Below are 144179 nucleotides of genomic sequence, written 5' to 3'. Positions count from 1 at the left end.
TGTGCTACTGGTGATTGAACCCAAGGGCATTCTACCTCTAAGCTATACCACCATTCCTATTTTATTTTTTATTTTGAAACAGGGTCTCACTAAATCACCACACCTTTTTTTTTTTTAACATTTTTAAAGGGAGAAAAAAGCCCACAAAAGCAAAAACTTTCTTAGGCCTTAATGTGGCCATGATGATTACTAAATATGTTGGCTCAAAAGCCCTGCAGCTAAAAGTCTTCAGTTAAATTACCACTGTAACGCCCACATATTGCTGGCTGTACGGCCCCATCTCCAGAGGTGTAGATCTCAGTCCACCTTGCAAAGTTTCTCCAGCTGCTTCTGGAAGCCTCTTCCCCAAGCTCAGTAACTGCACCAGTCAGACTCATCTGTGCTCTCTTCTATTGCCAGGAAACCATGTTGGGAGACGCCTCACCGGTATGACGCAAGCTGGCATCTACACCAGCTTTTATGTCTAGATGCTGTTTCTAAGACATCATCCCCTCCAGGGACCCAGACAGCATGCAGTGCCTCCCATCATGACCCCGCGCCAGGGCTGTGCTGCAGACACCCAGGAATAGGGTCTGCGGTCTATAAATCTGGGTAGCACGTCTTCACTGATTACCCAAAACGGCTTTGCTTGCACTTGAAGCTTCTCAAAATCCCTTCGATGAGCAGCAATTCTAGTTCATCTCTGGTCTCTGTGCTTAGACCGAGGAGCAGACAGCCTCCTGTCTTCACTTTCCCATTTGCCCTTGTCTCTCGTCACAGGCATCCAAAGACATCTTCCTCAAAGGTTCTGTCCTTCAAAGAGAATACAGACGTCGCTTTGGTGTTATCCCACGCACAGTTCATAGTTCTCATCACACACTCATACATACATACATACATACATACATACATGCACACACACAAATCCACACAAGAAAGTAAAAGCCAAATACTTCAAAAACCAGTATCAACTTTTCAACTTTCAAAAACAGTAAGGATAGATAAAAAACAAACAATTGTTAATACACTACATAACAATATAATAATAAATTATAAAATAAAATAGTAAGCAATTGTGAATACACCATATTATTAGCAGTGAACAGCCTTTTTATATTTTATAAAGAGATAGAGTCTCACTAAGTTGCTAGGCTGGCCAGAAACTTGCAATCCTCCTGCCATAACTCCTTAGGAACTGGGATTACAGGCAAGTGCCATCACCCCTGGCTCTGGTGAACAATTTTTTTTTTTTTTCTTGCAGTACTGGGGATGGAACCCAGGGGCATTCTACCTCCAAGCAACACCCCCAGTCCTATTTTTTATTCTTTATTTTGAAACAGGGTCTCACTGAGTTGCAAAGGGCCTGACTAAGTAGCTAAGGCTGGCTTTGAACTTGTACAATTCTTCTGTCTCAGCCTCCCAAATGCTGGGATTACAAGCATGTGCCACCATGCCCAACTTCTTCCAGGGAACAATTTTGATCCATCATACCTAATTTTAAAAATGTGCAAATGATAGTTCTAGACTGACAGCAAAAGGATAAAATAAGTGTCACACGCTGGATGTCAAAGCCCAAGTATTATGGCAGCTGCAAGCCCCTTCGGTGAAATGGTTGAGGAAACAAACTGGAAATCAGCGGTGAGTGGGAAGGCTTTTACTGGTGAAAGACATGTTAGCTCTCATTGCAGCCTGGGAAAGCTCACTTTGCAAGAGGCATATTCGGAAGCAGGGAAGGAAAGTCGGAACCTCAACCACCTGCTCCCTCCCCAGCCACTAAACCCCTTGCTGCCTTAGAGAGCATACCGGAGACCACGGATGCGACAGTCCTCACCCAGACCATACCTCCTCTTTGGAGGCACTAGAAATATTTCATGATTTAAAGACAACAAACAGCCGGGCATGGTGGCGCATGCTTGTAATCCCCGCGCTCGGGAGGCTGAGACAGGAGGATCGCACAGGTTCGAAGCCAGCCTCAGCTACTTAGTGAGGCTCTCAGCAACTTAGTGAGACCCTGTTTCCAAATAAAATATAAAATGGGTCTGGGAGTATAGCCCAGAGGTAGAAAGCCTCTGGGTTCCACCCCCAGTACCACCAAAAAAAAAAACTAAATAAAATAAAATAAAAAATAATAAATAAATAAATAAATAAATAAAAGAGACCCTGTTTCCACATAAAAAAGTAAAAAAAATAGGTCTGGGAGTGTAGCCCGTGGGAGTGTATCCCGGAGGTAGAAGGGCTTCGAGGAATCCCAGTACCACCAATAAATAAATAAATAAATAAAATAAAGACAACAAATAACTGGTGAATTTTATTTTTAATTAATTTATTTATTTACTTATTTATTTTGCAGTACTGGGGATGGAACCCAGGGGCATTCTGCCTCCAAGCTACACCCCTAGCCCTATTTTTTTATTCTTTATTTTGAAACAGGGTCTCACGGAATTGCAAAGGGCCTCACTAAGTAGCTGAGGCTGTCTGTGAATGGCGATCCTCCAGTCTCAGCCTCCCAAATGTTGGAATTACAAGCATGTGATACCATGTCCAGCTTAATTAATTTAATTTTAAGGTACTGGAGATTAAGCCCAGGGGTGTTTTACCTCTGAGCTATACCCCTAGGCCTATTTTTTATTCTTTATCGTGTGTGTGTGTGTGTGTATGTGTGTGTGTGTGTGTGTGCGCGCACGCGTGTGTAGTAGTGGGGATGTAACTCAGGGGCATTCTACCTATGAGCTACATGCCCAGTCCTATTTATTTATTTATTTATTTATTTATTTATTTATTTATGTATTTATTTTTTACTTTTTGCGGTACTGGGGATGGAACCCAGAGGCATTCTACCTCTGGGCTGCACCTCCAAGCTACACCTCCAGCCCTATTTTTTTTATTATTTATTTTGAAGCAGGGTCTCCCTGAGTTGCAAAGGGCCTCACTAAGTAGCTGAGGCTGTCCACGAACCCGGGTCCTCCTGTGTCAGCCTCCCAAATGCTGAGATTATAAGCATGTACAACCACGCCCAGCTTATTCTTTATTTTGAAACAGAGTCTCACTGAGTTGCAAAAGGCCTCACTAAATAGCTGAGACTGGCCACAAACCTGAGATCGTCCTGTCTCAGCCTCCCAAGTACTGGAATTACAAGCATGCATCACCAAGCTGCAGCTCAACGGGTAGCTTTTATATGGAGATATATTTACTTAATTTGGGAAATTGGATTGATTTGATTTTCCTTGATATTGCAAGTGTTCAACTCCTGCATAAGGTATTTAATGTCTGAAGGGGTGGTAATGTGATACACATTCACTTTTTGAAAGGACAAGGGATGATCTCCTTCCAAGTTCCCCATGAGTCAGGAAGAGCATGGGGGAGATTATATTGGTCTTCAGCTGTTCATGAGAGAGAGAATCAGAAGCCCGCACAAGGGATCCTAGAGCAGGATGAAGGGAAACACCTTTACAAAGGATGAAGGGTGCTCTGTCCTTATTCGGAATCCAGTAAGGACCCTGTTGTGAATTCATCCAACTTAGTTGAGTCATGCTCAGCTCTCAGACTGTTTTTGCTGGAAAATGGTGGGTACCAAAGTTTGAGGGAGTGAAATTTAGCTACACTCTCCTAATCTCACAATCAAATCACAAGGAAAGCAAGTTCAGATAAAATTCAGCCTCCTGTTCAACTGGTGACTATACAGACATTCATCAGAAATCATCAAAGAGTTGCTATTCTTGTGGTCACTGTGAAGTCTGGACATGAGGCCTGGCCAGAGGAGGGCCAAAAATAAAAGGAACAAAGAAAGAGAAGACCCCCTGACCATTGCCCTGCCCAGAGAGATGACCTGGTCCTAGCCCACCAAGCAGTGGCTTACACGACTACTGTTGTTTCTCCCCTTCTTCCTTACCCATAAAAGCCCAAGTCTGTAAGGGAGGTGGGCTTCTGACTCTCTGGGCTCTTCCCTTTTCAGTTGCCTCCTTTCAGGTTTTATTCCTGAATAAAGCCTGTTCTTTGCTGTCCAGCCCTCTTTTCTTTGTATCCATATACACCAACAATTCTCCTGTTAGCGTAATAAAAATCTAGATCTGTAACCTGCTAGGAGGTCCAATGGCTAGTTGCACACAATATTTACAAGCAGCAGACAATACTTCCAAAATGTTTGCCTTTTAGTTGACATTATTCAAAGTCTTTCTATGAGCTGGGCACGGTGGCGCACACTTGTAATCCCAGCATTCAAGAGGCTGAGACAGGAGGATCGAGGTTCATGGACAGCCTCAGCTAATACTTAGTGAGGCTCTTGGCAACTCAGTGAGACCTTGTTTCAAAATAAAGAATAAAATATAGGGCTGGGGGTGTAGCTCAGATGTAGAATGGCCCTGAGTTCTATCCTCAGTACCACAAAAACGTTTACACCCTGGCTATACATGAACAGAGAGGTTCTTTAAGGTATGTTTAGCCAATTTTCATATTTTCAATACCTTTAACATCACCAATGAGATCTCATTTTTAAGATTCACCATGCGAAGTAATTTCCTAATGAAGTTACTAGTTTCTCCATTAAAATTGTTTTTCTGAGCCGGGCGTGGTGGCGCACACTTGTAATCCCTGCGCTTGGGAGGCTGAGACAGGAGGATCGCACAGGTTTGAAGCCAGCCTCGGCTACTTAGTAAGGCTCTCAGCAACTTAGTGAGACCCTGTTTCCAAATAAAATATAAAATGGGTCTGGGAGTATAGCTAGGAGGTAGAAAGCCTCTGGGTTCCACCCTCAGTACCACACAAAAAAATTATTTTTCTGATATTTAGTAAGATTAGCCAAGTGTTGGTGTGATGAACGTAATCCTTTCTGATTTAATACTGGCTGACCATCCCTTGACTAGGCATTTTGAATTACCTCCAATATTTGGCTTAACCAGAATAACAGATTTAAAACATCACCATATATTGCTGAAATTTTTTAAATAGATGACGGTGGCTGCGGCATCATGGCAGCATCTGCACATCTGCCACTATTCAGAACACCTTGGACACCATGCAAATGACAGGGAACATCTAGAGTCAGAGTCCAATAGGATCTACAAGCAAAGCGACTTTCTCTTCACTCTTAATTATGGACAGAAATTTAGACACAGTTGAGGGAGAGGGAGATTAGAAAGCAAAACTCTGGAGGAAGTGATATCCCTAGTGGAGCAGCAGTTTAAACCTAAAGAATAAAAATATAAATGAAACACTTTGGAGTTATATTACTAATAGAATTAAGAAAATTTAACAGAATTAACACAATTAAATGCTCCTTTTATATGAAAATGGAAGCCACAATTTTCCACATTAAAGCTGAGATATCTCAAAGTGAAATTATATTTTTGTATCCCTGAATTTTATAGGCTGATGTGACTATGAATTATATCTGTATAGAATAATCGCATACATATTCAGGCCTGGAGGCAGATTCAAGACCAGCCTCAGCAACCTAGCAAGACTCAGCAACCTAGCAAGACTGTTTCAAACAAAAATAAAGTGGTGTGATTTATTTTTTTTAAAGTGTCATATTCTTGTAATCCCAGTACTTGAGAGGCTGAGACAGGAGGATCACAGGTTTGCAGCCAGCCTCAGCTACTTAGTGAGGCCCTCCGAAACTTAATGAGATTAATTTCTTAATTTCAAAATCAAGAATAAATAATAGGGCTGGGGTGTAGCTTGGAGGTAGAATACCCCTGAGTTCTGTTATGGTTTGGGAAACTGTCCCAAGGGATCTTTGTTAGACCCCTGGGGAATAATTTCCCAAAAACTCCCCAAAGAAACAAAAAAATAGAAAAACAGAAAAGAGTGCAGATTCTTGTCCTGAGCTAAGGGTAAATATACATTAGCCCAGACTCTTGCTGAAGATTTAAAGAAGTTTATTAAAAAGAAAGAAAATACAGAATACAGTTATAGCCCCATGCCAGAATGGCATGGGGTGGGGGGTTGGTTCAAATGAATACCCCACCAAAGATACAACATGTGGACTGGACTTTTTATACCCATGACCTCCATCTTGTTTATGTAATTTTGATGTAGTAAACGTCCCTGTAAGGTTCCTCCCCCAGCAAGTTGTGGCAAGGTGTGTCCTTTCAGGAAGGTCGACCCCTCCTCCCATCCTAGCTAGATTATTCAATTATTATGTAAACCTGTCTTTAGAATGAGGATGAGGAAGTCCTAGTTCCCCTCTCCTATAGACTTGCTAATTACCTTTAGCTAGGTTAATTTACATTGGAATAATTGCCTGCTTCTAAGCAGAAACCAAGTCCTTTCACAGATTTGCCCCTCACCCAGTTTTTGGAATATATTAATAATCATAGCTTTCTCAAATCTTCCTAGGTCATTCCCAATACTGGTACAAGTTCAACTTCTAGAAATGAAAGAAAGGAAGAGAGAGAGAGAGAGAGAGAGAGAGAGAGAGAGAGAGAGAGAGAGAGAGAGAGAGAGGAAAGAGGAGGTAACAGTGTCAGGATTTGTAATCTTTGAAAATTTGTTTCTCATATTTTCTGGGCTTACTTATCTTCCCTTATCTCTTGATATATTTGACAGAGTGTTTTTGGAAATTCCAGTTCTGCTAAGGGAAATCAAGTTAAGCAATGGTGGGCTTGTCTGCCTGAGAGACTCAAGGCGGGTGGCGCAGAGCACTGTGGGTGCCAGTCCACTAATGGCCCTGGGAGTGAGGAGAGAGGCTCCCCAAAGGGAGGAAGACTCCAAGCACAGACAGGTCTGCCAAACTGTGCCTCGCCAGAGTGTTTATTATACCCTCTTCTAAAATTACCTAAGTGTGAATTCCTAAACTACTGTTATTGCGGAAGCAGAAGAGACTCCATTTTGGAGGCTCAGTTTGTCTCCCCTGATATTATCGTGTAACTAAATCCCCTTATCGTGTAACTAAGCCCCCCTCCTGTTTTAAGCTGCTAATCTAAAGTTTTACCTTGTACCTCTAGAAGTGATCTAGCTAATTGCAGCTAGCTGGGGGACCACTCCGCTGCCATATGCAAATGGCTACCTGAAATTCCTGTGTTTTGTGGTATCCCCCCCCAACAATTCCTCCACCCTCTGACCTGGGGTGGAGCCTAGGCCTCACCCAACACCTGACCACCAAGATACCCTAACTTGCGAAGAGTTTTCCCCTTCTGTAACCTGCTTGCATATCCCTTACAAGCCCCTAACCCCTGTCAATCCGGGCACCCCTCTAGTCTGAGTTCTAGACTGAGGGCTCCGCTGCTGGCCAGCTAATAAAGGCTTCAATTAGCACATTCCCTTGGACTCATGAGTCTCTCATTTCTTGCTAACTCTGCATAAAACATTATAAAGTGCATACTGGTCAGTTTTTATATGAACTTATGATTTTGATAGAAAGATCAGCTGGGAGTGAGGGTGCACGCTTGTAATCCTGGCATGTGGGAGGCTGAGACAAGAAGATGGCATTCGCAGACAGCCTCAGCTACTACTTAGTGAATCCCTATGCAACTCAGGGGGACCCAGGGGCATTCTCCCTCCAACCTACACTGCCACACTCCCTCCCCCTTTTTAAATTGAAACAGGGTCTCACTAAGTTGCTCTGGTGTGCCTCATCTTTATGAAAGACCAGTTAGTAGTTTCTGTTACGGTGAAATATGTTACGGTGTGGGAATGTTATGGCTGTGGGGAAACTGTCCCCAGGGACCCCTTTTAGGGTCCCAGACACAATTTCCCTCAAACCACAACAAAACCCCAAAAAACAGAAAAACTACGGTTTCTTGTCCTGAGCTAAGAGTAAAAACACATTAGCCCGGACTCTTGCTGAAGATTTAAAGAAGTTTATTAAAAAGATAAAAATACAGAAGATAGTTACAGCTCCATGCCAGAATGGCATTGGGGGGGTCAAATGAATGCCCACCCCAAGATACAGCACGTGGACGGGCTTTTTATACCCATGACCTCCATCTTGTTTACGTAATTCTGATGTAGTAAATGTCCCTGTAAGGTTCCTTCCCCAGCAAGGTGTGGCAAGGTGTCTCCTTTCATGAAGGTCGAAGGTCAACCCCCTGCTCCTTCCTCCCTAGAATATCATGTAGATCTGTCTTTAGAAAGAGGAAGCCCTAGCTCCCCTCTCCTATGGACTTGCTAATCTAAGTCAATAGCTAAGTCAATAGCTGTTTGCTTCCTGACTGAAGCCAAGCCTTTCTCTCCCCAGGTCTGCCATTTTGACACAATTATTTTTGAAATATATCTATTAATAATCAGAACTTTCTCAAATCTTCCTAAGCCATTCCCAATACTGGTACAGTTTCCTTACATTAAAAGTCAAGGAAATTAAAATACTTGGAAGAATTCTCAATTCCAGGAAATGAAAAGTGACTAAAAGCCTCCTACTCTGGGATTATTTACAATCCCCCAAGGATGTGTGTGTGTGTGTGTGTGTGTGTGTGTGTGTGGCGTGTGTGTGTGTGTGTGTGTGTGTATACACACACAGAATTAACAGTGATGCAGATGGATATAGAAACTTGTGTATAGAACTCTCTGGCTAAATTCATTGAATTTCTGACAGCCTGTCTCAACTGGAACTGTTACGGTGTGAGATGATATGGTTTTGGGGAAACTGTCCCCAAGGACCCCTATTAAGAGTTCCAGACACAATTTCCCACAAACCACAAAATACCCTAAACAGAAAAACCGCAGGTTCTTGTCCTGAGCTAAGGGTAAATGCACATTAGCTCAGACTCTTGCTCAAGATTTAAAGAAGTTTATTGTATAGTTAAAAATAGAGTTAGGGGGTTTAGGGGGGAGGCAAAAACACCAACCAGGTTATCAGAGGCCGCTGTTTTATTCGGACCCGGCACCCTCTGGAGAGTCAGCTGGCCAAGGGGGAAGAGACCGATGGGCCACGTGTCTGGAAAATTGCACATAGTCCTGATTGTTCGGCTGAGTCACGTGGTGGATCGGAGGCACCGCTGTTTTATAGGCATGCTGATTCTCTCATGACATCTGTAGCATCGCGATGTTTGGAGTCTTGAGGCACCTGGAGTCTCGCGATATCTCCGCTTCCTGTTACGCTGTGACATCACGTGGAGGAGGGACCCAACTTATCATCCCGGCCTTTTGGTGATAATGGGTGGAGACCGAGTCTTAAGCTACTCTCTACTGTCAGGGGGCATCGTAGGGGGGCCCCTTGGCCGGGAGAGGTTGGGTCCTCCAGAAGTGGGCAGGTGGGAGTATGGCTGCAGCATGAGTCGGAGGTTACCCTGGACAGCTTGGTGATGTGCGTTCGAGGAGACTTTATCAGCTGAGGAGCTATTAAAGTAAAGGCAAATCGTGAGAGCAGTGAGTGGGTCTGGAGCATCGGTAACGGATTTTAGGGAGTCTAATACTTATGGTTGTTTGGCATCTGGAGAGGGAGAGCATCATACTATGTAAATGAATGGACCTGCTAAAATAAAAACATTAAAGAGAATTATGCAGAGAAAAACAAAGCTTAGTGGGCCCCAAAACTGCGCAAGACAATTTGTCATGAGGCTATTGTAGCAGAGCCCTTTGTAGACTCGCCCTGAGCTTCAGGCAGAGCAATTTTGTCCTGTAAAAGAGGGCCTGTAGTGCTTGGGCAGGAGAGACCGCTGTCGATCCCCTATACTGAGATCAGAAAAGGAAAAACTAGAACCTGAAAGGATGGAAGGACTGAGCAGGCAACCACAAAGGAGACTGGCTTACCTGCTACCTGGACAGTTACCCTGGGCTGGCAAGGAGGATGGAGGTTGAGGGATCCAGGAGCCATCAGTCTTCGGCCAGGCTGAGTAGGGCCAGTGGCAGGGCCTGGTCTGGAAAGGTGGTCCCCCTGTGTTGAGGCACCTGGGGCTCACCCTTTTCCAAGGGCACTGTTCCAGTGTCCCTCCTGGCCGCATGCCGGGCACGGTCTGATTGGTGTGCGTGGTCTTGCCGCACTTGAGGCAGGCTCCTGGAGGTAGTTGTCGTTGCTGTCCCACTAAGCTTTGTTTTTCTCAGGAAGGAAGGAAGGAAGGAAGGAAGGAAGGAAGGAAGGAAGGAAATTAGGGCTGGCAATGTAGCTCAGAGGTAGAATGCCCCCTGGGTATCCATCCCAGTACAAAAAAAAAAAAAAAAAAAAAAGAATGTTTCTGGGAGATATATTTGATCCAAATTTCAAAGTTCTTCTATTGTCCTGGAGAAACATCATCCTGTGGTGCTAGAAGCAGAAGCCAGAGCCTCACACATGCTAGGAAAGTTCTTTACCACTGAGCTACACTCTCAGCCTTGATTTCTTTTTTTAAAGCAACTATTAGAAACTTTCTAGTGTTCACAAGTTTATTCATAGCTGATTGACCCATTTTGACTCCAATTGGAAGCAATGCAAATGTCCATCAATGGTAAAATGAATAAAAGTTGGGTATTCATGAATGGAATTCTACACAGCAAGTATAAAAAAACTACTGCTGCATAAAACAACATGGGTAGATCTCACAGGCATGACACACAGCAAATGAAGCTAGAGACCGAAACTTTGAAATTGAAGGTGGGGGTCGCGAGGGAGGTAAACACCAGCCTAGTTAACTGCTGACCGTGGGGCAAGGGACCAATGAGCCGTGCGGGGTCAGCAGAGTAGCACGGGGGAGTGAAAGTACCCCGACTTTTAAAGAGAGCGTTTGGGGTGGGCTAGCAGTGTGGGGATGCCGGTTCTCCTGGGACGTCTAGAGTCTTGCGATGCCTGAGGTCTGTCTCGCGATGTTTGGAGTCTCATGACACCTGGAGTCTCCCACTATTGGCTTGCCACTGCGGGGTCCCGTGGGGGAAGGGAGGGACCTGACCTGTCAGATACAAGAGTTAAAACCAGTTATATATTCAAGAACACGCAAAAACTAATTTGTTGTGGTAGCTGTCCATATGAGACTATAAGGTAGGTAAAAATATAATTAGGTCTTTTCTATCAAAGGAATAGCTTGACTTGGGCTTCATTTTGTACAACTGCCACTGTGTAACCTTATCTGTGCTCATGGTTTTTTTTAAATAGCATTTCCTGGAAATTGCTCATGCCAATCCCTCCCCCATCTCCCCTTCAGCCAATGGTATAAAGATTGTAAGGCTCTGTTCCACCCATAGGAGCACAGCATAGAAGCCCTCACTGGAAAGAAAACGCCCAGCAGTTTAGTTTTCCACCATGCTGTTTCTGCACACTGACTCACTGTGGCAAGACCTCTCTCTCTCTCTCTCTCTCTCTCTCTCTCTCTCTCTCTCTCTCTGTCTCTCTCTCTCTCTCTCTCTCTGTCTCTCTCTCTCTCTCTCTCTCTCTCTCTCTCTCTCTCCTCTCTCTCTCCCTCTCCCTCTCCCTCTCCCTCTCCCTCTCCCTCTCCCTCTCCCTCTCTCTCTCTCTCTCTCTCTCTCTCTCTCTCTCTCTCTCAGTACTGAGGTTGTAACCCAGGGACATTCTACCTCTGAGCTATACCCCCAGCACTATTTTTTTATTCTTTATTTTGAAACAGGGTCTCACTGAGTAGCTGAGTCTGCAAACTGCGATCCTCCTGTCTCAGCCTCCCAAATGCTAGGATTACAAGAGTGTGCCACCACGCCGGCTGCAAAGTCTCTTTTTGCAAAAAGTAAATTTCACCATGCAGAGCTGCTTTCAAATATGTATCTTTTTTATGACACCATAGAAATTTACTTCTGACAGGTGAAAAGTTATGGACAGTGAGCAGGGCGTGGTGGCGCATGCTTGTGATCCCAGCATTTGGGAGGCTGAGACCGGAGAATCGTGGTTTGCAGACAGCCTCAGCTACTTAGTGAGGTCCTCTGCAACTCAGTGAGACCCGGTTTCAAAATAAATAATAAAAATAGGGCAGGGGGTGTAGCTCGGAGGTAGAATGCCCCTGGGTTCCATCCCCAGACCCGCAAAAAAAAAAAAAAAAAAAAAAAAAAAAAGTTATAGACAGTGAGAGGCAAGAGGGAGATTTTAGGGGTGCTATGGCTTCACAAGCCATCTATATACATATCCATCTGTATTGAGAATATGTCTACTTTGTTATATGTATATTGTACTTCAAAAAAACATAGTGTTTAGCCAGGAGTGGTGGCACACACTTGTAATCCCAGCGCTTGAGAGGCTGAGACCAGGAGGATCACATGGGTTCGAAGCCAGCCTCAGCTACTTAGTGAGGCTCTCAGCAACTTAGTGAGACCCTCTTTCCAAATAAAATATAAAATAGGTTTGAGAGTATAGCCCAGAGATAGAAAGTCCCTCAGTTTCATTCCAGTACCTCAAAAAAAAAAAAAAAAACCAGTCCCCCACCCCAGTCCAATTTTTATTCTTTTATTTCAAAACAAGGTCTCACTATGTTGCAAAGGGCCTTACTAGATTGCTGAGGCTGGCTGTCATCCTCCTATCTCAGCCTCCTAAGTACTGGGATTACAGGCATGCACCACTGTGCCTAGCTCAGGTAGCAAAATTTTAAGAGAATCATCCTAGAGCTAAACATGAAGAATGTGTTGTGTTATATATTTTCAGTAATTTTTTACTAATCTAAAGTGGTAATAATGAATGATTATTATTAATTATTGATTAATAATTTATCTCAATTTCTATTGTTAATGTGGTAAAAGGGCATGCATGGATGAAGAAGATATAACTGCCTTCAAAGGCATGCTCATGCTAATTCTGAGAATTGGTCTCCGTCAGGGACTTGCGTTGGATCATTGGATCCAATCCTGCTGAAAACAGGACCACGTGACAAGCTATGCTTTGTTTTCCTAGTAGACCCAGGACACAGTTAAGAATAAGCCAGGCATATCTTGACGCAGTTAGAAATGAGCCAGGCATATCTTGACGCAGTTAAGAATGAGCTAGGGCCGGGCGTGGTGGCGCACTCTTGTAATTCCAGTGCTTGGGAGTCTGAGACAGAAAGACCCCAATTCACAGAAAGCCTCAGCTAATTAGTGGGGCCTTTGCAACTCAGTGAGACCCTGTTTCAAAATAAAGAATAAAAAATAAGGCTGGGGATGTAGCTCTCAGAAGCAGAATGCCCCTAGGTCCCATCCCCAGTACCTAAAAAAAAAAAAAAAAAAAAAAAAAAAAAGCTGGGCATATCTTGATACGATCTAATAAGCCTTAGTGAACAAAATAAGCCTTATCTTGATACGATCTAATAAGCCTTAGTGAACAAAATCTTTCATAGAGATTTTGGTTAAAATTAACTAAGAAAGCTTGTTTGCTAATTTTGCTTCTTTCTGCTGCTTATGCGCAATTCATGGTATAAATGATGTGGAAAAATAAATCTCGGGGCTTGGAGCACGACTTCTCGGTCCCCGAGCCTTAGTGTCCTTGTCTGCGTCTTCCAGTGCTCTGCGTCCACTTGCCTTCCATGGTAAAAGGGACTCTATGGCTGGGACCAGGCGAAGGACATGGGGAAATTATCTTGGGTCATCCCAGGTGGGCCTGGAGCACTAACTGGCGTTATAAGAAGGAAGCGGAGGAGTGAAAGTCAGAGAGAGGGCCTTACGGTGACAGAGGGACAGGGCTTGAAGCTGCTCTGCTTTGTAAGTGCAAGACGGCCCAGGAGGCAAAGCGGCAAAGAAGGGCGCTCCAGCAGGGGAAGGGGCGGGGACACATTCTGCCTCATGGACCCAGGGGCCAGCCCTGAGGACACTTGGATCTTAGAGTCCTGACCCACCTCCCAAAGCACAAGATCGATGTTGCTCTTAAGCCACTAAGTTTGCAGCAACTTGTTACAACAACAATAGGTAATTAATAATTAATACAAAGGAAAAGGAAGATAAGCTCAAATATTGGCTTTCTATCCCATTTCTTGTTTGCTTTTCATTGACATGCAGAAATCACAGGAAATGCCTTTTGCTCAAGTAAATTTATTTATTTACTTACTTATTTATTGGTGGTTCTGAGGATTGAACCCAGGGGTTCTACCTCTGAGGCACATCCCCAGCCCTTAAAAAGATAAAATAGAGCCGGGTGTGGTGGCATACCTTGTAATCCCAGTGTTCGGGAGGCTGAGACTGGAGGATCATGGTTCATGGACAGCCTCAGCTACTTAGTGAGGCCCTTCAAAGCTCGGTGAGCCCCTGTTTCAAAATAAATAATAAAAAAATTGGGCAGGAAGCTCGGAGGTCAAATGCCCCTGGGTTCCACCCCCAGACCCCCCCCAAAAAAAATAAAATAATTAATTTTTAAATGTTGTAATTTTTTTTTTTTTTTTTTTTTTTTTTGCGGTACTGGGGATGGAACCAGGGGCATTCTACCTCTGAGCTACAGCCCAGCACTATTTTTTATTCTTTATTTTGAAACAGGTCTCACTGAGTTGCACAGTGTCTCACTAAGTAGCTGAGACTGTCCATGAGCCGCAATCCTCCTCCCGAATGCTGGGATTACAAGTGTGCCCGGCTTTTTTTTTTTTTTTTTTTGGTGGTAATGGGGATGGAACCCTGGGGCTTTCTACCTCTGGGCTACACTTCCAGATCTATTAGATCTATTTTTATATTTTATTAGAAACAGGGAGTCGGGCGTGGTGGCGCATGCTTGTAATCCCCGTGCTTGAGAGGCAGAGACAGGAGGATCACGCTGGTTCGGAGCCAGCCTCGCTGGCTTAAGAGACCCTGTTTCCAAATTAAAAAATATAAAATAGGTCTGGGAGTGTAGCCCGGCGGTACAAGGGCTTCCAGGAACCCCAGTACTACAAAAAAGAAAGAAAGAAAAAAAGAAAGAAAGAAAGAAGGAAAGAAAGAAATAAAGAAAGAAAGAAAGAAAGAAAGAAAGAAAGAAAGAAAGAAGAAAGAAAGAAAGAAAGAAAGAAAAGAGGGAGCCAGGCATGGTGGCACATGCTTGTAATCCCTGCACTTGGGAGGCTGAGACAGGAGGATCACACAGGTTCAAAGCCAGCCTCAGCTACTTAGTGAGGCTCTCAGCAACTTTTTGAGACCCTGTTTCCAAATAAAATATAAAATAGGTCTGAGAGTATAGCCCAGAGATAGAAAGCCTCTGGGTTCCATCCCCAGTATCACAGAAAGAAAGAAAGAAAGAAAGAAAGAAAGAAAGAAAGAAAGAAAGAAAGAAAGAAAGAAAGAAAGAAAGAAAAGAAAAGAAGAGAAAGAAAAGAAGAAAAAGAAAAGAGAAACAGGGTCTCACTTAGTTGCTGAGAGCCTCACTAAGTAGCTGAGGCTGGCTTCGAACCTGTGTGATCCTCCTGTCTCAGCCTCCCAAGTGCAGGGATTACAAGTATGCACCACCATGCCTGACTAACCCAGCTTTTTTTTAAATTTTAAAACAAGACCTTGTTAAGTTCTGAGGGTCTCACTAAATCTCTGAGGCTGGTCTTGAACCTGCAAGCATATTTTTATTTTTATTGTGTGTGTGTGTGTGTGTGTGTGTGTGTGTGTGTGTGTGTGTGTGTGTGTGGTACTGGGGATGGAACTCAAGGGGATTCTACCTCATAGCTACACACCCAGCCCTACTTTTAATTCTTTATTTTTTTGAAACAGGATTTCACTGAGTTGCAAAGGGCCTTACTAAGTAGTAGATGAGGCTGGCTGTGAACCTGGATCCTCCTGTCTCAGCCTCCCAAATGCTGGGATTACAAGCGTGCGCCACCATGCCCAGCTACAAATCACCTTTCAGATCAATACCAACAGTGGAGTATTCTTTCTTGTTTGAATAGTACCAACACTTTCAGACTAACAGGTTTTATGTAAAAATAACAATAACCATTTTTTTCAAGCTGGACACTGTGGTGCATGTCTATAATCCAGATACTTGGAAGGCTGAGGCTGGAGGATTACAATTTCAAAGCCAGGCTGGAAAATTTAGCAAGACCCTGACTCAAAATAAAATTCAAAAAAGGAGCAGGGGATGGTGATACCTACCTGTAATCCCAGTACTTGGGAGGCTGAGACAGGATGGTCACAACTTCGACCTGCCTCAGAAACTTAGTAAGGCCCAGTTTAAAAATAAAAAAATAAAATAAGGCTGGGGGCTGGGGGTGTGACCTGGAGGTTAAATGCCACTGGGCTGAATCCCCAGTGTTACAATACATACATATATAATACATACATACATACATACATACATACATGTTTTTTTCAAGGGCTGGAGATGTCTCTCAGGCGTAGTGCTTACCTGGCATGTGTGTGAGGCTCTGGCTTCAAGCCCCAATACTGCATGAATAATAACAACCACTTTTTAAATTATAAGATATATATATCATCCTTGCATAAAGCATTTAAGCAAACGAGTCTCCTTTATCAACTCCAAATATCTGCTGTCAAAATGTCTTAGGGCCATCATGCCGGGCGTGGTGGCACACGCTTGTAATCCCCGTGCTTGAGAGGTGGAGACAGGAGGATCGCGCTGGTTCAAAGACAGCCTCACTGGCTTAAGAGACCCTGTTTCCAAATTAAAAAAATACAAAATACAAAATAGGTCTGGGAGTGTAGCCCCAAGGTAGAAAGGCTTCCAGGAAACCCAGTGCCAGAAAAAAAAAAAAAAAAAAAGTCTTAGGGCCATTATGAGTAATGTCTGCCTGAGAATTCTCACATCAGTACCTGGGATGGTAAAGGTCACACGGAAACTGAACTAAGAAATGTTAGTTTCTACCATGTCATTATTCACAGCATTATCTACTCATTGTGGAAACCAAAGGAAGCAGATAGCTTCCTGCTGTCCTCGCCCGTCTTGCATTTGGCCAAAGGATGGTCCAGCTGGAGGGTCAGTGTCTATGAGACTTTGTCACAGCCTTGGACACCCAAGTTGCACAGTGACTGTTACCCTCTCCTTTTTCCATGCTGGGGACTTTTCAGATCTGAGTGAACTACAGCTGAAGGCTGGGGACTAAATGGCTCAAAAGGGAGAATCTTCAACCCAAGCAGGTAGACCAAGGTATGTTACTGGAACTGAAACCACATGCTGTGGAGGTTGACATACGTCAGTGTGTTTTGTGGGAGAGGATGGGTCATGCTGCCTGGCCGTCGTGATAGGCTGAGGAAAAGGCTCAGGAGAAAAATGTTATCAACTCTAAAGTAATATATAGGTGCTGGCACTCTTCCTGTAGTGTCTACATAGAGTTCTGAAATTGGGAAAGAGTTTAATGAGGTGACTGAATCCACTGAGCAGCTATCCATTTGTAATCTCCAAGAAAAAAAAAATGTCTTTTACAAGTTTTCTAAGTTTGGGAAGAGTGACTTCTGATTGCCCATCACTAAACTGATAGCTTGATATGAAACCCCGGGAGGATGAAATGGCTCTTGTTTTTATCTAATCCCCCAATTTTTTCTTTAAGCCTAAGCCACCCCTCTGAACACTGGTATGGACACACAGCCCAGGAGTTGTCACACTCCCCCTGGCCATTGTGAATGTCCAGTGGTGGACAACTGGGATCCTTTTCAAGGATGTTTTTGCAGAAAATGAAGGAAAAGACAGGAGCTAAGCTGTTGTGTCTTGGAAATGGCCAGCAGCCATATTCCCAGCTAAGCAGTGACACCTGAGGATATGACATTTCAGCCAAAGCCCTGTGAGCTGCAGAGTTGCCCTGTGTACCCATCGCAAGCCACTCCTCGGGCTGCTCACACTGGGGACAGCTCCACCCTTCTGTGGTTTCGTTCCTGGAACTAGAATTTCTCCATTTCTGTTTGAGTCAATTCAGTTTGCGTTTCCATCAACATAACAGGAACCTGACAATTAGAGATGTATAGAAAATGAGATATGGGCACTGCCCTCAGAGAACTTAAGAGTTATGTGAAAAGATAGGAACAATTAGGAATAAAGAATGAATTAGGCTGGTCATGATGGCACGTGCTTGTAATCCCAATACTTGGGAGGCTGGGACAGGAGGATTGCAAGTTCAAAACCAGCCTCGGCAACTTGGTGAGGCTCTCAGCAACCTAGAGAGATCCTGTTTCCAAATAAGATATAAAATTGGGCTAGGGGTGTAGATTGGAGGTAGAATGGCTCTGGGTTCAATCTCTAGTACAAAAAAAATGAATAAGAATAGGTTAGGCATTGTGTGGTACTTGTTGTGTGGAGACCCTTGCAAGAGGTAAATCTGTTGTCAAATATAGAAAGAATTCGGGAGAGTGGACAGTTGAGTGGTTTAGAACAATAGCCACGTGCCACGGGACTCTGAAATGCCCTGCCATAGTTTAAACAATGTGGAATTCTGAAAGACAGTGGATGGCGTGGAAAGGACAAAGCTTCAGAGTTAGACCTGGAGTGAAACTCGGCTTGCTGCTTCCTGGCTGTCTTCTTTACCTGAAAATAACACACTCTTTTTGCATGCCTGTAGCTCTATGGAAACTCAGCTTTCTCCCTGACGAGGCCAGCAGAAGGTAACTTCCAGGAAGGTAAGTTCTGTGGCTCAGCCTTGTTCTCAGGGACCCCAGTCTCTCCTGTCACGTTAGGTCACAGATGATGCGGGTCATTCCTGGCATCACATCTAGGCAACATCAAATCCAGAGATTCCGTATCTTCCAATGTCCTTTTAGGAGTTCAAACCCTTTTGCAAAACATCCAAAGCCCAGCAGATTTTCCCTCCTTGGCCAAAACAAAAGTCACAAACCAATTTGCAACTGCAATGCTGACACAGGGAGCGACTCTACATTGATCTTCCTAATCAGAACCTATATCTAAGAGATGAGCTAGATTGCTCTCCTCCGAAACATGTGAGTGGTGTGTGGGGGGAGAGAAGTGTTCTGCACTAAAAACAACGAGGCACTACCAGCTAGAAAGAGGGGGGCAAAAGGGTGAAACTGGGCGTAATAGCATATGCTTGTAATTCCAGCATTTGGGAGGCTGAGACAGGGAGGATCCAGGTTCGTGGCCAGCCTCAGCTACTACTTACTTAGTGAGGTCCTTTGCAACTCAGTGAAACCCTGTTTCAAAATAAAATAATAAAAAATAGGGCTGAGGGTGTAGCTCGGAGGTAGAATGCCCCCGGAGGATTCCATCCCCAGTACCAAAAAAAGGGGGGGGGCATAGAACCAGGCCTGGTGGTGCATGCCTGTATGCCAATACTTGGGAGAGTGAGACAGGAAAAATGCAGGTCGAAGGATGGCCTCAGCAACTCAATGAGGCCCTTGGCTACTCAGGGAGACCCTGTTTCAATTTAAATGAATAAATAAGGCTAGGAGTATAGCTAAAAGGTAGAATACCCTGGGTTCAATTCCTTGTACTGTGAGAAAAAAGGAAGGAAGGGAGACAAAAGGAAGGCAGGAAGGAAAGAAGGAAGGAAGGGAGGGAGGAGAAAGAGGGGCAATAAGTTACATGACAACTAATAATGAATGTCTGATGGGGTGACAAGGAATTATGAAGAATCCCTGAGCCTTGGTTTTCTCATCTATAGACTGAAATTCAAAATAAGGATCATGAGAAATAAATGGAAAATCAATTTATTTAGCACGAGTAAGTTCTTAAGAAATATTTATTCACTTTTTCTCTTTCCTTTTTTATTCAAACAAATATTTGACCACATTCTTTTGGAACATCTATTAGGCACCAGGCTCTGTCCTAGGCATGAGACATGATAGTGAAAAAGATAGACACAATCTCTGGTGCTCAAAATTGGGCAAGAGAGATAAATAATGAACAGTATCTGATGCTGAGTAGTTGCAATAGCAATTGTGGGGGTGCTGAAGAGATGTGGGGGGAAATATCATATTCAAAGACTCTTTTGACATTTCCTTTTCAACTTAGGGAGCAAAGAAAAGGGTAGCATTTTATTTCTCCTGAGCATCAAATACAGAGAGAAGTGTTCATCACATTCTGTCTCTCTTTGGGCTCATTTACCTTTTTGAAAAATAAATGACTATTTTGGTTATGCTTTCTTTGCTGGCGTTAGCAGATTTAAAATGAGCCAGATTTAACCTAATATTGGTTGACTTCCATCTCATAAGAGAAATTTAAAAGTATTTTTGATTCACACATAATAATTATGTGTATTTATGGAGTACAACATTATGCTTCCATATATGTATAAAAAGTTTTTGTTAAATCTCTCCTTATCTATGGCTAAAAGAATACAATTATTTCTTCAGTTCATCTCAACAAATGGTAACAGCTACAAGGGCAGCATAAAGCATAGGTATAACTTTACAAAAATTTTAAGTTAGGCGTAATGGCACATGCCTGTAATCCTAGTACTGGGAGGACTAGACAGGAGGATCACAGATTCGAGGCCAGCATCAACAACTGAACAAAACCCTGTTTTAAAATTTAAAAAAATGTAAAAGAAAAAAAAGAGGGCTGGGGTGTAGCTCAGAGGTAGAATGCCACTGGGTTCAATCTCTAGTAACACACACACACACACACACACACACACACACACACACACACACATTTTCAGTTGGAGCAGAACAGTAAACCTGAATGTACTAAGGCTGAGTTTCTTCAGAAAACTTCACAACTCCTGCGCTGTCATAAAGATCACACAGAAGTGCTACATCACATTTACAAATTATATAATTCAGGGTTTCCTCGATCTGGTTGCGTATTACAATGCTTTAAGGCGTTTGTTGAAAGTAGATACCATTAGTTCTCACTATTCTGGATTCTGTGTTTACGAATTTGCCTCCTCACTAAGATTTTTTGGTAACCTCAAAATCAATACCTTTGTGACTTTCATGGTCACCTAGGAACACGCAGGGTGAGTCACGCAACACGCACGTTCCTCGCTGAGGTCTAACAAGGCAGGGCCGCCTCTTGTTTCGGCTCTCGTTCTGCAAGCAATCGTCCTCTTCATGGTCTACTTAGTACCGTATCTTTTGCATTTTTATGCTTATTGTTGGTTAGCTTGCTGTTTAAAATTGCTCCCACGCGTGGTGCTGAGGTGTGGTTGGTCTAGAGCTTTTAAGCGCAGAAAAGCTGTGAGGTGCCTCACAGAGAGAAAACGTGGGCTGGAGAAGCTTTATTCAGGCCTCACCTGGAGGGTTCTTGGCTATGAGTTCAATGATGAATCAACAACCATGTTTATCCTAAAGAAGGAGGAGGAGGAGGAAAAGGAAGAGGAGGAGAAGAAGAGGAGGAGGAAGAAATTTGCTCATCTGGCCTGAAGCTGTTCCCAAAGTCCTAAAGTTCCAGCCATTGTGCATGATAAAACAGAGGCTAAATCTGTGGGCTCAAGAAGTAATAACATACTTTTAGAAAGCACACTACACAACATTATTGGGAGACTGAAAGCCCAAGAAACTTGTTTTTGGCTAGTACTGGTTAGATCACACAATTTTATTTTTTTATTTTATTCTTTTGGTACTGGACTTGAACCCTGTGGCATTTTAACCCTGGGCTATATCCTTAGCCCTTTCCTATTTGTATATTTTATTTTTAAACAAGGTCTCACTAAATTGTTAAGGCTGTTCTCTAATCAGAGATCCTTCTGTCTCAGCCTCCCAAGTATTGAGATTACAGGCATGTGCCACCACACCTGGCTGGATCACACATTTTGTTTTTATTTATTTATTTATTTATTTATTTATTTATTTATTTATTTATTTGCGGTCCTGGAGATTGAACCCAGGGACATTCTACCTCCAAGCTACATCCTCAGCCCTACTCTTTATTCTTTATTTTGAAATAGAGTCTCACTAAGTTTCAGAGAACCCCACTAAGTAGCTGAGGCTGTTTGCAAACCTATGATCCTCCTGTCTCAGCCTCCCAAGTACTGGAATCACAGGCATGCACCACTACACCTGGCTTGGATCAAATATTTAAAAGGTAATGAGATAAGAAAAGATAGTAGGCAAGGTTGGTTCTGTAAATTTGAAGGCTATGAAACAATTTCTTGAAATGTCTGTTAAGTCCTAGGCAGGAAAAGGCTTACTCGGCAGATAAACCATAGGACATAATGGTGGATCCCTTGCTGAACATCGTAATGGAGATCCTCAAGAACCTCACTTGTATTTCCTCTTACAGCCATAGTTGAGCATTCTGCTAAGTTAGTATTTGCTACGGCTTTATAGAATGTAGCCTTGTGAAGAGCAAGAACTGACCATATCTGGTTCACCCTATTGATCGCAAAACTTAAGATAGGGCCCAGTCACCGACATTTTTATCAACCCCTCCCTTTGATTCTAAAACAGTCTAATATTTGGGAATTTGCTATAACTTGTTTCTACACAATTCCAAAAGCCTACTTTCTTTTCTTTTCTTTTCTTTTCTTTTTTTTTTTTTTTTTTGTGGTACTGGAGGTGGAACCCAGAGGAGGCTTTCTCCCTCCGGGCTATATGCCCAGACCTATTTTCTATTTTATTTGGAAACAGGGTCTCACTAAGTTGCTGAGAGCCTCACTAAGTAGCTGAGGCTGGCTTCGAACCTGCGCGATCCTCCTGTCTCAGCCTCCCAAGCGCAGGGATTACAAGCGTGCACCACCATGCCCGGCCAAAAGCCTACTTTCAATAGACTTCATTTCTCTGAGTTAATAAGATTCAATGGTAGAAGCTTTAGCTGCTTCACAAGAACTTGTTTTGCCTCCTGTGATCAGCTAGAAAGGAAATAAGTGATAGGTCGGGTCCCTCCATTCCCCAAGATCCTGCAGTGGGGACAGGAGGCAGAACCCTGGAAGCCAGAAGTTGAGATATCGTGAGACTCCAGGTATCGCGAGACTCCAGATGTCACAAGAGAATCAGCATTCCCACACTGCTAGCCCCACCTCAAGTCGCCCCCTGCTTTAAATATCAGGGTACATCTGCTCCCCTGTGCGACTCTACTGACTTCATGGCTCATCGGTCCTTTTCCTCACAGTTGGCATACCCACCTGAAGGTGCCGGTTGATTAAAGCAGCTTTTGATAACTAGGCTGGTGTTTACCTCCTTCGCGACCCCCGCTCAATTTCAACATTACAGTAAGCTGGGTGACTTTTTTCATTTTAACAATGATTTATTTATTTATTTATTTATTTATTTATTTATTTATTTTTTGGTGCTGCAGATTGAACCTAAATCCCCTCTACTTCCAAGCTACACCCCTAGCCTCCCTCCACCACACACACACAATTTTTAATATTTATTTATTTATTTATTTATTTATTATGGTACTGGGGATGGAACCTAGGGGCATTATACCTCCAAGCTACACCCTCAGCCCTATTTTATTTTAAAACAGAGTCTCACTGAATTGCAGAGGGCCTCACTAAGTAGCTGAGGCTGTCTATGAACCACAATCCTCCTGTCTCAGCCTCCCAAACGCTGGGATTACAAGCGTGCACCACCACACCCAGCCAACATACACTTTCTTAAAAGCTGGGTCTCACTAGGTTACTGAGGCTAGTCTCAAACCTGAGATCTTCCTGTCTAAGCCTCCCAAGTACTAGGATTACGGATGTACACTACCACACTCAGCTCTGTGTATACGTGTGTAAGTGCAGTAGTCAGGATTAAGCCCAGGGACATTCTACCTCTGAGTGATTCCACCAGCCCTTTTAATGTTGTTTTTGTTTATTTATTTATTTTGAAACAGGGTATTGCTAAATTGCTGAGTGTTTCACCAAGTTGCTGAGGCTGGCCTCAAACTTTCAGTCCTTCTCTCTTAGACTCCCAAGTACTGGGATTATAGGCATGTGCCACCATGCCAAAGCTATGATAGTTCATTCTTGAAAGAAATCATATCTACCTGTTGAGACATTCTGCATTGATTTATCCATCTTCTCGCCCATCAAATTTAAGCTCTGTATGGATAGCAGCCACAAATATTTGGTTACCTCTAAACACACACAATCTTTAGGGGTATCATCGGTTCAGGAAGGACTATGCTCTTGGCATCTAGTGAGGAGAGGCCAAGAATGTGACCAAACGTCCTATAATACATAGAATAACCTCCACCTATAACACAGGATATTTGGCCTAAAATGTCAACAGTGTCAGAGTTGAGGAAAACATGCATAGATAGATGTAATGAACCCCACAGGCAAATTCTCACCCTTGGATCCTGCAGTGCAGCCAGACTCTATTGTAAACAGTACTGAATCAAAACCCTGCAACCCGCTTAGCATGTGGACAATTCCTGGGCGCACCTTCTCTCTCTCCTGTTCCACTGGTGTGTTGTTGCTCCCTTAAGCCAAGAATGAATGTTTTGTTTATAAATCAAGTTTGTACACACATGTTTTTCCCGTTTCATTATCCATCCCTATTTTCTTGTTCACATAAAATGGAGTCCAGTGTCATAGGAAACAGGTGTAGCCTGACCTTCTTGGTAGAGCATCCGTAAATGGCTTGTGGGGAAAACACAGCCAAGGACCCATGGATGTGCACAGTCCCCTCCTGCTAGTTCTTTTCTCCTCTTACTCAACAAAAGAACTCAACTTGCTGGAGACACCAATTCCATGACCCTATGTGAGGGACTGGTCCTCCTTTCTGGCTCCTTGGATCATAGGCTTTAGTAGTGAGGAAAGGTCACTGGATTCCTAAAGATCACATTTTCTGAAAAAAATTTTGTGGGTAGAAAAAAAAAATGACAGGACACTTTTTTTTGTGTGTGTGTGTGTGTGTGTGTGTGTGTGTGGTGGTGGTACTGGGGATGGGACCCAGGGGCTTTCTACCTCTGGGCTACACTCCAGACCTATTTTTATATTTTATTAGAAACAGGGTCTCACTAAGTTGCTGAGAGCCTCACTAAGTAGCTGAGGCTGGCTTCGAACCTGTGCGATCCTCCTGTGTCAGCCTCCCACGCGCGGGGATTACAAGCATGCACCACCACGCCCGGCTCTGATAGGACACTTTAATTCAGATGTGGCATTTAGTTTTCAATAAGGTTTTGTTTCACCGAGAGAACAAAGACAAGCTGAATTTAGCTAAGAAATGGTTGTAACTATATATTTTCCATCTATTATTATAATTTCTGCCTATTTGAGAAAAAAATCTAAAATGACACTTTTTTCTTCAAGAGTAGTTAATTAAAGATTAAGCAAATTAATCAACTTTATTAGTTTATCAGATATTTATTTATTTATTTATTTTTGTGTGTGGTACTGGGGGTGGGGCCCAAGGGCTTTTCTACCTCCGGGCTATAATCCCAGACCTATTTTACATTTTTATTTGGAAACAGGGTCTCTTAAGCCAGTGAGACTGGCTTTGAATCTGTGCGCTCCTCCTGTCTCACCCTCCCAAGCTCAGGGATTACAAGCATGCGCCACCACGCCCGGCCTCATCAGGCCTTTAATAAGAACTTAGTGAAAGTATCATCATCTGTGCTGGGTCCAAAATACAAAAATAAAGAGGATACATTCTCTGCCCCAGTGAGTAATATTAGCAGTTAATCTAACATTCTAATATGCGTTTTCTGTTAAAAATTTAGCTACATATTGGGAGAAAACATTTGCCAATTTGTACATGATAAAGGACTGCAAACCAAAATAAGCAAAGAATACTTAAAATTCAGCAGTGTTTCAAAATGGGCAAAAGATCTGAACAGACACCTCACCTAAAATGATATATTAATGGGGAACAATCATATGCAAAGATGCCCAAATACATCATTAGAGAATCGTAAAATAAAACAACAATAGGACATCACTACACACCTACTGGATTTCGGAGCCCAAATCCAGAACACTGACAACACGGAGTGCTGTGAGGATGCGGAGCAACGGGATCGCGCATGCGCTGCTGACAGGCATGCAAATGAAGCGGTCACTCGGGAAGGCCTTTGGCAGTTTCTCACTGAAGTAAACATGCTCTCTCTCACTATACAACACATAATCATGTCTTTGATATTTACCCAAAAGAGCTAAAAATGGATGTACACAGAAAACCTGCACATGTATTTGTATAGTGGTTTTATTTGTAATTCCTGAAGCTTGGAAGCCACCAAGGATGTCCTTTTTGTAAGTGAATAGAAAAATAGACTGTGAAGGACTAGGAGAGAAGCTTCCCTAACATGAGCAAGACCCAACACTGGAGAAAACAAAACAAAACCGTAATACATCCATATGATAGGGTATTATTTAGTACTAAAAAAAAATGAGTTCTCAGGGTATTAAAAATACATGTAGTGTAAGACCCCCGCCGAGGGGAGACCCTCAATCAACCTCGGGATAAGCGACGTCAAGTACCACGAGAGACTACGTCCTTGATGCAATGAGCAAAAGGTTTATTAAGGAGCCAGTGCACTGGGGCCGACTCGTATAGGAGTTCGGCCCCGAGCAACTGAAAGCGTGGATATTTATAGGGAAAAGACCACCAGTTAGGGGGGTAGGGGTTTGGGCCAGATTGCATGCGTTTACAGAAAATTACAGAATCATTTGAAAAGTACATTCTGTAGTCAGGTGTTAGATAAGATACCAAGTGTAGTCAGTAAGCTCCCGGGTCAAGGCGCTCTGACCCAGTCAGTATAGATAAGATGGGGTGGGCTTATCGCATATTTTACATTCCTAAGCTGTAAGCTGCAGTAAAATATACTTTTCTTTTTAACTATTAGCTGGCTGCTAGGGGCTTATGATTTTTCTTCTAAATGGAGCCTTTCAGTAGGAGCCGGGCATAGTGGCACACGCTTGTAATCCCCGCGCTTGGGAGGCTGAGACAGGAGGATCGTGCAGGTTTGAAGCCAGCCTCAGCTACTTAGTGAGACCCTGTTTCCAAATAAAATATTAAAAAATAGGTCTGGGAGTGCAGCCTGGAGATAGAAAGCCCCTGGGTTCTATCCCCAATACCACACACACACAAAAAAAAAAATACATGTAGGGAACTTGAACAATTATCACTGTGCAAAAGAAGCCATTCTGGACAGGCTACAAGTTATATGCTTCCAACCTATATCATTCTGGAAAAGGCAAAACTATGGAGATAAAAAGACCAGTAATTGGCAGGGGTTAGAGATGAAGAAGGGATAAGTAGACTGGGCACAGAGAATTTTTATACAGTGAAACCACAGGTCTCCTTTACAATCTCTTGGGTTTTCTATGGCATGAAAGCAATATTATTCAGTAGAAACTAGTGTTTGAATTTTTATCTTTCTGAGCTACTAACGTGTGGTAAGATACTCTCTTGTGGTGCTGAGCTATGCACACAGCTCCCAGCCAGCCATGCATCCATAATGCTGAGAAACCAGTGCCCCAGTGAACTGAGCTGCTAAGCTGTGATGTTCAGTAGGCTAGGTGTACCAAGTGCATTTCCAACCTATGATATTTTCAACATGCAGCAGGTTTATAGAGATGTAACGCTTCATAAATCAAGGAGTATCTGTATTTTGTCTGATACTAAATGGTGGATATATATCATTACACTATTGTCAAATACCAAGAGCGACTCCTAATGTAAACTATGGGTTTGGGGTGATAATGAAGTTCCATCAGTTATAACAAGTGTTCCACTCTGGGGTAGGATGTTGATCACCAAGAAGGCTGTGCATGCAGATGAAAGGAGAGATTGAAGATATAAGAAAGTATGGAAATTCTTTGTACTTTCCACTTACTTTTGCTATGAACTGAAAATGGCTCTAAAAATGTGTGTAGCATGGTGGCACACACTTGTAATCCCAGTACTTGGGAGGCTGACACAGGAGGATCGCAGGTTGTGGCCAGCTTTAGCTACTTAGTGAGGCACTCTGCAACTAAGTGAAACCCTATTTCAAAGAAAGAATAAAATGAGGTTGGGTGTGTACCTTGGAGGTGGAATGCCCCTGGAACCCCAGTACTGCAAAACATAAAATAAATGTCTATGTTTATTACTAACCACGAATATCTGTGTGGAGTGCAGACATGTGAATATAAGAGAATGTGGCCAATTGTAGACTACAATAGTTAGACTCTGTTGCTTGCATAAGAAAACGTAACTGAAAATCATAACTGAAAATCAAACATCTTGCAAACTCAGGGCTCTGGCTTAAGGTAACCCTGAACTCAAGAACTCAATAAATGTCCTCCTACCAATAGAATATTGGAAGAGGACTGTGGGATGACGGTGTGGAGAAGAAAAATGAGTTTTGAGGAAAAAACAGTTCAAATAATGTTATATCTATTTTTGAAGATTTCACTAACAAGTACGGGGGGGGGAGCGAGGTGTGATACAGAGAGAAATATATCAAAGAACACATGCACATACGAACACATCACTTTAAACCTTACTATGATATATAATTAAAATCCAACAATGTATAAAAATTAAAAATATAAAAAGATGAATTTACTGAAAAAAAAGGAAAAAAGTAACGCAGTACCGGCCTGGGCTCAGCTTGATCTGGGGCTCAAAAGACAGCCCCATGATGCCATGTGTGTGTCCCCACCTCTCCCCTGCACTCCCTTGGTGCTGAGCGACTCACCTGCTTCCTGTAAGGTGAGGTGCGCACAGCAGCTCCAGCTCTGACACTCTCCGCTCACATGGACTGAACAATGGGAACAGGTGGAGCGAGGGATGAGATCGTTACCCCGGAGTGCTGCTCATGGACCATGAGTACATACCAGGGACCATGAACCCCAGCTGAGCACTGCGTGTGGAGACATGAAGATCAATTCTGCTTTGTTAGAAGCACGTGTGGCCCAGGAATGGATAGAACATGTCGAGCAGTGAAGAAGACTAGAGACCAGATCATGGAGGACAGAGCGTGCCACAAAACTGCTTGCTCTAGAAGGTAAAACTTGCAAATAACTTCACTTGTCACTCCAGGAACACCCTCAAAGAACTGTCCCTAGCATCCAAGGAGAATTGGTATGCCAAGACTGTTCAAACTCTTTCCCTTAAAAGCCTCACCTTGCCATGTCCTCCGATCCTCACCTTGCCATGTCCTCCAGTCCTCAACTATTTTCTCTGATCATCATCCAGGACCCCACATTATCAACCCCCCTCCCTGAACCAGAATGTCAAGCCTCATGAACAGCTGGACTTGGCCCTCTTCCTGCTGCCACGAGACCAAGGCCCTGTATCTCCAGTGCTCAGCGTGCAATCAACTCTGCTTTGTCTGATGGCTAGGTTGTTTTGTTGTTGTCTTCAGGAAACCACCATTCAAGAGCAGGCAGCTCAGCAGCTGGCCAGAGTCCAGGTGAGAGATGATGGAGATGAACCGGGCACCATGACAGGAGAGGACCACTGAACAGAAGCACTGTGAAGCAGAGAGGCTGGCGACCTGGTATGGGGAAGAAGGCTCCTTCAAGGTCACAATTACTTTTTTTATTTTTTGGTGGTACCAAGGATGGAACCCTTCTACCTCCGGGCTATACTCCCAGACCTATTTTATATTTTATTTGGAAACAGGGTCTCTTAAGCCAGCGCTGCTGGCTTCGAATCTACGAGATCCTCCTGTCTCCACCTCCCAAGTGCGGGATTACAAGCGTGCACCACCACGCCCGGCTTGTTGTTGTTCTTTTGGACATAACTGGGTTATCCTGGTCTCTGTGTGTGTCCCAGATTGCAAACAATTTTTATATTTCTCAAATAAAACTTTTTAAACTTGAGTGGAAAAAAAAAAGAAAAGAAAAGATCTCAAATAGCTGGGCGTGGTGGTGCATGCTTGCAATCCCAGCATTTGGGAGGCTGAGACAGGAGGATCACAGTTTGAGGACAGCCTCAGCTACTTAGTGAGGAGGCCCTTTGCAACACAGTGAGACCCTGTTTCAAAATTAAAGAATAAAAAATAGGGCTGGGGGTGTAGCTCGGAGGTAGAATACCCCTGGGTATCATCCTCAGTACTAGGAAAAACAAAAAACAAAAAAAGAATAAACAATAGGATTGGAGAGTGTAGCCCACAGGTGGAATGCCCCTAGGTATCATCCCCAGTATTGGGGGGAAAAAAATCTCAGTTAAACAACCTAATTTTATATCTCAAGGAACTAGAAAAGGAACAAGTTCATCTTAAATTTAGCAGAACAAAAGAAAATAAAGATCAGAACCAAAGGCAATGGAGGCCACAAAACCCTTGGAAAAGAGCAGTGGAACAAAAAGTTGATTTAAAAAACAAAAAAACATGCTGGGCGTGGGCGGCACATGCTTGTAATCCCCACACTTGGGAGGCGGAGACAGGAGGATCACGCAGGTTCCAAGCCAGCCTCTCTGGCTTAAGAGACCCTGTTTTCAAATAAAAGATATAAAATAGGTCTGGGAATGTAGCCTGGAGGTGGAAGGGCTTCCAGGAACCCCAATACCACCAAAAAACAAACAAACAAACACAACAAAACAAGCTGGGCATGGTGGCACATGCTTGTAATCCCAGCATTTGGGAGGCTGAGACAGGAGGATCATGGTTTTGGATATCCTCAGCTACTTAGCGCCTCCTTTGCAACTCAGTGAAACCCTGTTTTATTTTTGTTTATTATTATTATTATTATTATTATTATTATTATTTTTTTTTTTTTGGTGGTACTGAGGGTGGAACCCAGGGGCCTTCTACCTCCAGGCTATACTCCCAAACCTATTTTTTATATATGATTTGGAAACAGGCTCTCACTAAGTAGCTGAGGCTGGCTTTGAACCTGCACAATCCTCCTGTCTCAGCCTCCCAAGTGCAGGGATTACAAGCGTGCGCCACCATGCCCGGCTGAAACCCTGTTTTAAAATAAAGAATAAAAATTAGGGCAGGGGGTGTAGCTCAGAGGTAGCATGCCCCTGATTCCATCCCAGCACTGCCAACAACAACAACAATAACAACAACAACAACACCATAAAAATTAAAATCCTTAAGCTAGATTAAGGAAAAAGAAAGAGACAAAACTCAGATAAATACAGAGATAAAAGAGGAAACACGAATGTACCAGTATTGAGAATGGCCTAGAAAGATTTGAGAAAGCTATGATTATTAATATATTCCAAAAATTGGGTGAGGGGCAAATCTGTGAAAGGACTTGATTTCTGCCTAGAAGCAGGCAATTATTCCAATGTAAATTTACCTAGCTAAAGGTAATTAGCAAGTCTATAGGAGAGGGGAACTAGGACTTCTTCATCCTCATTCTAAAGACAGGTTTACATAATAATTGAATAATCTAGCTAGGATGGGAGGAGGGGTCGACCTTCCTGAAAGGACACACCTTGCCACACCTTGCTGGGGGAGGAACCTTACAGGGACGTTTACTATGTCAGAATTACGTAAACAAGATGGAGGTCATGGGTATAAAAAGTCCAGACCCCGTGTTTTATCTTTGGTGGGGCATTCATTTGAATCACCCCCCCCCATGCCATTCTTGCTGTAACTATCTTCTGTATTTCTATCTTTTAATAAACTTCTTTAAATCTTCAGCAAGAGTCAGGCCTAATGTGTATTTATCCTTAGCTCAGGACAAGAACCCGCGTTTTTTTTTCTGTTTTGGGGTTTTGTTGTGGTTTGCGGGAAATTGTGTCCAGGACCCTGACAGGGGTCCCCGGGGACAGTTTCCCCAAAACCATATCATCTCAAACCGTAATAACAAATGTGAAAAAGAGTACAATATCCCGTCCCAAATCCATTTCTTTGGCATACATGGAGTCCATTCATATCCAGAGAAACCGGATCTCTGCAGGCTCAGGAATAGCAGGCCTGGGCATCTCCAGCCAATGGTCCTCACCAGGATGTGGAGGTGGAGGTCTGACCCAGGCCCAGAAAAAGACGACCACAGGAGCTTTGACCCAGAGACTTCCTCTCATAACAAAGCTTGATTGCTGTGTATAACCTTCTGCAGGGTGCACCACCTCTCTTTGGCCCGGAAGCCCAAGCCCTGTCCCTTTGATAAACTCTATATATGTTTCTCCCATTCAGCCCCTCTTTGAATCTCATCCTTCCATGCGAGGCACATAGTAAGATTTGAATTTTCTTCTTTTATCTATTTCCTAAAAAAAATGACCAAAACTTCAGAGGAAGCAGAGTAAATTTAAAACTCCCCTACTACTGATACCACAGAAATGCAAAGGCACATAAGGGACTACTATGAACAATTATACATCAACAAATTGGATAACCTACAAGAAATGAACTAATTCTTAGAAATATACAATCTAGTCTAGACTGAATCACGAAGAAGTTGAAAATTTGAACAAATCAACAGTGAGCAAGAAGATTAAATCTGTAATTAAAAAAATTTTTTTGTGTGTGATACTGGGGATGGAACCCGGAGGCATTCTATCCCCCAGCGACACCACCAGCCCTATTTTTTTATTTTTTATTTTTTGAAACAGGATCTCACTGAGTTGCAAAGGACTACACTAAGTAGCTGAAGCTGGCTTCAAACCTGCATGATCCTCCTGTCTCAGCCTCCCAAATGCTGGGATTACAAGGGTGTGCACCACATCCAGCCAAATCTGTATTTTTAAAAAATAATTTTACAATAAGTAAGATCTGAGAATGAGATGGTTTAAAGACTTTATACCATCCCTCTCAAACTTCTTCAAAAAATTAAAGAGGAAGCAACACTTCCAAACTCATTTTATGAGGACAGAATTATCCTGGTATTAAAATCGGACAAAGATACCACAAGAAAAGAAAACTGGGCCAAAGTGACTGATGAATAGAGATGTAAAATCTTCAACAAAATACTAGCAAATTGCATTCAACAGTACATTAAAAGAATCATTTTCCATGATTGAGATTTATCCCAAAAATGCAAAGATGGCCTAATATATACAAATGAATAGGTATAATAGACCACATTAACACACTGAAGAATGAAAATCATATCATCTCAGTTGCAAAAATGACACTGAGCAGGTAGATATGGTGGCACACACTTTTAATTCCAGTATTTTGGAGGCTAAGATAGGAAGATCACAGGTTGGTGGTCAACCTCAGCTATTTTGTGAGGCCCTCTGCAACTTAGTGAGTGAGACTCTGTTTCAAAATAAGATATAAAAGTAGAGCTGGGGATGTAGCTCAAAGATAGAATGCCCCTGGGTCTAATTCCCAGTATCATGCACACACATGCGTGTACACACACACACACACACACACGCGCGCGCGCGCGCGTATTTTTTGAACTGAACAAAACAGTTCACTGAACAAAAATTTTTGCACTGAACAAATTTCTTTTTTTTTTTTTTTGGGTCTGAAGATGGAACCCAGAGGCATTCAATCTCCAAGCTACACCCCCTGCCCTATTTTTTATTCTTTATTTTGAGACAGGGTCTCACTAAGTTGTGGAGGGCCTTACTAAGTAGCTGAGGCTGTCCACGAACTGTGATCCTCTGGTCTCAGCCTCCTGAATGCTGGGATTACAAGCATGCGCCACCATGCCCGGCTTTGCACTGAACAAATTTCAACACCCTTTTATGATAAAAATTCTCAACATATTAGGTACAGGTGAGCTGGGTGTGGTGGCCCATGCTTGTCATTTCAGTTCTTTGGAGGATCACAGGTTCAAAATCAGCTTCAGCAATTTAATGAAGCCCTCTGCAACTTAATGAAACTCTGTTTCAAAATAAGAAATAAAATCAGGGTGAAAGTATAACTTAGAGGTAGAACAAACACCTCTGGGTTCCATCCCCAGTACCAGTAAAAGAAGGAGGAGGAAGAGGAGGAGGAGGAGGAGGAGGAGGAGGAGGAGGAGGAGGAGGAGGAGGAGGAGGAGAACACACTTATAATCCAAGTACATGGGTGGTTGAGACTGGTCTCAGGCCAGCTGCAGCAACTTAGCAAGGCCCTCAGCAAATTAGCAAAACTTGTTCCAAAAGAAAAAATAAAAAGGGCTGAAGATGTAGCTTGGCGGTAGGATGCCCCTGGGTTCAATCCCCAGGACACCGCCAAATCAGGTATAAAAGGAATGTCTCTCAACACTATGAAGGCCATATTACAGAAAGCCACAACTAACAACGTATTAAATCATGCAAAGATGAAAACTTTTCCTATAAGAGCAGAAATAAGACATGAATGGCCATTCTCTCCACTTCCACTAAATATGGTACTGGAAGTCTTAGCCAGTGCAATTGAACATAAAAAAAAGAAGTAAGTTGCCAATAGTACACATAAGGCAAAGATACTTTCTTCAACAAATAGCCATAGGAAAACTGGATCTCTACAGCACAAGAGTGAAATTGGACACTTATCTTACACAATATACAAAAACCGCCGGGCGTGGTGGTGCACGCTTGTAATCGCAGCATTTGGGAGGCTGAGACCAGAGGATCGCGGTTCACAGACAGCCTCAGCTACTTAGTGAGGCCCTTTGCAACTCAGTGAGACCCTGTTTCAAAATAAAGAATAAAAAAATAGGGCTGGGTGTGGTTCGGAGGTAGAATGCCCCCTGGGTTCCATCTCCAGTACTACACACACACACACACACACACACACACACACACACACACACACACAAAAATAAATAAATAAATAAATAAATAAATAAAAAATAAAAAAACCAACTCAAAATGGATCAAAGACAAATATGACACTTAAAATGCAAAAATCCTAGGAGAAAACATAGGGGGAAAGCTCCTTGATATACTCTTAACAATATTAATCATAGATAAGTGAATATTATATTACTGTAACATTTTAGTATACTATAACATCTTAGTTTATATGAATACATTTTGAATTATAAAACCATAAAATTTTTCACAAGAATTTAATCTCAAAAATACAGAAAACAAAAGCAAAAAAAAAAATGAAACTGCATCAAACTAAAATGTTTCTGCAAAGTAATCAGGCAACAAAAGGAAAAGGCTACTCTATGGAATGGGAGAAAATCCCTTCAAACCATATATCCAATTGGACGTTCTCAAAATACATAAGGAACCCATATAATAATATTTGTGTGTGTGTGTGGTGCTGGGATGAAACCCAGCGGTTTTCTACCTCCAAGCTACACCCCAGCCCTATTTTTTTTTATTCTTTATTCTTTATTTTAAAACAGGGTCTCACTGAGTTGCAGAGGGCCTCACTAAGTACTGAGGCTGTTCATAAACTGTGATCTTCCTGTCTCAGCCTCCCAAATGCTGGGATTACAAGCGTGCGCCACCACGCCTGGCCAAGGAACCCATATAATACGAATACCATACTTGATAGTAAAAAAAAAAAACAACAACCAAAAAACTTTGATAGGAAAACGGGCAAAAAGGCTTTGAAGAGACATTTTCCCAACGGTATACAAATGACCAACACATATATGAAAGAGTGCTCATCATCACTAAGCATCAGGGAAAAATGCAAATCAAAACCACTGTACATCCCACATCTGCTAGAATGGCTAACGCCAGTCCAATGTTGATGAGTGTGGAGAACAGGGAAGCCGTGTGCACCGTTGGGGGGAATGTAGATTGATACAGCCATCCTGGGACACAGTATAGAGGCTCCTCGACAAACTAAAAATAGAACTAATACACGATCCTGCAATTCCAACTAGTGAGTATATACCCAAGTGGACGGACACCAGGGTCCCAGGGAAACAGCTGTGCCTCTGTGTTCATTGCAGTGTTATTCAAACAGACAAGACAGGACATCAAGCTGAGTGTTCAGCAGATGAATGGATATATTAACCGTGTCGCATGTGTTGATTGTTCAACCACAAAGGTGGAACGCTTGCCATTCGCAGCAACAGGGACAACCCTAGTCAGGACATCATGCTAAATGAAGTAAGCCAGGCACGGAGAGACGAACACCGCACAACAGCTTTATACGTGGAGCCATAAGGAATCAGACTCATTGGGAAAGAGCAGAGAGCTAGGGGTTGGGGCTGTGGGGTGGGAGAGTGTGGTTAAAGGGCATTTTCAGTTGTAAGATCTGGAGAAGAAATGCACAGCACAACTATAGTAAGTAAGCGTGCTGGCCCACGCTTGTAATCCCAGTACTTGAGAGGCTGAGACAGGAGGACCGCAGGTTCACAGCCAGCCTCAGCTACTTAGTGAGGCCCTCCGAAAGCTTAGAGAGATCCTGTGTCAAATAACAACAGATGAATGGATAGCAAAACTGTGGGAAATACACACAATGGAATTCTATTCAGCCATAAAGAAGAACAAAATTATATCATTTGAAAGAAGATGGAAAGCCCTGGAGAACATTATGTTAAGTGAGATCAGCCAAGCACAGAAAGAGAAGATACATATGTTTCCTCTAATATGCCCAAACTAGGAAACACAAAGAATACCAGAGGGACTCCAGATATTGAAGGAGAAATACTAGCTAAGTTTGGATGGTAAGATAGGAGAGGAGGAAGGCCGGTCTTGATTAATAAGGGTCTACACTTGAACATGTGTAAAATTATGAATAAGACATGGTTAACCTGGACAACCATTGGTGGGGGGGGGAGGGAAAATGGGGGCAGGGGGGAGGGCACCAAATATAGTGTAAATGTATACTATTTATGTTCAATAAAAAATTGTTATAAAAAAATAAGAACAGAAAATAGGGCTGGGGGTGCAGCTCAGAGATAGAATGCCTCTGGGTTCAATCCCCAGTACTGCAAAAAAAAAAAAAAAAGTTACATGTACTTGAAGTTTGCTCAGAGAATAGGGTTACTATCTGAGGTGAGGAAAATGTTAATTATCTCAAGTGTAGTGATCACTTTACAATGTCCACAGAGATTAAAACACCGCATAGTGCACTATAATTATATACAATTTTTGCCAATTATATCCCAATAAACTGAGCAGCAGGCAAATATCCTCTTTCCCCCCCTCAAGCTTTTCTCCACAGGCTGCAGACCCACCCACCTCCCTGCCCCCAGAAGTCTTTTTGGTCTTTGGTTTCTCCCGTTCTCACCATCCTTGGCAAATCCCAGTCAGTTTGCACAATTCACTTAGCAACAGGAAACTCAACCCACTAGGGCTCTGGCTCACAGAAATCACCTCTGGTTCCTCCGGTCCTCATTCTCTGAGCGCTTTCTACTCCTAGAGAGTGTGTTTAAATTCAGGCTGTTCTGGGTATGTTTTGTGCAAAAACACTTGCCTCTCAGTACTCCTGTGCTTTATTGTGTGTGTGTGTGTGTGTGTGTGTGTGTGTGTGTGGTACTGGGGATGGAACCCAGGGGCATTCTACCTCCAAGCTACACCCCCAGCCCTATTTTTTTATTCCTTATTTTGAAACAGGGTCTCACTGCGTTGCAAAGGGCCTCACTAAGTAGCTGAGGCTGTCCTCAAACTGATCCTCCTGGCTCAGCCTCCCAAATGCTGGGATTACAAGCGCGCGCCACCGCGCCCGGCCTCTTGTGCTTTCACAAGTGTTCAGACAAACAGACCTTCTAGATTCACCTCTGCTCCCTGCTCCTCCTTCTACCCCAGAGACTCCTAGGCTCCGGATTTCTGCCATTCTCCCTCAGCAGCACTGGAGTGCTGCTTCTGTTTTCTCTCCCATCTCCACACACTCTTTCGGGGATGATCTCAACAATTCACAGATTAATTATTTTCATTTCCACCCCTTTAATTTCTCAATGCATCTGCTGTTTAACAAAAGAAGTGCTGGCTGGGGATGTAGGTCAGCGATAGTGTAACTAAACACTGAGACTTGGTGAGTGCAAAGCCCAAGAGTGCAGCAGGGACTTGGACTCTTCACTTCTGCATCTGCCTCTAATTTGTTTCTGTCTCCTTTACTCGGAGTCACACTGGACTCTAGAACAACTGGTCTGATGGATAAACATCTGTGATGAGTCAAACCCCCCCACCCCAGGCAGCAGCAACTCTTATCTCAGAGAAGGCAGCACCTGCCTCACTAATCCTAAAACAGATGCACCAGACCAGGCCTAGCCCCTGGGATGGCCTGCTTCACCAGATGTGCAAACCCCAGCTGCACAACCCCCAGCCTTGCCCCACCCCTCTGCCAGTCAACGTCAGCCCCCCAAAGCATTGACTTGTCAACGTTAGCCTCCTTTCCCCGAAAGCAGGGCTAAGGATGGGGGTCCTCTCGTGCTCCCAACACTCCCAACGTAGCTACTGATTAAAATCCTTCCCTGCTTTCACCATTTGTCTTCCCATTTGTTGTTCGGGGCAAGTGGCCAGGCCCGATTGTTGGACGCCCCAGAACTGGACCTCTAGGAGTCCAGTAGCCAAGGCACAACCAGGAGATAAAAGACTGGAGAAAATTTTATTACACACTCAGTTAGGAAGCTGAGGGAGTGAGGGATTGCAGAGCCCTGCTCTCCAGGGGAAGCAGCATGGGGGGTCTGAGTGATTTCATTCAGGAAGCCAGACACTTTCATGGGCATGTGTGAAGGGCAGGCTCTCTCAGCTCAAGGTCACAGAGGACACGTTAGAAAGGAAAGATGGCACACAGAGACTCTGGGCATGCTCAGCTCAGTATTACAATGAGTCAAGTTTACTGTAGGTGAAAGAATGAGTCGGAGTGGCTGGTGACGCTGAGACAGTGGCTCGTTCTTCAGAAGTCTCTAAAGAGTTTAAGCTAAAACAGGAAAGAACACTTTATCTTTTTCTTTCTTGTATCGGAAATTAAACCCATGGATGTTCTACCTCTGAGGTAATTAAATATATATATGTAATTAAATATTTATATATATTTCATTTACTTGTTTATTTTTGCGGAACTGGGGATTGAACCCAGGGGCATTCTACTTCCAACTTCTCTCAGCCCTTTCTGAGGCTGGTCGCAAATCTATGATCCTCCTGTCTCGACGACCTCCCCAGTACGGAGATTACAAGGGTGTGCCATCACACCCAGCTTCAATTTTTTTTTTTTCTTTTACTTTGAAACAGGATCTCACTAAGTTGCTGAGGCTGGTCTCAAATCTTTGATCCTTCTGTCCTAGCCTCCCAAGTAGTGGGATTGCTGGCATGAGCCACCATGCCCAGCTCAGAAAGAATTTGTTGAGGGCCGTTAATGTATGAATTTACCCCTGAAGGTGCCTGTCTTGGTTAGGGGCTAACGGTAGAGGGCATGGATATGCCAGCCGCCTTTCCTCCCAGGCACTGTACTCAGAGTAGGGTAGGGTTTGAGAAAGGATGAGTAATTGAAACCGTAAAATGAAGATGATCAGAGAAAAGCCTTTTTTAAAAAATGTCATTTGTTACAGATTCATGCCTTTCTTTGACTCATAAATTCAGCCAATAGTAGTTCAAGGTGGTTGTTGAATGAAAGGAAGGAATATGTGCGAAGTGCTTAGAACATACAGTAAGTAAATGTTCATTATTCACCCAATGGTCTTCAAGGAGTACATTTATTAACTGATTAATTTTGTGGTTCTGGGGATTGAATCCAGGGCATTATGTATTCTAGGCCTTATCTGTGTACCAGCTGAAGAATGTATTTATTTATTTATTTATTTTTATTTATTTGGTGGTACTGGGGTTCCTGGAAGCCCTTCTACCTCCGGGCTACACTCCCAGACCTATTTTTACATTTTTATTTGGAAACAGGGTCTCCTAAGCCAGCGCGCGGCTGGCTTCGAACCAGCGCGATCTTCCTGTCTCTGCCTCCCAAGCGCGGGGATTACAAGCGTGCGCCACTACACCTGGCTGAAGAATGTATTTAAATGGGCATTCTTCTCTGAGTAAAGGGGTAGGAAAATTTCCCCCAAAAGAAAACACTTCATTAGGGGTAGGGTTGGTGGTTCACGCCTGTGTCCCAGTACTTGGGAGGCTGAGACAGGATTGCTGGTTTGAGACCAGCCTCAACGACTTAGTGAGACTCCGTTTCAACATTAAAACATAAAAAAAAGCGTGGGGGTAGAATACCCTGGGTTCAATCCCTATTATCCTTCCCCCAAAGAAATTAAAAAATAGAAAACACTTCTTTTGCATGAGGCCGAATAAAGGAACTCTAATTGGGCCAGGAAGATTATGCTAATTGATCTAATGGCAAAGAAAGTGTATTATAAATACCCAGTAACATTTATGTCTGGAATTAATGGTATTCATTCTGCAATAGTATTTTAAGTGTTTTTTTTCAACACACTGGTTTCTATTTCTTAGCTAATCTGAAAGGTCACTGAGCTTGCACATTAAACACATAAAATACACACAATTCTCCACTTAAAAAGATCCTGGTTTTCCACCAAGACTTCTCATCCAAGTTACTCCCACGTTCGGATGTTCAGATGGATGGCACGAGGATTTTCCAGTCCTCCTACTGAAGGCGAACATCTGTTTCACACTGGCATGCAGCTCAAAGAACCAGACCACCCCACCCACCAAGCAACTAAATTAACATTTATCTGATAAAGGAAAACAATTTCACACTTCATTCCAAGTAGCCAGGGGCAAAATTGCTACTGATCTCAGCATCCTGGAATCCTGAGGTCAAATGGACCGAGGGTCCTCGGATTGATCATTTTTCTGCTACTGCAGAAAGGTTTTCTCCACCCAAGATGCTCCAATGGGTTTTGTTTTTTAATAGGATCGCCGAGCATATAAGTTCTTAAAACACGCTGGTAAGCACTAAAGCTTAACTGTAAAACGTTTCTGTGGGCAAAAGAGGAGTAAAGGTGGGGAACCTCCCCACCCCCATGAGGCTAGGGACTATAGACTCCCTAAGGCAAACCACATGTGCAAAGGTGCCACGGACATACTCGGTGAGCAACCATTTTATGGAGCTGAAGGGACTGGTTTTCAAAATATTGAGATGCAATTTCAGGAAAATTCTGAATACCCTTTCTATGTACTTTTTTTTTTCTCTTTCAATTAAGATAATATTCTATGTAGTCCTGTTTCTCAGCATGCTCTAAGTGTTGAGAATATTTTGAAAGCAAAGCTATTAGCCAGGCACACGCCTGTAATCCTGGCACTTGGGAGGCTGAGACAGGAGGATTGTAGGTTTGAGGGCAGCCTCAGCAAGTAGGGAGACTGTCAGCTACCTAGGCAGACCCTGCTTCAAATTAAAAAAATAACATTGAGCTGGGGGCTTCTATCTTGGAGGTAGAACGCTCCGTGGTTCAATTCCCAGTATACCACTCATACACACAAAGACAGCAAAGCTATTTGGGGATATTAAAGCTAAATTTTGTTTTAATTTGACTTTTTATATTGAATGATACCCTACCAAAGGGCACAGGATTTCTTTCTGGGGTAAAAAGATTCGAAAATCGATTGTGGTGGTGATGATTATGCTAAAAACAATTTAGGTGTGCACTTTAAATGGGTGAATTGTTTGCTATGGAAATTATTTTAAGGAAGATGTTTAAATTTATCAGAATAAATCATGTCTGTATTAAAACTCCTTTGAAAAATTTTGCCATTATTTACATTATGATGTAAGACTATCATGCACCAATAAAAGCACATAAATTGTGTGTGTGTGCTACTGGAGGTTAAACCCAGGGTAATTCTAACTCCAAGCTATACCCTCAGCCTCTTTTTTTTTTTTTTTGTTGTTGTTTTTGCGGTATTGGGGATGGAACCCAGGCATTCTATCTCTGAGCTACACCCCCAGCCTTATTTTTATTCTTTATTTTGAAACAGGGTCTCACTGAGTTTCAAAGGGCCTCACAAGTAGCCGAGGCTGTCGGAGAACTGCGCTCCTCCTATCTCAGCCTCCCAAATGCTGGGATTACAGTGTGAGCCACCACACCCGGCTTCCTCAGCACCTTTTTTTAAAAAATTTTTTGTTTTGAAACACAATCTTACTAGATTGCCAAGAGTCTTGGTAAACTGCTGAGGCTGGCTTCAACTGAACTTGGAATCTCCCTTTCTCAGCCTCCCAAATACTGGGATACAGGAGTGCTCTGCCACGCCCAGCCTGTATTAAAATATTAGGCCTCCTTTTAAAAAGTTCACTGGCAATTTTTCCAATCTCATTTGCCTTTTGCTTTTCTATATTCAGAAGATGGACACTTTCAGTTAAATCATCTATAATCTGTTAATGAATCCTTCTATGGCTTTTGTTAGGAGAACCATCATATTCAGAGATAGTCACTAATATATCCTTGAAGCTTTACATTTTAAACTATCCAGTAGGTGAACCTTATAAAGCTATAATCTGGATTTTCCACAAGTTTACCCTTTCCTATGTTTCCAGGTTCCTTTCTAATACTTTATTTATACTAATCTATCTTTTTGGGCTATTGCTTTGATCTGAGAGTTCAAATATAAACTAACAGTACATTTGAAAAATGTATAGCGTTAAAATAACTTTAATCTCCATAATTACAAGCAATTTTTTGTCAAGTAAAAATAAAACTTAAAAAACAAAATGACTTTATATTAGCTAGGCATGGTGGCACACCTTTGTGATCTCAGTACTACGTGGGAAGCTGAGACAGTAGGATCACGGGTTTGAAGCCAGGCTCAGCTACTTAGTGAGGCCCTCCTCAACTTAGTGAGATGCTGTTTAAAAAATAATAAATAATAAATATAAAATAGCTCAGAGGTAGAATGCCCCTGGGTTCAATCCCCAGAACTACAAAAAAAAAAAAAAAAAAAAAAAAAATCTGAGCCAGGCATGGTGGCGCATGCTTGTAATCCCAGAATTCAGGAGGCTGAGACTGGAGGATCACAGTTCACACAAAGCCTCAGCTACTTAGTAAGGCCCTCTGCAACTTAGACCTTGTTTGCAAATAAAGAATAAAAAATAGGGCAGGGGGTGGTGGCTTGAAGGTCAAATGCCCCTGGGTTCCATCTCTAGACCCGCAAAAAAAAAATAAAATAAAATAAAAATTCCTGGCTATTCTTTATCAACCCTTTGAAATATTACTGGACTTGCATTTACTGATGAACCAATTGGAAAAAATGAACATGTTAAATATACGTAATTTTATCAGCTAAGAGTGTGGCATATTTTTCCATTTATACACATCTTCAGTTTGTCTGCAAATGTCAGTTTGTTGCCACAATGAATGATAACATATTCCCATTATATTCTTGTGTGTGTGTGTGTGTGTGTGTGTTTTGCTGGAAACTGAACACAAGGATATTCTACTTTGAACTACACCTCCAGCCCTATTATTTTACTTTTCACCTTGAAACAGGGTCTCACTAAGAAAGGCCTCGCTAAGTTGCTGAGGCTGGCCATGCACCTGCTCAGCCTCAGCCTCCTGTCTCAGCCTCCCCTGTACCGAGATTACAAGCATGTGCCAGCATGCCTAGCTTTTAAGACCTTTCCCCCCACCTTCAGATATTTGAAAGCAATTAAATTTGGGATATCTTGAGGTATATGCTAATTTTATATTAATTCCAAGATGAGATTCCTGAGATTTCTACTTGAACAGTCGTGTTATCTGGTACCTATTTTCTCAACATTACAATTCATTTCCAGTTATTTACTTTTTTGCAGTAGGAGAGGTTGAACATAGGGTACTCTCCCATGAACTGTATCAACAGACCTGGTTATTGAGACAGGGCCTTGACAAGTTGCCCAGGCTGGCCTCAAACTTGAGATCCTTCCGTCTCAGCATCGTAGTAGCTGGGATTAGATGTATGCCACTGTGCCTGGCTCAGTTTGTCTAAATGTATCAAAAAAAAATTAAATTGCTAGGCATGGAGGTACATACCTATAATCCCAGTACTTGGGAGCTTGAGACAGGATTACAGTTCAAGGCTGGCCTCAACAACTCAGCAACTTAGCAAGACCTTGTTTCAAAATAAAAACACACAAGGCTGGGGGTATAGCTAAGAGGTAGAATGATCCCCAGTAATACTCACATGGACGGGGACACACACACACACACACACACACACACACACACACACACACACACACACATCAATATTCTAATGACCTGTCCTAAAAACTTTAAAAGCATACATTAAAAAAAAACTCAGGGGTTAGGGCTGTGACTTAGTTGCAACATACTTGCCTAACACGTATGGGACCCGGGGTCTGACCCCCAACACCTCAGAAATAGACAGTAATAATTTTTTTACAAGGATATGAAATGTTCAAGCTTAGGAGAAAGATCTGAAATCTGTTGATTTTGCAACTTTCTAGAATCTGTCATCTAAATTGGGGCTAATGAGCGCCCAAAAGGGACAAAGGGAATAGACACCCCAGGCCCGGTGACTTCTAGGGCAGACACTCAATATCCAGGAGGAGGTTTTCTACCTCAGCCTTCTCGCTCACATTTAAACCGCATCAAGTGACAGATCCCCTCGGTCTTTGATGCTAGTGAGCTACGTCCTGAAGAACCATTCTCATCCGTCTCGTCCATCTCTGGACACAAGCGCGTGTCCACTGTCCTAGAATACCCTGCCGGCCAGTCCACAGCACACCTCCAAGTCCCCCTTTGTCTTTTTGCGTGATCTATATGAAATTTTTCTCTTGGCTACGCCCTCTTCCTCCCAGATACCTCTACCTAGGTAATTAATCTACTTTGAGTGTTGGTAGCTAAGAAAATACAAATTCTTTTTTGCAGACAAGGCACTGGTTTCTGAAGGCTTGATTTTAATGACTGGACTAGTCCTGTGTTCAGTCATACCTCAAATTCAGAAGAAAACTGTTGGTAACATGTTCACCATGAAACAGCTGCGTTTATTTTGTCTCTTACATAAGGAGAAATGATTAGTTTTCTAAGCAACTGAGAAAGTCCAGTTCAATCCACCCTGCAAATGAAAGAAATCTCGGACTCTTCCCACCTGACTAACTACAAGGGAAGTTTTGCTCCATATTTTCCCCCACATAGGTGGATCCTAGTTGATGAATGACACAATTGTTTACAAATGACAATGTCCCATGCTTTTGAGGCCAAGTAGCTACTTAAGAGTTGTCTAGGTCTGGGGAGAGACCTAGACAACTGTCTATAAAGTAAGCTTTTTGACCAAGAATGGTGGTAAACATGTAATCCTAGTACTTGGGAGGCTGAGACAGGAGGATGGCAGGTTCGGGGCCAGCCTCAACTACTTAGGGAGACCCTTCCAATTTAGTGAGAACCTGTTTTGAAATTAAACACAAAAATAGGAAAGAGGGCTAGGGGTGTAGCTTGGAGGTAGAATGCCTCTGGGTTCTTTCCTACTACAAAGAAGAAGAAAGAAGAAGAGGAAGAAGAGGAGAGGGAGGGAGAGAGAACAATCACATAGAAGATGGTAGGTCAGTAGGTTCAGTGTTAATGTCGGGTAGGGCTTGGAAAATTGGACTTCAAAATTTTGTTTTTATATTGATGGTGAAAAAAGTCCCTCAAAACCTACCAATTTTTAAGCGGGGTGTGGTGGGCACGCTTGTAATCCCAGCATTCAGGAGGCTGAGACAGGAGGATCGTGGTTCGTGGACAGCCTCAGCTACTTAGTGGGGCCCTTTGCAACTCAGTGAGACCCTGTTTCAAAATAAAGAATAAAAAATAGGGCTGGGGGTGTAGCTCTGAGGTAGAATGCTGCTAGGTTCCATCCCCAGTACTGCAAAAACAAACAAACAAACAAAAACAAACAAAACAAAACAAACCCAAACTACCCAATTTGTGTGTGTGTGTGCATGCACACAGTGCTGGGAACTGAACCTAGGAGTGTTGTACTTCCAAGATACCTCCCAGTCCTTTTTTAAAATTTTGAAACAGGGTCTAAGTTGCTAAGGGTCTTTCTAAATTTTGAGGCTGACCTTGAACTTGGAATCTTCTTGTCTCAGCCTCCCAAGTACTGGGGTACCAGGTACCACTGTGTCCAGAAAAACTTGCCAATTTCATTTATTTGTTTATTTATTTATTTGTTTTGTGGTACTGGGGGTGGAACCCAGGGGTTTTTCTACCTTCAGGCTATACTCCCAGACCCATTTTATACTTTATTTGGAAACAGGGTCTCACTAAGTTGCTGAGAGCCTCACTAAGTAGCTGAGGTTGGCTTCGAACCTGTGGGATCCTCCTGTTTCAGCCTCCCAAGCGCTGGGATTACAAGCGTGTGCCACCATGCCCAGCTAAACTTACCAATTTAATGTAAATCAAACTGGTAGTATTTGGGAGACTGAGACATTAGGATTGCAGGTTCAAGGACAGGCACAGCAAGTGGAAAGACTCATCAACCTAGGGAGACTCTGTTTCAATAAAACAGGGCTGGGAGTATAGCTTGGAGGTAGAATGTCCTGGGTTCAATCCCCAGTAACACACACACACACACACACACACACACACACGCACACACACAGTAAATCAAAGTCACACTACAATAAGTATTGAAATGAATAACCATATATTTGTAATTTAAAAATTTTTTAATTTCCAATCTTATTCATTAAAAAACATATACAACTTAAAGCAATTGGGGCATAATGGAAACAGCTGGTGATTTCAGGTGAGGGTCATATGATGTGTTCACTGTACTACTGTTTTAACTTGCCTGCAAATTTATAGATTGTTAAACAATAAAAAAACACTGCCATAAATCATACAAAGTATCTTATTACTAAACATCATGATTTTATAGCAAAAAAAAAAAAGCCCTATCTTCTAGGTCAAACCCAAAACTTTCCCGCTGAAGGAAACATGGGAGACTTATCGGGTATGAATTAGAAGAAAAAAGCTGCTTTAGAAGGCAATAACAGGGAATACTGCCAACATGAAAATGTCTCTGGAACCTAAAGTCCCCAGGTTTCCCAATATTCCATGTGGAACAATAGCCTACTTCTTCCCTCTTCACTGAAGGTCAAGGGTGAGGAGATTTACAACCAATGGGCCAAGGAACAACCAAAGAACCCACAACAGGAAGGTCAAAGGTCAGGACCAGGTCCTGTAACCAAGGTCACAGATGACATGGGATACACCACCCAGGTAGGTGGACACAGTGGGTGGATGAGCACATGTCTTAATTTCTAAAAATAATGTCAATTACAGGGTGTAAAAACTTAGGGGTGAGGTGTAGTGCTGCACTCCTGTAATCCTCGCACTTGGGAGGCTAAGACGGGGGCTCATAGGTTCAAAGCCAGCCTCAGCAACTTAGTGAGGCCCTCAGCAACTTGGCGAGACCCTATTTCCAAATAAAAAATAAAGTAGGACTAGGGGTGTAGCTCAGAGGTAGAATGTTCCTGGGTTCAAATCCCCAATATAACACACACACACACACACACACACACACACACACACACACACACACACACGGACTTCAGAAACCACCTAAATAGATTTCCTTTTTCTTCCTTCTTCCAAAACATACTCTACCCTAAGTTTTCTACCCTAATTACTGACAAGCAGTTTATGTTGGGGAACTAACACAGTGGTACAGAGCCCCCAAAAGTAAATTTTTTCCACAGCTTGATTCAAGGCTCTGAGAGATCAAAAAGGAAGAATACAGAGAGAAACATTTGGAAAAATTGAGTGTAGTAAAAAAAAAAAAAAATCGTGACCTCCTTCTTTCTTCCCTCTCCCCCTTTTATTTCCCTTTTCTCCTTTTTTTTTTCTTTTAAAAACATCCCACCGGATGGCACATGCTTGTAATTCCCGCACTTGGGAAGTGGAGACAGGAGGATCATGCAGGTTCGAAGCCAGCCGTGCTGGCTTAAGAGACCCTGTTTCCAAATAAAAAGTATAAAAATAGGTTTGGGAGTGTAGAAGGGCTTGCAGGAACCTCAGTACCACAAAAAAAAAAAAAAAAAAAAAAAAAAATCCCCCTTTGCTGTGTTGCCCAGGCTCATCTCCACTCCCCAAGTGTCTGGGCTCAAGCAATCCTCCTGCCTCAGCCTCCCAAGTAGCTGGGACTGCAGGCGTGCAGCACTATACCAGCTGATACCTTGAAAAACCTGTTAACCTAAGATGATTCATAAAAATCAACTAAAGTAGAAATTGTCTTTTTGGGTTTTTTGATTTTTTTTGGGTTTTGGAAAAAATATTATAAGCAAAAAACAACCTAGATACCAATATTAAATCAAACCTATTTTAAGCTCCCTGAGATGGCATACATAGTATAAAGTTATAGCCGAAAGTAAATTTCAAAGAAAATTTTCAAAGATTAGAGTAAAAATCAAGTTTCTACTCCAACAAATAACATATGAGATAAATTATAACCTTATGATTATTTGTTGTCATACATTTATGCATACTAGGAAACTTGTTCTATTTAAAAATCTGAAAATAATTTTGGCACAAGTGAAATCTTTTCATTCTGTGGAATCCCTGAGCACTTTAACTGTCCCTGAGGCTGATTTCTGCATCGGCCTCTTGCCCGGCCATTCTGGCCCTCATCTTCAACTGTCTCAATCTACTCTCTTCCCTGGCTTTCCATCACTTCACCTGCCCCTCGCACTGATGCCAGACAAACATCTGGCCTATTGTGCCCTGCAGAAATCACGCAGCTTTTCTACCATGAAGTAGAAGTCCTGGCCCCAAGGAGAACCCAGCTTTTCCGATGCGTACTGGCAAGGCAGAGGCAGGTCGGACGCCTTCTGTGCATCCTTCTTCCACCCCTCCACTTGCCCCCCAGCGTCAGTGTCCCAGCGCCTCCAGGGCTTTATGTCTCAAGTGCTCATCCAGACACTGGATGGCAAAGTGGTCCACGTCCACATCAAACTTATTGGCAAAAAAGTGGTGCTTGTGTAGCATCCAGTTTAAGTCTCCCGCTCCGAAAACGCACACCGAGCGCACGTGGACCCCGGTGCAGGGCGGGTACGGTGCGCCCTTGGAAGTGTCTCCTTCGTAGTACTGCCACTTGACAAACCTGGCAACGGAGCGCATGTCAGACAGGTCGTACTTGTGGCTCAAGGGCAGTGAGCCCGGGGCCTCAGGGATCCTCTGGATGGTGGCCCAGAGATACTCGTCCGGGCTGTAGGTGTCTTGCGCCCATTCCATAAACTTCTGGATGTCTTCGTTCTCCAGCACATACCTCACATACTCCCGACTGACCACAAAGTAGGCACTGCCCGAGAACAGGGGCGTCTTGAGCGGAGGGTGCGTTTTGGCGGCCCCCGTGTTGGTCAGCTTTCCATTGGCCACCGTGTACCGCCTCCTCCACCTCTCTTCTTTATTGGGCGGCATCTTCTCTGTTTCCAGGTTGTTCTCGCCCAGGAACGACTTGAGCTTCCTGACGATTTCCAGGTTGGTTTTAATGGGAAAATCCATCCCACAGAGATTTATCAAGTACTTCCAGGCCGCACTCATTCCGTAGAGGTCCTTCATGCAGTTGAGGTCGGCCTGCACCCGGCTCCACGATGCATAAACCACACTCTCCAACTGGCTGGCCACAAAGACGTTGCTGAAACAGGATGCGATGCCCTTCACTGCAGCCAAAAAGGAGGCCTCTGATTTCTTGTCCACATGAATGCAATAAAAGTTCTGAGGCATGTAGATGGCCCTCAAGAGCCTGTCAAGCATTTCGATCTTGTGGTGAGCCACTATGGAATACGCGATGGGGAAGCCCGCCTCTTCTTTACTGAGCGGTTCTACGATGTATTTGCGCGTCCTGATGAAAGAGGCGCAGTGACTGGTCATGTTTATATAGTCGTGCGCTGTCCACCGAGGGCGCTTCCTAAACGTCACCGTGAGCATCTCCAGCTTTGCCTTCTGGATTTCATCTGCATTACCCTGTACAACTTTGGTGCAATTAATATCACTACTAGGATTCTCTCCAACAAGCTCCAAATGTCTGATGCTTACAAATTCAGGCTTTTGGTGAATCCTTAAAACTGAGAAGGTGACGAGAGAAAAAACGAGAATGATAACGTAGTATTTAGTGGGACAAGAAAAAAGTCTCCTTCGCCACAAATGCCTCAGCATCTCAAATGACAGCCGGAGGCTCTTTTAAAGTCAGTCTCCAAGGCTTCAAGTACAGACGAACTTCCCTTCGATTTTCTGTCCCTTGTGGCCTTAAGAGTTTGCATTGATCACAGGTACACAGGCATCTTCGAGGGGAGAACAGCACTGAAAAAACATCAAAATGACATACAGAAGTACAGTCTTTCACAATCTCTTTCTGGGCTCAATAACTATCCTCTTTTGTTATGAGGTAAAAAATGCTAAGAAAAAAAAAGTGGGCTAATCAGAGGAAAAGAAGTAGTTTCACAGGAAACCCACAGTCTCTATTGTCAAAGCCACAGTGGGGGAGGGGAAAAACAATCCTCCAAACTTAGTACAAAGATGTCTTTCAAAATGTCCTACCATAAACATTTACCTCTCAAGTATACTGACAGGCAAAGAGACAGCTGAAGACCTAGGCTATAATTATTGAACTGTCCACACTTGGTGACTTTTTGGTACTGTGACAGTTCTAAGAATTAGCAAGCCCTTGTCTTGAAATCGTTACTAATTTAAGTTCCTCCTACAACTATTAATGTCAGCTGGTGTTAGCAGCTGTGAAGATTTGAAGATATCAGCTATCTATCCTGCTTTTTGCTGATTTAGGGGCACATTTAGATAGAAGTTCAAAAATTAGTGTGACTTTAAAAATCTTTAAATGGAGGAAAAATTGGCTGCTAAGTTTTCAAATCAGACCAGAAGGGCTTAGCTGAAACCAAGTCAGATTTTGGGCTGTGTTGGGGTGACCCCATATTTAAGCTTGGTTTCTGTCAGGTACCACAGGAAGATAAAATATACACCACCCAAAATAAAGCCTTGATTTTTTACATTTGTTGTAACAGATTATAAGTCCTCAGAAAACAACAGTTGTAATTTTAGTTGTAAATTAAACTTAAATGAATTAAAATATTTATTTATTTATTTATTTAGTGGTACTAGGGATTGAATCCAGGGGTATTCTACCGCTTAGCTAAACCCCAAGCCCTTTTTAAAAGTTTGTTTGGAAACAAGGTCTCACTAGGTTGCTGAGAAAGTCTTGTTATGTTGCTGAGGCTGTCCTTGAACCTGTCTCAGCCTCCTAAGTACTGGGATTACAGGCATATGCCAACATGCCTATTGTAATTTATGACAGACCTTTTTCCTATCTTCAAATATCAGAAGCCAAATCAAGTTTTTATAGAGGTTTTTTTTTTTTTTTTCCCTTTTGATACTAGGGCTTGAACCAAAGGGCATTATTCCTCTGAGATACATTCCCAGCCCTTTTTATTATTTTTAGTTTTGAAACAAGGTCTTGCTAAGTTGCTGAGGCTGGTCTTGACTCTATAATCCTCCTATCTCAGTCTCCCAAGAACTAGAATTACAGATGTATGCCACCCCTGGCTATAGAAGTCTGAAATTAATTATTAGAACCAGAATTAGCACTGACACTTTTAAACATTTCATTACGAAATAAATTATCAATAATACAAATAAAAATAACTAATTCACACCTATTAGTATAGAATAATGTTAAGTATTCAGATAGCGAGGCATGGTGGTGAATATTTGTAATCCCAGTGCTTGGGAGGCTGAGACAGGAGGATCACAAGTTCATGGCCAGCCTTAGCAACTTAGTGAGAACCTGTTTCAAAATGAAAGAATAAAATCAGGCTGAGGGCATAGCTCAGAGGTAGAATGCCCCTGGGTTCCATCTCCAGTACCACACAATAAAAGGAAAGACCTTCAGACTTTTTACCTTTCGGAACTAAGGAAAATGCAGATCGCTTAGTGTTCTGATTCCATCTATGGAAATATGTCCCATCAGCTATCAAAAAATCTGTAAAATGAAACAGAAAATATATTTAAGGATATGATAATAGATGCACCTGCAGTAAGACACACATTCAGAAAGCATGGTGGTGAACTAAATTACATGTCTTTATTTTTATTCCTTAAAATTATGGTTGGTTAATTTCTTTCTTTTAAATTTCCTCCTCCATAATCTCAATTTTCTAATGTTTTATTTTTGGATTAGTGAATGTTTTAAAACATTCTAAAGCTTAGGTGGTTTTTTTCAGTACTATCATTAATATGTCAGTGAGTGCTGGGAATTTTCTCAACGAGGATAGAATACATTGGATTTTCCAATCATAATGGTCTATTGTTGGACATTTTGGGAAATGCTAGTCGAGTTTTCTTTCAAAAACCTTAACCGATAGCTGGTCAAATCGCTCAATGATGGAGTACTTACCGAGCATGCGCAAAGTTCTGGGTTCAATCCCCAGAATGGAAAAAGGAAAAAAGTATAAATATTAACTTAATCACAACAAACATGCCATATCAATGCAAAGTGGAAATACATGAGATACTGCGAGGGCGATATGGGAACTCTGTACTTTCTGTGCAATTTTCCTGGAAACCTAAAATTGATAAGAAAATAATCTACTAAATTGAAGTGAAAAATTAATTTGCACATCTTAGTTCGATGACCCCCAAAGAGTTTTCTAATTCATTTTTTAATTCATAGACTGTTGAGAAGGAAAAAAATCTTGAAAACAGTACGAGAAAAGTGATTGTGCAATGGGTCCTGGAAATCACTGACAACTTCAAATAAAATACAACAAGGACCAGAAAGCTGTGGATAAATATGCAGAAAGATTGTCAGCCAGTGCTGGGTGTGGTGGTGCATGCCACACATTACTTCTGCAATCTCAGGATTTGGGAAGCTGAGACAGGGGGACCATAGGTTTATAGCCACCCTTAGCAACTCGTAAGGTCCTCTTCAACTTGTGAGACCCTGTTTCAAAATAAAAAATAAACTATAGCTGGGGGTGTAGCTTGGAGGCGGAATATCCCTGGGTTTCATCCCTAGTATCCCCCCCCACACACACACAGGCACAAAACAACTGTCAATCAAAAATCCTATAGTCAGCAAAATCATTTAAAGGCAACGAGAAATTAAGATGCTCCTAATAAATAAAAACTAAGGGAATTCACCAACAGAAATATCCTATAAGCAGTATTAAATGGAGTCCTGTAGCCTGAAATGAAAGGATGGTAGACTAAATCAAACACACACATACACACACACAATAAATAAAAATAATTCATAAAAAGTAGCACAGAGGTGTCTATATCAGTAAATATAAAACTAATTTAAACACAATGTTTTATAACAATTTTCTTTTCCATTTGATTTACACTAATGGTGCTTTTGATTTTGTAACTGAGTGGGCAAATCGGTAAAAAGAATTTTAATTAACCATCCTAACTTCACCACCTAGAACATCCTCTTAAGTAAAACTTGGGCTCAGGGGGGGAAGACACAATTGTATGTGGTAAGGGTCCCTTGGTGAAAAGTTTGAAGAGGGGCGAAAACATGCACATGCTATGCCATTGTAATCCAACTTCATCACAAGAAAATTCTTAGTTTAAATAGGAAACACAGCCGGGCGTGGTGGCGCACGCTTGTAATCCCCGCGCTTGGGAGGCAGAGACGGGAGGATCGCACAGGTTCGAAGCCAGCCTCGCTGGTTTAAGAGACCCTGTTTCAAAAAATAAAAAGAAAGAAAATAGGTCTGGGAGTGTAGCCCGTAGAAGGGCTTCCAGGAACCCCAGTACAAACAAACAAACAAACAAACAAACAAACAAACACAACCTACAAAGGAAGAGAACAAAATAATTCCTCCACAAGAAAAGAAAGCCAAGTTCTGAATAAAACTGTAGTTCTCTTTTTTCCCCCCTTTGGTGTTGAGGGCTGAACCTAGGGGTGTTGTAGCTCCAGGCTATACTCCCAGACATTTTTGTTTTTTATTTTGAAAGAGGGTCTTGCTAAGTTGCTGACCCTGGCTTTGAAATTGCCATCCTCCTGTCTCTTCCTCCCAAGTGCTGGGATCCCAGGCATGCAGCACTGTGCCCGGTAACATATGTCTTATTATGAATTACTACGGCAAAATCTACCTAGCACACGCATACCCAGTGTACACTCATGACTGTGCGTGTGCATGGGCATACACAGAGTTGATGGATAAGCGGGGTCCACAGCACGGCTCGGCGGTAGAGCACTTGCCTGGCATGTGTGAGGCCGGGGTTCAATCGTCAGTATCCAGTACAGGGGGGAAAATGTTAAGGAAGCCATCAACCAAGCAACTCAACCACCCTTCCTAAAATGAAGGAATGGCTTTCAGACAACTAAATCCTTTCAGTAGTAGCAAAATGGATGAAATCGGACCCACACCAAGACACATTCATTAAACAGTCACGAAATATCATAACACTGGGAAATAGACTCACCCAGGCTCGGGGGTGGGTTGGAACTAAGCCACAAAAAATGCATTCAGAGGTAGACTGTCTTCACATCTTACAAAATCCAACTATAGAAATCAAAAGACAATAAAGCAATACCTTCCAAGTGCTGACGAAAACTGAATCCCAGCTTAGAATTCTTGTCCTCATATAAACTACAAATCAAAGTAAGGGTAAAATAAAAACACTTGCTGACAGCAGTCTCAAAATTGCCAGGAAGCTACTAGAAAATGAGCCCTGTCGTGCACTGGTCTGGAGGTGTAGCTCAGCGGTAGAATACTTGTCTAACATGTGCGAGGGCCTACATTTGATCCCCAGATCTGAAGAAATGAAAATGTAATTAACCACCATATAACAACAACCCCCCAAAAGAAATAAAAACTAAGGCATTAACTAATAAAGGGAAGGACATACATAAGTAAGAATCAGAAAATGATCTAACATACAAAAGAAAAGGGACTTCCCAGGACTCTGGTGAAGGGACATCCTAGGCTGGTAAGGAGATATCAGACAATCACAGCAGCCTGGCGCAGGTCCAGAGGGCCCTGGGAGAGATGTCTTCATGAAGGTACAACTGAACTGGGTGTGGTGGCACATGCCTGTAATACCAGCACTTGGGAGGCTGAGAAAGGAGGATCGCAGGTTCAAGGCCAGTCACAGCAACTTAGCAAGATCCTGATTCAAAATATAAAAATAAGAGCCAGGCGTGGTGGCACATGCTTGTAATCCCAGCATTTGGGAGGCTGAGACAGGAGGCTCACTATTCGCAGACAGCCTCAGCTACTTAGTGAGGCACTTTGCAACTCAGTGAGACCCTGTTTCAAAATAAAGAGTAAAAGCCGGGCGTGGTGGCACACGCTTATAATCCCCGTGCTTGGGAGGCCGAGACAGGAGGATCGCACAGGTTGAAGCCAGCCTCGGATACTTAGTGAGGCTCTCAGCAACTTAGTGGAGGGAGTAGGTCAGGGAGTATAGCCCAGAGGTAGAAAGCCTCTGGGTTCCAACCACAGTACCACCAAAATAAATAAATAAATAAACAAATAAATAAATAAATAAATAGTAAAAACTAGGGTTGGGGGTGTAGCTCGGAGGTAGAATGCTCCTGGGTTCCATCCCCAGCACCACACACACACACACACACACACACACACACACACACACAATATGCATATATATTTATGAGCTGGTCATGGTGGCGCACACTTGTAATCCCAGCATTTGAGAGGCTCCTACAGGAGGACCGTGATTCATGGCCAGCCTCAGCTACTTAGTGAGGACCTTTGCAACTCAGTGAGACCCTGTTTCAAAATAAAGAATAAAAAATAGGGCTGGAGGTGTAGCTTGGAGGTTGAGTGCCCCTGGGTTCCATTCCCACTACTGGGAAGAAAAAAAAAAAAAAAAGTAGGGCTGGGAGTATATCTTGGAGGTAGAATGCCTCTGGGTTCAATCTCCAGTATATACATATATATATATATCTGATGGGAATAAACATTGAAAACTGACTTAAACAATGGGCAGACTTTGGGACTGCATCTGTAATAACTGCTTTAAAAACAAAGAAAATGAAGGGAGTTAAGCAGATAATTATGGGCTTCAAAGAAACCCAGAGAATCATGCAGTGATGAAAAACCAATCACAAGGTACCCCTGGCTTAGTTCTGAAGAGCACAGTGGCGTCTCGAAACCAGCCTACAAGATGCGACTTGCACACACTTCCACATTTCAAAATGAACCGGTTTCTTAAAAAAATCATATTCAACCTAATACCATATATTTACAAGTTAATTTAGAGAATATTACTATATAGAGGTAGAGAAGAAAATGGAAAAAATATTTAAAGCAATGAGGTACATGTAGCTTAAGCGATGTTTTTCTTACTCCTTTTGGTTTGTGTATCTGTGTGGTACTGGAGACTGAACCCTACTGACATTCTATACCCAGGGGCTTCTATCTCCAAGATATACCCCCAGCCCTATTTTTTTTTATATTTTATTTGGAAACAGGGTCTCACTAAGTTGCAGAGAGCCCCATTAAGTAGCTGAGGCTGTCCACAAATCGTAATCCTCTGGTCTCAGCCTCCCGAATGATTATTAAGTAGAAACACGTGCATGTGTACAGCCGAGTGTACACAGGTCCGTGCTTCTGGAGGGCAGGCATCAACAGGCAGTAATGAGGGTCCACACTCTACTGCCCTTCTGCAACAGGAAGCCGAGTCCGAGTTCATTCAGCTGCCCACTAGTCCCGTGAATACTCCTGGATTCAATTTCACCGACACTCCAAAGACTACTGTTCTGTGGCCCAGAGGCTGCCACGATTAAAGCAAAATACCAACTACTGGGATAGCTGCCAAAGCCACCCAAGCAGCTGGGGACCTCACTGCAGGAAGGGAGCCCCGATTCCAGCGGAAGCAGCCAAGGGGAGGGCAGGAAGCAGACAGACGGAACCGGAGGCCTTGCCGTCACCATGGAGTCCCCTTTCTGTCATCTGGGCCTCCGCAGCCTCACCGCATCGCAGGGGACCTGGCCTCTGCCCCCCACAGGCTTGCCCTGCTTGGAGAGCGGTCTGCCACTCACTGTGGGGAGTTGCTTAGATCCTCCAACGTCTCACTTTAAAACAAACTGTAACCATGCCTGGTCCTTAGACTGGCCACATAAAGCCCTGACAGTATGCCTAACTCAGCACTGTGACTTAAAACTCAAGCTCCAAGCCTGGCATGGTGCTGCACACCTGCAATTCCATTACTTGAGAGGCTGAGACAATAGGATTGCAGATTTGAGGCCAGTCTCAGCAATTTAGCCAGACCCTGTTTTCAAAAACATCAAAAGAGCTGGGAGTGTAGCTCAGAGGAAGAATGCTCCCAATATCAACAACAACAACAACAACAACAACAACAACAACAAGAAGTGAAAACCAAGCTCCACATTTCAGGCTGCTGTCTCCCAGAATTCACTATACAATTTTCTTAGGCTTCAGCCAAAAAAACACGAGGCAATAGAGAACCTTTAATGACTGGCACTGGCTTACATTTTCTGTGCTTCCTTCGGAAAGGGTGGTTTCTGGCTGAACATTCCAACCAAAGTCAGGCTATGTGAGGAAGGGAGAGGAGAGCTAGCTCCATGCCCCGCTTCTCCAGAGCTTCTCTTCCAGTGCCAGGCACAGGGAGTCACTGAACAACATCTGACTAATGAATAGTCTCAACTGGAGTCCAAGTTGTTCTTCTGCTAAAAGTTTCTTTGACTGTAAAAGAACCTGAGCGTTATAAAAAGGGAGGCTGAAATAAGAGGACTGCAGGTTGGAGGCCAGCCTCAGCTACTTAGTGAGGCCCTTTGCAACTTGGCGAGACCCTGTTTCAAAATAAAGAATTAAAGATAGGGCTGGGGGTATAGCTTGGAGGTAGAATGCCCTAGGTTCAATCCCCAGCAACACACACACAAAATTGAACAGTGTATGGTGGTACACATAATCCTACCTACTCAGGAAGCTGAGGCAGAGGATCACAAGTTCAAGGCCGGCCTGGCCAACTAAGTGGGCCCCTGTCTCAAAGTAAAAAGATTTTTCAAAGGGCTTGAGATGTAGCTCAGTAGTAGAGCACTTGCCTAGTCTGTGTGAAACCCTGAATTTGATTCCCAGTACTGCCAAATTAGGTAAGAAGGAAGGATGAAAGGAAGGAGAGCGGGGAGAGAAAAAGAGAGAAGAAGAAGAAGAAGAAGAAGAAGAAGAAGAAGAAGAAGAAGAAGAAGAAGAAGAGGAGGAGGAGGAGGAGGAGGAGGAGGAGGAGGAGGAGGAGGAGGAGGAGGAGGAGGAGGAGGAGGAGGGATATTACATTTACAGGGACTGAATTCGATGACTGCCCTGCAGTCTCAGCACAAGCGGTGGGGAAAGTGGAGTAATCCAACAACCCAACTGAAGACACAACATCTGCCGAAGGCTCAAATCTAATACAGCAATACAGTCAGTGCTCTGAGGGAAAAGTACTTTCCACCTAGAAACGTAAATAACCAGCCAGGCTACTTGTGTAAGGTGATGCAGAATAAAGGCATTTTCTAAAAAGCCCTAAGACACTTTTCTCAGCAGATGACTAGGATTCTCTATTCAAAGATGAAGCCTCCCAGCAACTGTCAGCACCACCAGAGCACACCACTCTGGAGTGCTAACTCTGCTCCAGATACTAAAGAAAAAACAAACGAAAATAAATAAATACGCTCCAGAAACTCTTCCCAGTGATTTACAGATAGTAGCAAAAAGAACCTGCATGCAAAGTCGACAGAGAAAGTACCACTTTTCTAAAGATAGTTAATCAGTTTTTAATATAACTGGAACAAATCAATATTCTAAAGCCTTGATAAATAGAACAGGTATTACGATGTCCTCTTCTCCACTCCTACTTTCTTTTTATAATTACTTTTACTGTAAAATCACATCTATACTGAAAGGTTCGAGCCCCCTGCCCCACAGGGGGCAGGGCCGAAAGTAGGAGGCGGAGCCCTGTGATTCCCAGAGGAGACCACGCCCCTCGATGTAAGAGAGCCTGTCAGCTACCTCTAGAGGGGAACAGAGAGAAGCCCTAGAGAGGAGCACTCTCCCCCACTAGCCCCCGCGGTGTGGCCGACTCCCCACGAATAAAGGCATCCATACCACCTATAATGGATTTCCGCGTGTATCTGTGCAACAATGGGACCCGCCGCATCTTTATTTATTAATCATATACAAGTAAACATTTGATTATTATATACATTTTAAAATATATAATTTCTGAAATTGTCAATGCCCTCTTTCTAATTTCTGTAGTTGGAAGCCAAACCTGGTTCCCCCTACCTGAAGTTAAGGGCATGGAGAGTGCTATAGAATTCATTTTCATTCATTCTTGATACTACTTTGAGACAAACTGTCAATGAAGGAGCAAATCCTACATTTCATTCCTTTATGGAAACAGCCGATATCCCTCCACCTCTGTTTTCATTGCTCTCTACCTGGAAGATACAACCACGGACGTCTGAACACGCGCGGCCGCAGCCTGGGAGGACGGAGACCTCCACACTGTTCAGGAAAGATGAGCTTTCCTCTTGTTTATGCCACGGAGTAGAAGTCTGCAAGTTCACTGAGAGGAAAAAAGAAAGACAGGCTCAGGAAGGTTTCCTTGATTACAGTGGACCTGAATCTTGCAAATGAGCAGAATGTAGATATTAGGAGAAAAATGCATTTCCTGCTCAGAAGAGTAGAAACCTAAGGGGAAGGGAGCAGACTCACTGTACGTTGGGATGCACAAAAAAGCATTTTAGAAAGGTGGGTAAGAGATAACAGCAGTTTGTCACTCATGTTCTGCCATCGTAAAGACCTTCCCAACTCTGTGCTAGAGTGATGATAAACAGTAGACAGTATCTGACTGTCTCTCTCTCTCACACACATGATATTGGAAACTAAAAGGCCTATGCTCTTCAGCTAAAGCACAGATTCCCAAATTTGGTGATACCATCATCCCTGGAGTGGCAGGGTGGGGGTAGGTGGGTGCTGGAGCAATCCTGCAGAAAGAATATAATAACCTTGGGTGCAATTGGGGGGCACTGGATACAACTAAGAGGGTGGGGGGAGTACCAAGAGGGGTGTTGGAGCCAGCTGTGGTGGCGCACGCTTGTAATTCCAGCATTTGAGAGGCTGAGACCGGAGGATCGCGGTTCACGGACAGCCTCGGCTACTTACTTAGTGAGGCCCTCCACAACTTAGTGAGATCCTGTTTCAAAATAAAGAATAAAAAAATAGGGCAGGGGGTGTAACTCAGAGGTTGAATGTTCCTGGGTTCCATCTCCAGGCCCGCAAAAAACAAAAATAAACAAAAAGAGGGGTGTTGAATAATTTTTTCTTTTTTTTTTTTTTTTCTGAAAACGAAGTGGTAAACCAGTGAGTTTGGGAATCTATGGTAGACCTCTCTTTAAAGACCAAATGACAGTGAAAGAAACCCCAGTCACTAGCCTGGGTTGTCCTTTCCTTAGAACTCGGAGACACTACATTAAAGGAATCAATGGTGGTGCACGCTTGTAATCTCAATACTTGGGAGGCTGAGATGAGAGGATCAAAGGTTCAAAGCTAGCCTCAGCAATTTAGGGAAATTCTGTTTCCAGAAAAAAAAAGATAACAGCCCTAGGGGTGCAGCTCAGAGATAAGATGAGCCAGAGTTCAATCTCCAGTACAAAGAAAAAACAAACAAGAAGAGAAATCAAAAAGAAAAAGAAGGATGGAGTAAGTACTCTGGCAAGGCCAGACTCAAAGCAGGAGACCTAGCTGGAGGCTCAGACTTCCAGGCCACCTCTGTGCCCCATCCTGTGTGGCCATCTCGGCAAAGCCAAGGGCAAAGACACTCGGTACTAACACAAAAATGAAATGAGGAAATGCGGAGACACAGTCCCTTGTTCATTTCAAAAAGGTTTCTGCGATGATGTACTTACTCCCAAAACATTTTGTTTTTGATAGCAAAACAAAAGTTCCACTAATCCCAGTTCCACCACTTTTTGTTGTCAGTATCCTTCATCCAACTTCTATTTATTTGTTTGTTTATTTATTTTTACTTTACTAGGGATGGAACCTAGGGAAATTCTACCTTCAAGGTGTATCCCCAGCCCTATTTTTATTCTTTATTTTGAAACAGGGTCTCATTGAGTTGCAGAGGGCCTAAGTAGCTGAGGCTGTCTGCAAACCACGATCCTCCTGTCTCAGCCTCCCAAATGCTGGGATTACAAGCTTGAGCCATGCTCAGTTTCTTATTTATTTTGAAAGAGGGTCTCACTAAATTGCAGAGAGCCTAAGTAGCTGAGACTGGCTTTGAACCTGTGATCCTGCTGTCTCAGCCCTCCAAGTACTGGGATTACAAGCATATGCCACCATGCCCGACCAACTTCTCTCTTTTTTTTGTTTTTTGGCGAGTGTGGGGATGAAACCCAGGGGCATTCTACTTCTGAGCTACACCCCCTGCCCTATTTTTTTTTTTTTTTGATTCTTTATTTTGAAACAGGGTCTCACTAAGTTGCAGAGGGCCTAAGTATCAGAGGCTGTCCATGAACCACGATCCTCCAGTCTCAGCTTCCCGAATGCTGGGATTATAAGCATGTGTCCTCAATACCCAGCTGACCAACTTCTCTTTAAACTTGAAATTTGGTGCTAGAAAATTGTGGTGCTTTGCCCTTACAAATTTCATGTATGCTTCTGAAAGACAAAGTAATATCTACAATTGTTTTTAAGTTTCAGAATAAAGATGATTTTTTTTCTTGGGTACTGGAGATTGAACCCAGAAGCATTCTGTATCCAAGATACACTGTCAGTCCTTTCAATTTTTTGTTTTGAAACAAGATCTTGCTAAATTGCAGTTTCCTTGAACCTGTGATCCTTCTTACGTGTGTGCCCACCATGCCTGTCTAAACACATCGTATCATGGGCCACCGATAGAGCAGAGCAGTATGTGTGGAATTCTGACATATATACTGCAAGACAGCCGAACCCTGCAGACACTGCATTAAAGAAATAAGCCAGGCACAAAGGGCAGACACTGTGCTCCACTTACAGGAGGAATCTAGACTAGCCAAGTTCACAGAGGCAGGAAATAGAATGGGGTTTTGTCACGTTAGACACAGAGTGAAGAACCACGTACTAAGCTCAGTCTTGGCAGATAATACGTTTCTCTGGGTGGCAGCCAGGGCTGGTTGGGTATGAATGGAGAAGGTGGGTCCCTGCGACGTAGCCGTGGGGTCTGTGCTATGTCTTGAATCTCCGTGCCTGCTTGCCCTCTGTTGCTTACAGCCTCCAGGGTATGAGAGTGCGGCTTTGCGCTCCCCCTCTTCTCTGCTTCCCATGGTACCCTGAGCTCTGCGGTCCCTAGCCACACATGGACTGAAAAAATCCTCCAAGGAAACATGAGCAAATAAATTTGCCTTCTTTTAAATTGTATGGTCAGTTCTTTGGGTTACAACAGTGAGAATTTGCTGACTAGAGCAGGTTTTCAGGGAGGTGGGGAGGAAGGACTGGGGATTCTCTATAGGTAGAGAGAGCCTATCGAGGCTGATAGACTGCATGGGAAGGGAACCCCACTTTGTGAGCAGAGAATGCCTCTGAACATCCTGACTCTATCAGCGGCACAGTGTGAACACTGAGCTTCGTTTTTTACCTCTTTATTAGGATTAGACACACTTTTAGAGCAGGTGAGCACAGTTAAAATATTGTTTTTGCAGTGCTGGGGGGTCAAACCCAGGACCTTGTGCATGCTCCATCAGCACTCTTTCACTGAGCTGCATCCACCGCCCCCAAGAAAGTTACTTAGAAGAAGCTTTTTAAAATTAAAATGTGCATTGAAGAAAATACATTAGGAGGTTATAGATGGGTCTGACTCCAGGTTGCGTGAAGTGAAAAACAGAACCTTTTAGAGTTTAGTGCCATGAGAATTTAGGGATCAAGAACAAAGACTGAAGTGGGCACGGTGGCACACACCTGTAATCCCAGTACTTGGGAAACTGAGACAGGAAGATCACAGGTTCAAGGCTAGCCTCAGCAACTTACTAAGACTCTGTTTCAAAACAAAAAAAAAAAAAAATAAAAGTAAATAAAATAAAAATAAAAAGGGCTAGGAGTGTACCACAAAACAGACACAGAACAAAGATTGTCCATCCAACTTTCTCAGAGACCACTGCATTTTTTTCTTAGCCCCTGGCTTTACTGACACACAAATATGCTTGAAGTATGGGTAACAAAGCTAAACTATTTTTCACATGGGAGAAAAAAAACCAACCTCTCTACAAAGTTCATTTGCAAAGAGGACTTTTTTTTTGAAGTACTAAGGATGAAATCCAGGGGCATTCTACCTCTGATGTACACGCCAGCCCTATTTTTTATTCTTTATTTTGAAACAGGGTCTCTGAGTTGCCGAGGACCTTGCTAGGTAGCTGAGGCTGTCCATGAATGGCGATCCTCCTGTCATAGCCTCCCAAATGCTGGGATTAAAAGCATGTACCATGCCTGGTGCAAAGGGGACTTTTATAGACGCAAAGAGAATATTTATATACATGCAGAAAACAAATAGTAGTTTGTATTTTTTTTTTTATTTATTTTGAAAATCTGGGGATGGAACACAGGGGCATTCCACCTCCAAGCTATACCCCCTGCCCTATTTTTTATTCTCTATTTTAAAACAGGGTCTAAGTTATGGAGGGCCTCACTAAGTAGCTGAGGCTGGCCGCGAACCACGATCCTCCGGTCTCAGCCTCCCAAATGCTGGGATTACAAGCGTGTACCACCAAGCCTGGCCAAATAGTAGTTTTTAAAAGGACTCCTCAGCCTCATTACCACCACAGGCCAAAAAGAAGAATAAAGGATCTCATTGTCCACTTCAAAATTCCAGACTAAAGAGTCATCTACTTCTTTTTTTTTAATCTAAAAGTAGAAAATTTATAATGCTGAATACAACACCATAGTTTCATGGAAACAAAATTTTAGATTGGAAAACCACTTTAAAGTTTATTTTGTCCACTCTAAAATATGAGAAAACTAGGCCGTGCAACAAGAACAATTCGTTAACAGGGACATCTTATGGTGGCCTTGGTTTTTCCACTCTGAGGTTGCCAAGCTGGATAAAATCGCGTCCACCCTGTTTGTCACACAGAATGCAAGTCTTGGTGTTTCTAACCAATCCCACGTTTAGAGGCTCCAGCCCCTAAAAGTTTCCTTAGTCCCTGAAATTCTAACTCCAAACTTCACATTCCTTCTTGGTTTTAGAGATAGCCTCCAAAGTCTGGAATTTGGGGTTTGTTAACTGATTATCTAAGCACTGTCATGCCAAATGGCAGTATAATGCTAACCATTAGCAAGAATCAGAAGTGTTCTCTTTCCCTGATTTCCTGTAACGTGTTCAAAATCCAGCTCAGCCTCTTCTACCTGGTCCTCTCCTGAACTACGAGTGTGCCTTCTTTGAAATCCAACATCATTCGCTACTAGAGGTCAGAGAGCACAGCAGAACTGTGAAGTCAAACAGAGAGGAGTACATGTCCCAGCCACGCCTCCTCCTAAAGTGTGATTCAAGAGGCTCTTTGCCTCTCCGAGCCTTAGCATCCTCGCCTGACAGATGCCGGTCATGGGGCACAGCACATGCAAGGCCTCGGGTTCAACCCCCAGAAGCCCCCACTCCCAATACCCATCTCATTCACTCAGCCCGGTGATTCTCAGAACACACGTCATCATCATCTCTGAATCCTACAAACTCTGCGGGCCTACGCACGTGTGTGCTTGGTGACCTCCTACGGGTCCACATCTAGTCTTAGGTTTCCTTGCTGTCCCCCTCTGCTCACACGGTCCAAATGGTAAAGACTCAAAAAAAACCCCATCCAAATATTTAAAGTTTACCCTCCCCTCAATGTAGGGCAATATTTTGGGCACTTTTTGTTAAACGTGTCTTCTAACTTACAGTCTTTTCCAGAAAAGGAAACTCAAGTACAGTACTTAAATGCTCTAAATTATAGTGTGTCAAGGAGTGAAACATGAATTCAAAGCACTGAGTGTTGGGTTCCGCAGGATGAGCATTTAGAAAGAAACCCGAAACGCCTGGCCCATGCTGCGCACCGCTCCTGCCCTGCCTCTGGGGTCCATCCGAATGTTTCTAGACTCTGGCATCTCCTCATCTGTGCAAATGAGTGAATGGTGGGATTCCGTTAGGAGTCTCTAATTCCTGAGTACTTGCAGTTCTTTAGCAGATATGTGGTACAGGGTTTGGGAGGACACTGACTGATGGTTAAACTGGGGGAAGGAAGGGAAGTGGGGTAATGGCGGGGGGCTTGAAGCCAGGCCAAATGCAAATACTATTTTAAGTCTGCAGACTTCTTGATATGCATTTGATGCTCTGATATAAGATGGGTTCAGGACTGCAATGAAGTATTTTTTTTTTCTCTTTTTACTTCCTTTAAAGATGATACTGAATGGATGGTACTTGTACAAAGAAGTTATCAAAGATCCGGGAAACTGGTGATGTTAGTAGTTATCAAATATTTTGCCAAGCATTTTATATACATTTTCTCATTTAGTCTCACAATCACCGTAGAAGTAGCTATTTTTATTTTCACTCAACAGTTTAGGAAACTGAAACTTTGGCTGCTTTGAATATGGCCATTCGCTCCAGTTGACGAGCAATGAGAGGTGATGCCGTGGCTGACTCTCCTGGGAGCAAAAAAACAGAGCACAGTCTCTACCTCTGGCCAAGAACAACACTGGATCCAGTTATTAGCAGTTTCCACTGATAGTCACCCTGCCTCCCAGCCTTTCAAAAGCCCAGGGCCTTCCTCATCTCCCCGTGGGTAGGAATATTACAAACGTTCTTCTCAAAGACCTCAGCCCTAACACACAGGAGAGCGACCCTGCCAACCTCAGAGGCTTCTTTGTGATCCTGGCTTTAAACTGATTCAAAAACCCAAGTGCAAACCTCATCTACATTTTCATTTGCTCTAAATTACAGCTAGGTATAGCTCTGAAATTTAAAGTTATCATTAAAGCCAAGAATTAATATTCAAATGCAATGACTTAAAACGAGATTTGTGAGATAAAACTGTATTTAGTGATAAATTTTAACCCAGTGCACACAGGATAAGCCCATTGAAAAACAGCAAGAAAAGTTTGGGGTGCTGCTCGGTGGCAGGACACTTGCCTAGGGTGCAAGGCCCTGGGTTCGATCCCCAATACTGCAAAAAAAAAAAAAAATAAAAATAACCTAGCAAGTCTTCAAATAAATTTCAATGGGCAGTGAAAAATGTAAGCAGCACATGCCTGAAACTACTCGGTGAGCATCTTTATTTTTGGGGGGATGCAGTATTCCAAAACTTTGTTGTGCTTGGATTTTTCACTTTCACTTCAGTAAATTTTTGGAAAAGTAAGCTGAGATTTAAAAGGTGCCAATGTGCTAACATGAGCCCTGCTTGAATATCTTTACAAAGCATTACAATAAATATAGTAACTCAAAAACAAAAGAACTTACAACCCTATCGCATCCCACATCCTTTGGGCTCACCCCCGTTTTCTGGGGCAGGCCGGGCAAGCCTCTAACACAGAGGAGCACCCCAGCCCCGGGCACACTGTACGTTCCCTTCAGGAACCTACGGTGGACACCATGACTTACAGATTTGCTCAGACAAAATAGGGGCAGGGAGTTAGTCTTCTGCTTCTCATTTACTGGCTATCAAAGAACCTTTTGTTATTTTTGCCACCACAAGTTTGTGCCTTCTGGTTGGATATTAAGGGAGTTTCCAGGGTATAGTCTTATAAACACAAGCTATGAAGAATAACTTTGGTCTACTCATACTTTTGCTTCTCCTTGGCTTCTAATGGATTTCCTTGGAATTCCCAGGAGTAGGGTCTTAAGGTCAATATTTAAACATCTCAGCCAGGCGCAGTGAAGCACATCTGTAATCCCAGTCCTTGGGAGGCTGAGACCAGTGGATTGCAGGTTTAGCAATTTAGTGAGGCCCTCCACAACTCAGTGAAAGGGGGTGTTTCAAAATAAAAGAATAAAATAGGGCTGAGGGTATAGCTCAGAGGTAAAATGTCCCTTGATTCCATCCCCAGTACCACCAAAAATATAATAAAAAGAAGAATCTCAAGTCCCATGTAGTGGTACACAGCTTTAGTCCCAGCAACTCCGGAGGTTGAGGCAGGAGGATTGGAAGTTGGAAGGCAGGCTGGGCAACTCAAAAACAAACAAAGCCCCCAAGTAATATTTATATATATCTATTAGTCTTTTTTTTTTTTTCCCCCCAGTACTGAGGATGGAACCTAGGGGCATTCTACCTCCGAGCTACATCCCCAGCCCTATTTTTTTTTTTACTCTTTATTTTAAAACAGGGTCTCACTGAGTTGCAAAGAGCTTCACTAAGTAGCTGAGGCTGTCTGCGAATTGGGATCCTTCTGTCTCAACCTCCCAAATGCTGGATTACCCAGATATCTGTGACTCGATTGCCTTCTGAATGGATCATTTAGCTGACACTGTCACCAGTAATCACTGAGTACCATTTCTTCTACATATACTATATAATTGTCTTAATTATGTGCTACATACACTATACCGTGTAATTATTTTTGCCAGTATTACAACTGTAAAATGGCCTACCATTAAGGTTTCCTTTTGTTATTTCTCTGATTACTGGCAGCTGGGTATCTTGGGTTTGTTTACATGCAAGAGGCAGGAAAGTGTGCCAGTGACGATTTGGAAGGCAGACAACCAACCCCAGCAAGGCACCCGGCCCCAACGGTCACCGGGTCCAACTGCAGGACGCTCATGACCTCTCTGAACTTCAGCTTCTTCCTTTCTTTAAATTTACTTTTAAAACTGATACATAAAAACATAGACACTGCACATATTTGTGGGATACCACGGAAGGATTCAACATATGTATATGTTGAGCAACCTCAGGTTCCTCACTGGTAAAATAATAATAATACTGATAGCAATAAGTGGGGCACAGTGGCACATGCCTGTAATCCCAGTAGTTGAGAGATTGAAACAGGAGCATTTCAGGTTGAGAGCCTGACTCTGTAACACAGCAAGATCCTGTCTTAAAATAAAAAATAAAAAGGCTAAGGATGTTGCTCAGTAGTAGAGGCCCCCTAGGCTTAATCCCAGTACCACAGATAATAATAATAGCAATAATAATTAATTTTAATCAATTGGGAAAATGATCACCTGTAAGAGTTTTTATTAAGTGAACCAACCTTTGTTCAAATCTTTAATTCACATCTAAAGGTAACTTTTTCAGGCTGATGCCAAAAATGAGAAAACATATTCCAACCTTATGATCAAATACTTCAAAGCAATTGATTTAGTAACATATGTCAAGGTTACTATCAAGTACTTTAATGCACTGGATTTAATCTCACACTCAGCGTCTCTTATACAAAACAGATTCCTAGTTCTGGGGAGATAAACACAAACAAAATAATGCACAGTTCCTGTTCTCAAGGAACTCACACGATGATTATTTGCTGAGCCTTCTGGAGAAAATTGCAGGCTTTGTTAATATGCTTAAAAACTATTTCAAGAACAATACATATATTATAGAGCTGAGAAGAACTCTAGCCAGCATACAGTCTTGCAAGGAGCAAGGGCGCTGGCCAGGCCTTAGTGGCATATGTCTATAGTCACAGTACCTAAAAGCTGAGACAGGAGGGTCGAAGGTTTGAGGACAGCCTCAGCAATTCAGCGAGTCTCTTGACAACCCAGTGAGACCTTGTTTCAAAACAAAAAGTTAAGAAGGAGGTTGGGGATGTTGCTTGGAGAAAGAATACCCCTGAGTTCAGTTCCCAGTATCATGGAGGAAGAAGAGGAGGAAGAGGAGGAGGAGGAGGAGGAGGAGGAGGATGCAGAAGGGGAAATAATAGGGAGAGGAGGAGCTCTGGTAGCAGTTATTAGGTGTTCTAGGTATAGGTGGATTCTGCAGTCCAGTAAATTAAGAGAAATGTAGGAATAAAGGTTAGACAAGATTCTGTAACTGCCGGGCTTCTTATTTCTTAGCTCTGAAGATAATAATGCTTACTACAAACATGTAAAGCCAAGGACATGGTATCAGCATTTCTCCAACTCCTTGGACCAAGAAATCCTCTTAGAGCAGCATATGGTCGGTCCTTAAGAAAAAGTGCATCCAGTCCCATTCCACTCTCCTCTTTAATACTCCAGAAAGCTGAGGTCCAAGGCCATGTGTCCAAGGTTGAGGCCGATCAGAGCCAGGAACTTCAGGGTGGCTGGTGTGTGTTCTTTCACACTCTCACAGGGTCTCAGCTCAGTGCTGCTTTGGAGGGTGGACGCCCACATAAGCCCACAAGAGAATCTGCCATTTCTCTGTCAGATTCTTTGTCAGTATCAGTTAAACACTGCTTCTCTGTTTTCATTCCCTTTTTTGATACCGATAGTCAAACAAGAAATCTATTTATTTATTTATTTATTTATCTATTTGGTGGTACTGGGGTTCCTGGAAACCCTTCTACCTCTGGGCTACACTCCCAGACCTATTTTTATTTATTTATTATTATTTATTATTATTATTATTATTTTTTTTTTTTTTTTTTTGGTGGTACTGGGGTAGAACCCAGGGGCTTTTCTACCACCCAGCTACACTCCCAGACCTATTTTATATTTTATTTGGAAACAGGGTCTCTCTAAGTTGCTGAGAGCCTCACTAAGTAACTGAGGCTGGCTTCGAACCTGCGCGATCCTCCTGTCTCAGCCTCCCAAGGTCAGGGATTACAAGCGTGCACCACCACGCCCGGCTCTATTTTAATATATTTTTTGAAAACAGGGACTTTCTGCCCGTGGACGTCGCCGAGGAAGCATCGTTAAAACCTCTCTTCCCGTTGCCGTCATGTCTAAGTCAGAGTCTCCTAAGGAGCCCGAACAGCTGCGGAAGCTCTTCATCGGAGGGCTGAGCTTTGAAACAACTGATGAGAGTCTGAGAAGCCATTTTGAGCAATGGGGAACACTCACGGACTGTGTGGTAATGAGAGATCCAAACACCAAACGCTCCAGGGGCTTTGGGTTTGTCACTTACGCTACCGTGGAGGAGGTGGATGCAGCCATGAATGCCAGACCACATAAAGTAGATGGAAGAGTTGTGGAACCGAAGAGAGCAGTCTCGAGAGAAGATTCTCAAAGACCAGGGGCCCACTTGACTGTGAAAAAGATCTTCGTTGGTGGCATCAAGGAAGACACCGAAGAGCATCACTTACGAGATTATTTTGAACAGTATGGAAAAATTGAAGTGATTGAGATAATGACTGACCGAGGCAGTGGAAAAAAGAGGGGCTTTGCTTTTGTAACTTTTGATGACCATGATTCTGTGGATAAGATTGTCATTCAGAAATACCATACTGTGAATGGCCACAACTGTGAAGTGAGGAAAGCCCTGTCAAAGCAAGAGATGGCTAGTGCTTCTTCTAGCCAAAGAGGTCGAAGTGGTTCTGGAAACTTTGGTGGTGGTCGTGGAGGTGGTTTTGGTGGCAATGACAATTTTGGTCGAGGAGGAAACTTCAGTGGTCGTGGTGGCTTTGGTGGCAGCCGTGGTGGTGGAGGATACGGTGGCAGCGGCGATGGCTACAATGGTTTCGGTAATGATGGAAGCAATTTTGGAGGTGGCGGAAGCTACAATGATTTTGGCAATTACAACAATCAATCTTCAAATTTTGGACCCATGAAGGGAGGAAACTTTGGAGGCAGAAGCTCAGGCCCCTATGGTGGTGGAGGCCAATATTTTGCCAAACCACGAAACCAAGGTGGCTATGGTGGTTCCAGCAGCAGCAGTAGCTATGGCAGTGGCAGAAGGTTTTAATTACTGCCAGGAAACAAAGCTTAGCAGGAGAGGAGAGCCAGAGAAGTGACAGGGAAGCTACAGGTTACAACAGATTTGTGAACTCAGCCAAGCACAGTGGTGGCAGGGCCTAGCTGCTACAAAGAAGACATGGTTTAGACAATACTCATGTGTATGGGCAAAAAAAACTCGAGGACTGTATTTGTGACTAATTGTATAACAGGTTATTTTAGTTTCTGTTCTGTGGAAAGTGTAAAGCATTCCAACAAAAGGGTTTTAATGTAGACTTTTTTTTTGCACCCGTGCTGTTGATTGCTAAATGTAATAGTCTGATCATGACGCTGAATAAATGTGTCTTTTTAAAAAAAAAAAAAAAAAAAAAAAAAGAAAACAGGGTCTTTTAAGCCAGCGAGGCTGGCTTCAAACCTGCACGATCCTCCTGTCTTCACCTCCCAAGTGCGGGGATTACAAGCGTGCGTTATCACTCCCGGTGAAATCTAGTTATTTAAAAACAAATGTTTGCATTTTATTTTTTGCATGAAATGTTGTTACTGAACATGATCAACTTATTTGGTATAATGCTTCCTACATGCTCCAAGAACACATCTACCACCAAACTTGGGTCCCTTCCTAATGGACCAAATTTAGCACACAGGACATTTTTTGAAATAGAAATAATCTGTGGAAGCCAGGCGTGGTGGCGCACACTTGTAATCCCAGCATTTGGGGGGCTGAGACAGGAGGATCATGGTTTGAGGACAGCCTCAGCTCCTACTCAGTGAGGCCCTTTGCAAATCAGTGAGACCCTGTTTCCAAATCAAGAATAAAAAATAGGACTGGGGGTATAGCTTGGAGGTAGAATGCCCCTGGGTTTCAACCCCAGTACCACACACACACACAAAAGAAATAATCTGTGGATATGAAATAAAATTATATAAGGTTTCACATGTATATATATCCTGTATTTGAGCCAGGTACAGTGGTGCATGCCATAATCCCAGCCACTTAGGAGGCTGAGACATGAAGATCACAAGTTCAAGGCCAGCCTAAATAAACCTAGTTGAGACTCTGTCTTGAAACAAACAATCAAAGGGCTGAGGATGTAGCTAAGTGGTAGAAAGTCCCTGGGTTCAATACCCAGGATGGGAAGGAAGGGAAGGACCCGTTATTTGTAACCAGGCTTCATATTCTCAAAGAACTTTTAAGTTCTGTGACCTAAAGTCATCAACATAAAATTATTAGGCTGTCTGTAATTGACTTTAAAAATACTTCAGCAGGGGTCTGGGAGCTTAACTCAGTGGTAAAAAGTCTGCCTGGCAAGCATGAGTCCTGGGTTCAATCCCAGTGCTAAAAAAACAAACAAAAAACCCCCAAACCCCAAAACCCAAATAACAGAAAAACACCATTTGGCATCATACACAGTAAGACACACTGTGGGGGGGGCCCTCATCGCCACTCTGCAGGTTGTGGAGGTCAAAAGCCTTAGACAGGAACACGCTCCTGGAATAGCAACACTCCTACAGCTGCTGTGCCTACTCAGGGCCTTTTAATTAAGAACCAGAGGTTTTGCTCATTGGCATTTAGAATCAGAACTGGCTCCTCTGAAGGATCAGAACTGGTTCTCTCAGGAAGTCCACGACATTGTTGGGCACTGTCTCTGTTGGAGGGTTGCTGATATTTTAGAGCCACGTCTACATTTACATCAAAAAGACAAGCAAGCCTGGCACGGACAGTGCCCTAGGCACATTCTTGTGTCCAGCGGCTAATTCCAGAAAATTACCTGCCTTCAGCTCCAGGGCCGGCTGAGTCCTGCTGCTAGAACACTGATCTGGGCCTCAAGAGGTGGTCATGGGACAGGTGATTTCTTTTTGGGTACTGGGGATTGAACCAGGTGCATTCTATCTCCAAACCACACTCTCAGCCCTTTTCATTTTTTATTTGGAAACAAGGTCTTACTAAGTTGCTGAGGCTAGCCTTGAACCTGCGATCCTCTTGTCTCAGCTTCCTAAATACTGGGATTACAGGTGTGGGCCATGACTGGCAACTCTTTATAGGAGCCCCCAAATATGGCAGAGTACATCTGAGACTTGTTTTTTATTGGTCTCCTTCACCTACTGGGGCATATCTGCCCTGAGAACTGGAGCTCTCACCAATTTCCTTTGCAAAAGAACTAAAACCGGCTTAGGCTGGTTCACAACAAGAGCTTGGAGGATAATAGCACTGGAAACAGCTTGCCAGGAAAATAGAAACCACATGGCCAGGTTTAAATCACTTAAAACACCGCGTGCCCAAGACAAGACTTCTGGATGTCCCATAGATGAAGCAGTTTAATGGAAGGGTTTATGTATAAAAACAGGAGGATCACACAGGTTTAAAGCCATCCATGCTGGCCTAAGAGAACCTGTTTCCAAATAAAAGTATAAAAAAAGGTCTGGGAGTGTAGCCCAGAAGGGTTTCCAGGAACCCCAGTACCACCAAAACAACAACAACAAAAAAAAACACCCAAATATCAAGATTTAGGTAGCAGGCACAAGAGTGCGTTACAGTAATTAAACTAATAGGTCATATTTCATCCTTCCCCCGTCTTTGTATATTATAATACACATAATTGATTAGTAGAGTAGTATGTGCGGATAATTTTTAAAATAAACATATTAAGGTCACTTAAAGCTTTTTCTCTTAGGACCTGTATTAAAAGACTCTGCAAACCTATCATTTAAATACTTTCAATCAAAACCATGCCTGGGCCTCCCAAGCGTGGGGATTACAAGCGTGCGCCACCACGCCCAGCTCTTATTTGGGTGTTTTTTGTTTGAGACAGGGTCTCACTATACTGCCCTGAGTGGCCTTAAACTCCTAGGCTCAAGCAATCCTCCTGCCTTGGCCTCCTGAGTATTTAATACTTACTTTTTAATATATCCACCAATCATAAAGATTCTTTTGGTGAAATTTGGCTGTTAAGTTTCAATTAATTGTTAGGGCTAATGAAAAAAACAGCAGGTGTCACAAATTTAACAAATGAATTAAAAACTCATTGCTATTTCTCTCCTGGGTTCCATGTCCAGTACCAAAAAAAAAAAAAAAAAAAAAAAGATTTTAAAAGTAGTTAATTGATCAAGAGGAAGGCCACATTTCAGTACACTGCTCAGGCCTAAGCAGCTGAGAGAGATTGATATTTTTTGTTGTTTTTGTTACTGGGTATTGAACCCAGTAACATTCTACCTACGAGCTACACCCTCAGGCGTTTTTATATTTTGAAACAGGGTCTAAGTTGCTAGGGGCTAGCCTTGAACCTGCAATCCTCCTACCTCAGTCTCCCAAGGCTTTGGGATTATAGGTGTGCTCTACCACACCCAGCCAGATGTTTGGATTTAAAGCTTTTGTGTTTTTAAAAGTAAACTATTCAAGGACACTTTGTAACTCGTAATTTGCAACACTTCACCATATGTTTAACAGCCAGGTGAGCAGAGCCCCACCTGAGAGAGCAAGAAACCAACAGGTGGCTCCTTCTCTACCTTAGGAAACCACACACACGCGACAGGACACAAAACTACCAGAGGCACGGTGACAATCCAGGCTCATATTAAATATTAAAACCCATCATGCCTATATTCCCAGCGTCTCAGGAAACAGGCACGAAGATCCCAAGTTTGAGACCAGCCTAGGAAACATAGCAAGACCTAAGGTCAAGATAGAAAAGAGGGATGGTGGCAGCTGCAGGTAGATGGCTCCTGCTGCGGCTCTCCTCCCAGGGCGGCTGCGGGCTGCTGACAGCCAGCTGCTTCCCGGGGTGTCAGCTGCCACGGAGCGGCAGCAGCACCGGACGGATGAGAGCCTAGAACCTTGAGCATGCTAGGCAAGTGTTCTACCACTGAGCAATCAAGTACAGGTGCATTAAAAATATTGTATAATGTTGAGGTGCACTTGTATTCTGTGAGTTCCCGTCTCTCGGCCAGTGCCACTGGATGGCCTCCGCAAACTGTGATACAGCTGCCACCAGCATCTTTTCTGCCACAAAGGAACTGAGCATGATGGTGGAGTCACTTCCTGGAGCCTACGGACCGGAGGTCACAGCAGAAGCTTATAACCCTCCCAACGCCTGGTCACAAAGGAATTTCTGCCTTCCTTGGATCGTAAGACCCTTCCAAATGCTTAGGGACCATCTGTGGAACAGCTGGCACAGTATATGAAAACTTGAAAGTACACTGTAGGATTGTACAGGCTCTACTCTTATACTACACGTATGGTGAAGTTTTTCACAATCGGCTACCATCCCAATGTGGATACCAGGGTAACATCTGCATGGACATATTGAAGGACAAGTGGTCAGCCGTGTACGATGTTAGAACCATCATGCTTTTCATCCAGAGCTTGTTGGGAGAAGTCATTATCCTTAGACCTTTCTAACACATAATGCTGCTGAGTTCTGGAGAACCCATACAGCTGTTAAGTACTTGCAAGAAACTTAGAGAAGATCTCTAGGCAAGACCAAATGATGTCATTTTTTAATTTTTATCCCTAGGTGGTGTGTTTTCCTTGACTTCTGTGTACAGCTGTATCTTTAGGTAGTGCATTTTTGTGGTGTTAGTTTTGTATGCTTTATTATTTTTTAATTATTATTATTATTTTTTTTTGGTGGTACTGGGGATGGAACCCTTCTAGCTCCACGCTACACTCCCAGACCTATTTTATATTTTTTTATTTGGAAACAGGGTCTCTTAAGCCAGCGCGACTGCCTTCAAACCTGCGTGATCCTCCTGTCTCTGCCTCCCAAGCGCGGGGATTACAAGCGTGCGCCACCACACCTGGCTTAGTTTTGTATGTTTTAAATTAAGTCTCTAGTAGAGACTCTATGATGTATACAAAATACATTTTGGTTGTATTTGGTAAAAAATGTGTAAAGTTACTTTCAGGCTGTGAGTATAAGGTATATATGAAACATAAATGAATTTCATGTTAAAACTCAGGTCCTGTCTCTAAGGTATTTCTATATATATGTATATGTATTCCCAAAATACCAATAATATAAAATATATATATATCCCAAAATCTGAAAATGTCAACATCTAAAACAGTTCTGGTCTCAGGTATATTGGATAAGGAATATTCAACCTATATTATACTTAAAAACATTGATTCCTCATTCAATTTAAGTGAATTTATAGTTTCCAGTCTTTTGCTATTTGCATTGCTAGGGTGAGTAACCTTGTGCATTCATCACTGCTCATACATGAATTTATAGAAAATGTTCATAAATGTAGAAGTTAGGAAAATTACTGTTTATATCTTTGCCAACATATTATATTATCATTTGGATCTTTGATGAAAATAGTATCTCAATATAAATTAAATTTGTATTTTTCAAAAAAAAGATAGAAAAATTAAAAAGCACTGAGAGGCCGAGTGTGGTGGAACACACCTGTAACCCCAGTATTTGATAGGCAGACACAGGAGGATCACAGGTTCACCGCCAGCCTCAGCTACTTAGCGAGGTCCTCAGCAACTTACTGAGCCCCTGTTTCAAAATAAAGAATAAAAAAACAGGGCTGGGGTATAACTCAGATAGAATGCCCCTGGGTTCCATCCCCAATACCACAAAAAAACAAAACAAAATGCTGGAAATGTAGCTCATTGGTGGAGGACTTGATTAGCATGCATGAGACCCTGTGTTCAATCCCCCAGAACTGCCAAGAGTATAATGTGTGTGTGTGTGTGTGTGTGTGTGTGTGTGTGTGTGTGTGTGTGTGAGAGAGAGAGAGAGAGAGAGAGAGAGAGAGAGAGAGACAGACAGACAGACAGACAGACAGACAGACAGAGACAGACTGGGGATTCTAACTTCGAGCTATACTCCCAGCCCAATTTTATTTCTTATTTGTAAACAGGTTGCTGAGAGTTCTTGCTGAGGGTGTCTTCAAACCCGCGATCCTCCTGTCTCAGCCTAAGTACTGGAAATATAGGCATGTGCCACCATCCTCGGCTTAAAAAAAAATCTGATTAAAAAAAGCATATAGCCGGGCGTGGTGGCGCATGCTTGTAATCCCCGCACTTGGGAGGTGGAGACAGGAGGATCACGCAGTTTTCGAAGCCAGCCATGCTGGCTTAAGAGACCCTGTTTCCAAATTTAAAAAAAGTAAAAGGGTTTCCAGGAACCCCAGTACCACCAAAAAAAAAAAGTGTATAAAGTTAGGAAAAGAAATTTCTCTTTTTTTTTTTTGTGGGTATGGGAATGCAACCCAGAGGCATTTGACCTCCGAGCTATAGCCCCTGCCCTGATTTTTATTCTTTATTTTGAAACCGGGTCTCACTGACTTGCAAAGGGTCTCACTAAGTAACTGAGGCTGTCCACAAACCACAATCCTCCGGTCTCAGCCTCCCAAATACTGGAATTAGCGCTACCATGCCCAGCAAAATTATTACTTTCTATCAGCATGCCAAAAGACTGTCATTTGGATGCTAAGATGACAGGCTCACACAGTCTCAACCTCATTTTCTGTCCTATACAATTGACAAATATAGTCCAGGCAACTGGGGCTAGAGCTCAGCACCACAGAATGGCTTTTGCTAACCAAGCCCATACCCTAGGGGAGTGGCTCTCACTACTGCTACCCTGGGATCACAGGGCATTTCCCCAAATATACCCGTAACTGAGTCTCCATGCCAGACATTTGATGGAATTGGTCTGGAGTTTGACCTGGTCATCAGGACTTTTTAAAGCTCTCTAGGTGTACGTGCTGAAGACCATCACCCAATCTGTGTACCTGTATGGTGAGGAGGGTCTGAGAAGGCCCTTCCCCTCCAGGAGCCTCACCCCTGGTGGTGTCAAGTCCATCTGAAGACTGGGCTGGGTTGAGCTTATCCGCCTTTGTCATCAAGGGCAGGTCAAAGGCAGGTGGCTGAGCTGTAAAGTGATACGGCAGGAACTTAGGTGCAGATGAGTAAGTGACAGAAGCTCCTCTGAAACGTCACATACTGCCTGGCCCCAGTTATCTGACCTTCTGAACAAGGCACATCTAAGGAGGCAGTAAAAGAGGATACACAGGTGAAACACAGAGTCTGGGTGCAGTGAGAATCCACTCCGCGGATCCTACAATAGGTTGCACCAAATGTGCCTCCCAACTAGGGGTACTGGTAACAGGGAGTGTGTGTACATGGGCAGGCAGGGGCACATGGGAAATCTCTACCTTCTCCTCAATTTTGCTATGAATCTAAAATTCTCTAAAGAATAAGCCTACTTTAAATGCGTGCGCGCGCGCGCGCACACACACACACACACACACACACGCAGTGTTTAGGCCCAAGATTAATGGTAATTGACATCATTCATAACACTTTCCATGGGGCCTGTTGTGAAACCTGGCATTAGAAAATGCTCAATTGGGCTAGGGATACAGGTCAGTGGTAGGGAGTTTGCCTACCCTGTGCAAGGCCCTGGGTGCAACTCCCAGCACTGTAAAAATAACAAAATTTAAAAGAAAAAACATTTAACACTGGTTGGAAGCCAGGCATAGTGGCACATGCCTGTAATCCCTGTACTTGGGAGGCTAAGACAGGAGGATCACAGGTTCAAGGCCAGCTTCAGCAATTTAGCAACGCCCCCAGCAACTTCATGAAGCCAATTTTTTAAAACAAAAAGTAAAACAGGCCTGGGCGTGTAGTTCAGAGGTAGAATGCACCTGGGTTCAATCCCCAGCAACACACACACGTACACTAGTTGAAGAAATCTGACTTCACACACAAATACAGCAAACTCAGCAGTGGATTTTTCTCCTCCATTATAGAAAAGTCCTTACAGTCCTGCTTCCCAGACCTAAGGCATCTTTATCTATCTTTTCTCTCCCTCCTCCCTTCACAGACAATCCCCCACCTATGTGCTTATCTTCTCTGCCATTGGTATGCTCATTTATTTCTCTCCTGCATCTGTAGCCTTTTGCTCTACCAGAACTCCCCCACAGCAACAGACTTTGAGCAAGTATCTCCCATCTCCATTTGAGAAAATAGTACAAATTAAACAAAACCTCACAGACCTCTGATCTCCGTCCTCCCCTGCATGGACATTTGACTCCTTAGTAGCTTTAACTGGCTTCTTCTCTATCAAAGAGAATGATGGAACGCTGTGGGGCCCCGTCTTTGGACACTCATTTTGTATGCAATGACTATTTTCAAGCCACAGCTCCAGACATGTATCTCCATCCCAGATCTCTTTCTGGAGTTCCAGTTGCCCACTCCTCATCTCCTCTTGGATGTCTCACAAGCAAAACACCCACCGTGGAATCCCCTCCCTCTCCCCCGGTGCCGACCCAGTCCTCCTCCGTGCTCTCGGATGCCATAAGTGCTTCCACCATCTCATCCCACTCATCTGTTTGTGCCAGAAACTTCTGACTCATCCTTCTTGCCTATCAACCACATCCAAATAATCACCACCTTCTTGCCGATTTTAACTACGAACTCAATCTGTCTCTTTATCAAATTCAAGTTTAATTCTTGCCGATTTTAACTAAATTCAATCTGTCTCTTTATCAAATTCAAGTTTAACCGACATCAGGACACGGTTCCTGAATGATGCAAAAGCCTGGCGGGCAGTGTTGGCTCAGCCCTGCTCTCACCACACCCGGCTGGCCACCTGGGCCGGCACCACGTGACTGGCTGAGGCCTTTGCCCTGGTCTAGCTGCGTCTAAATCCTATGTTTATTTAATTGATCCATCCAAAATGGAAGACTTTTATGTTTTGTACAAAGGTACCACCCATGCCAGCAGTACCTACCCCTCTGAACCACACTTTACACAGCAGCAGTGATCATGTTAAAAACTCAAGTCAAGCCAGGCGTGATGCACGCGTGTAATCCCAGTACTTGGGAGGTTGAGATAGGAGGATTGCAGGCTCGTGGCCACACTCAGCTACTTAGCGAGGTCCTCCACAAATTAATGAGACCTTGTTAAAAATAAAGAATAAAAAATAAGGACTGGGAGTATAGCTCAGAAGTAGAATGCCCCTGGGTTCAACCCCCAATAAACAAACAAAAACAAAATAAAAATAAATAAAAACTCAAGTCATCTCATCTCCCATTTGAAAACCTTAAGGTGGCACACAGCTGTAATCCCAGCACTTGGGAGGCTGAGACAGGAGGAAGACAGGTTGAGGCCAGCCTCAGCAACTCAGCAAGGCCCTATTTCAAAATAAAAAAGAGGCTGTAACATAGAGGTAGAATGCCCCCTGAGTTTAATCCCCAGTACCTACAAAATAAACTAATTAAAAATAAGCATGGCGTGGTGGCACACACTTGTAATCCCCACATTCTACAGGCTAAGACAGGAGGATCCCAGTTCAAGGACAGCTCAGCTACTTAGTGAGGCCCTTTGCAACTCAGTGAGACTCTGTTTCAAAATAAAGAATAAAAATTAGGGCTAGAGGTGTAGCTTGGAGGTAGAATGCCCCTGGGTTCCATTCCCAGTACTGGAAAGAAAGAAAAGAAAAGAAAGAAAAAAGATAAAAAAAGGAAAAAAAACTGTTAGTGGAGGAGGATTTCTTTATAACTTTACTGCACCAAATACCTGCAGATTCATGACTGGAAATAGGAAACTCCAGGTGTTTGGTGGCAACAGTACCACTTGGTATATTTTGGGTTTGCATTGTGATCAAAGCCCTCCTCGTAGCCTCAGACAGAGAGCTGCCAGGGCCAGCTGCATGGGTGTGTAAGCTGTGTGGCCACCAAGGCCCTATGCTGGGCTGCAGTCTTAGTTGTTGTTTTTGCAGGTCTGGGGGATGGAACCCAGGGGCATTCGACCTCCAAGCTATACCCCCTGCCCTATTTTTTATTCTTTATTTTGAAACAGGGTCTCACTAAGTTGCGGAGGGCCTCACTAAGCAGCTGAGGCTGTCTGCAAACTGCGATCCTTTGGTCTCAGCCTCCCAAATGCTGGGATTACAAGCATGCACCACCATGCCCGGCTGTTGTTGGTTTTTAACAACATAACCAGTCCTTAGTTTTACAAATTAGGTTGATTTCTGGAAGAGGCCAATCTCTAACACAACACTTATTTAAGAATGCATCTTTTGCCAGGCGTGGTGGCACACGCTTGTAATTCCAGCATTCAAGAGGCTAAGACAGGAGGATCACGATTCCCGACCAGCCTTAGCCCTCTGCAACTCAGTGAGACCCTGTTTCAAAATAAAGATTAAAAAAATAGGGCTGGGGGTGTGGCTCAGAGGTAGAATGTCCCTGGGTTCCATCCCCAGTACTGCAAAAAAAGAAAAGGAAAATAAAATACATCCTTCATAACAAAACAGTTTTTCTGCCTCTTTAGGCCTAAAAGAAGGCAGTTCAGTTTTGAGGAAATTTCTCTTTATCCTTCTTGGGATTGAGCCCAGGGTGTTCTACCTTGAAACTACACCCCCAGGCCTATTTTACGTTGAAACCAGTGTCCTGCTAAGTTACCCCCCACCCCCCTCAGGCCTGCGATCCTTCTGTCTAGGCCTCTCTGGTACTAGGATGACATATGTATCACCGCACCCTGCTCAAGACAGGTTTTCTTTTGATATATATATGTATCAACTAGCGCTCCCTTTCAAAAAGTGGGATTTCTCAGCCTACAGGAACTGTTAATTAAAAAGAGTTTAATTTTTCCTAAATGGATTTTACTTTAAACATGACTTACACACATTGCTTAGTTTTGATATTACAGATTGTGCTACTTTTTCCAAACCAACCAGCATGGTCAGTTGATATTTTATTTTATTGGGAAAAAAGAAAACTAGAATTCCTTTCTAGTTTGTAACATTTCAAGCTTTATGTAATTTAATAAATGCTTCGAACACTTGAAACTTTCTTGGAGAGAAAATTCAGCAAGAAACAGGACATTCACAGAGAACACTGGCTTAGTAATCTTTAGGATAAAAATGCTTTAAAATGTCAGATCTTGCCGGGCATGGTGGTGCACACTTGTAATCCCCGTGCTTGGGAGACAGAGACAGGAGGATCACACAGGTTTGAAGCCAGCCTTGCTGTCTTAAGAGACCCTGTTTCCAAATAAAAACATAAAATAGGTCTGGGAGTGTAGCCCGGAGGTAGAAGGGTTTCCAGGAACCCCAGTACCACCAAAAAATAAATAAATAAATGAATAAATAAATAAGTCAGATCTTTAAATTTACAAATAGCTTCTCCATTCATTGACAGTTTGAAGCTTATTGTATTTAGCCCATAGTTTAGGTCATAAATGTCTACATCATTTTAAGTACCAGTCTACTTTTTTTTTCCTTAACCAGGGGTGACACTGTTTCCCAGAAAATACTTGGGAGCTGGGCATGGTGGTTCACACTTGTAATACCAGTACTTGGGAATTTGAAACAGGAGGATTGCAGTTTAAGGCAAGCCTCAGCAACTCTATGTTTCAAATTAAAATGGCTTGGGGTTTAGCTCAAAGGTAGAACATTCCTGGGTTCAATCACGAGTATGTCATGCCCCCTCCAAAAAAAATACTTAGCAATGTATAAAGACATTCGGGGTTTTTATACTGGAGGAAGAATGCTACTGGCAGTTTAGCGGGCACAGGTTAGGGGTGCTGCTGGACACCCTACAATATACAGAACAATCCCCTACTGAAAAAAAGTAAATAAGATAAATAATCTGGCCAAAAATGTAAACAGTGCCAAAATTGTGAAACACTGTTCTAAACATACACAGAGCATTTTCTATAGACAAGGAAATATGACCACACTAAGCCATGCTTCCAGTCAAGGCCAAGAATAGAAAGGACCCCAAGAACACCATATACCTGTTTCTATGAACAGTCATTTGGGAGTCTCCTTCATAATACGAGGAGTTAGGCATTTGACATCCTGACCTAAAACCATGAGTATACTTCTCACTACAATGATTATTAAAAAGTGACAAGAATCTTCTATTGTCCCCATAAAAGACATTACTCAGTGCAGCTGAAAGACTGCACACTTCATAGAAAACAGCACTTGATACTGTACTAGTTTCTATTTCTTACCACTTCATTTCATGGAAAAAGTGCAAAAATAACTACAACATAATTCGGAAATTTCCATTCACTTGAGAAGGTAATCATTATGTATAAGCAGAAGCGATCACCTTCTGTTTATAGAAGATGCACAAACCAAATCTAATTTTTTGTTACTAAGGATTATTGAACCCAAGGCATTCAACCTTAGCCCTTTAAAAGAGAAAAGAAGAGAAAAATACTAAGTTATTGAGGGTCCCTCTAGGTTGTTGAGGCTGGCCTTGAACCTGTGATGCACCTACCTCGGCCTACGCCTACTTCAGCCTATGAAAAACTGGGATCTTAGGCATACACTACCATGTCTAGCTGATTTGCTGTGCTTTAAAAAAAAGAAAAGAAAAGAAAAAAAATGAACTAATATTTAAAATCAGCTTCCACATTAAAAAAAGAAAGCAAAAATATTTTAGCTACCTTTGGGGGGAAAAAAAGAGAGAAGATCTGGCCAAGTAGGACCAGAATTCCTGTATGGTTTGTGGATGGGAGTGGCCAATAGCCAACCAGATATAGCAGGTCCCCTGGCCCATTCAAGAACTCCTACGCATTACCTGTTCAGTCCTTGTAGGTAGGCAATTTCATGATCCCAGGTTTTTTTTGTTTTGTTTTGTTTTTTGCTTTGTTTCATTTTCGTACTGGGGATTGAATCCAGGGGCGTTCTACCTCCGAGCTACATGCCCAACCCAATTTTATTTTTATTTGGAAATAGCGCTTCAGTAGGTTGCTGAGACTGGCTTCGAACTGCAATCCTCCTGTCTCGGCTTCCCAAGTACTGGGATTACAGACATGCGCCACCACATCGGGCTCTGATCCCAGTTTTAAGGGAGAGTAAGCAACTGAACTATGAATGGAAGAGTAACTGCCTATGAGTGAAAGCACACACAGGTGTGTGCTATAATTAGTCAAAGATGGGATACAATTAGCAGGTGATGCAATCCGGTGCAAATCTGGGGTAGAAGATAAATAAGGAGGTCTTTACAAGGCCAGGTTGAAAGAAGTACAGAGGAGGTGACAGAATCTTCAAACCAGCACCTCAAAATCGGGACAAAAACCAATCTGTTTCATCTACCAACAAAACACCTTTTAAAGTAAATTCACAATATTGCATATTGTATTTTTAAAATATAGGACTTAGCCATTTTTAAGAAATCAAAATTTCCCCAAACTACCACTCTGAAAGCCTGCAAACAAAACAGTAAGAAAAGCAGGTATCCCTGCACACCGAGCTTTCCTTCCTGCTAGAACTGAAATCTGTTACCATCTCCTCCTGCAAAGGGGCCTGTCCAACTGCCTAAGCCCCAAGCAGGTAATTTACACTGATCTTGAAAGTCATTAACCCCTCCTCCGCCCTTCTACAAAACAAACCAGCCTTTCAGAACAGCTCTGAAAGGGGGGCAGCATGCCAGAGGAAGAGACCGCGTTTCTACTCTACCTCTCTCCAAAGTGAGGCCACAAAAAGTCCAGGCCACCCTCCTTCCTCACCGCACCCTCGCTTTCTCTAAACACCTCGGATCCTCTCACTTGCTCCTTCGCCCAGTATTTGTAAATGGGATGACTGTATTCCCTGTACGAAGAAGAGTTAAGACCGCACAGGGCGCGCGATCGCAGGTATCTACAGGATGCAGAGAGCCTGGACTTACCTCCAGCAGCGACCTCCGCGGTGGGTTCCGGGCGGTGGGAAGAGGGTTCAGAGGCGACGGCGCCAACGTTGCACTCGGAGAAAGCAACGCGAGGAGAGGAGGAACTCCAGAGTAACTTCTTCCACTTCCCAAACCTGATCACCCCAAACTACACGAACTCAAGACGGGGCACTAAAAGAAAAAGAAAAAAAAAATAAAGGAAACCTAGAGGGGAGTCAAGTATGTTTAAGGAGAATCGTTTATTTTTATAAGAGACCCCGCAGCACAAGGCTCCTAGACTCGTGCGAGAAGAAAAGGGAAGAACAGAAGCGAGCGCGCCGGGTACCCGAGGCCAGCTCCCGGGGTCCTAATCGTTCGCCCCGGGGCGAGCCATTTGCAGCCCTAGCCCTCGCTTCTCATCAGTGCACCGAAGGTCACAGCCCGTCTCCGCAGGGCTCCGGGGAGGATGGAACCGAGATAAAGTTAAAGCTCTGCTGCCCCGAGGGGCGCAGTAACTTCGCTCCTCCTCTCCACGCCCAGCGATTTCTAAGCTCCCGCTCGCTGCGCGGACGGAGGGAAAGCCGCCAGAAAGCGACGTCCAGGTGACACTGGCAGCGGCGTCCGGGTCCCAGGACGGAAAAGGAGGGTCGACAGGGCACGCGCCGAGTCCGCTCTCCCCGCCCCGCCCCGCTTCCTCCTCCCGCGAGCCCACCCCGCCGGAAGCGAGGAGCCGGCCCGCAGCCCGCCGCCGCCGCGCCCGCGCCCTCCCCATCGCCCCCACGGCGGGCGGCCCAGCCCGGGAGCTGGTTACCTGGAGCGAGAGTCCGCCGGAGCGTGCACCGAGCGCTCCGGCCTGCGCTGGAGGTCCCCGCGCGGATGCAGACCTCCCCGCCGCCGGAGCCACGCCCCCGCCTGAGGCCACGCCCCGGACACGCCCACCGCCACGCCCACCGCGCCCGCTCGCCCACCTGAGCGCGGACCCGGGTCGCCTGGCTCCCAAGCTGAGCTCGGGGCGCCCTCTGGGCTCCTACCGAGGGGAGCTGAGACCCAGAGGTCCCCTCCTAGAGCGCCCGGGCTTCTGGATTCTTCCAACAGTGTAAAAGCTAGGTGTGTGCCTGGCGTCTTTTAAAAATTTGTGTTCCTTTTCTGAGAGGCGGAAACACTAGAAGCGTTGCTTGTCTTTTATTTTTATTTATTTATTTTTGGTACTCAGGGGCATTCCACTTCTGGGCTATACCCCCAGCGCTATTTTATTTTTTATTTTTGAAACAGGTGCTTGCCATATTGCGAAGGTTGATCTCGAACCTGCGATCCTTCTGTCTAGCCTCTCAAATATTGGAATTATAGATGTGTGCAACCACGCCCAGCTGTTTATATGCTTTTTTTTTTTTTTTTTTTGCGGGTCTGGGGATGGAACCCAGGGGCATTCGACCTCCGAGCTACACCCCCTGCCCTATTTTTTTATTCTTTATTTTGAAACCGGGTCTTGTTAGGGTCGGAGATGCGCCCCCTTCCCCAAATAACGAAGAACGCACCAAGAATGTAACACACAGGCAGAGTTTTATTGTGCTGCAGCTCTTTGTACTGGCTAGCCAGTGGTCGAAGCTCTTTTACAAGCCCGCCTGTGGTTTGAGGAACTGTCCAGGTGGCTACCAGGGAGTGCCCTGGCCGAGCCAACGTCCAGCCTCACCAACAGAGAGCAAGTGGTCAGAGTCGACCCTGAGCACACTTCAGGCTCTATATTTATAGCCCCTGGAGGGGTGGTTACACACGTCACAGCCCGCCAAAAAGTAGGATACAACCAATCAAATAAAAAGGTAAACAAGTACAACCAATGATTTCAAAAGAAAGCACACACACACTTGAATCACAGCAAATAGTTTTAAAGGACAGCCTTTCTACTTCACCGCCTGCCGAGGAGTGACTTTCTCATTCATGCTTGGTTACTATGGTAACTTTCAGCTCGGCCCATGAGTACCAGGTGTTTTCTTTCGATAAAGCTGTGGCGGGCTTGGGACTCACTTCCAAAAAAAATAGCTTCACTCCCTAAACTACTTTATACTATTTTAAAAATCTCAAACTTTAAAGAAACAACTCTTAGCATCAAGAATTTTGAAAGACAAGTCTATCCTTAAAATAATTTCTAATAGTAACCTAGGTTTTTAAATTAAAACAACTTTTAACATTAAGGTAGCTGGGGCATAAGCGAGCAGTTTCACAGAAGCCAGAACTCAGGCAGTTATCATAAGCAGGAACTTACAAGTTGTACTTTATATTGGCGAGTGGGGTTACCGAAGCAGAAACTTGCAGTTTTATTCTAAGTTAATTCTATATCTTCACATTTTAATTTTATAAGGAGAGGGGAATGTCTCCTCACAGCACTCTTACATGTTTTTGTTACTCTCTTACTTCTACAAGGGTCCTACTTTAATTCTAATATCCTACTCTTATTTCTAATAGATTCCATATACTAATATTGTCAATATCTTAGATTCCTCTTCCTGCATTCCTTCAGTCTCACTGAGTTGCAGAGGGCCTCACTCAGTATCCATGAAACGCGATCCTCGGGTCTCAGCCTCCTGAATGCTGGGATTACAAGCGTGCGCCACCACGCCCGGCTTGTTTATATGCTTTTAAAAATGAAAATATAGCCGGGCGTGGTGGCGCACGCTTGTAATCCCAGCATTCGGGAGGCCGAGATTTGAGAATTACAGTTCGCGGACAGCCTCAGCTACTGAGTGAGGCTCTCTGCAACTCAGTGAGACCCTGTTTCAAAATAAAGAATACAAAATAGGGCAGGGGATGTATTATTAGCTCAGAGGTCAAATGCCTCTGAGTTCCACCCCCAGACCCGCAAAAAAAAAAAAAGAAAAAAATGTTTTATAGCAAAAAATTAAAAAGTTGAAATGATGCTCTGTATGTGTGTGTCTGTGTGTTTACTGGGGATTTAACCCAAAAGATTAAATTTACCTCTGAGCTACATCCTCACACCTTTTTATTTTTTTATTTTTTTATTTTTATTTATTTATTTATTTGGGTGGTACTGGGGTTCCTGGAAGCCCTTCTTCCTCCGGGCTACACTCCCAGACCTATTTTATATTTTTAAAACAGGGTCTCTTACGCCAGCGCGGCTGGCTTCGAACCTGCGCGATCCTCCTGTCTCCGCCTCCCAAGCGCGGGGACAAGCGTGCGCCACCACGCCCGGCCTATTTTTTTATTTTGAAATAAGATTTTGCTCAGTTACCTCAACTGGCCTCCAATCTAGCACTTCCTATCTCAACCTCCCAAGTACTAGGTTTACCTGCAGGCAGTTTGGAGATGACCATATAAGGTGTGTTGTTTTCCAGATAGGCCTTGCCTGCTATATTTAGCATTTTAAAATTCCATAGGGGAGGGGGACTTGGTAGCCAAGCTTGTAATCCCAGTACTTGGGAGGCTGAGACAGGAGCATCACAGCAGTCTCAGCTACTTAGTAAGGTCCTCCACAACTTAATGAGACCCTGTTTCAGAATAAAGAATAAATAAATAAATAATAGTGCTAGGGGTGTATCTTGGAGGTAAAATGCCCCTGGGTTCAGTCACTAGCACCAAAAGAACAGAGAGAGAGAGAGAGAGAGAGAGAGAGAGAGAGAGAGAGAGAGAGAGAGAGAGAGGGAGAGGACATTCTATAGGAGGCTGGGGAATGGCTCAGTGGCCTGAGCTAATGCATAACCATGCAGGAAGCACAATTTCAGAGTTCAAGCCCCCAAAACAACAACAAAAACATCAAATCAAAATAACAGCAAAAACTTCATCATATTCATGTTTATTTTCACAAAAAAAATTAAATTGTAGCTAGGTGTGGTGGTATACACCTGTACTTTTAGTACTTGAGAGGCTGAGACAGGAGGACACATGGTTCGAGGACAGCTTCAGCAACTTTAGACTTTCAGCAACCTAGCAAGACCTTGTTTCAAAATAAAAATAAAAAGTAAGACTAAGGGTATAACTCAGAGGTAGAACGCCCCTGGGTTCAATCCCCAGTACCACAAAAAATTAAAAAATTAAATTATGAAACAATACACAGGCATATGAAAAGTGGATAATGCCTCTTTCTCACCCTCAGAGCATATGAATTTCTATTGGTTATGAAGAACAGCAGAAGCCAAGGACGGAGATGTACACGTGTAATCCCAGTACTTGGGAGGCTGAAACAGGAGGGTTGCAGGTTTGAGGCCAGCTTCAGCCACTTAGTATGGCTGTCAGTAACTTAGCGAGACCCTTTTCCCAAATAAAAGATAAAATAAGGGGATATAGCCCAGAGGCAGAAGGGTTCCACCCCCAGTGCCACACACACATACATACACACACACATCACACAAAAAGCACAACAGAGTCTTCCCTGTAGAAAGAGAAGTGTGTCTATGTCTTCTGTTGGGTTTTTACCTCCTGGAAAGGAACAGTGTTTTCTACTTCACATCATTTATCTTTCAACACACAGATATTGAAGAAACTGAAGGAACTAACTCCAGACACATCAGCTGTCAGGGTGAAGCTGAGACCTTGGGAGTAGGCGTGTTTCTCTGTAACAGGTAAGCTTGCCTGCTGTCCATCTGCCTGGCCAAAGGAGACCATTCCTCAGAGCTCACCCTGACTGTAGAGGGCAGGGCTGGGCTGGCCTGGAGGGAAACACTGGGACTCTGCGGCTCACTCTCTTGGGCTTTAGACTTGCCTGCTAAAACTTCACCCAAAGATGCGCAGGGACCACAGTGCCTGCTAAGTGAGTATAAATGAGCCATGCCATGGAAACCGCACTGGTTTCTTGTTAACCCCACTGCCCTTTCTGTTAAGCTCAGACCTTTTCTATGCTTTACACTTTTAAGAGAATTGCTTGAAACACTTCTCAGTCCCTGCCCCACACCACTTTCACCCCCAAGCTATGTTACTGGGTTAGTAGCACATCCCAGGCTACCTGCAACAACAGTCTTATGGGTGTTAATAATCTGTTCCTGGAGGAAGCTAAGTTTGAACTTAATCTTTTGGCCCAGACTTTGTCCTTGGGAAAAAATTCTTTGCTGACTGAGTCTCTCACAAGCCATCGCACACCTGTTTTAGTTAATAATGCTTATACATAACATTCCAATTACACATATTGATCCAAATCTTAAAAGAATTTTTTGAAGAAGATGCTATTCATACTTCATGGGGGGCTTAGGCGCTTGTGGCCCCTGACCGAGCTTTGGCTCAAGGTCAGCAGGAGATGCTCTAGCAATTTTCATCATGGAAACAAAAGTATGGACCCAAAATATCTTCTGCAGAAAACACCGAATTTGCATTTCAGTCCAAACTAGAAAAAAGTATCTGTAATTTTTTTTCCATCTATCTATCCCTAACCCCCATGATGGTATTTACTATGGACAAAAATAATATTTTTAAATATCTTAAAGCCATTGTAAAGGCAAATATGCTGTGAAAACCCTCAATAATGCATTTTAAGAATTGGAGTTTGAAGATATTGCCTATTACTTTTTTTCACTAGAATAATCCATCTTTATTTGACTTGATTCTTTTCTTCCTGGGTTTATATGAAATATATTTTGAGTTTGTTTCAAATCATTAATGCATAATATCCCTTCAAGAAAACCTTATTTATTTATTTATTTATTTAGTGCTAGGAGTAGAATCCAGGATCTCATGCACAAGGGTCAAGCGCTCTACCACTGAGATGCATCCCCAGTCCATTTTATTTTGAGGCAGGGTCTTCCTAAGTTGCAGAGGCTGGCCTTGAACTTTTGATCCTCCAGACTCAGCCTCCAGAGTCCCTGAGATTATGGTCACGCACCACTGCACTCCATTCTCCCTCAACCCTTAAAAACACAGGACTTAATTTAAAAAAAAAAAAAAAAGGGTAGTTTAAATTTGTGACTGGAAGCCGGGTGTGGTGGTGCATGCTTGTAATCCCAGCATTTGGGAGGCTGAGATGGGAGGATCGCAGTTTGAGGACAGCTCAGCTACTTAGTGAGGCCCTTTGCAACTCAGTGAGACCCTGTTTCAAAATAAAGAATAGAAAATAGGGCTGAGGGTGTGGCTCAGAGGTAGAATGCCCCTGGGTCCCATCCCCAGTACTACACAAAAAATTATAATTAATAAATTTGTGACTGGAACAACACGCTGGGACTTTAAATGTGTGTTGTGAAAGCAGTGCTGATGCCTATCGCTGTTTGTAGCATATAATACTTCATTTAATCTGAACACTGATGAATGTGACCATGTGCGTGTGTGTGTGTGTGTGTGTGTGTGTGTGTGTGTGTGTGTGCCAAAATAGATGACTGAACCCAGGGCATTCTACCGCTGAGCTACACTTCCAGCCCTGTTTTTTATCCTTTAAATTGAAACAGGGTCTCACTAAGTGGCCATGAGCCTGTGATCCTCCTGTCTCAACCTCCTAAGTACTGGATCATAAGCATGCACGGCCACACCTGGCTTAATGTATATTATTTTGATAAGAAAATTAATTTCAAGATCCAAACAGTGGGTTTATAGGCCAGCCTTTAGAATCTATCTCATTTGTCAGTTGGCTACTACCTGTACGCTTAAATGAATCCGTTTGTTTGTCTCTTGGATACCTGTAAAGCATAAATCTAATTTACTTGTATTAATTACTGCAATAACCTATGCCCATAAATCAATGCAAGCAGTTCAGAAGGAATTTCTGGATGGCTTAGGAGTGCATGAGTCAGGATCCAGTCAGAAAACAGAAATCCAGCTATATTCGACAGAGAATGTCAAGAATCGCCAGATACGAAGGGTTGGAAGGCAGCAAGGGCTGTAACCAAGGGAGCGGCTACGGGAAGCAGCAGCCTCAGAGGACAGGGGACGCGGGGCTGTCAGAACCTCAGAGCTGGTGAGCTACCCCTGGAGCTGGGCCTCAGAGGGGAGTGGGCCCTGGTCCATGCAGTTATTTCTTTTGTGTGTGGTACTGGGGGTTGAACCCAAGGACATCCTATCTCCAAGCTATACCCCAGTTCTATTTTATTTTTATTTTGAATCAGGGCCTAAGTTGCTAAGGCTGGCCTCAAACCTGAAATTCTCCTGCCTCTGCCTCCCAGCTATTGGGAATATAGGCACATGCTACCATGTCCACTTCTTCTTCCCTTCCTTCCTCCTTCCCTTCCCTTTCCTTTCCTTTCCTTTCCTTACCTTACCTTTCCTTTCTATAGTACTGGTGATTGAACCCAGGGCATTCTACATCTAAGGTATACCCCCCCCATCTGTTTTAATTTTTTTGTTTTGAAATGGTCTCCACTGGGCGTGGTAGCACACACTTATAATCCCAGTACTTGGGAAGCTGAGACAGGAGGATCACAGGTTCGTGGCCTGCCTCAGCTACTTAAGCCCTTCACAACTTAGTGAAACCCTGTTTCAAAATAAAAAATAAAATAAAATAGGGCTGAGGGTGTAGCTCAAATCCTCAGTATCTCTGTCTTCTCTCTCTCTCTCTCTCTCTCTCTCTGTCTCTGTCTCTCTGTCTTTCCCTCTCTCTTTCACACACACACACACACACACACACACACACACACACACACATACACACACCAAACAGGGTCTCACTAAATTGCTGAGTCTTCCTATATTGCTGAGGCTGTCTTAGCCTCCCAAGTACTGGGATTTTAAGCTAACACCACCACAATGGCTGCATTTACTCATTATTATGAAGATTCCTGTGCCTTATAGGCTTTTCTTATATCTCTTCCAAAAAAAAATTTAGTATAGTGTACCCTCCTATACCATAATTGCAACAAATATATAATTTAAAACACTTTAATTTTATATATACTTTTTTATTCTTAAGAACAAAAAAGTTGTGGGTGTGCTGGAATGAGACACGGGGACACAGGGTGTGCTGCTTGCTGGGCTGGGGACACCTCAGTTGGTCCTTCAACAGTCCCCAAGTGTACATTCCTCAGGTCCAGTTGAATTGGAGGTGGCTGAAGATCCATCTGGGGCTGCCACACAGCTTTGGGGGTGCTCTGGTCCTTTTAGAGATGTGCTGCAGGCCACTACCTTTAGAGGGATGTTGATACAGGGGCCACCATGCCAGCAGGCAGCCCTGACTCCGGGTCTTCAGTGGACAGGGCAGGGCCTGGCATAGCATCCTCTGCAGGAATGCTGAGTGGGACCTGTCCCTGGTCCTGGGAGTACCTGGGGGCAGAGTTAAAGGGACTGAGATCCAGCCTGACTGCTCCAGTTTCTATTGGGGAAACCAAGGACCCCCAATGTCAAGATCCATAGGGAGGTATGGGAGGGAGTTCTACATTACCTGTTGCCAAACCACCCCCATGGCTGCTGGAGTGGAGGCAGCGGACCTGGCAGGGTCTCCTGGGGAGGGTCTCAAGGCTGAGGAGGGGGTGGCAGCAGAGGCCAGTGTGCTGGCAACACTGATTTCAGGACCAAGGCCTTCCTCTGGTTGCTTCAGGTCGGGTCTCCGTTTCTGCTCCAGAATGTCTCCTGTAATTCTATTTTCTGCAGAGAACTTGCGCTTTCCCTGCAGGGCTGCCGATTCAGAGGCGTCAGAGTGCCCAGGTGTAGTGTGTTCGCTCCCCTCTGCTCTGGTAGTCTCGCACTCCCCCACCACCCAGTGGGAAAAAAGTCTGAGTTCTTCTGTTGCAAAATTCTACTTTCTCTTGTCCTCTTCCATCTTATTTTTCTTTGGTTAAACATATTCCAAGGAAGCACCAAAAAGGACGAACTTCCCAAATCAGCAGTGTAGTTTTCAAATGATTTTGTGATAAAGGAATAGGGTAGAGTGCAAAGACCAGGCCTCACAACGAACAAATTTTGAGCAGTGAGTTCTGTGTCGAGCATGGAGTCTGACAGTCTAATACCCTAACTCCATGCTCTTTGAATTTCAAATTCAAATTCTGTAAAAAGGAAAAAAGAAAAAGAAAAGATAGGAAAAAGAAAAAAAAACTAGAAAAATAGAAGGAGTATGCCACCTTGTGGATAAACAAAGAATGGATTTTTGATTTTTTTTTTTCAGTACCAGAGATGGAACTCACAGGCATTGTACCTCACAGCCACACCCACAGCCCTCTTTGTTTGTTTGCTTGCTTGTTTGTTTCTCTGCTCTCCATTAATTTTTTTAATTTTTTATTGCTTCATTGTATTTATACATCATATTGGGGTAAAAAAAACTTGTGTGGACATATATGTACACGTCGCTCATTTAGCCCCTACCCAATTCCCACCCCATTCCCTCCCCATCCCTCCTTCCCATACTTGGCTTAGTGGATGACTTCGATATGCTTAAGTACATTGTGTGTTTTAGAGAATTTCCTTCTTCCCCCCTCCCATCCCCTCATTTATTTTTATTTTATTTTATTTTTTTTAGCTTTTTAAATTTTTGTATAGAATAGGAAGTACATTCAAGGTCAAATAAAAGTTGTCTTCTTTCTTTATAAATTTTACCATTTTTAGTTACTTTTCATTCACAATTTGTTGTAACTTTTGCTTCCTTTAAAGAGATATTTAGGCTGTTCAAGAGTCTAGTTGACTTTAATTAGTGTCCCCTGGGAATAATCTTTTTTTTTTTAAGATTTCTTTTTTTTAATTTATTTTTTATTGGTGCAATGTATTCATACATCATAGTGGTATAAAGAAAATACTTTTGTAGACATACATGCACATCTCGCCCAGTTAGCCCCTACCACGATCCCCACCCCATTCCCTCCCCATCCCTCCTTCCCACGCTTGGCTTACTGGTTGACATCTAGTATTATAGCAATTTATACAATATTAACATTGATAATCTCACAAAACAGTTTCATTTGTCTGATACCATGCTTTTGATGACTTAAAGATAACATTTCAATATTTCTTTTTGCTTTCTTTCTTACCAGAGAATATTTTTTCTTTTTTTTTTAAGTGAAACTATCATACATTTATTTATTTATTTTTCAGAAAAAAATCTATCCTGATATGGAATATGGACTCTAGATACCCAAAACAGTCTCAAAGAAGAACAAAGCTAGAAGATGTATATTTTCTGACTTCAAACCATATAAAGCTACAATAATTGAAACAGTGTAGTACTGTTCTAAAGGCAGATATATAAACCATTGGAGCTAAATAAAAGCCTAGAGATAAATTCTTCCATACATTGTCAAGTTATTTTTGACAAGGTTTCCATGAACTTTTGGTGGAGGAAATACTAGTCTTTTAACTAAATATTGTTGAAAAATAATAATAAATGAAAAAGAATAAAAGTGGACCCTTACCTAACATATATACAAATATTAACTCAAAATAGATAAAAGACCTAAATATAAATCTTAATACTATAAGCTTTTAGAAGAAAATCTGGGTCATAAAACCTCACAACATTGAAATTGGAAGTGATTTCTTGGATATGATTTCAATGGCACAGGCAACAAAAGAGTAAATAAACTCCCTAAAAAATAAAAAAAATATTGTATATCCAAAGACAATGTAAACAGAGTAAAAAGTTGCTGATCCTCTTCCAAGAGTTCCTCCTATGACCCATTTCTCCCTAACTCTCACATATTAGGGAAAGCATCTGATTTCTTATTTTTTGTGCCTGACTAATCTCACTTAGCATAATGTCCTCCAGTTCCATCCATTTCCCTGAAAATGATGTAATTGAGTTTTTTTTTATGGCTGAGTAAAATTCCATTGTGTACATATCCCACAGTTTTGTAATCCATTCATCTGTTGATGGACATCTTGGCTGGTTCCATAGTTTGGCTATGGTGAATTGTGCAGCTATGAACATAGATACACATGCATTAGTTTGGTAGTTTGGTTTACTTTCTTTTGGGTAGATACCCAACAGTGGTATTGCTGGATCAAATGGAAGATTTGTTCCCATTCTTCTGAGGATTCTCCATACTGTTTTCCAAAGTGGTTGCACTAATTTGCAATCCCACCAACAATGTCTTAGAGTTCCCACTTCTCCACATCCTCGCCAGCATCTGTTGTTGTTTGTGTTTTGAATGATGGCCATTCTAGTTGGAGTTAGGTGAAATCTCAGGGTAGTTTTGACTTGCATCTCTCTGATTGCCAGGGATGTTGAGCATTTTTTCATGCATTTATTGGCCATTTGAATTTCTTCTTTTGTAAAGTGTCTATTTAGTTCATTTGCCCATTTTGTTATTGGATGCTTTGTTTTCTTAGTGTTGAGTTTCTTGAGTTCTCTGTATATTCTAGATATTAGTCCTCTATCAGTGGTGTAGGTGGCAAAAATCTTCTCCCATTCTGTTGGCTCTCGATTGAGGTTCTTGATAGTTTCCTTTGCTGAACAGAAGCTCTTCAGTTTCATGCAATCCCATGTATTGATTCTCCTTTTAATTTGTTGTGCCTTTGGGGTCTTGTTGAGGAAATGTTTGTCTGTGCCTATGTGTTGTAGTGTTGGACCTATGCCCTCTTCAAGGAGCTTCAAGGTCTCTGGTTTAATTTCCAAGTCTTTGATCCATCGTGAGTTGACTTTTGTACAGGGTGAAAAAGTGGGATTAACATCCAATTTTCTGCATATGGTTAACCAGTTTTGCCAACACCATTTGTTGAAGAGGCTATCTTTTTTCCAGTGTATGTTTTTGGCCCCTTTATCAAAAATCAATTGGCTGAAAGTGTGTGGACTTGTTTCTGGGTCTTCTATTCTGCTTCACTGGTCTATATATCTGTTCTTTTGCCAGTACCATGCTGTTTTTATTACAATGGCTTTGTAGTATAGTTTAAAGTCAGGTATTGTGATTCCTCCTGCATGGTTTTTGTTGCTGAGAACTACCTTGGCTATTCTGGGCTTTTTGTTATTCCAGATAAATTTAAGGACTGATTTTTCTATGTCTGTGAGGAATGATCTTGGTAGTTTAATGGGCATTGCATTAAATCTGTAGATCACTTTTGGGAGGATGGCCATTTTAATGATATTAATTCTGCCAATCCATGAACATGGAAGGTCTTTCCATCTTCTAAGATCTTCTTCGATTTCTTTTTTCAGTGTTTTATAATTTTCTTTGTAGAGATCTTTTACCTCCTTTGTCAAGTTTATTCCTAGGTATTTTATTTTTTTGTGGGAGATCCTGAGTGGAAGTGTTTTCTGAATTTCTTTTTCAGTGGATTTATGGTTGGTGTACAGGAAAGCTTCTGATTTTTTAAGATTGATTTTGTATCCCGATACCTTGCTGAATTTGTTGATCAGTTCTATAAGCCTTTTGGTTGAGTTTGTTGGGTTTTCTAAATATAGTATCATGTCATCTGCAAATAGTGAAAGCTTAAGTTCTTCTTTTCCTATTTGTACTCCTTTGATTTCCTTTTCTTGCCTTATTGCTCTGGCTAGAGTCTCTAGTACTATATTGAAGAGAAGTGGTGATAGTGGACATCCTTGTCTCGTTCCAGTTTTTAGGGGGAATTCTTGAAGTTTTTCCCCATTTACTATGATGTTGGCAGTGGGCTTATTGTAGATTGCCTTACTAATGTTGAGATATGTTCCTTCTATTCCAATTCTCTGCAGTGTTTTTATCATAAATGGGTGTTGAATTTTATCAAATGCTTTTTCAGCATCTATTGAGATGATCATGTGGTTTTTGTCTTTGATTCTGTTTATATGATGAATTACATGGATTGATTTTCGTATATTGAACCAGCCTTGCATCCCTGGGATGAACCCTACTTGGTCATGGTGAATGATTTTCTTGATGTGGTTTTGAATGCGTGTTGCTAGTATTTTGTTTAATAGTTTTGCATCCAAGTTCATCAGAGATATAGGCCTGTAGTTTTCCTTCCTTGAACTGTCTTTATTCGGTTTGGGTATTAGTGTGATGTTGGCTTCATAGAATGTATTTGGGAGAGTCCCGGTTTTTTCTATTTCCCGAAATAGTTTGAGTAGTATTGGGATTAGTTCTCCTATAAAGGTTTTATAGAATTCACTTGGGAAACCATCTGGTCCTGGGCTTTTCTTTGATGGTAAGCTCTTTATTGCTATTTCAATCTCTTTGATTGTTATTGGTTGCTTTAAGTGTTCTATATCTTCTTGACTCAGTTTAGGAAGCTTGTATTTATCTAGGAAGTTGTCGATTTCCTCCAGATTTTCCATTTTGTTGGAGTATAGTTTTTCAAAGTAGTTTCTGATAATCCTCTGGATTTCTACGCTGTCAGTAGTAATGTCTCCTTTTTCATCCCTTATCTTCATAATTTGGGTTGATTCTCTCTTTTTTTAAGTTAGGTTGGCTAGTGGTTTATCAATCTTGTTAATTTTTTCAAGAAACCAGCTTTTGGTTTTGTTGATTTTCTGTATTGTTTTTTTATTCTCTATTTCGTTAATTTCTGCTCTAATTTTAATAATTTCCCGTTTTCTGCTAGCTTTGGGGTTCAATTGTTCCTGCTTTTCAAGGGCTTTGAGGTGTGTCATAAGGCTATTTATTTGAAGATTTTCTGTTTTTCTTATGTGAGCACTCAGTGCTATAAATTTTCCTCTTAATACTGCCTTCAAAGTGTCCCAGAGGTTTTGATATGTTGTTTCTTTATTTTCATTTGTTTCTAGAAATTTCTTGATTTCACCTCTTACATCTTCTATGACCCATTCTTCATTCAGAAGTGTGGTGTTCAGTCTCCACATGTTTATGTTGTTTCTCTGGGTCTTCTTATAGTTGATTTCTAGTTTCATTCCATTATGGTCTGAAATGACACAGGGAAGTATGTAACATTTTTTAAATTTGCTAGTGCTCATTTTGTGTCCCAGGATGTGAACTATTTTGGAGAAGGTTCCGTGAGCAGCTGAGAAAAATGTAAACTCTGCTGTAGTTGGGTGAAATATTCTATATGTGTCCAACAGGTCCATTTGGTTAATGGTGTTCTTTAGTTCTGAGACATCTTTACTGACCTTTTGTCTGGAAGATCGGTCTAGTATTGTGAGAGGTGTGTTGAAGTCTCCCAGTATTATTGTGTTGGGATTTATGTGTGGCTTCATGTCACAAAGAGTTTGATTTATGAAAGTAGCTGCCCCTATGTTTGGGGCATAGATGTTGATTATTGTTATTTCCTCTTGCTGGACTATTCCTTTTACCAGTAAAATGTGACCTTCTTTGTCTCTTCTAATAAGTTTGGGTTTGAAGTCTAACTTGTCTGATATCATAGTTGCTACTCCTGCTTGTCTTCGAGTACCATTAGCATGGATTACTTTGCTCCAGCCCTTTACCTTGAGTTTTTTCCTATCTTTACTTGTGAGGTGTGTTTCTTGTAAGCAGCAGATGGATGGATTCTGGCTTTTAATCCATTTTGCCACTTTATGTCTTTTTATTGGGGAGTTGAGGCCGTTTACATTCAGTGTGATTATAGAGAGATAATTTTTAATTCCAAACATGTTAAGATCTTATTTCTGTTTGAGATACTGTTTATTCTTCTTTGCTTAGTTGTCTGCTGGATGGGAATTCTTGTTTCTTTGGTTCTGGCGTGAATTACCCATTTCCTCTTTGCAGTTAATCTCCTTGAGTATTTTCTCTAGCGCTGGTTTTGAAGACATAAATTCCTTCAGTTGCTGTTTGTCATGGAAGCTTCTTATTTCCCCATCTAATTTGATGGATAGTTTTGCTGGGTAGGAAATTTTTGGCTGGAAGTTGTTTTCTTTCAGAGTTTGGAATATGTTACTCTGTGCCCTTCTGGCTTTCATAACTTGGTTTGGGAAGTCTGGAGTGATTCTAATTGGTTTGCCTCTGAATGTCACGTGGCCTTTTGTTTTTGTTGCCTTTAAGATTCTCTCCTTGGCTTCCACATTAGTCATTTTGACAATTATGTGGCGTGGGGATCCTCTTCTCTGATCCTGTCTAAAGGGAGTTCTATAAGTTTCCTGGACCTGTGTATCGACCTCTTGCTCTATGTTTGGAAAATTTTCTGCTATTACTTCCTTGAAGAGATTGTTGATCCCTTTGGTTTCACCTTCTTTTCCCTCCTCTATTCCAATTATTCTTAGGTTAGCTCTCTTGAAATGGGCCCATATTTCTTCAATGTCAGATTCCTGCTGTCGGGTTTTTTTTTTTCTAAATTAGCAACTATGCGTTCATTTTTAGAATGATCATCTTCAAGAAGCGAGATTCTATTCTCCATGTGGTCTAATCTGTTGTTTATACTTTGAATTGAGGCCTTTACTTCATTAATTGCATCCTTTATCTCTTTTTGACTCTCTCTAAATTCTTTTCGAAAGTCCTCTATTATTTCTAAAGTTATTTTCCTAATTTGATCTTCTAGAGATCTTTGGGTTTCTGTGTTATCAGATTCTGATGTTGTGGTGTTGTTGGCATTCACTGCTCCATTGTTATTTCTCTTTCCCATGATTTTGGAAGTTTGTGCCTTCTCTGGGTTCTTCCCTGAGTCACTACGAGTTCACTTAAGATGCTCTGGATCTCTAGTCTATGGTATCTCAGTCACCACTACTCCTTTACTGTGTTGTATCACAAAGTCTCAGACCCAGGGAGTCAATCAAGGCTGCTTAGACCGTGGGGGGTGCCAAGTTGGGCGTTCTCCAGTGGGGAGTTGTGACTATGGTATGATATCTCTGCCACTGCCACTCCCCCACTGGGCTGCACTGCTAAAATCTCAGACCCAGGGAGACTTTCTGCGCAAGTCCCTGGGAGTGCAGTACTGGGATTTCTCCCCTAGGGGCCGCAATTTGACTCACGGTTGTTGAGTGCGCTGATGGAGCTGTAGTGAACTCGGTGGATTCGCTGCTGCCGCCACTGGCAATATGGCACCCCTGCCACGCCCTCGGCCGTGATGCGGTGTATTTCTTCTCTGGTTTTGAACTCTGCTCTGAGTCCTTGCCAGTTGTGCTGCGCCCAGCCCTTGGGAGCTTTAGATGTTCCCTGCACCAACAAAACTGCTGACTGCCGCCCGGCTGTTCAGCACCTGCTCACCTCGGCTCGCTGTCCACCCCTCCTCTCAGGCGCCTGGTGGCTGGTTGAGTGGGTTGGTCTAGGGCCGTCTGGTGAACTCACCGCTGCCGCCAGCAGTAAGACGCTGCTTCTGCATCCTAGGCCGCGAGGCCAGAGTACCTCCTCTCTGGATTTGAGCTCTGTTTTCAGTCTCCCTCCTCTCTGGAGCCTGGTGTTGCTAGGGGAGATGTAGGCCGCGCCGCTCCGGCCTCTCTGCGCCGCGGCTCTGGCTGCTCCGCACCACGGTTCTTGCCGCTCCAGCTGCTCCGGCCGCTCTGCACTGCGGCTCTGGCTGCTCTGCACCGTGGGTCTGGCCACTCCGACCGCTCCGGCCGTTCCGCGACGCGGCTCTGGCTGCGCTGTTCTGGCCGCTCCGCTCCGGCTGCTGTGGCCACTCCGCTCAGCTGTTCTGGCCACTCTGCTCCGGCTGCTCCGGCCGCTCCACTCCGCGGCTCCGGCCACTCCACGCCACCGCTCCAGCCAATCTGCGCTGCAGCTCTGACTGCTCCGGCTGTTCTGGCCTCTCTGCTCGGCTGCTCTGGCCGCTCTGCTCAGCTGCTCGGAACCGCGACTCCAGCTGCTCTGTACCGCGGGTCTGGCCACTCTGGCCGCTCCGGCCATTCCGCGCCGCGGCTCTGGCTGCTCCCCCATCCCCTCATTTAGATTGCCTTATTTGCTCCTCCATAGGATTCCCTTTTTCATCTAGAGTTCCTCCTATGATCCATTTCTCCTTAGCTTTCACATATTAGGGAGAGCATCCGATTTCTTATTTTTTGTGACTGACTAATCTCGTTTAGCATAATGTCCTCCAGTTCCATCCATTTCCCTGTAAATGATGTAATTGTGGTTTTTTTATGGCTGAGTAAAATTCCATTGTGTGCATATCCCACAGTTTTGTAATCCATTCATCTGTTGATGGACGTCTTGGCTGGTTCCATAGTTTGGCTATGGTGAATTGTGCAGCTATGAACATAGATACACATGCATTAGTTTGGTAGTTTGGTTTACTTTCTTTTGGGTACATACCCAGAAGTGGTATTGCTGGATTGAATGGTAGATTTGTTCCCATTCTTCTGAGGATTCTCCATACTGTTTTCCAAAGTAGTTGCACTAATTTGCAATCCCACCAACAATGTTTTAGAGTTCCCACTTCTCCACATCCTTGCCAGCATTTGCTATTGTTTGTGTTTTGAATGATTGCCATTCTAGTTGGAGTTAGGTGAAATCTCAGGGTAGTTTTAATTTGCATCTCTCTGATTGACAATGATGTTGAGCATTTTTTTTTCATGCATTTATTGGCCATTTGAATTTCTTCTTTTGTGAAGTGTCTGTTTAGTTCACCTGCCCATTTTTTTTATTGGATTGTTTTTTTTTAGTATTGAGTTTCTTGAGTTCTCTGTATATTCTAGATATTACTCCTCAATCAGAGGAATAGGTGGCAAAAATCTTTTCCCATTCTGTTGGCTCTCGGTTGAGCTTCTTGACAGTTTCCTTTGCTGAACAGAAGCTCTTTAGTTTCATGCAATCCCATGTATTGATTCACCTTTTAGTTTGTTGTGCCTTTGGGCTCTTAATTGAGAAAGTTTTTATCTGTGCCTGTGTGTTGCAGTGTTGGACCTATGCCCTCTTCAAGGAGCCTCAAGGTCTCTGGTCTAATTACCAAGTCTTTCATTCATCTTGAATTGACTCTTGTGCAGGGTGAGAAAGTGGGACTAATTTCCATTTTTCTGCATATGGTTAACCAGTTTTGCCAACACCATTTGTTGAACAGGCTATCTTTTTTCCAGTGTATGTTTTTGGCCCATTTGTCAAATATCAATTGGCTGAAAGTGTGTGGATTTGTTTCTGGGTCTTCTATTCTGCTCCATTGGTCTATGTATCAGTTTTTGTGCCAGTACAAAACTGTTTTTATTTCAGTTGCTTTGTAGTATAGTTTAAAATCAGGTATTGTAGTTCCTCCTGCATGGTTTTTGGTGCTGAGAACTACTTTGGCTATTCTGGATTTTTTGTTGTTACAAATGAACTTAAGGACTCATTTTTCTATGTCTGTAAGGAATAATTTTGGTAATTTAATGGGCATTGCATTAAATCTGTAGATCACTTTTGGAAGTATGGCCATTTACATTAATTAATTAATTAATAATTAATTAATTTTTGGTGGTATTGGGGTTTCTGGAAGCCCTTCTACCTCCGGGCTACACTCTCAGACCTTTTTTTTTTTAAATTTGGAAACAGGGTCTCTTAAATCAGCGAGGCTAGCTCTGAACCAGCACAATCCTCCAGTCTCCACCTCCCAAGTGCGGGGATTACAAGCATGGGCCACCACGCCCGGCGGAAGTATGGCCATTTTAATGATATTTATTCTGCCAATCCATGAACATGGAAGATCTTTTCATCTTCTAAGATCTTCCTCGATTTCTTTTTTCAATATTTTATAATTTTCTTTGTAGAGTACTTTTACCTCCTTGGTTAAATTTATTCCTAAGTATTTTATTTTTTGTGGGAGATCCTGAGTGAAAGTGTTTTCTGAATTTCTTTTTCAGTGGATTCATGGTTGGTGTACAGAAAAGCTTCCGATTATTTTAGATTTATTTGTATCCAGACACTTTGCTGAATTTGATCAGTTCTATAAGCCTTTTGGTTGAATTTGTTGGGTTTTATAAATATAGTATCATGTCATGCAAAAGAAAGTTTGAGTTCTTCTTTTCCTATTTGTACTCCTTTGATTTCCTTTTCTTGGTTATTGTTCTGGCTAGAATCTCTAATACTATATTGAAGAGAAGTGGTGATAATGGACATCCTTGTCTTGTTCCTGTTTTTAGGGGGAATTCTCGAAGTTTTTCCACATTTAATATGATGTTGGCTGTAGGCTAATTGTAGATTGCCTTTATGACGTTGAGATAGGTTCCTTCTATTCCAGTTCTCTGCAGTGCTTTTATTATAAATGGATGTTGGATTTTATCACATGCTTTTTCAGCGTCTGTTGAAATGATCATGTAATTTTTGTCTTTGATTTTGTTTATATGATAAATTATATGGATTGATTTTCATATGTTGAACCAGCCTTGCATCCCTGGGATGAACCCTACCTGGTCATAATGTATGATTTTTTTTATGTGGTTTTGAATGCGTGTTGCTAGTATTTTGTTTAATAGTTTTGCATCCAAGTTCATCAGAGATATAGGCCTGTCATTTTCCTTCCTTGAACTGTCTTTATTTGGGTTTTGGTATTAGTGTGATGTTAGCTTCATAAAATGTATTTAGGAGAATCCCACTTTTTTCTATTTCACAAAATAGCTTGAGGAGTATTGGGGTTAGTTCTTCTATAAAGGTTTTATAGAATTCACTTGGAAAACCTGGGCTTTTCTTTGATGGTAATCTCTTTATTGCTGTTTCAATCTCTTTGATTGCTATTGGTTGGTTTAAATTTTCTATATATTCTTGACTCAGTTTAGGAAGGTTGTATTCATCTAGAAAGTTGTCAATTCCCTCCAGATTTTCCATTTTGTTGGAGTATAGTTTTTCAAAGTAGTTTCTGATAATACTCTGGATTTCTACGCTGTCATTAGTAATGTCTCCTTTTTCATTTCTTATATTTATAATTTGGGTTGATTCTCTTTTTTTTATAGTTAGTTTGGCTAGTGATTTATCTATCCTGTTAATATTTTCGAGAAACCAGCTTTTGGTTTTGTTGATTTTCTGTATTGTTTTTTATTTTCTATTGTGTTAATTTCTGCTCTGATTTTAATAATTTCCTGTCTTCTACTGGTTGTACCTGTTTTTCAAGGGCTTTGAGGTGTGTCGTTAGGTTATTTATTTGAAGATTTTCTGTTTTTCTTATGTGAGCACTCAGTGCTATAAAATTTTCTCTTAAATCTGGGCGTGGTGGCTCACGCTTGTAATTCCCGTGCTTGGGAGGCTGAGACAGGAGGATTGCACAGGTTCGAAGCCAGCCTCAGCTACTTACTGAGGCTCTCAGCAACATAGTGATACCCTGTTTTCAAATAAAATAGAAAATAGGTCTGGGAGCATAGCCCGGAGGTAGAAAGCCTCTGGGTTCCACCCCCAGTACCACAAAAAAAAAAAAAAAAAAAAAAAATTCCTCTTAATACTGCCTTCAAAGTGTCCCAGAGGTTTTGATATGTTGTATCTTTATTTTCATTTGTTTCTAGAAATTTCTTGATTTCACCTTTTACGTCTTCTATGACCCATTCTTCATTCAGAAGTGTGGTGTTCAGTCTCCACATGTTTATGTTGTTTCTTTGGGTCTTCTTATAGTTGATTTCTACTTTCATTCCATTATGGTCTGAAAAGACACAGGGAAGTATGTAACATTTTTTGAATTTGCTAGTGCTCATTTTGTGTCCCAGGATGTGAACTATTTTGGAGAAGGTTCTGTGAGCAGCTGAGAAAAATGTAAACTCTGCTGTAGTTGGGTGAAATATTCTATATGTATCCAACAGGTCCATTTGATTAATGGTGTCTTTTAGGTCTGAGGTATCTTTACTGACCTTTTGTCTGGAAAATCTGTCTAATGGTGTAAGAGGGGTGTTGAAGTCTCCCAGTATTATTGTATTGGGATTAATGTGTGATCTAATGTCACAGAGTGTTTTATGAAAGTAGCTGCACCTATGCTTGGGCATAGATGTTGATTATTGTTATTTCCTCTTGCTGGATTGTTTCTTTTACCAGTAAAATATGACTTAAGTTTGGGCTTGAAGTCTTACTTGTCTGATATCATTGTTGCTACTCCTGCTTGCCTTCGAGTTCTGTTAGCATGGATTACCTTGCTCCAGCCCTTTACCTTAAGTTTGTTACTATATTTAGTTGTAAGATGTGTTTCTTGCAAACAACACATAGATGGATTCTGGTTTTTAATCCATTTTGCCACTTTATGTCATTTTATTGGGGAGTTGAGGCTATTTACATTTAGTGTGATTATTGAGATATGATTTTTAATTCCTAACATGTTAAGATTTTATTTTTGTTTGAAATACTGTTTATTCTTCTTTGCTTAATTGTCTGCTGGATGGAAATTCTTGTTTCTCTGGTTCTGGTTTGTGTTACCTATTTCTTCTTTATAGTTAATCTCTGAGTATTTTCTCTAGCACTGGTTCTGAAGACATAAATTTCTTCAGTTTCCGTTTGTCATGGAAGCTTCTTATTTCCCCATCTAATTTGAAAGATAGTTTTGCTGCGTAGGGAACTTTTGGCTGCAAGTTGTTTTCTTTCAGAGTTTGGAATATGTTACTCCAAGCCCTTCTGGCTTTCAAGACTTAGTTTGGAAAGTCTGGAGTGATTCTAATTGTTTTGCCTCTGAATGTCACATGGCCTTTTGATTTTGTTGCCTTTAAGATTTTCTCCTTGGCTTCTAAATTGGTCATTTTGAGAATTATGTGGTGTGGGGACCCTTTTCTCTTATCCTGTCTAAATGGAGTTCTATAAGTTTCCTGGACCTGTGTATTGACCTCTTGCTCTATATTTGGAAAATTTTCAGCTATTACTTCTTTGAAGAGATTGTTGATCCCTTTGGTTTCACCTTCTTTTCCCTCCTTTATTCTGATTATTCTTAGGTTAGCTCTCTTAAAATGGGCCCATATTTCTTCAATGTCCAATTCCAGATGTCGAATTGTTTTTTTTTTGTTATACACTATGCGTTTGTTTTTGGAGCGATCATCTTCTAGGAGCAAGATTATATTCTCTATGTGGTCTAATCGATTGTTTATAGTTTGAATTGATGCCTTTACTTCAGTGATTGCATCCTTTATTTCTTCCAGACTCTCTCTAAATTCTTTTTAAAGGTCCTGTACTATTTCTACAGTTACATTCCTGATTTGATCTGCTGGAGATCTTTGCATTTCTGTGTTATCAGGTTCTGATATTGTGGGGTTGTGGGAGGTCATTGCTCCATTGTTGTTCCTCTTTCCCATGATTTCTGAAGTTTGTGCCTTCTCTGGGTTCTTCTCCAGGTCACCAGAACTTCACTTATGATGCTCTGGATCTCTGGAGTTTGTGGTAATCTCAGCAGCCACTACTCCTTTACTGGGTTGTATCGCAAAGTCTCAGACCCAGGGAGTTAGTTGAGGTTATGCAAGACCCTGGGGATGCTGGGCTGGGTGTTTTCCCAGGGGGAACTGAGACTAGGGTGTGGTATCTCTGCCACAACTACAACTTCACTGGGTTGAACTGCAATATCTGAGACCCAGGGAGTTTATCAAAGCTGCAGGAATCCCTGGGGGGCACAGCACTGGGATTTCTACTGTAGGAGCCGCAATTTCACTTACGTTTTTGGTGTGCACTGGTCTGAAGCTCTCACAGGCATGGTGAACTCACCACCTCTGCTGGCAATATGGCGCCATCACCACGCCCTCAGCCATGAGGCTGGTGTATTTCATTTCTGGCTTTGAGCTCCACTTGTGAATGCTGCTTTTCTCGGTTGCCATCTTCCTGGAAGTCCCCTACTTTTTATTTTTTATTTTGTAACAGGGTCTCACTGAGTTGCAAAGGGTCTCACTAAAGTAGCTGAGGCTGTCTGTGAACTGCGATCCTCCTGTCTCAGCCTCCCAAATGCTGGGATTACAAGCATGCGTCACCATGCCCCCTTAAGAATGGAATTTTTATGTGTTTAGGATTTTTTTAAATTAGTGGTGAGAATTTAACACCATTTTGTTTTGTTTTGTTTTGTTATTTAGTGTGTGTGTGTGTGTGTGTGTGTGTGTGTGTGTGTGGCACTGAGGATTGAACCCACAGGCATTCTACTTCCAAGCTATCCTAGCAGCCCTATTTTATGTTTTATTTTTGAAACAGAGTCTCACTAAGTTGTGGAGGGCCTCACTAAGTTGCTTATGCTATCCTTGAACCTTCGATCCTCCTGTCTCAGTCTCCCAAGTCCTGAGATTAAAATTGTGTGCCTTCACACCCAGCTAACACTGTATTTTTATGTTTACACTCCATTATAATTGCTGAGCATCAGAAGACTTTAAACAAACAAAACAAAAACAAAGACAAAACAAAATTACCACAATGCGCAATGGGTATTTCTAGAGTATAAAAGTTCCTCTTAACGCCAGGCGTGGTGGCGCAAGCTTGTAATCCCCACGCTTGGGAGACAGAGGCAGGAGGATCAGATCACGCAGGTTCAAAGCCAGCTGCACTGGCTTAAGAGACCCTGTTTCCAAATAAAAAAGTATAAAAATAGGTCTGGGAGTATAGCCTGGAGGTAGAGGGTTTCCAGGAACCCCAACACCACCAAAGGAAAAAAAAAAGTTCCTCTTAGCCAGGTATGGTGGTGCGTGCTTAGAATCCCAGGACTTGGGAGGCTGAAACAAGGAGAATTACAGGTTCTTGGCCAGCCTCACCAATTTATCAAGGTCCTTTGCAACTTAGTGAAACCCTGTTTAAAAATAAAAGAATAAAATAGGATTGGGAGTATAGCTCAGAGGTAGAATGCCCCTGGGTTCCACCTCTAGTACCATAAATAATACTAATACTAATATAATAATAATATACAAATTAAATAAAATAGCTATACTCTAAGTATAGTTCAGAGATAGCATGTCCCTGGGTTTCATCCTCAGTTACACACACATACAGACACACAAACACACACACACACACACACACACACACCCACCTCCTGTGTTCTCTCAGATCTAGTGTATAGATTAAAAACAGCTCTAGTTATCATCCTATCCTAGATTTGGAGTGCACCTTCTAAAGCAGCATAATGAACAGATGAATTTTTTTGTGTGTGGTACTGGGGATTGAACGCAGGAGCATTCTACTTCCAGGCTACACCCCCAGCCCTATTTTATTCTTTATTTTGAAACAAGGTCTCACTAAGTTGTGGCGGGCCTCACTAAGTAACTGAGGCTGGTGTTGAACCTGTGATCCTCCTGTCTCAACCTCCCAAGTACTGAGATTACAAGTGTGTGCCACCACACCTGGCACAGATGAATTTTTTTAATCTAAACTTTCAGGCGAGACATTGGTTTCCAGGTCCGGCCTGACATTGGGATCTAATCTGCCAGAGATATGGTTGATGTCTCATGTGGACAGAAGGTGATAACATTTGGTTTACATCTCATGTAGTTATAAAACTCACTTATTAGCACTCTGGTCAACCCTCTATTTCCACGTGTGAGTGTTTATTAAGTGACCGGCTAGACAACCATTCCCCCTGGGTTACTATGAGATGGCTGGGCTGTTTCCTCTCCCAAGAGAGGGGACCCCAAGTCCACTGGAGAGCTCCACGGTTCCTCATCACTTCTAAAAGTCTCTGTGATCTTGGTTCCAGGCTCTCAGTCTGTTTCTTCTTCTGCAAAATAATAGATCATGTTATAAATTTCCAGTCCGTGTGCTTCAAAGGGGTTTCAAAAATATTAAATCCAAATTTTATTAAAATATATTTTCTGCCGGATGTGGTGGCATGCACCTGTAGTCCCAGTACTTGGGAAGCTGAGAGAAGAGACTTGAAAGCTCAAGACCAGCCTCAGCAATTTAGTGAGGCCTTGTGCAACTTAGTTAGATCCTGTTTCAAAATAAAAAAAATAATAAAATAGAGCTGGGTAGCTTAGAGGTGGAACACCCCTGGGTAAGATCCCCAGTAGTGCGCACGTGCGCGCGCGCACACACACGCGCACACACACACACACACACACACACACACACACACTAAATTAATTAATTAATTTTCTGAATTTAGCTTTTCTAACATTATTAGAAAATACATACTTCCTAAGCTTAGTAGGTTAAAACAGTGCATATAGTGATAGGAACCAGACTTGGTATAGTAAAGACGATTGAAGAAAATCAGAATGGGTCACCCCCAAAATATGCTTTTTGACATAAAAATTATTGAGCTGAGGGCAAGCTGTCTGCTCTCCTCCGTTGCCTAGAAGCAGGACAGAGATCCACAGAAACAAAGGTGCCCTTGCCCTCTGCACCAGGAAGGACAAGGGGCAGACCCTGGACACAGCTGCCTGGAGAGGGCGCCAGGGAACCACCCTGGCGAGCTCACGGCTAGGCTGCAGGCTGCTGGTTTATCTCTCCACCACTGGTCACCCATAGAGACACAAGTCCTTTTCTTTTCTTTTAATGTTCTCTATTGAAGATTTATATGAACTGAAGATCTAAGTCACCTCTTTAAGGATTACTCAGTCCCTGGGTGTCTCCCACGCGTATGTGACATATACATGTTAGTAAGCAAGCATCTGTTTGTTCTTGTTTTATTAATCTGTCTTTTGTTACAGGACTCCATTCCAACTTAGAACTCATTAGGGCTGGGGAAAACTTGTTTTTTCCCCCTCTTACACTGTTAATGTGTTAATATATTCTTATTAAGTAATTTTTTTCTTTTTCTTCTTTCGCACCCTCCCTCACTAATTAAATTTGTACTATATAATTTGTACAAAGTAAATTTTGTAAGTTCAAACCACAAAACATGCATTTGGGGAATAAAATAATGCTTGCTTTTGTGTGTGGTGCTGGGAACAGAACCCAGGGGCACTCTACCTCTTAACTACACCCCCAGTTCTATTTTTTTTTTTTTTTAATTTGGAAAGAGTCTCACAAAGTTGCTGAGAGCCTCACAAGTTGCCAAGGCTGGCTTTGACTCTGCCAGCCTCCTGTCTCAGCCTCCCAAGTGCTGGGGTGACAGGCGCGCACCTCCATGCCCGGGCTTTACTTGCTTTTTTCTTTGAGGTTTCATGCTGTTCCTGTCAGCTTTCAAAGGTGAAGTGTTCTGAAGCCATTTACAGTGCAGCCAGCTCATTTGCACTGAAGTCTGGTTATAACATTTTCTCTGTAACAGATCAGCAGATAATCAAAATGAGAAAAACGACTCCAGAGGACTTCCCACACAGGAGCAGTGATGTAGTGGTTTTATGCACTGTGAATCTTAAATCTTTTCAATGCTGTTCCTATTTCAGACAAAAAGCTAGAGCTAAAAGGGGTTAATTCATGTGCTAAAAGAATTGATAGGGATCCTGACACTGGGTAGCAGCACACACCTGTGATCCCAGTTACTCAGGAGGCCAAGAGGAGGAAGCCAGAGGACCCTTTGGGCCCAGGAGTTGGGGCTCAGCCTGGGCAACATAGCATCTCTCTCTCTCTTTCTCCCCCCCACATCTCTCTGATGGTACTGGGAATGGAACCCAGTGGCATTCTACCTCTAAGCTACATCCCCTGCACTATTTATTTTTTATTTTGAAATAGGGTCTCACTAAGTTGCTGAGGGCCTTGCTGAGTTGCTGAGACTAGTCTTGAACCTGTGATCTTCCTGTCTCAGCCTCCCAAATACTGGGATTACAGGTGTGTGCCACTATGCCTGGATAATGCTTCATCACTTTAAAAAAAAAAAAAAAAGCCAGGCCTGGTAGCACAAGCTTGTAATCCCAGTACTTGGGAAGCAGAGATAGGGAGATCAAAGGTTCTCGAACAGCGTCAGATACTTACTGAGGCCCTTTGCAGCTTAGTGAAACCTTGTTTCAAAATAAAGAATAAAAAAAGGCTGGGGGTATAGCTCAGAGGTAGAATGCCCTGGGTTCAATCCCCAGTACTGGAAAAAAAAAAAGTGATGGTTCATGCATTTGGGAAGCTGAGACAGGAAGATTGCGGTTCGAGAACAGCCTCAGCTACTTAGTGAGGCCCTTTGCAACTCAGTGAGACCCTGTTTCAAAATAAAGAATAAAAAGAAATAGGGCTGGGAGTATAGCTCAGAGGTAGAATGCCTCTGGGTTCTACCCCCAGTACCACAAAATGATGATGATGATGATGATAATAATAATAATAATAATAATAATAATAATGATGATGATGATGAAGAAACTGAAGGTATAACTTGGAAGTAGAATGTCCCTGGGTTCCATCCCAAGTACCAAAAAAAAAAAAAAAAAAAAGAGGAATCACAAATTCGAGACTAGTCTCAGCAACACAAGGCCCTCAGCAATTTAGCAAGACTCTGTTTCCAAATAAAAAGTAAAGTAGGCTGGGGGCGTAGCTCAGAGATAGATGCCTCTAGGTTCAATCCCCAGTACCACAAGAAAACACAAACAAAATAAAACAAAACAAAACCCCCACAAAACTTCTGTTTAAACTGGGCTCCATGGCACACTCCTACAAATCTCAGTACATGGGAGGCTAAGACAGGAGGATCATAGGTTTGAAGACAGTCTCAGCAACTAGTGAGACTCTCAATAACCTAGCGAGACTTTTTCAGAATTAAAGTAAAATAGGTGAGAATGTAACTCGGAGGTAGAATGACCCTGTGTTCAATCCCCAGTACTAGAAGAAGACTTGGAGGAGGAGCAGGGAAAGGAGGGGGAGGAAGAAGAGGAGGGGAATGCCAAATGCCAGGTTCCCCTTCTTACCTCTGCTTAGCTTGGTCACACTCCACAGGGTGTCCTGGTGTGTATATTGCACTTTCCTGCCTAGGAATGTGGTAGAGGAAGTTTCTCTTGCACTCTCTCCTCTCTGTTTAGCTAACTCAAGCCAGTTCCAAGGCCCCAGCTCAGCCCCTCCTCTAAGGCAGCGCTGCCCAACATACCTGACTCCCAGGCTCCCCCACAGTCTGGCCCACTATGGCAGGGTCTCCTGCTCTGAGCCCAGTGTTCTGCAGAAGCCCAGGAATGAGTGAGAGGAACGAAAGGCCTCCCAAGGGATGTGGGCGCAGCCTAGGGAGCCGGGCAGAAGGGTGTGAAGGGGAAGGTCCGCGAGCAAGGTTTTATTTAGACCGATCTTAGGGAAAGGTGTGGGCATTTTGAAAGGTCCTTTTGAAAGGCAAAGTGAAAACTGGATTGACTGACGCTGGGCACAGCGGCACACCCTGCGATCCTAGTATTTGGGAAGCAGAGACAGGAAGATAGCATGTTTGAGGCCAGCCTCAGGAATTAGTGAGAACTGTTTCAAAATTTAAAAACTGCCATGTGTGGTGGCACACTTGTATTCTCAGTATTTGGGAAGCGGAGACAAGAGAATCGCAGATTTGAGGATTTGAGGACAGCCTCAGCATGTAGTGAGACCCTGATTTCAAAATAGAAATAAAATAGGACTGGGAGTATAGCTCAGAGGCAGAATTTCCAAGAGTTTAATCCTTAGTACTAAAATAAAATCAAATAAAAATAAATAGTCAGTTGTGGTAGCACACGCCTATAACCCCAGTACTTGAGAGACTGAGACAGGAAGATCACAGGTTGGAGCAGAGCCTCAGCAAGTAGTGTGACTCTCATCAACCTAGTGAGACCCTCTTTCAAAAATAAAAATGAAATAGGGCTGGAGTGTAGCTCAGAGGTAGAAAGCTTCTGGGTTCAGTGTACAGAACCCGAAATTAAAAATTAAAAAGAAAGAAAAAGGGCTGGGAGTTTAGCTTGTATGTGGCATTGGGGATTGTATCCAGCACCACATGAAAGAAAGGAAGGGTGGAAGGGAAGGAGAGGAGAGAGAAGAAGAAAGGAGAAAGAAAGTCTAAGGCTGGAAAATAAAAACTGGTAGCAGTGGTGCAGGTAAGAGGTGGTGCCTTGGACTCTGCCACACAGGGTGACTGCTCACTCGCACTGGGTGTGAACCTCAGCGTCAGACTACAGGTCAGCGGTTTTTAGATTCATTTTAAAAATTAACAGGTGTGTGTGTGTGTGTGTGTGTGTGTGTGTGTGTGTGTGTTGCTAGAAATTGAACCTTCAAAACAGGGGAGTTCTACCCTATTTAATTTTATTATTTTTTATTTTATTTATTTTTGTCTCTTTCTATTTTTTATTTATTTTATTTTTTATTTTTTTTAATTTTTTTATTGGTGCATTATATTCATACAACTTATTGGGGTAAAAAACTTGTGTGTACAAACATGTACTCATCACTGATTTAACCCCTACCCAAATCCCACCCCATTCCCTCCCCGTCCCTCCCTCCCTTGCTTGGCTTAGTGATTGACTTCGATATGTTTAAGTACATTGTGAGCTTTAGAGATTTTCCTCTTCCCCCCTCATTTCTCCTCCTTTAGGTTGACTTGTTTGCTCCTCTTTTCTCCCTAACTCTCACATATTAGGAAAAGCATCTGATTTCTTATTTTTTGTGCCTGACTAAACTCACTTAGCATAATGTCCTCCAGTTCCATCCATTTACCTGAAAATGATGTAATTGAGTTTTTTTTGATGGCTGAGTAAAATTCCATTGTGTACATATCCCACAGTTTGTAATCCATTCATCTGTTGATGGACATCTTGGCTGGTTCCATAGTTTGGCTATGGTGAATTGTGCAGCTATGAACATAGATACACATACATTAGTTTGGTAGTTTGGTTTCTTTTCTTTTGGGTAGATACCCAACAGTGGTATTGCTGGATCAAATGGTAGATTTGTTCCCATTCTTCTGAGGATTCTCCATTCTGTTTTCCAAAGTGGTTGCACTAATTTGCAATCCCACCAACAATGTCTTAGAGTTCCCACTTCTCCACATCCTCGCCAGCATCTGTTGTTGTTTGTGTTTTGAATGATTGCCATTCTAGTTGGAGTTAGGTGAAATCTCAGGGTAGTTTTGATTTGCATCTCTCTGATTGCCAGTGATGTTGAGCACTTTTTCATGCACTTATTGGCCATTTGAATTTCTTCTTTTGTGAAGTATCTATTTCGTTCATTTGCCCATTTTGTTATTGGATGCTTTGTTTTCTTAGTGTTGAGTTTCTTGAGTTCTCTGTATATTCTAGATATTAGTCCTCTATCAGTGGTGTAGGTGGCAAAAATCTTCTCCCATTCTGTTGGCTCTCGATTGAGATTCTTGATAGTTTCCTTTGCTGAACAGAAGCTCTTCAGTTTCATGCAATCCCATGTATTGATTCTCCTTTTAATTTGTTGTGCCTTTGGGGTCTTGTTGAGGAAATGTTTGTCTGTGCCTATATGTTGTAGTGTTGGACCTATGCCCTCTTCAAGGAGCTTCAAAGTCTCTGGTTTAATTTCCAAGTCTTTGATCCATCTTGAGTTGACTTTTGTACAGGGTGAAAAAGTGGGATTAACATCCAATTTTCTGCAAATGATTAACCAGTTTCGCCAACACCATTTGTTGAAGAGGCTATCTTTTTTCCAGTGTATGTTTTTGGCCCCTTTGTCAAAAATCAATTGGCTGAAAGTGTGTGGACTTGTTTCTGGGTCTTCTATTCTGCTCTATTGGTCTATATATCTGTTCTTTTGCCAGTACCATGCTGTTTTTATTACAATGGCTTTGTAGTATAGTTTAAAGTCAGGTATTGTGATTCCTCCTGCGTGGTTTTTGTTGCTGAGAACTACCTTGGCTATTCTGGGCTTTTTGTTATTCCAGATAAATTTAAGGACTGATTTTTCTATGTCTGTGAGGAATGATCTTGGTAGTTTAATGGGCATTGCATTAAATCTGTAGATCACTTTTGGGAGGATGGCCATTTTAATGATATTTATTCTGCCAATCCATGAACATGGAAGGTCTTTCCATCTTCTAAGATCTTCTTCGATTTCTTTTTTCAGTGTTTTATAATTTTCTTTGTAGAGATCTTTTACCTCCTTGGTCAAGTTTATTCCTAGGTATTTTATTTTTTTGTGGGAGATCCTGAGTGGAAGTGTTTTCTGAATTTCTTTTTCAGTGGATTTATGGTTGGTGTACAGGAAAGCTTCTGATTTTTTAAGATTGATTTGTATCCCGATACCTTGCTGAATTTGTTGATCAGTTCTATAAGCCTTTTGGTTGAGTTTGTTGGGTTTTCTAAATATAGTATCATGTCATCTGCAAATAGTGAAAGCTTAAGTTCTTCTTTTCCTACTTGTACTCCTTTGATTTCCTTTTCTTGCCTTATTGCTCTGGCTAGAGTCTCTAGTACTATATTGAAGAGAAGTGGTGATAGTGGACATCCTTGTCTCGTTCCAGTTTTTAGGGGGAATTCTTGAAGTTTTTCCCCATTTAATATGATGTTGGCAGTGGGCTTATTGTAGATTGCCTTAATAATGTTGAGATATGTTCCTTCTATTCCAATTCTCTGCAGTGTTTTTATCATAAATGGGTGTTGAATTTTATCAAATGCTTTTTCAGCATCTATTGAGACGATCATGTGGTTTTTGTCTTTGATTCTGTTTATATGATGAATTACATGGATTGATTTTCGTATATTGAACCAGCCTTGCATCCCTGGGATGAACCCTACCTGGTCATGGTGAATGATTTTCTTGATGTGGTTTTGAATGCGTGTTGCTAGTATTTTGTTTAATAGTTTTGCATCCAAGTTCATCAGAGATATAGGCCTGTAGTTTTCCTTCCTTGAACTGTCTTTATTCGGTTTGGGTATTAGTGTGATGTTGGCTTCATATAATGTATTTGGGAGGGTCCCGGTTTTTTCTATTTCCCGAAATAGTTTGAGTAGTATTGGGATTAGCTCTTCTAAAAAGGTTTTATAGAATTCACTTGGGAAACCATCTGGTCCTGGGCTTTTCTTTGATGGTAAGCTCTTTATTGCTGTTTCAATCTCTTTGATTGTTATTGGTTGAAGTGTTCTATATCTTCTTCACTCAGTTTAGGAAGGCTGTATTTATCTAGGAAGTTGTCAATTTCCTCCAGATTTTCCATTTTGTTGGAGTATAGTTTTTCAAAGTAGTTTCTGATAATCCTCTGGATTTCTACACTGTCAGTAGTAATGTCTCCTTTTTCATCCCTTATCTTCATAATTTAGGTTGATTCTCTCTTTTTTTTTTTAGTTAGGTTAGCTAGTGGTTTATCAATCTTGTTAATTTTTTCAAGAAACCAGCTTTTTGCCTCTGAATGTCACGTGGCCTTTTGTTTTTGTTGCTTTTAAGATTCTCTCCTTGGCTTCCACATTAGTCATTTTGACAATTATGTGGCGTGGGGATCCTCTTCTCTGATCCTGTCTAAAGGGAGTTCTATAAGTTTCCTGGACCTGTGTATCGACCTCTTGCTCTATGTTTGGAAAATTTTCTGCTATTACTTCCTTGAAGAGATTGTTGATCCCTTTGATTTCACCTTCTTTTCCCTCCTCTATTCCAATTATTCTTAGGTTAGCTCTCTTGAAATGGGCCCATATTTCTTCAATGTCAGATTCCTGCTGTTTGGTTTTTTTTTCTAAATTAGAAACTATGCGTTCATTTTTAGAATGATCATCTTCAAGAAGCGAGATTCTATTCTTCATGTGGTCTAATCTGTTGTTTATACTTTGAATTGAGGCCTTTACTTCATTAATTGCATCCTTTATCTCTTTTTGACTCTCTCTAAATTCTTTTCGAAAGTCCTCTATTATTTCTAAAGTTATTTTCCTAATTTGATCTTCTAGAGATCTTTGGATTTCTGTGTTATCAGATTCTAATGTTGTGGGGTTGTTGGCATTCACTGCTCCATTGTTATTTCTCTTTCCCATGATTTTGGAAGTCTGTGCCTTCTCTGGGTTCTTCCCTGAGTCACTACGAGTTCACTTAAGATGCTCTGGATCTCGAGTCTATGGTATCTCAGTCACCACTACTCCTTTACTGGGTTGTATCACAAAGTCTCAGACCCAGGGAGTCAATCGAGGCTGCTTAGACCGTGGGGGGTGCCAAGTTGGGCGTTCTCCAGCGGGGAGTTGTGACTATGGTATGATATCTCTGCCACTGCCACTCCCCCACTGGGCTGCACTGCTAAAATCTCCGACTCAGGGAGACTATCTGCGCAAGTCCCTGGGAGTGCAGTACTGGGATTTCTCCCCTAGGGGCCGCAATTTGACTCACGGTTGTTAAGTGCGCTGATGGAGCTGTAGTGAACTTGGTGGATTCGCTGCTGCTGCCACTGGCAATATGGCACCACTGCCACGCCCTCGGCCGTGATGCAGCGTATTTCTTCTCTGGTTTTGAACTCCGCTCTGAGTCCTTGCCAGTTGTGCTGTGCCCGGCCCTTGGGAGCTTTAGATGTTCCCTGCACCAACAAAACTGCTGACTGCCGCCCGGCTGTTCAGCACCTGCTCACCTCGGCTCGCTGTCCACCCCTCCTCTCAGGCGCCTGGTGGCTGGTTGAGTGGGTTGGTCTAGGGCCGTCCGGTGAACTCACTGCTGCCGCCAGCAGTAAGATGCTGCTTCTGCATCCTAGGCCGCGAGGCCAGAGTACCTCCTCTCTGGATTTGATCTCTGTTTTGAGTCTCTCTCCTCTCTGGAGCCTGGTGCTGCTAGGGGAGATGTAGGCCGCGCCACTCCGGCCGCTCTGCGCTGCGGCTCTGGCTGCTCCACACCACGGCTCTGGCCACTCTGGTTGCTCCGGCCATTCTGCACCGTGGCTCTGGCTGCTCTGCACCGCGGGTCTGGCCACTCCGGCTGTTCCGCGACGCAGCTCTGGCTGCTCTGGCTGCTCTGCTCGGCTGCTCTGCTCGGCTGCTCTGGCTGCTCTGGCTGCTCCGCTCAGCTGTTCTCGCCACTCCGCGCCGCTGCTCCAGCCAATCCGCGCTGCGGCTGTGGCTGCTCCGGCTCTTCTGGCCGCTCTGCTCGGCTGCTCTGAACCGCGGCTTCGGCTGCTCTGCACCACGGTTCTGGCCACTCTGGCCGCTCAGGCGGTTCCGCGACGCGGCTCTGGCTGCTCCGGCTGCTCAGGCCGCTCCGCTCCGTGGCTCCCCCCAATCTTTTCTGCGGCTCTGGCCGCTCCGGCTGCTAAGGCCGCTCTGCTCCGCGGCTCCCCCAAATCTGCACTGCGGCTCTGGCCGCTCCGCGCCTCGCGGGCGCGGCACTTTGGGCTGGTTTTTTTTCCAGTGTCTTGATTTTCCAGCCCTTTTTCTCTGTCCCTTGTACTTACCATTTTTATTTCTTTGCTGGTGGTGTTTTCTGGCTCTGAAAGGCGCTGGTTTTGTGGTAGTAGAGTTGGATTGTTAGCGGGACTTGTAAGTGCCGCTTTCCTCTGTCGCCATCTTCCAGGAAGTCAGTATTTTTTTTTTATTTGAAAAAGGGGTCTCACTAAGTTGCTGAGAGCCTCACTCAAACCTGAACTCCACCTGTCTCAGTCTCCCAAGTACCTCCCAACTATCATTCTCGGCCATTTGAACACTTCTTTGTGTGTGTGTGTGTGTGTGTGTGTGTGTGTGTGTGTGTTACTAGGGTGGAACCCAGGAGCTATTCTACCTCCAGGCTATACTCCCAGACCTATTTTATACTTTATTTGGAAACAAAGTCTCACTAAATTGTTGAGAGCCTCATTGAGTAGCTGAGGCTGGCCTCGAACCTGTGCCATCCTCCTGTCTCAGCCTCCCAAGCTCTGAGATTATGAGCATGTGCCTCCACGCCTGGCTCATTTTAACACTTTTTTAAAAAGCCATTTTAAGGTAAGGTGCAGTGGTGCATGCTTATAATTCCAGAACTTGGGAGGCAGAGACAGGAAGATTGCAGGTTCATGGCCAGTCTCGGCAACTTAGTGAGACCCTGTTTCCAGAATTAAAAAATAAAATAAAATGGGGCTGGAGGTGTAGTTCAGAGGTAAAATTCCCCTGTGATTCATCCTCAGCACCAAAAAGAAAAGCTATTTTAGGTTGAAACTACTGTACAGTTTTGTGATGGTGACATAGTGTCATACACATGGCACTATATCCTCCATTACATTTTATACAGACCAGTGTCACTGCCTTAAAACTCCCTCCTCCCCAGACCCCGGCAGCCACAGATCTTTGAACCAACTCTGCGGTTTTGCTTTCTTCGGAATGTCTCGTGGTTGGGTCTGTGCTGCACGTAGCCTTTTCAGACTGGCTTGCAAGCTTCTAAGCATGGAATAACATTGCATTCTATGAATATAACAGTCTGCTCACTCTTTTACCTACCGAAGGACAGATTTTAAAGGACAGCTTTAAAATTTGGCCTTTCTTTTGTTTTTCTCTCTTTCTTTTAAGAGATAAGATCTCGCTATGTTGCCCAGGCTGGCTTTGAACTCCTGGTCTTGAGCGATCCTCCTACCTCAGTTTCCTACGTAGCTGGGACAACAGGGACATGCCATCATGCCACATTTGGCAATTCTGAATAAGGATGCTATGTATATCTGGATGTAGATTTTTATTTGGAAATAAATTTCCAACTTATTTGAGTAAACACCAGTGAGCATAATTGTTGGATCTTGTAAAAGTATATTTAGTTTGATAAAAAACAAAAACAAAAACAAAAAACCCTGCCAAACTGTCTTTAAAAGTGGCTGTCCCATGCCACACCCCAGTAGCAGTGAATAAAAGCGCCTGCGGCTCTGCATCTTGGTACCTGATGTTATCAGGCCTTGGGTTTTAGCCATTCTGGCAGGTGTGGAGTGGGAGCTTCTTATTTTAGTTTGTGTTTCTTTGATGACAAAGTATGTTGAATAGCTTTTCATTTGCCTGCCTGTCTTCCTCTTTGAGATGTCTGCTCTGATCTTTTGCCTTTTTTAAAAAAGTGAAATTCTTCTTGTGTGTGTGGTACTGGGATGGATGGAACCCAGGGCCCTTTTACCTCTGGGCCACACCCTCTGCTTTATTTTATATTTTTATTTAGAAATAGCCTCACAAAGGTGCTGAGGCTGGCTTCAAACGTACTCAGTCTTGATTACAAGCGTGTGCCCATCTTAGATGCTTACTTTCTTACTGAGTTTTAAAAATTCTTCAGATTCGCCGGGTGTGGTGTTGCACACTTATAATCCCCACACTTGGGAGGCGGAGACAGGAGGATCGCGCAGGTTCGAAGCCAGCCGCGCTGGCTTAAGAGACCCTGTTTCCAAATTTTAAAAAATATAAAAAATGGGTCTGGGAGTGTAGTCCGGAGGTAGAAGGGCTTCCAGAAACCCCAGTACCACCACAAAAAAAAAAAAAAATTATTTAGATTCATTTTAATTGTTTATTGAAGGAAGATCCTTTTTCCCTCCCAAGTTCCTCATTTTACTTTATTATTTAGTGATCTTTCTTCTTGCAGAGACAATTCAAGCCAGAGAAGTCTCTCTTTCCCCACAGCTGGAGGAAAAGATGCTCCAGGCAGAGTGACAAGGAAGAAGTAAAAGGTGTATTTTGGAGAATTTTCTTGCTTAAAAAAAGTACTGAGTTTAGCTGAGTGTAGTGGTGTACACTTGTAATCCCAGTACTTGGGAGGCTGAGACAGGAGGATCCAGGTGGCCAGCCTCAGCTACTTAGTGAGGCTCACTGCAACTCAGTAAGACTTTGTCTTAAAATAAAGAATAGAAAATAGGGCTGGGGTGTAGCTCGAAGCCAGAATGCCCCTGTGTTCCATCCCCAGTACCACACACACACAAAAGTATTAAGCTTTACAAAGACTTTCTCTGAAGTCTAGACTTACATATAAAATGGTAACTGAGCATATTGTTTTAGTTGGATGAATGGGGAAATAATAAATCCATATGACATACATAATAATGATCTGATTTGTTGCAAGTGGGTTTTTTGGGGAAAGGGAGGGATTTGACTTGCTAACAGATAAAATACTTAAGGGGAGTTCTTAAAGGTAGAACCCTTGAGGGCAGTTTCATTCTTGAGTGAAGGGATGGGGGTTGAAGGCCTATCGAGGAGCTATGCAAAAGGACCAGAATTCTCCCTTCCAAATTCAACACTGGTTATCCAGTAATTATACATAGACATTCACATATAAAGCAGTTGAAAACGTTGGAGTCTGACTGTTCTTAGAAATTCTCCAAGTCTCTCTCTCTCTCTCTTTCTTTCTTCCTTCCTCCTTCCTTCCTCCCTCCCTTCCTCCCTCCCTCTCTTTCTTTCTTTTCTTTTCTTTTCTTTTTTTGCAGTACTGGGGATGGAACCCAGGGGCATTCTACCTCCAAGCTACACCCTCAGCCCCTATTTTTATAGTCTTCTTACTTTTATTTCTTTAAATCAGGTCTCACTGAGTTGCAAAGGGCCTCACCAAGTAGCTGAGGCTGTCCACAAACTGCGATCCCCTGGTCTCTGCCTCCCAAACACTGGGATTACAAGTGTGCGTCACAATGCTGGCCTCTCTCTTTCCTTCTTTATAAGCTGTAGTTAATGCTTTCCTCCAACCCTGGAGTGGGGATTAAATGAGATAGTATGAAAAGCACTTAGATAATACTGCCTTAAAACCATCTTTCTCACTCATCTCCCAAGACTTGTGGAATTACCTTATCATTCAATTCTCACACCTGCTTAGAGATTAAGGCTTGATGGAGTCAGACTCAGGAATGATTCCTCGGGCTGTCCCTCCCCAGGCTTTTCTTTTTGTTGTATTGTTAATGATGAAGAAATCAAAAGTATACCACGCAGTCATACTCACTATTAAAGGCACCTGAAAAACAGCAGGTATAGAAAATCATTTTGACTTCTTTTCCATTTCTTTAAAGCGGGAGATTAAATTCCCCTGTGAAAGATATCCTCCCTCTGGTGGGCATGGTGGCCAAGTACTGTAATTCCAGTACTTGGGAGGCTGAAACGGACGTTTGAAGGTTCAAGGCCAGCCTCAGTAACTTAGTGAGATGTGAGAGCCTGTTTCAAAATGGAAAATATAAAGGGCTAGAAGTGTGGCTTAGAGGTAGAATGACCCTGGGACACACACACACACACACACACACACACACACACACACACACACCAGCAACAACAGAAAAACCTGACTCCTTCCCTATAGAAAAAGCATTCCTATATAGATTTTGTATCTTTTAAGCCTTCCCTGACCACAAATAGGAGACTAAGGAAGTAACTTAGAAGTGAGAAGGGGACCTTAATTTGGCCTTGTTAGGTTTCTGACCTATGCCACAGAAAAGAATTTCAGGATGCATCAAAAAGAAGCCCAAATATTTACTCAGGAAAGCTCATAATCAAGCAAGATACCCACGCAAAGGGAGGAGTGTGGGTGCCTAAGACAGAGACACACTGTTAGATGGCAGGCTGTTAACATTATTAGTTATTATTATTATTATTAATTTTGGTACTAGAAATTGAACTCAGGGGCATTCTGCCTCTGAGTTACACCCCAATCCTTTTCCCTCTTTATTTTTTGTTTTGAAACAGGGTCTTGCTAGGTTTCTGAGAGTCTCAGTACTGACTGAGGCTGTCCTCTAACCTGCAAGTCTCCTATCTCAGTCTCCCATGTACTGGGATTACAAGCTTGTGCCACCAAACCAGCTAGGGGTGTGTGTGTGTGTGTGTGTGTGTGTGTGTGTGTGTGTGTGTGTAGAGAGAGAGAGAGAGAGAGAGAGAGAGAGAGAGAGAGAGAGAGAGAGAGAGATATTGGGGATTGAACCACCCAAGGGCATAGCTGACCTATACTCCTAGTCCTATTTTTTTATTTTGAAACAGGGTCTCACTAGATTGATGAGAGTCTCCCTACTTGTAGAGGTTGTCCTTGAAGCTGCAAACCTCATCTCAGCCTTCCAAGTACTGGGATTACAAGCGTGTGCCACCATGCCTGGCTAGGGCTCTTTTTTTGTATATGTGTGCGTCAGTCCTGTTTATTATGGTTGCTGAATACATGCTTTATATTCATTATTCATATTGATTTGTAATTTATAAACTCACTTTCTCTACAAAAGTGGGGGAAAGAGCTGAAGGTTATATCCTAGTGGTAGAATACTGACCTAGCATGCATGAGACCCTGAGCTTAAACTCAACACTGATGGAAGGAAGGAAGGCAGGAAAGAAGGAAGGGAGGGAGGGAGGAAGGAAAAAGGTCTTCAAACAGCTGGCAGTTTGCAAGGTGTGGTAGGGCTCTTATAGTTAGAGGAAACCTTGTAAATAGTGAACATAAGAAGTGCCTAGGAGTAACGTCATTCTGTAGAGCTCATTTCTTTTTTTTTTTTTTTTCTTTTGCGGTACTGGGGATGAAACCCAGGGCATTCTACCTCTGAGCTACACCCCTAGCCCTATTTTTTTTTAAATTATTTATTTTGAAACAGGGTCTCACTAAGTTGCAGAGGGCCTCATTAAGTAGCTGAGGCTGTCTGTGAACCACCATCCTTCAGTCCCAGCCTCCTGAATGCTGGGATTATAAACGTTCCCTACCAATGCCTGGTTAGAGCTCATTTCTCTTAAGCAGGGAGCATAGTGCAGGTTTCATGGTCTGGTCCTTTCAGGATCTGCGGGTTGATATCATGTAGTCAATAAATAACATCTAGAATATGCCCATATCATAAATCTAACAAAAATTTTCTCTTCGTTTTATTTAAAAAAAAAATATTGTAGCTGGGTGTGGTAATGCATGCTTGTAATCCCAGTACTTGAGAGGCTGAGGCAGAAGGATCCCGCAAGTTCAAAGCTAGCCTCAGCTACTTAGTGAGGCTCTCGGCACCTTAGTGAGACCGTTTCCAAATTAAAAAATAAAAATAAAAAATAGGTCTGAGATAGTGTAGACCAGAGGTAGAAAGCCCCTGGGTTTCATCCCCAGTAACACACACACACACACACACACACACACACACACACATAAATAAATAAAATAAAATAAAATATATTGTGCAAACTGGCCCATAGGAACACAGACATGGGAGTAAAGGTGAACGTGTTCAGAGTATAGGCGGAATTAAAGTCACACTCTCTTCTCCCTTCCCTGCGGATCTTCTTTCTACTTAACCTTATTTCATCTGTCTTGCATCATTCCCACATAATTTAATCATATATTCACAACTTACTATTCTTTGTCCAATTCAGTACCTAAATAAACTGAACTTCTGCTTTTTTTCATCTTCATTTCTCTGTGAAGTCTCCTGTTCCATGTAAACAAAGCCCCCTTCATACCCATATAAATTGTATTGAAATATATTTGCACTGAGAGTATTAGTACCTGTAATTCTAGTACTTGGGAGGCTGAGACAAGAGGATCACAGGCTGGAGGACAGCCTCAAAACGTAGGGAGACTCTCAGTAAGATAGTGAGACCATGTTTCAAAAAAACATAAAATAGGGCTAGGGGTATAGCTCAGAGATGGAATACCCCTGGGTTTAATCCTCAACACCAAAAACATTAAATTAAAAATAAATAAAATATGGGAGGCTGAGACAGGAGGATCGCACAGGTTCGAAGCCAGCCTCAGCTACTTAGTGAGGCTCTCAGCAACTACTGAGACCCTGTTTCCAAATAAAATATAAAATGGGTCTGGGAGTATAACCCGGAGGTAAAAAAAAAAAAAAAAGCCCCTGGGTTCCACTCCCAGCACCACAAAAAAAAGTAATAATAAAAATAAAGAAAATAAATTTGCATCATTTTCTCCTATTGATCTGTCTTGTGTCAGTTTTCTTTTGTGATGCCTAAGATCATACAAGTCCCCTTTAATGATGACGATAATGGACAGTGATAAGAATAACAAATGGCAATTTAATTAGACTTAATACATTTAATTACACCCTTAATTTAAGAGGCAGGCAATTTGTTAAGGGATCATCACATATTATCTCACTTATTTCCCACATTTGACTGATAAGGGCTCTGAGATGCAGGCAGGGTACTTTGCCCAGCGCCACCCAGCTAGCTATTCAGTGGGGCCAGGCCTGTATTCTAACCTTGGTTTATCTAGTTCTAGCACCTGATCTCTCTACCACTATCTGTATACTACAAGCCTGTTCAGGGAGGTCAGCTTCTCTGCCGCCCTCTGCACACTCGCTCAGGACTTCTGTACAACAACAGGCTTACCAGGAAGCCCTCCCGCCAGACGGGCCTCTGAGGGCCTGGACTTTGCCTCAGTCACCTTTCCCCCAGCACCCTGCACTGTGCCCTGCACACTATAACTCGTCCTTTCTACATGTATTTATGAAGTGTTTGCTATGAACCACTTTGTCATGCCTTTGCTAGAAAAACAAAGCAGTTTTGTCAACAAATCCCCCTTCATACCAATATAAAGAGGACACAATGTTAACCTCAGGTAAGCATAATCAGGTAACTATTAATTGGAGAACTATTTGCAATTCAGTCTTATTTATGTAAAAGGTAGAAAAGAAGTGCAAAGTGTGAAAATTTCATAGAAATTTATAGAAAAAAGAACAATTGAAACTTTTCTCCTGGAGAGAATGTATCATGTGTATCTTGTGAGCCGCCCTTGAGCTCCTTTTGTAGTTTCTGGTCCCAAAGGTCAGAACGCCTTTATTTGCAAGCAATTGAGCCTTTTATCAAGCTTATTAAATTCTGGGTTTTTTTTTTTGCGATATTGGGGACTAAATCCAGGGGCATTCTATGTCTGAGTTATACCTCCAGCCCTATTTTTTAGTCTTTATGTTGAAGCAGGGTCTCACTAAGTTGTGGACAGCATCATGAAGCAGCTGAGGCTGGCCATGAAGCCACTATCCTCCTGTCTTAGCCTCCCAAGTATTGAGATGACTACATCCTGCTTCAAGCTTATTAAATCTCTAAGGAGACATCCAGATGAGGGAAGGAGGGTGGGTAGGCATCTTTCCCCAAAAGACACAGTGTGGTGGTGACCTCCCAGTGGCCACTGGGGCATCAGCTAAGACCAGGACCTCTTCCCTGGAGGTTACCTCCTGACCTTGGCCAGAGGTCTGGGAAGAGAATGGCCGCTTCCGGTGGGGTGATCTCTGAGCTAAAATTCAGCTTGTACACAAGTTTTAAGAGCCAATGGAGGGACATGGCCAGGTGCTGCAAGCTGGTGCCACACAGTCCAATGATGTTATCTGGGATACACTAGGAAACAAGCAATTTTGTTCCTTCAAAATACAAGACTCAGGGGTTTTTGTGTGTGTGTGTGTATGTGTGGTCCTGGGGAGGCGCCTCTACCTCCAGGTTATGCGCCTGACCTATTTCATGTTTTATTTTGAAACAGAGTCTCACTAAGTGGCTGAGAGCCTCACTAAGTAGCTGAGACTGGCTTCGAACCTGTGTGATCCTCCTGCCTCAGCCTCCCAAGTACTGGGATTACAAATGTGCGCCACCACGCCCGGCTAGGACTCAGGGTTTTAGCAGAAATGAATACAGCCTGACTGGATTATGCAACCGTTTATCCTGTCCCCTGGCAAATAGTATACCACTATCAAAGAAGAGAAAGGACAGTACTACTTGTAATGTGAAGGTTATAGAACGAGCACCTTTTCCAAGGCGTCTCTGGGAGTGAGTCCAGCTTAATAAAAACTATGAGAAAGCACTGGAACAAATAGATGAAATCTGATTTACTGGCTTCATTTCATTCGACAAGCAAAGATTCACCAAGATAACCAGTACCTAATTCTCATTAGAAAACTTACACTAAAGCAACAGAGGAAACTTGCTCCTTTGAGTAAGAAGGTGGAGCGTAGGAGAAAAGGAGAGAGGAAAAAGCAATAATATAGCTGCTCAGCTGGACAATACCATTGAGAAGGACCCATTCATGCCTTTGACAAAGCTCGGAACAGGAGGCAGAGAGGGAGTCAGGAAAAAGATGATGCCCGGCGTGGTGACGCACGCTTGTAATCCTAGCACTTAGGAGGCAGAAGACAGGAGGACCGTGCAGGTTCAAAGCCAGCCTCACTTACTTAGTGAGGCTCTCAGCAACTTAGTGAGGCCCTGTTTCCAAATAAAGTATAAAATAGGTCTGGGATTATAGCTCGGAGGTAGAAAAGCCCCTGGATTCCACCCTCAGTACCACCAAAAAAAAAAAAAAAAAAAAAAAAAAGATGAAGAGGAGGAGAAAGATTTAGGAAAAAGAGAAATTGTGGAGGATGAAGTGGATGAGCGCGACCTCAGTGATTTTGGGGATATGGATGACCTAGACACCAGGGGTGATGAAGAGCGGGATGATAGGTCCTCCAATGAAGAGGAAGAACAGGAGACAAAGCCTGTGGCCAAGGCCAGAATCACGTGATTTCCCTCCAGACATCTGTAGCTGGGACTGAACACTGAACATCTCTTGTCTAAGTAAAAAAAATAAAATAAAATAAAGAGCCAATGGAGCCCGGCGCGGTGGCGCACGCTTGGGAGGCTGAGAGAGGAGGATGGCAGGTTCGTGGCCAGCCAGCCGGCCTCAGCAACTTAATGGGGTCCACGGCAACTTAGTGAGACCCTGTTTCAAAATAAAAAGAATAGGCCGGGCGTGGTGGCGCACGCTTGTAATCCCCGCGCTTAGGAGGCAGAAACAGGAGGATCGCAGGTTCGAAGCCAGCCGCAAGTGCTGGCTGAGGAGACCCTGTTTCCAAATAAAAAAAGTATAAAAAAAAAATAGGTCTGGGAGTGTAGCCCGGAGGTAGAAAGGCTTCCAGGAACCCCAGTACCATCACCAAAAAAATAAAAATAAATAAAAATAAATAAAATAAAATAAAATAGGGCTGTGGCTGTAGCTCAGAGGTAGAATGCCCGTGGGTTCCATCCCCGGTACCACAAAAATAAAGAGCCAATGGCACCAATGACGACCTACGCGCTGCCTAGCGTTGCCAAGGAGCTAAAGAACGCTCTGCTTTAGCGTCTGGATGGTTAAGGAAAGGGAGGAAGGGGGGGGGGGACGCCGGAGATGGTTAGGCAGCTTTGGCTGACTGGAGGCTAAGAAACCAGGAGGACCTGGTTCTCCCGGCCCCGGCTGGGGGCGTGGCCGCCGGGGGCGGGGCCAGGGGCGGGGCGGGGCCAGGCGGGCCGGGACTACGGAAGCCGCGCAGGCGCGGGCGTCGGCCGCGGAAGTGCGCGCACCGGGGCTGGCGAGGCCGGCCGCGCCCGCCCTCTGTGGGCCGCCCCGCCGCGCTCCCCGCCCTTTGGCGCCGCTACTTGTGCGGTGGCCGCAGCTCCCGGGGCGGAGCGCGCCTGCCGAGCCGCCGGGCGGCGTTCGTTGGGTCCGCGGCGCGAGCGTCCCGCGGCGAGTCGTGGTCCCGGCGCGCGGCCGGGCGCAGAGCCTCCCGCGTCCCCGGCTGGCCCGGGCTCCGCCACTGCCCACGGCGGCCCCGCCGACCGGGCCGCAGCCCGAGCCCCGGGCGGGCGCCGTCATGCGGAGCCTGCCGTACTTCTGCCGGGGCCAGGTGGTGCGGGGCTTCGGCCGCGGCTCCAAGCAGCTGGGCATCCCCACAGGTGAGCGCGGGCGCGGGCGGCGCCGGCACGGGGACTTCGTTCCCTCTCGGGCCGAGGACTTCGGTCGGGGCGCGGGCTCCTCCCGCCCTTGGCCGAGGCCGCCGGGACCTGCGGTGCGGGGCCGGGAAGCACAGGAACCCCCGCCTTTCCGCTTCCCTGCGGCAGGGCCGCCGGCCTAGCGCGGCGCTTGCTTTGCCCATTAGAAACTATGGGACCGATGGGCCGAGCTCTCCAGCCAGCCGTGGAGTTCTTCTCTTAACGTGTGTTGTCTTACGGTGTCCAGGTGATAGCACAGGTGGTTGGAAGAGAGCCAGCTTTTGTGTTTGGTCTGTGTACGTCAGCTTTTAGTAGTCGAGACTTGACTGTTCATCTTTAGAAAGACCTACCAGGACTCACTCCACCCTCTGCACCCCGATGTGTTCCATCAGTGTAAGAGCTAGGGTTTAGATTTGTATATTTTGAAAATAATCTTATTATTATTTTTTATTTTTGGTGGTACTGGGGTTCCTGGCAGCCCTTCTCCCTCCGGGCTACACTCCCAGACCTATTTTATACTTTTTATTTGGAAACAGGGTCTCTTAAGCCAGCAAGGCTGGCTTCAAACCTGCGCGATCCTCCTGTCTCCTCCGCCTCCCAAGCGCAGGGATTAGAAGTGTGCGCCACCACGCCCGGCGAAAATCTTTTCGACCTGATTCAAAACCTACTTAAGAAAAAGCCATAAAATAGGGTAGTGTTTGTGGCCAAGAGGTAAAACGTGGTTCAATATCCAGTACTTCTCCTAAAAAGTGTTTTTTTTTTTTTTTTTTTTTAATCGGGGGAAGTGTTTTTTAAACGTTAAGGGGTTGGGGGCTCACTGTGTTGCCCAAAGCTGGCCCTAATGCCTGGGTTTAAGCTATCAGTTTTACTTCCTCAGACTTTAGAAGTAGCTAGGAGCTTCATTCTGTTTTTGTACCTTTTTTTTTCTTCTATCCAGAGAGTGTGGGTTTTTTTTTTTGTTGTTGTTTTTTTGTTTTTGTTTTTTGTTTTGAGAGAGATTTATATACTTTGCCTTATACCTTATTCCTGGCCTTTCCACATGAAGTAAAAAAAAATTCAAGCCAGAGTATGGGAAGATAGGATTGAGAGCCATTAGTCCGAAGCCTAAGAATTTTATGAGTGTGATGATTTAGACCAGCCCTACATATGACTTTGACAAATATTTAACATAACATGAAATTTCTAACACCAGGAATATTTCCTTCTGTTTTTAGCTAATTTTCCTGAAGAAGTAGTGGATAATCTTCCAGCTGATGTATCCACTGGCATTTATTATGGTTGGGCTAGTGTTGGAAGTGGAGATGTCCATAAGATGGTTGTGAGCATAGGATGGAACCCATATTACAAGAACTTGAAAAAATCTATGGTAAGAAATGCATTTTGCTCTGAAAATGAAGTGGGATGATGATTTAGAGTAGAATGCAGTATTAGTTGAGTATAGAACTCAGTAGTAGTAACACAGCACAGTTCAAATATTTTTGGCAGTGTACTTAAAGGATTTAGTCTTTTATTTATTTATATTTTATTTTATTGTATTTTGTTTTGGTGGTACTGGGGTTCCTGGAGGCCCTTCTACCTCCGGGTTACACTCCCAGACATATATATATATATTTGGAAAAAGGGTCTCTTAAGCCAGTGAGGCTGGCTTCAAACCAGCCTGATCCTCCAATCATCTGTCTCCGCCTCCCAAGCCGGGTGGGGGGGATTACAAGGGTCCGCCACCACACCTGGCTGCTTAAAGGATTTAAAAGTGAAGTACTGCTGGGCGTGGTGGCACAGGCTTGTAATCCCAGCATTTGGGAGGTTGAGACCAGAGGATCACAGTTTGCCATAAGGCCCTTCACTACTTAGTGAGACCTTGTTTCAAAATAAAGAATAAAGCCGGGTGTGGTGGCGCAAGCTTTTAATCCCCATGCTTGGGAGGTGGAGACAGGAGGATCCATCTTGCAGGTTCGAAGCCAGCCACGCTGGCTTAAGAGACCCTGTTTCCAAATAAAAAGTACAAAAAATAGGTCTGGGAGTGTAGCCCGGAGGTAGAAGGGATTCCAGGAACCCCCGTGCCACAAAAATACATAAATAAATAAATAAATAAATAAATAAATAAATAAGACTAAAAAAACAGGGCAGGGGATGTAGCTCGGAGGTCGAATGTCCCTGGGTTCCATCCCCAGACCCACAAAATAAATACATAAATAAATGTGAACTACTTATACTTAGTTACTATTTGGGATATCTTTTTCCATTCTTTTATTTTTTGTTTGTGCCTTTGGATCTGAAATGAATCTATTATAGATAGTATATAATTGGGTCATGTTTTTAATCCATTCTACCAATCTCTGCCTTTTGATTGGGAATTTCCACTATTTTGCTTTATATTTTCTATGTAACTTTTTTTTCATTTAGTTGATTTTCTTATAGTGATCCTTGTTAAAATTTTTTTTGTGGTACTGGGGATTGAGCCCAGGGGCATTCTGCCTCTAAGCTACATCCTCAGACCTCCCCCCACCCCCTTATTTTTTAAACAGGGTCTCACTATGGTGGCTGAATCTGGCCTCAAGTCTCAATCCTCCTGTCTCTGCCTCCCAAAATCTGGTATTACAGGCATGTGCTACTACACCCAACCTAGTGAACACTTTCTCTTCTCATTTTCTTTTTAAGTCATGTAGAGAATAAAAAGTGGAATTATAAACCAACATTATGATACTACTTTGTTTTTTGGTACTGGGGATGGAACTCCTCAGGTATTCTATCTCTGATTTATACTCCTAGTCCTATCTTTATTTATATTTTGAAACAGGGTCTCACTAGGTTAATGGGAGTCTCACTACTTGCTGAGAAACCTACAATCCTCTTGTCTCAGCCTCTCAAGTAATAGGATTAAAGGGACAGGCCACCACACCTAGCTGTAATACTGCTTATTTGTATCTATGTGGTACTGAGAATTGAACCAAGGGGCACTCTACCTCTGAGCTATATCCTCAGATGGATTTTATTCTTTATTTTGAAAGAGGGTCTCACTAAGTTGCTGAGGCTTGTCTTAAACCTCCAATCCTCCTATCTCCGCCTCCCAAGTAGTGGGATTATAGGTGTAACCACCATGCCTGGCAAAATACTACTTTTATTTGTTTTGTGGTGCTAGGATGGAACCCAGTGGCATTCTACTTCTAAGCTATACCCCCCAGCCCTATTTTATTATTTTAGTTTGGAACAGGGCCTCACAAAGTTGTGGCGGGCCTCACTAAGTTGCTGAAGCTGGCCTGGAACCTGGGATCTTCCAATCCCAGCCTCCCAAGTATTGGGATTACAAGGATATGCTACCACACCCAGCCTGTAATACTACCTTTATTATTGCTAGATATAAAACTGAGGTATTTAAAAGCATGTTTCATAAAATTGAGCTTGCCATAGTTAATGTAGTGCATTCAGAGTTTAATTACTTGATTGCCCTGTTAAGTTAGAACTGCTTCGTACAGGGATGGTAGAACCTGATGCACATGTGTGCGTCCTGGCTGGCCTGCCTTCCCATCCCACCCTCGGTCTTTACAGTGCTGGGGATCGAACCCAGGGCTTCATACCCGTCTGTGCATGCTAGGCAAGTGCTGTCCTACAGCTACACCCCCAGTCCCTCCTTGTGTGTGTGTGTGTGGGGGGGTGTGATTGGGGATTGAACTCAGACATTCTACCTCCAAGCTACACTTTCAGTCCAATTTTATTTCTTATTTGGAAACAAGGTTTCACTAGACTACTGAGGGCCTTGTCAAATTGCCCAGGCTGGCTTTGAACCTGCGATTCTCCTGTCTCAGCCTTCCAAGTACTGAGATTACAGGCATGGGCCACCACACCTGGTGAGCCCCTGTCTACTTTTATTTTATTTTTTATTTTTTTGGGTGGTACTAGAAGGAATTGGTAATACAGAGTTCCCACAAAGAAAAGGAATGAGTTCAAGACTATAGGAAGGATTGCTTTTCTACCTCTGGGCTATTCTCTCAGACCTATTTTAAACTTTATTTGGAAACAGGTCTAAGTTGCTGAGGGCCTAAGTAGCTGAGGCTGGCTTCGAACCTGTGCGATCCTCCTGTCTCAGCCTCCCAAGCGCGGGGATTACAAGCGTGCGCCACCACGCCCGGCTTCCCTGTCTACTTTAAAAAATCACCTTGAGGGTATACTTTTTTCTGCCTTACTATTTTCATTTGATTTACTTAACCTGCATGTTTTATTTGTTAATTTTGGCTGAATCTTTTGTTAACTGTGTGGCAAAAGCAGATTTACAGTGATCTAAATTTTAACTTCTTTGAGAAATTAAAGACAAATATGTCACAGTTGGGAAAGCCATAGAACTAAGTGCTGGTATAAGCAATAGTAATAACCAAGAACTACTTAATATTTTGTGTCTGGGTATTTATTCACTTCTGAATATTAATGATCTTGAAAATTATATTAGAAAAAGAAAAGGAATTGATAACAATACAAAATCCTCTTCTGTAGAATGAGGAAGGAAAAGAAAGTGTGGGGGGTCCCAGTACCAATTCTCCTGAGCCGTTTAAGGAATGCCTTGGAAGTCCTTTGAAAATTTCAGAGAAACTAAATTTTTACTGATTGTTCCCACATTTCTGGCTCTTCCCTCTTTCTCCTTTCTTCTTGCTGCTTCTCTTTTCCCTTCCTCCCCCTTCTCCTTCTCTTTCTTCCTCACCAAGTAAGTACGTCTGTGAAGTTCTTTCTTTTTATTTTTTGAATTTTTTATTGGTACATTGTAATCATACATCACATTGGAATATAAGACTTGAGGATATACAAGCACACATCATCCAGTTAGCCCTCATCCAGTCCCCATCCCATTCCCTTGATCCCATGCTTGTTTGGTGATTAACTTTGATACATATGTTTATGTACCTCCTGCTTTTTTTTTTTTTTTTTTTGGTGGTACTGGGGTTCCCGGAAGCCCTTCTACTTTCGGGCTACACTCCCAGACCTATTTTTACATTTTTTATTTGGAAACAGGGTCTCCTAAGCCAGCGCGTGGCTGGCTTCGAACCTGCGCGATCCTCCTGTCTCTGCCTCCCAAGCGCGGGGATTACAAGCGTGCGCCACCACGCCCGGCGTACCTCCTGCTTTTTAAAGAGGCTCCATCTTCCCCTATTCCATACCCTCTGATTGGTCACCTTAATTGCTTCACTATAGGGCCCTTTCTATAGCTCGACCACTTCCTGTTGCCCCTTTCCTCCTAGTTATTGATGATTAGGAGAAGCATCTGGTTTTAATTTTCTGTGATATTTCTCTGTGCATGCCACGTTGCAAATACCAATCCCACTCTTGACGGCCCCAGTTATGGCCTGGCTACACAGTGGACTGATCCAGACCTCGCTGGCTCAAGCAGCGGCCTTGCCTCATGGGAGGCCCCGGTTCTGGCCTCGCTGGCCCCGACACTGGCCTAACCCCTCAGCTGGCTCCGATCCTAGCCTCGGAGGCCCCAGCACCGGCCTTCCTCACAGCAGGCTTTGATGTTAGCCGATGGCCCCGGCATCGGCCTAACCCCTCAGCAGGCTCCAATCCAGGCCTCGGAGGCCTCAGTAGCGGCCTTGCTTCATGGAAGGCTCCGATGCTGGCCGCTGGCCCCGGCACTGGCAACCCCTTGGCAGGCTCCGATACTGATCTCCAAGACCCCAGCAACGGCCTTGCCTCGCGGCAGGCTCTGATCCCGGCCTCGCTGGCCCCAGCACCAGCCTAACCCCTCGGCAGGCTCCGATCCCGGCCTCAGAGGCCTCAATTAGCGGCCTTGCCTCACGGAAGGCTCCAATGCCGGTCAGTGGCCCCAGCACCGGCCTAACCCCTCGGCAGGCTCCGATCCCGGCCTCAGAGGCCTCGATTAGCGGCCTTGCCTCACGGAAGGCTCCGATGCCGGCTAGTGGCCCCGGCACCGTCCAAACCCCTCAGCAGGCTCTGATCCCAGTCTCGGAGGCCCCAGCACTGGCCTTGCTTCGCAGCAGGCTCTGATCCCAGCCTCGCTGGCCCTGGCACCGGCCTGACCCCTCGGTAGGCTCTGATCCCGGCAAGTTTTTTCTTGTTATAAAGCAATCCTTCCAAGCCGGGCTTGAAATCCCAGTGCTTGGGAGGCTGATACAGAAGGATTGCACAGGTTCGAAGCCAGCCTCAGCTACTTAGGTCCTCAGCAACTTAGACCTGTTTCCAAATAAAGTTTAAAATAGGTCTGAGAGAATAGCCCAGAAGTAGAAAAGCAATCCTTCCTCTAGTCTTGAACTCGTTCCTTTTTTCTTTGTGGGAACTCTGCATTACCAATTACTTCTATTTGTTGCTTTCTCTTCCTCCCTCCCTCCCTCCCTCCCTTCCTCCCCCCCCTCTCTCTTTTATATATATATATATATATATATATATATATATATATATAATTTTTTTTTGTTTTTTTGTTTTTGTTTTGTTTTTGCGGTACTGGGGCAGGAACCCAGAGGCATTCTACCTCCACCCCCGGCCCTATTTTTTAGTCCTTTTTTATGTTTGAAACAGGTCTCACTGCGTTGCTAAGGGCCTCACTAAGTAGTAGTAGTAGCTGAGGCCGGCCGCGAACAGGGATTCTCCCATCTCTACCTCTCAAATGCTGGGATTGCAAGTGTGCGCCACCATACCCGGCTTGTTGCCTTGTCTTTTAACTCACCAGTGCCTATCTATTAAATGCCAGCCTTTCCTGATAGTACTGCATTGTCACCTTTTTATAATTGAGTGATTTTACATATGTTGAAAACACAGTCATGTATACAATCTGCTTATTTATCCTTGAGCCATAACCACAGGGTCTTAATTTTTGTAGCATTATAATAGGTTTTGATATCTGGTTGTGTAAGTTCTCCAGTTTTGTTTTCTAGATTTGGGGGGGTAGTTTTCACCTTTCCATATAAATCTTAGAATAACTTTTCAGTTTTTACCATTTAAAAAGCCCTGGTAGAAGCTATGCGTGGTGGCGCACAATTGTAATTCCAGCATTCAGGAGGCTGAGACAGAAGGATCATGGTTCACAGACAGCCTCAGCTACTTTGTGAGGTCCTTTGCAACTCAGTGAGACCATGTTTCAAAGTAAAGAATGAAAACTAGGCTGTGGGTGTAGCTCGGAGGTAGAATGAACCTGAGTTCCATCCCAAGTAACACACACACACACACACACACACACACACACACCCACCCCTGGTAGGCTAGAAGTGGTGGACATGCCTGTAATTCCAGTACTTGGGAGACTAAGAAGATAACAGGTTCAAGGACAGTCTTAGCAACTTAGATTCCCAACAACTTAGCAAGACCATGTTTCAAAATAAAGTGGGGTTGGAGGTATAGCTCTGAGGTAGAATGCCCCTGGGTTCCATTCCCAGTATTAGGGGCGGGGGGGAGTCTAAAATGCTGCAGAAATCCAAGCGTGGTGGTGTTAGCTTGTAATCCCCGTACTTGGGAAGCCGAGACAGGAGGATCTGGGTTCGCAGCCAGCCTCAGCTACTTAGGCCCTCCGCAACTCAGTGAGACCCTGTTTCAAAATAAAGAGTAAAAAAATTAGACTGGGGGTGCAGCTCGAAGGTAGAATATCCCTGGGTCCAAGCCTCAGCAACACACACACACACACACACACACACACACACACACACACACACCAGGAACTAAAAGATGTCCCAGAATCTCTCTAGTTCAGATAAATCATCTAAGGAATAAACCTGAGATCAAAAGGCAGAAAAGACCAATAACAACCAAAGAGAAATAAATAAGACAGCTGAGCCAGGCTTGGTGGCACACACCTGTAATTCCAGTACATGGGAGGTTGAGACAGGAGAATCGCAGGTTCAAAACCAGCCTCAGCAACTTAGTGAGGCCCTGTTAAAAACAAAAAATTAAAAAGGACCGAGGGCATAGCTTGGAGATAGAATGTCCCTGTGTTCAATCCCAGAAAGAAAGAATGAATGAAGACAGCCAAGGCTGGATGGTGGCAGTGGAAATTGGGAGATTTCACTGTACATTTTGCTGTAAACTTTTTTAAGAAATGACGAGAGAGATTAATTGATCGATCTACCTGGAAGTATAATTTTAATTTAATTTAAAGTAGAGGCCTTGAGAAGATATATGACGTGATTTTTTTTTTTTTTTTTTTTTTTTTTTTTTTGTGGTCCTGGGGTTCCTGGAAACCCTTCTGCCTCTGGGCTACACTTCTAGACCTATTTTTACACTTTTTAAAAAAAATTTGGAAACAGGGTCTCAAGCCAGCGCAGCTGACTTCAAACCTGCGTGATCCTCCTTTCTCTGCCTCCCAAGCGCAGGGATTACAAGTGTGCGCCACCATGCCTGGCGTTATGACGTGATTTTTAAAACTAAAGTATTTATAACACATCTGCTAAGAGTACAATTAAATCATTTAGAGTAATAAAAGCAATAAAGAGCTCTTAATAATTACAAATAACCTAGTTATTTTGTTGTTGATTTTGCGGGTCTGGGGATGGAACCCAGGGGTATTTGACCTGAGCTATACCCCCTGCCCTATTTTTTATTCTTTATTTTGAAACCGGGTCTCCCTGAGTTGCAGAGGGCCTCACTAAGTAGCTGAGGCTGCCCGCGAACCGCAATCCTCTGGTCTCAGCCTCCCAAATGCTGGGATTATAAGCGTGCACCACCACGCCGGGCTTTTTATTCTTTATTTTGAAACAGGGTCTCACTGAGTTGCAAAGAGCTCACTAAGTAGCTGAGGCTGTCCTTGAACCTCCATCCTCCTGTCTCAGCCTCCCAAATGCTGGGATTACAAGCATGCACCACCATGCTCGGCTTTTTGCAGCATTTTAAACAGCAGATTTCACCAGTTAAAATCTTTCCGTTTTATTGAGGATATACTGTTTTATTTAAATCAGCCTACTAGCCAGGCGTGGTGGCGCACGCTTGTAATCCCTGTGCTTGGGAGGCAGAGACAGGAGGATCACGCAGGTTCGAAGCCAGCCGCGCGCGCTGGCTTAGGAGACCCTGTTTCCAAAATAAAAATGTAAAAATAGGTCTGGGAGTGTAGCCCGGAGGTAGAAGGGCTTCCAGGAACCCCAGTACCACCAAAAAAAAAAAAAATATATATATATATATATGTATATATATATATATATATATATATATATACACATATACATATATATCAGCCTACTATATACATGAAGATTAATTCAAGTAATTATAATCTGATCGTAATTTTCTCAACATTTTTGGCTGTAGGAAACTCACATCATGCATACTTTCAAAGAGGACTTCTATGGGGAAATCCTTAGTGTGGCCATTGTAGGCTACCTCAGACCAGAAAAGAACTTTGATTCTTTAGGTAAGTTTTTATTTTGATCTTATTAAACCTTACTGCTGCTACTAGTAACAATGATGGCAGGACATATAATATTTAAGTGTCTACTAAGTGCCAGTTTTCAGTATCTAGCATGAGTTAATTCCTTTATTTCCCCACAACGACCCAGTGAATTATTTTGCACATTTCATAGATGAGGAAATTGACAGAGGTTAAGTAGGTTACTCAAAGTCACTATCTTAGTGTGTTTTCTGTTGCTTTGACAGAGTACTAGACTGGGCAATTCATAAAGAACATGTAGGGCCAGATGTTGTGCAATACACCTGTAATTCCAGTACTTGAGAGACTCAGACAGAAGGATCAAAGGTTCAAGGCCAGTCTCAGCAACTTAGCAAGAGCCTGTTTCAAAATAAAAAATAGCAGCCAGTCATGGTGGGAGCTTGTAATCCCCACGCTTGGGAGGCGGAGACAGGAGGATCGTGCAGGTTCGAAGCCAGCCTCTCCGGCTTAAGAGACCCTGTTTCCAAATAAAAAAATATAAAAATAGGTGTCTGGGAGTGTAGCCTGGAGATAGAAGGGTTTCTAGGAACCCCAGTACCACCAAAAAAAAAATAGCCAGGTGTGGTGGTGCCTTCCCATAATCCCAGTACTTCGGAGTTTGAGACTGGAGGATTATAGGTTCAAGGACAGCCTCCCCAGCTGAGGCCCTCCACGACCTAATGAGACCTTGTTTCAGAAACAAAAAAAAATTTAAAGAAAGGGCTGGGGATGTAACTCAGGTAGAACACCCTTGAGTTCAGTACTCCCTGCCCCCTCCCCCTGATTCAGCTGTTTAATGCTTGGTTCTTGAGGGCGGGAGTGCAAAAGCATTGCACAGGCGGATGTTCTATCCACCAGGGACTTCTTGCTGCATCCACGGGGACATCCCATGGTGAGATGGGACAAGAGCCCTAGAGAGAGCTCACTTTTATAGCACAGCCACTGCCTTGATAACCCATTAATCCACTCCACCCTCATGACCCAGTCATCCCCAGAAGTCCCTCTTCCAAGTACCATCAGCATAGGACTTTGGGGAGTAAGTTCCTGACACCTCACTTCCAGGGAACACCCAGATCATGGCCCTCACAGGGAGTGATGGAGCCTGCATTCAAAGCCAGTGGGCTGCTGCCTCCCAGCAGTACGAGGGTAATGAAATCCTTGCTGTACTTTTTTTTTTTTTTTCCCCAGTACTAGGGATGGAACCCAGGGGCATCTCCCTTTGTGCTCCACCCCGGCCCTCTTTTTTATTCTTTTTTTTTTTGGTGGTACTGGGAGTGGAACCCAGGGGCTTTTCTACCTCCGGGCTATATTCCCAGACCTATTTTATATATTATTTGGAAACAGGGTCTCACTGAGTTGCTGAAAGCCTCATTAAGTAGCTGAGGCTGGCTTCGAACCTGTGTGATCCTCCTGTCTCAGCCTCCCAAGCGCAGGGATTACAAGCATGCGCCACCACGCCCGGCTTTATTCTTTATTTTCAAACTGGGTCTCACTGAGTTGTAGAGGAGGACCTCGCTCAGTAGCTGAGGCTGGCTTCGAACCTGTGCGATCCTCCTGTCTCAGCCTCCCAAATGCTGGGATTACAAGTGTGCACCACCACGCCCTGGTCTTGCTGTACTTGAATGTAAGAAATAGTAAAGCAGTGAATATTTGTTTCGGATGTTAACAGGTACAATGTAATAGTTTTAACTCTGCCATAAAGTTTCTTTTACAAATGTAAATATCAAAGAGAACAAAGAGTGAATATTTGTTCCTTCCATTTAGTATTGGCAGTCAGTGTATGTTTGAACTTGTGCCTTTCTCTAAGAATTTGCAGTTACTTAAGCCTGGAAAAGGGGATGGAATAATACTTCCTTGGCGTTGGCCTTGTGCTGGAGATGGCCAGCCCCGCGCTTCCAGGGGGGCCGAGCAAAGGAAAAGCAAGTGGTGTATTAGTGGGTTCTCATTCCGTCTATCTGGTGTCTTCTCTCTGCAGAGTCACTTATCTCGGCAATTCAAGGAGATATTGAAGAAGCTAAGAAACAACTAGACTTACCAGAACATTTGAAACTCAAAGATGACAATTTCTTCCAGGTTCCCAAAGGCAAAATAATGAATGGACACTAAAAAATCTTCTCATTTCACTGTTCATGACTCTGCAGTCTCATCTTGCTCATACTTTAAAAGTCGAGCATTTTTCTACGACCATAAATTAGTGTAGGCAGTAAAATGTAGTCAACTCTATGATGCTTCACTGTTAAACCCATTATGCTATAGTACTAAAATATGCATTTAGAAATCAAGGTTTTTTTGTAATACGTTGAATAAAATGAATCACTAGAAAGATACTGTCCTACAATGGAAATAAAATGTATGTAAGTATGGGTAAGAAAAGCAAGTCACTAATTTGAGTGAGAATTACTATTCTCATGGTGAAGTACAGCAGGTATGTACCTGTATAGCATGTGCTGCTAAACACAGAAGGCTTTTAAAAGTAATGCACTAAATGGAAGTTGGATAATTTATTATGAACCCAAGGAGGAAATTACTATTTTTGATATTTTGTGCATTAATATATTACAGTCAAATTGAAGATGCGTGCTTTTCTGTTTCGTGTGTTTCCTTTGTGAGGCCATTTCACTTCACTGTGTCTGTTTCTGTGTAAAGTTGCTTCAATTCTAAGTGGCCTAAATTCCTCCTGCCTATCTATTTTGTTTGTCTTTTAGGACAGTAAAATGAGTGTTTTTCAGTTCTGTAGGTCTGGTTTTTGTGTTGGATAATGCGTATTTCTTAAGGCATTTCTTGTTTTTAGCTGGGTATGCTGGCGCATGCCTGTAATCCCAGTACTTGGAAGGCTGAGACAAGAAGACAACACATTTGATGTTAGCTTTTGTAATTTAGCAAGACCCTGTTTTAAAAAAATGTGGAGGGCTAGAGGTGTAGATTGGAGACTGAATTCCACTAAGTTTAACTCCAATACCAAAAGATACTCTTCAACGTTTTCTTTTTTCTTTTTTTTTTTTTTTTTAACTTTGGTTCTTTTTTTTTCCCTTTAAGCAATTACCAGCATCCATTTTTGCCATTTGGGATATCCTACAACTACACTTAAGGGATTGCATGATGGTGATTAAGTGCATACCAAGCTGCATTTTTTAGAAAAAACAAACTTTAGGTTTTCTTGGGATTTAAATGAACACATGGCCATTCATTTATATGTACCAGTTTCTCTCTCTCTCTCTAGCACTGGGGATTGAACCCAGAGGCATTCTACCTCTGAGCTACGTCCCCAGCTCTATTTTTTCTTTTTATTTAGAAATAGTCTCACAAGCCGGGTGTGGTGGTGCATGCTTGTAATTCCAGCATTTGGTAGGCTAGGACAGGAGGATCCAGTTTCGAGGACAGCTTCAGCTACTTAGGTCCTTTGCAACTTAGTTAGACCCTGTTTCAAAATAAATAATAAAAAATAGGGCTGGGGGTGTAGCTTAGATGTAGGATGCCCTAGGTTCCATTCCTATTACCACAAAAAGAAAAGAAATAAGGTCTCACTCGGTTGATGAGAGTCTCACTACTTGCTGAGATTGTCCTTGAATCTGTGATCCTTCTGTCTCAACCTTCCAAGTATTGGGATTACAAAGGACGCACCACCACACCAGGCTTACCAGTTTCTTAAAAACACAAGATGCGTATTTTCCCCTAGGGAAGCTATTTATGAGCCAATTAAACTGAAATAGAAAGTATATTTAATGTGATTATATGTTTCAGCAAATCTAAACTGTTATAGTTATGTATGTACAATATAATTTAATACTAAAGATTACTTTGAGGGAAAGGTATGAATAAAGTTTTACTTAAATAATCTTTATACTTTGCATTTTTCCTGCAACTGTTATAACTTTTGACTGTTTAAATTCTTTTCTTTATATTGGCAAGAAGTTGAAGTCTTTGGATATATAGGAAATTAAGATACAGATAGCTTTGTGCTGACTTAGCACATGAATCATTATATGCTTTAGCAACAGATTTGGGGGTGGGGTGGAGGCAGGACACGAGCCACAAAATGTAATTTATGGCTTTTTAATTTCTCTATAAAATATTTAGCAAAAATACATATATTTGTAGTGTTGGACTGCCAAAGTAACCCCCAGCCCCAAAACGCAATTTTTAATGTTAGAAATCCCATACTTGGCCAGACGTGGTGGCGCACACTTGTAATCCCCACTCTTGGGAGGCTGAGACAGGAGGATCGCACAGGTTCGAAGCCAGCCTCAGCTACTTCGTGAGGTTCTCTGCAACTTAAACCCTGTTTCCAAATAAATTATAAATAGGGCTACAGGTATAGCCCAGAGGTAGAAAGCCCCTGGGTTCCATCATCTAGTACCACCAAAAGAAAAAAAAAATCCCTTACTTGAAAGAAACCTCAATTATCACTACCTTTATAAAAGAAACAAAGTTTAAAACATGGAACATGTAAAGGCATATTTGTGTTTACCTAGTCTGAATAGCTTGCTGCTAATTATGTTCTAGTTCACTATGTAGAAATTCTTTGATGTTTTATTTTTTGTTAAATGCCATTGCTTAAAAAATTCTATGATGTCTTTAGGAGTTAGTTGTGCCTACCTTCCTTAAAAAGTTTTATATTAAGTTTATATGTATCTAGTTTCATTTTGATTAATCTAAACGTTTTCAGGCCTTGAAATAAATCTTGACTAAGTGGTTTTTTTTTCTTTTGTCATTTTGAATCTTTAAGTTTCTAGTTTGTTAGTTGTTAATTTAGGCTGTATTAAAGGACCTGAATAGCTAGTATAGATAGCATCTGTAGAGAACTTGGGAAGCAGTGTTCTCAAAGCCTGACCTTTGAGAGCCTGGTGTATAGACTAGTACAGGACTGAGGTGTAATTGGAGAGCCATCGTTTTTTCCAAAAGTATATTTTCTGAAAATAAGGATTCCCCTTGTATTTTGGAGTTAAAACTGCAATGTGCCAATAATTTTAAAATAATTTGTAAGTAAATATATAAACAAATATAAATACATTTCCATATAAGCATTAATATCAAGCATGGAATATATATATGTGTGGTGGTGATGGTACTGGGGGATGAACCCAGGGACATTTTATCTCAGTTATACCCCCAGTCCTATTTTTTAAATTTATTTGTTTATTTATTTTTGCAGCACTGGGATGGGACCTAGGGGCTTTCTACCTTTGAGCTACACCCCCAGCCCTATTTTTTATTCTTTATTTTGAAACAGGGGCTTACTGAGTTGCAAAGGGCCTCACTAAGTAGTAGCTGAGGCTGTCTGCAAATTGCGATCCTCCTTTCTCAGCCTCCCGAATGCTGGGATTACAAGTGTGTGCCACCATGCCCGGCCTTATTTTTTTATTTTTTGAAACAAAAGATCTCATTAGTTGCTGAGAGTCTCACTACTTGCTGTAGCTGTACTCAAACCTGCAATCATCCTGTCTCAGCCTCCCAAGTATTAGGATTACAGGTTTGTACCACCATGCCCGGCCTTTTATGAGACCCTTTTTCAAAAGAAAATAAAATAGGGCTGGGAGTATAGCCCCAAGGCACCTGGGTATATTACTCAGCACCAAAAGAATTAACCAAGAAATTATCTCATAGTGTTGTGGGAAAATTGGGGCCTCAACATAGGACAGGACTGTGTTAGAATAAAGTGAGTGAAGCCTTATGCTTTTGTCTTCCATTGCAGGGAGTCAGTACAGCAGACTGCTTTATTCTAGAGCCAGGTACAGCAGCCTACAGAGTCAGTGGGCAGGGGGTATCCAAGAGCTGAGCAGGAGGGATTGCCTGGCGATGACACCTGGGCTCTACAGCCCCCACCTCCACCCCCACCCGTATATGTCATTCAGCAACACCTGTCCCTGTATTGGGTTGAAGGCAGTTGATGTTTTAAACTTGGGAACAGGTCCTTTGTAAATGTGAGGTTGTACTGTGTTAGGGACGGCCCACAGTCCATATGATTGGTGCCTCAGGAGCAGAGGAGACAGTGGAGAGAATGCCCTAGAAAACACAGGGGGGAAGACCTTGTGACAGAAGAGGCGGAGACTAGAGTGATGTGGCTACGTGCCAGGAACACCGCCAGGGAACACCACAACCCCTGGAGCTGGAGCGGCTGGGAGGATCATGGCTCCCCCAGCCTCTTCATTTTGGACTTCTGGCCTCTGAACTGTGAGGACTATGAGAGAATCCGTTTCTCTTTTGTGATGGCCTCAGTTTGTGGTACTCTGTTATAGCAACCCAGGAGACTAATCCAGTTACCAGGAAGCCTTATTTTAGTGTTGATTTGCTAGTGTGAGCATTCTTGTCCACTGAGCACTGCAATTTTTGCTGTAGATGGAACCATTGTCATTCTGGCACGTATATTGGTCTTGGTGTGGCTATTGCTTTATTCTCTGTGCTTTGGACAAAAACATGTTCTTATGAGAAAGCCAGCCCCCCCACCCCCCGACTGTGAGAAACTCAAGAGGTAGATGTGGCCTCCTCTTGCCAGCACTGTGGGCTTGATATGAGAAAAAAGTCAGAGCCATGGAAATATTAGTGGTTAAGAATTTAGACTTAGGGAAAATTAGAATATCCCTGCTTCCTCCCCCATCTGCTAGTGAGCTGACAATCAGCAGAGAAGGAATATGGGAAGCACTTGCAAATCAATGGTGTCGGTCCCTCCCTTTTGCAGACCAGGGGACAGGACATGGGCAGGGATCACCTCTAGACATAAACCAGGCCAGCCAGGGTACATCTACCAGCTAAGCGAGAGAAGGCCTTGAGTTGGCAAGCTCATTCTGCTTCCTGGATCCCCCTCATGCTAGGTGAGGTAAATGTCATGCCTTCCCTTCCCCTCCTTTCAAAGTTAAGTGGCCAACTATTTAAGAAGGTTGGAATGTCTTTGTTTGGGGCCCAGTGTGCAGGGGAAATTGCTGGCCTGGGCCATCAGCTGCTGATTAAAACAAGGACCTAAATGGGCCTGGTGGCACACGTTGTAATCCCAGCATTTGGGAAGCTGAGACTGGAGGATTGCAGTTCACGGACAGCCTCAGCTACTTAGTAAGGCCCTCCACAAAATAAAGAATAAAAAATAGGGCAGGGGATGTAGCTCAGAGGTCAAATGCCCCTGGGTTCCATCCCCAGTACTGGGAAAAAAAAAAAAAAGACCTGCCAATCCTACTTCTGGCCTCCAGAGTTTCCCTTTTGTCTCTGACATCAGGCTGTGGGGAGCACTCTGCTACAACAGCCTCACGATCCAAGGACATGCAAAGACAGCCCTGCAGACAGACCACTGCTGTGAGAGCCTGTGTGTGTGTCTTACTGGAGATTGAACCCAGGCACACTCTAACACTAAATTACACCTCAGCCCTTTTATTTTTTTTAATCTTGAAACAGGATCTAGGTA

At 43.0% G+C, this 144179-nt stretch overlaps 3 protein-coding genes and 1 pseudogene across 4 annotated transcripts; 3 read left to right on the top strand and 1 right to left on the bottom strand.

Annotated features, from left to right (window-relative positions):
- Positions 1 to 48035: 48035 nt before the first annotated feature.
- GCNT1 (glucosaminyl (N-acetyl) transferase 1) lies at positions 48036 to 49365 on the bottom strand (the record flags this gene model as incomplete). The annotated part of the gene is made up of 1 exon (XM_080709123.1): positions 48036 to 49365. The coding sequence occupies exon 1, from the start codon at positions 49320 to 49322 to the stop codon at positions 48036 to 48038; it is 1287 nt and encodes a 428-aa protein (XP_080565249.1). The 5' UTR covers positions 49323 to 49365.
- Positions 49366 to 68934: 19569 nt separating this feature from the next.
- LOC308272352 (heterogeneous nuclear ribonucleoprotein A1) lies at positions 68935 to 69989 on the top strand. Its single transcript, XM_080709120.1, has one exon. It carries the CDS (start codon positions 68989 to 68991, stop codon positions 69949 to 69951), a length of 963 nt encoding a protein of 320 aa, XP_080565246.1. The 5' UTR covers positions 68935 to 68988; the 3' UTR covers positions 69952 to 69989.
- A 20285-nt stretch (positions 69990 to 90274) lies between these two features.
- Positions 90275 to 126217, top strand: LOC308272251 (annotated as a pseudogene). The gene is made up of 6 exons: positions 90275 to 90447; positions 92095 to 92155; positions 124222 to 124291; positions 124994 to 125117; positions 125326 to 125809; positions 126074 to 126217. The product of its transcript is annotated as an uncharacterized misc_RNA (transcript).
- A 1063-nt stretch (positions 126218 to 127280) lies between these two features.
- Positions 127281 to 138895, top strand: RFK (riboflavin kinase; the record flags this gene model as incomplete). The annotated part of the gene is made up of 4 exons (XM_080709124.1): positions 127281 to 127404; positions 128655 to 128806; positions 136672 to 136774; positions 138765 to 138895. Exons 1-4 carry the CDS (start codon positions 127323 to 127325, stop codon positions 138893 to 138895), a joined length of 468 nt encoding a protein of 155 aa, XP_080565250.1. The 5' UTR covers positions 127281 to 127322.
- Between the last annotated feature and the right edge of the window lie 5284 nt (positions 138896 to 144179).

This window comes from Muscardinus avellanarius (genome assembly GCF_963383645.1).
Source record: "Muscardinus avellanarius genome assembly, chromosome: 13".
NCBI classification, from domain to species: Eukaryota; Metazoa; Chordata; class Mammalia; order Rodentia; family Gliridae; genus Muscardinus; species Muscardinus avellanarius.
This window is presented reverse-complemented; position numbering and strand designations above follow the sequence as displayed.

Excerpts from the sequence above, each read along its gene's own strand:
- LOC308272352 (XM_080709120.1), top strand. The coding sequence starts at position 68,989 with ATGTCTAAGTCAGAGTCTCCTAAGGAGCCCGAACAGCTGCGGAAGCTC.